The sequence below is a fragment of the Hemicordylus capensis genome, chromosome 3 (assembly GCF_027244095.1).
Source record: "Hemicordylus capensis ecotype Gifberg chromosome 3, rHemCap1.1.pri, whole genome shotgun sequence".
NCBI lineage: Eukaryota > Metazoa > Chordata > Lepidosauria > Squamata > Cordylidae > Hemicordylus > Hemicordylus capensis.
In genome coordinates, this window is record NC_069659.1 from 109633014 (window position 1) to 109777192 (window position 144179).

The 144179-nt window shown below is 44.5% G+C and overlaps 1 long non-coding RNA gene across 1 annotated transcript; it reads left to right on the forward strand.

The window, feature by feature from the left end:
- The first annotated feature begins 9404 nt into the window (after nucleotides 1-9404).
- Nucleotides 9405-63470, forward strand: LOC128348983 (uncharacterized). Its single transcript, XR_008318468.1, has 4 exons — nucleotides 9405-9607; nucleotides 27805-27927; nucleotides 61351-61527; nucleotides 63097-63470. It is a non-coding gene; the product is annotated as an uncharacterized LOC128348983 (long non-coding RNA).
- The last annotated feature ends 80709 nt before the right edge of the window (nucleotides 63471-144179 follow it).

Sequence of the window (144179 nt, forward strand, 5' to 3'; positions counted from 1 at the left end):
GGTCTGAGTTCGAACCAACCAGAGCCTGGTTCTATTCAAACCAGTTTGAACTGGTTCAAGCCTCCAAAACTGGGTTGGGTGGTAGGCACCCTTGGGTGCCAACTACCACCCAAACCTCAAAGCAATCGGACACTCCTATGATTTTTAATGATTGAGGGGGGGGATTATTATTTTTCTCATAGGGTATAATGGGGACTTGAACCAGCCCATTATTCCCTATGTGGAGTATCTAGGGGCACAAAAACACCAAACGCCAAAGCAATCGGACACTCCTGTGATTATTAATGATTTTCTTAAGACTTTTTCAATTTTTGCATTTCTCCCATAGGGAATAATGGGGATTTGAAGATGACCCATTCTCCATTTTGCGGGGGGGTGCCAGGTAACCCCAAAGTGGGTCTGGGGGCATGGCAGGTATGACCTCAACTCCCCCCCAGGCAACCCCAAGTTCGTAGGGTTTATTGGGTTTTTAAAAATAATTTTGCTAAATAATTATTTTTTCTTTCATTGCAATGCATAGGAGTCTCTCCCCATTCCTATAAGTAGAACAGTGAGAGTGACCCTAATTGCTGTGAACGCTGAACTCAGAGTCTACCACGCACCCCAGTTTTGTGCCCCTACGTGCTCTACATAGGGAATAATGGGCCGGTTTGAGTTCCCATTATACCCTATGTAGAACCTTTTAGAACGGGTTTGAATTGGGTTCGAATTCAAACTGAACTGGGGAGGCAGGTTGAACAAAACCAAACCTACCCACCCTGGTTCAAAGCTGGTTCAAATACGAACCAAACAGGCCAAGCCTGGTTTTTTGTGCACATCCCTTGTGGGAAGCACTTTTTTGCAGTGGTTCCACTCCTACCTCTCGGGTATGTTCCAGATGGTGTTGCTTGGAGATTGTTTCTCTTCAGCTATTATATGGAGTCCCACAGGGCTCCATTCTATCTGCAAATCTTTTTAACATCTACATGAAACCACTGGGAATCTATTTCTCCATATCAACTTCTTCAAGATCTATTTCTCCATATCAACTTCATCAGGAGATGGCTTAACCTCTCTAAATGCTTGCTTGGAATCGATAATGGGCTGGATGAGGGAGAACAAACTGAAGTTGAATCCAAACAAGATGGAGGTATTCGTTGTGAGAGGCTGCAACTTAGGAAGTGGTTTATAGCTGCCTTTTCTGGATGGGGTTACACTTAGGGATGTGCATGGCCTCCGAACCGGTCTGGTTTGGCACAGGGGGGTTGTAGCTTTAAGGGCGAGGGGGTACTACTTCTCCCCCCCCGCCGCTCTTCCCCCTCCAGCGCTGTGGTTTTTTGTAAAGTTTCTGGGGCGGCAGCGTTCCCCACTGCCGCCCCTGCCCCCGTCGTTAGCCTGCCATTGCCGAAGTACGTAACACTCATGCGCCCGCTCCGGCGTGCGTGCGCACCCTCTGCCACCGCACATGCTCCGTATACCTCACACATCGACGTGTGACGTATGCGGAGTGCGCACGCGGCGGCAGTGGGTGTGCATGTGCGCCGGAGCGGGCGCATGCGTGTTACGTACTTCAGCAATGGCAAGCTAACGACGGGGGCAGGGGCAGCAGCGGGGAACGCTGCCGCCCCAGAAACTTTACAAAAAACCACAGTGCTGGAGAGGGAAGAGCGGTGGGGGGGGGGATACTACCCCCCCCCGCCCTTAAAGCTACAACTCCCCTCCATGCCGAGCCGCTGGACCGGCTCACATCCGGACCAGTTTGGAGGCCTCCAGCATGGCCTCCGAGCCGGTTCGGGCACATCCCTAGTTACACTCCCCCTGAAAGATCAGGTATGTAGTTTGGAAGTACTTCTGGACCTAAACTTCTCCATGACATCTCAGACTGAGGCAATGGCCAGGAGTGCTTTTTATCAGCTTCAGCTGATACTCCAGTTACATCAATTACTCTCGATAAATGACCTTTAAAAAGTGTTGCTTATGCTGTTAACATCCAGGCTTGTCTACTGAAATGTGCTCTACATTGGGCTGCCTTTGTACATAGTTCTGAAACTGAAACTGGTGTAGAATGCAGCATATGGTCTCCAGGGCCATTCGTAGAGACCATATTACTCCTATTTTAAAAGAACAACATTGGCTACCAGTTAGTTTCCAGGCAAAAGATAAAGTGCTGATCATTAACTATAAAGCCCTGAATGGCTTGGGCTCAGGGTATTTAAGAGAGTGCCTTCTTCTTCATGAACCCTGCCACCTATTAAGATCCTCAGGGGAGGTCCAGTTGCAGCTGCCACCAGCTTGCTTGGTGGTGACCCAAAACCAGGCCTTCACAAGAGCTGCCCTAAAGCTGTGGAACACGTTCCCAAATAAAATCAGAATCTTCCCATCTCTGGTAGTTTTAAAACAACATATGAAAACACACCTGTTTCATCAGGCTCTTAGTTGATGGTGTTTTAAGGTTTTATTTATGGTAATTCTAATCTGTTTTATATTATTTTTAGGTTTTAGTTGCTGTTTGTTTAAATTCCAAACTGCCCTGAAATTTTATATTGGGTGGTATATAAATGTGTCAAACTAACTAACTAACTAACTAACTAACTAACTAACTAACTAAATAAATAAATAAATAAATAAATAAAGCAATTAAAGAAAGGTGCCTCAGCATATGGAAGGTGGGGAGGGAGAGAACATGCATTCTCACAGTGCAAACACATCATGTAACTGGTCTGGTTGGAGAAGTATCATCCAAATCAGTCCTATATGAATCTGAATTCAGAATGAGGCCCTCAGTTTAAAAGCTCATTAGAATGTCCACAAACTTAAATCTGGCCTGTGTTTATTCTAACAATTGAGCCAGTTTACTTTCTAAGAGGAGTGTGACTTTTGCAGGCAACTTGTCCAGATGACTGTGGAAGTTCAAGAATCCGTTAATAAAGCCTACAATGATATTCACTGGGCAGGGTCCATTATTCCACCATTGCCCATAAAAAGAGACATTTTAATTCCTAAGTGGGAATAGTTGAATGGTTTAACAGAATAAAACTGATGCTTGTTTTCACACTCTTAGGCCAGATAGCTCTTTTTAACTTGCAAAGTAGGCTCAGGACAAGATTTCTTTTACTCTTACTCCTTGACACTGTGGCCTCACATAGTCAGCAAAAAGAATAAAGTTCCAGTTCTTTAAACTTTCTTTAAGGGCCACTCAGTTACCATGACTCATTTTATCTTGGCATATTGTTTAAAACTCTGTGATTCAAGGTAACTGTGATGTTTACTATTAACCATTGATAAATGAACCCCACCCTTTACTTACTCAGATTTAAAATTATTTTTAAAACTCCGATTCTACAGAAGGCTTAGTTAGCTCACCTGCACCTGAAGAACACATATGGTGGACCAGAAGCTCTGTAGGAGAAGATACTCCAGTCCTGTGAAATATTTGTTAAGGGATCTGCGTGCTGAGTCACGCTCAACCATGACATAAGCAGAAATAAATTACTATCAGGATCTACATGCAACTTGTCTCTTTCTAGTGGAAATCTGAGTATACTCAACTGATCTATACCAACAAGGTGCCATTTAATAGCCCATGGCAGGTATAACACCTACAGTATTTAATGTAGTAACTGTTATGCTAAGGCTTCATCACTCTTCTGTAGCAATCAGTTGTCTGCCCTCAGCCTTGCAAACTGCTCTTTAACATCTGAAGAGATCATCCAGTGGCAGCTAGAAGGTCTTGACACCTCAGGCCTGCATCAGCCCCCCTGAAGTCATCAAGGGCTTGCAAGGTTAGGATCAGCCATGTAACTAATTACAGGCATGACACTGTGATGTCAGGCCCACTGTGACATCAGGGTTGATCAGGCAATGGCACCAAAAGAAGGATGCACAAGAGGAAGAAAGACTAAAAGCCCTGGAGATTACAAACGTGATCAGAGCACAGGAAAGAGAGTATAGGACTGTCAGAATGAGGCTCAGTAACAGTCCTTTATGCAGAATAGGTTTTAGTTAGCTTTTTAATAAAACTTGCAGGATTCTGGTGGAATTGATAAGAGTAGGATTTGATGGTAGTGGGTAGAATGATGGGGAGATCTCACCTCTGTCCAAATAGACTATTATTGTGCCCCTGTTGATTTCAAAGGACACAATCCAAAGTTTTGCTGTTAAAAGCTGAGTGCATTTCTTTATATAGGAATTCAAATATGCAATAAAAATGCCTCAAAGATTTTTCAGTACAAATTTGAATTTAATTTAGTTTAAAAGGAAGATATAATGGTTTAATATCTAGACTAGCCTCATACTAGCAAGCTTCATAACGAGGATTTGCTTTTGCATTTATTTATCAGACAGATAATTGCATCCTTTTCCTCTTGTCAAAAGCATTTCACAAAGGAAAGGACATGGCATTATGGTAGATTATTTTACATTCATTTTAATAATGTAGTTTAAATAAAGATGTAAAACTCTTTATATAACACTGCCTGGATTCAGCCATCCCTGAAGGTTATTGAGCCAACAGCTCTAGTTTCAAGGACACTCAACTCAGTACCTTGAGAATTTTCATTGTTGTGCTCCATTTTGACATGACTGCATGCTCTAGTTCACATGTTTATTTTTTTGGATTCCCTCCAAGGCTCTTCAAACTAATGTGGTTCAATAATTGCATGCTAGATTTAGTTCTTGGGGACTGTAGTCCAAGTTCAGACATTGATTTGTTCTTTGGCCTTGGACAAGTCATGTTCTCTTGGCCTCAGATCCCCATCCATAAAATGACAATATGAGAGACATACCTCAGAGGACCATTGTGAGCAGAAGGAATTCAAGGACTGTACAGCTATCTGCACATTAGAAATGCTATATAAATTATAGATTGATCTCAAAATCTTTTTTCTTCCATATGTGGCTGTCTTAAGAGTCTTATCCCAGACTGCCTGCCCTCCTGGGCTGGCAAAGTAGAACATCTGAGCTGCTGGGATTATGTGGGGACAGCTGGATTCCCCTTAATCTTATGCATATATACTAAGAAGTCTTAGCCTTTTCATGAATGTTGAGAATCAGGGCCTTAACCACAAGTGCCCCAATTAGACAATGACACCAAAAGAAGAAGAGAAGGCAGAGAGATCAGAAACCCTGGAGAAGATTACAAGCATGAGAACAGAGGACAAGGAAGAGAGCATAGGACTGTCAGGGAAGACATTAGCTGGCACAGCCTGTGCAGGAAAATGCATTTTTTCCACCTGGCTCTGCACTTGCACAGATTACATTATTTTTTAAAAGTACATTCAAGACCCCAGAGGTTAGCTGTGCCTCCATCCTATGCAAATTGCCAAAGCAAATGACCAGCACAGTTACCTTTGGCAGCACAGAACTCTGTTGAATCAGGTCTGGCATCCTGTTTCCCACAGTGGCCAACCTGCTGTCTTGGGGAAGGCCACAAGGAGGACATTAAGGCAATAGTAATCTCTTCTGTTGCTGCCCGGCAACTGATATTCAGTAGCATACTGCCTTTGAACCTGGAGTTTCCTTATAGGATGTATAAAGGCTGAATTATATGTCTGAGATTATCACTGCATATGTGCTTTGGGGGTGATTTTCATGCACAGTGCTGTAGGCAACAATCTCTGGATTTAGGACAAGATCTGAAAAACTTTATAAAACTTTAGTGACTTTACACCCACACTCCCTTCACTGTGGGAACCACTTCCCCATAGTCCAATACTAGAATTTAGCCACCACATGAGCAGGACCAAGGGTGTGGATCTTTCATACCCAGTTGGCATCCTGCCATGGGGGTGAGTGCCAGTCAGGTGAGGAAAACCCACACAATCATTCCTGGTCACATGATTGCTTAACAGGCACTCCCAGAAGTGTGAAATCACATCACGTGCCATTAGCTGTGCATGTGAAGGGGGCCTTTATGTGTCCTGTTTGCACATAATCAGAAATCTGGCTATGATTTTTTAAAAACCATTTATGATTTATCAAAAAATCTATTAATGCTCCTGATAAATCAGAGGAGCCAAAAACATTGGACCATTCTGACAGCTGGGTCTCTTAACATTAGTATACTTAATGCACATACTGTGATTTTGCTCATCTAGTTTACTCATGGATAACATCCCACCTGACAGTCTGGTATTATTAAAGTGCCAGACAAAATAAAGGCCACTCAGCCTGTCCTTTCAAGAATAAAGAGAAATCCTGCTTAATGATATGCTGAGAAACAGCTTATCAAAAGTGTGAAAATAGGTCAAACCCTTAAAGCACAAGCAACCAGAATTTAATAATTGGTATAGGCTGTCTGAAAGATCCACTTAAGAAGCCCTGGTAAGTGGTACATCTTAGATCATTTATGAGTTGAACAATCAAAGCAGCTGTTAAGGATTCTCTAAGAATGCCACTCACAAATTATACATTGAGGCCATTCATATAGAAAGAAAAAACAGTGAATTATGGTTACTGCAATTCCTCCATACATCACCTGCATTCGTTATAAATCTATATGGATTCTCGGCCAACATAATCAGAAAAGCAGAAAATCCATGTATTTAAACTAATCTCTGCCCCAATCACTCAGAAAGGGCTCCAATTTTAACAGCAAACTAAACTCACTTGTTTCCTAAATCATACCTCTGTCACCCACTTGTTTCCTCACACACAGCCCCTTTCCTTAAATACCTTTCTCCCAGTCAAGCTCATTTTTAGCCTACTTTCCAGTAGGCTTCTGAGATCACTCAGCATTCTGTGTGTCCGTGTGTGTGACCCCCATCATGCATCAACTTCACAACACCTGGACCAATATGAACCAGATTGGGTACAATTGTAGGGACACATAGGGACACCTCAATGGCATAGTTCGTGATGATTTCATCCACCCCAATTCAAGCTGGCAGACACATAAACCTTTTGAGGCGCAAGTGAGCTAACTTAACCGCGTAAACAATTTGAACCAAATTTGCTACAGCTGTTGAGACACATAGGGACACCTCAACTGTGTAGTTTATAATGATGTCATCCACCGCAATTCAAGATGGCAGACACATAAACTTTTGAGGTGCAAGTGAGCTAACTTGTGAACTGCTTGACTTATTTGAACCAAATTTACTTCAGCTGTAGGGACACATAGGGATGCCAAAATGGTGTAGTTTGTGATGATGTCATACACCCCAATTCAAAATGGCAGAAGCAGAAACTTTTGAGGCACGTGCATTAACTTGAGGACTGTCTAGCCAATTTGAACCAAATCTGGTACAGTTGTAGTGAGTGACCCACAGGGACACCTCAATGGTGTATTTTATAATGTCATCCACCCCGATACAAGACGGTGGACACATGAACATTTGAGGTGCAAGAGATCTAACTTGTGGACCTCAATTTGAACCAAATTTAGTCCAGTTGTAGAGAAAGTGAAAGGAAAATAGGCAGATTAGTTCTTACTAGAACAACTTGTTGGTATTCAAGTTCAGCTGAGGAGAAAAGAGCTTGAGGAGGCAGAAAGGTAAGCTGTAAGTGGGCAGGGTTTGACACCCCATAGGCTATTAAAACCAGATCGCTCCAACTCTTCCTTCTATGTAATTGCTGATCGGTACAGATCCAGATTTAAACATCAAAATTGCCACTGTCATATCTAGTTTGCTCAGGGGAGTAGGAAGGTTGGTGGTGGCCCCGTTACTGCCAATTTTGTGCCATCTCACTGCTAGCTCTGTGCACCCCCCGCCCCGCTTCCACCTTCCCCACTGCCTACCTGTTAGGGAGGGCTGCAGTTCCGGGTTTCAGTGCAAGTCATGCCGCTTGCACCAGCATCAGCAGATAAATACAGGGGGTGTGGCCAGCATTGGAACATGATCACACTGCCTGCCCTCTCCCAGCCAATGAGGTGGGTGGGTGCCCTGAGAGACAGGGTGGCCCCTGGACCAAGGGACATTTGTACTCACCTCCACACACTCCAGACTGGCTATGCTACTGTGTTTGTCACCCAGTCTCAATAGTTTCTACAGCTAACCCTTACAAATGGCAGGTGCCTACTTCCAGCTCTATGGTTCTACTATAAAAGTAGATTTGAAATGTGTGCCCACATTTTTAGAGCCTCTTTGAAAGCAGGTTTCATGAAACCACTCTTATAGCTCAATGCTAAACATGTTTGGAATTAAGTAATCAGGAAGATTATCTCAGTATTTTATGACTGGTTATTTCCTACTAGGTTATCATTAACACCATATTTTCCTTGATGCTTAGATCTAAATGCATTAAAAATACTTAGCTGATTCAGCTGTAATTACCCTCACAAACTGTATTGCTATTAAACATTTCTACGTCCCTATTGATTGAATGCAGTTAATTAGGACATGATTTTCATTCTATTAATCTTTTTTTGTTTCCTCTGATAACACATTCATTCCAATTTTTCTGACTCCAGGAGGTTCATATTAGCTGGGCGGAGCAGGGGGGGCGGGCAGAGCTGAGGCTGGGATATTGTCACTTCAGAGCAATGTTTCAGAACATTTATTTGTCACATTAGTCACAATCCAAGGAATTACGTGACTCCATGCAGCTCCTGAAGCTTTGGGCTTGTGTTTCCCAAGTGATAGTCCCTTCTATACCCACTTCCACTACATGGAAAACTGCCCTATCCAACCTCAGCACAGTACCTCCAGTGACTATTGCTGGTGTCCATCTTATGTTTCTTTTTAGATTGTGAGCCCTTTGGGAACAGGGCCATCAAGCCAGTACCTTACTTTTTTTATTGAGGGGAAAGGGCCATCAAGCTACAGGTAACCAGTTCAATAAGTGACTAGTTCAAATTGGACTCATCTTTAGACATGTAAATTCAGTAACAGTAAGGAGGAGGAACCTCCAGTTTAGAAGGAAAACCTCTACCCTGGGTTGGCCTAAGACCAGCGTTACAACAGAAATGTGCTGACTCTTTCCATTGGATCCCAGAGCTGTTTCTGGAAAAGTGGGGAAGACTTCCCCCTCTTTAATCACTATAAAATAGGGAACAAGAACCCCTCCAATTTGGCACCAGTACAGTCGTGAGTTGCCAGCAACCAGGCACCATGTCACCAGCTGTTACTAGTGTCCAGAAAAGGAGAAACTGTAAGGATTAATGCTCCCTCAGCCAAGGACTTGCCTACTGCTAGACTAAGGTAAAACACAGTGCTAGTTTGTTTGTTTGTTAAATATTTTAATTCCTGTGTGCCTTTCTTTACTTCCAGTTTCTCCTATTTCCCCCAATTGCTTATTCTGTGGGCAATCTTTGTTTCTTAATAAAGTCTATATACTTAGAAGTGGCTTCAATCTGATTTAACAGGTTCTCAAAGGTTACTTGCAAAATGTGCTTCGTAAAGCCATTTGCTACTATTGAGTTGTTTTCAGAATAATACAGGAGAACCTAGTTAATTGCAGTCTCCAAATATACATGGTTATGCATATCCTCCAGCAGGGCTGTTCTTTTGTTCTTATGTGGTGTGGTGTCTGCGGAGTCAGTGGGGACAATGGTGGTGTACAGTTTTGTGTGGAAATTGTACCTTGGATCTGTTCCATGTGGTGATGCCAGATGACATCAAGTGCAACTGAGACATCGCGGACCTCTCACTGCCAGGACAGTACCTGGAGTCCACTTGTCCTTACCATGGTAAGTAGGCCCAAACAAAAACAGGTTGGTTTACGCACAGTTCCCGCAGCTGGGAATAATTCCGTAGCTTTATCTGGTCAGTTTGTTTGTTGATAACATCTCTACACAGGTCAGACTTCAAAAGGTCCAGACAAGATTGGAAGTCACAACCTGAGCTCTTTGGGAATTCATATCTATTTATTTCATGAGGCTAAGAGGCCACCTCACACACCTGCCTGCACGCCTACAAGGGGCCCTTCCCTTAACTGGCTGCAAAAAGGCCTTGTACGGCCTAGTCCTCTGCCAGGCCCCTGGGCCTAAATAACCAATAACAGTGACTCACTTGTGGATTTTTCCAGTGCAGAAAACAGCAGCACTCCTATCCCAGGAGGATCCCATCCTCGTCGCCACAGTTAAGTCCGTGGGTCATACACACACTGGACAAAATGCTCAGTCACAGGCTCTTTATTAACAGAGAACTCGTACAGGCAGGCAGCGGCTTCTTAAAATGAAACAGCAACCAAAGCCCCCTAGAGGCTTGGCTTGGCAGAGCATACATCACATGTCACTCACACAAAAATATGTGTACAGATACTAGTATGTATGTATGAATGTATGTATGTATAACATAATGTTGAAGAGGGCTAAGCTTTTGGATACATCTCTAGGGGTGAGCTCTGCATTAAGGCCCACATAAATTCCTGAGCTCCAGTCTGCTTCTGATGGTAGAATGGGTCTCTGAAATGAAATCTCTAAAATGTGAACCCATTCTGGCAAAGGTGCCTTTAAGAAAAATTCTTTTTTAGCAATAGGACAGGAAACATAAAGGCACCTTGTTCAAGTATACTTTGTAGGAGACTTCATGGCAGGAAGATTATAAACCTCCTTTTAAAAATAAATGATGAATTTGACAACCTTGCTACTTACGTGCAGTGGAAGCTTAGAGAATCTTGATTTTAAAAAACATACTGGTATATTAAACTGAAAGTGTCTCTTATTCTGTCACTCTTGCCTGGGTGAATTGCTCTATTTATTGAACACAGTCAATGAAGTTGGCCCTTAGTTCTTCTATAGTCACCTAGCAATATTCTGTTCAGTAGAGAGAGAGAGAGAGAGAGAGAGAGAGAGAGAGAGAGAGAGAGAGAGAGAGAGAGAGATCTCCATTTCTATCTCATGGGCAGTCTGTACCCATTGCTCTGTCTACTGAACAGAAGTAATATTGCTAGTTTGTTTAAAAAAATAAATCAAACTTCATTACGTTATTTCAATATTTACTATTTCTAATACTGTGTTTGATGGTTTTTAAAGAATAACTCACATTTTTCATACTGGTGGGTTAAAGTTTCACAAAAGGAACATGGCAAAATACCTGCAAACAGAGCTTAAATGGAAGTCTTGAGGCTCTGGACTGCCTGGAAGAAACATCTTCTATTCTGGAAAAAATCTCCTCTTAATCTCAGATTAGAGAGCTGCTGGTAGTTAACAATGGTGAGGAGAGGATACACTCTATACATAGTCAGAAGTGCCCCTAACATTACCTCACACATTCCAGGCCTTAACCTTGTCACTGAAAAGAGATTATAAAACAAAGCCTCAGCTCAAATGAAGCTACTCCTAAAGGAGTTCTCCTCCAACAATTTCTCACCATGGTCCTGAAAATGAGATACAAATTGTGTGACTGTAGGCCATCAAACTATGCAGATGACCCAAAATGAAATTAGGTGCTCCCCAGTTCTCTGAACAGTGAGAAATCCAAAAAGGGTTGTCAGGTCCAGGTGATGAAAATAGTCGAAGTCTGTCACCAAAAAAGTGGAAATAGGTGGTGTTTTTCACCCAAAAAAGAGTCTCTAAAAGGTCTCCATTTTGCATTTTAAAATTGCAGAAAATTTACATATGCTAATTTTTGAAAGGGCCATTTTTGGAAGGGGTGTGTGTGTGTGTGTGTGTGTGTGTGTGTGTGTGTGTATAAAATTGGTATAATATATGCATGCTTTGCTAAAAGCAGGATAATTTGAGAATAAATACAACTCACACACCTTTTTCCCCACACAGTTGAAACACGAGCATTCCTCTGACTGGATTTCAGAATCCTATGGGGCAAATGGGCATTTTATTTTCATTTCAAGGGGGAGGGAAACCACCACAGAACCCTTCCCACACAGTTCAAACACCAATAACCTCTAGATCACAGAATCCCATGGGCCATTTTGGGGGAACAGACACACTCCTTCTCCACAGTTCAATACTAGCCTCCCCTCCACAGTGGTGCATATAGGGGAAGCATATGTTTCCTGAGCTGGAGGGAGCTTACTGGCTGTGCACCACAGCTATAAAGCAACAGAGACACACGACACAGTCAGAAGAAGAAGTCCCTCCTTGGGGCCAGTGGGCTAGTCACAGTGAGTCACTGAGAAAATGAGGGTGCAGGTTGCTGCAAAAAACACATGGCCGGGAAATGAGATGGGAACTGCTAGCATAGCAGCAGCATAGAAACGATCTCCTCCTGCTGCCACACAGCAAATGTCATGAGTAAGCCATTGTTTCCAATGTGCCTATGCACTGGTAACAGCCACTGGTTGTTTTGAGCCATTTGACACTTGCAATAGGATTGCTGGAAATTTGGAAGCCCCTTCCAGCACATAAATAGTTGCGGGGTGGGTGGGGGGTAATAGTTTCAAATCCTGGGTAAATGTCCGCATCTGGGAACCCTAGGTCCAAAGCTAGTGCTACAGTTTTAGTTTCCTGTGGACACATGCTAACTTGAAAAAGAGGCACCTTTTAATGTGGTGATTCTCTTTATTTAGCAGGGGGAGAGTAACTGGCACTATCCACCCCCAACACAGTACCTCCAGTGACTGTTGCTGGTGTCTATCTTATGTTTCTTTTTAGATTGTGAGCCCTTTGGGGACAGGGATCCATCTTATTTATTTATTATTTCTCTGTGTAAACCATAATAATAATAATAATAATAATAATAATAATAATAATAATAATAATTAGTGCCCAGTGAGGCACTACCTTGCTGTGGTTGTGGGGCTTGTGTTCTCTAATGAAGGTGAGAGCTATGCCAGAGGTCCAACCATACTGGACAGGTCTCTCCAGAGGAGCCAGACAAAGAGTGCCTCTCCCATCAACAATATGGTGAGACGTAACTTTAATAAATCTATACCGGATTGGTCGTCGCCCGGGTCAACAAGGACCGCGCCAGGTGCTATACTCCCTGGACATCTGGTGGCAAGTGGGCTACAGGACTCAGGATCTTCAGTTGAGCAACCAGGGCTGGAGACAGCAAAGCTACTGGAAGAAACGTTGCTTAACCGAAAAAAATATACAAAAAATGCCAACAAGGAAATAATGATCTGCTATTACAAGTCTAGTCCAACTAGAAGAGGTTATTTAAAAAGAATGTACCAAATTTGGAAAGAGAAGCATCCAGATACAGAAATAACAGAACAAAGACTAGCAGACCAGAGAAGATTCATAAGAAGAAATAAAGTATTCACAGGAGTTGAGCTGGAAGAACTGCAAAGAGCAACACAGGCTCAAGATATGGAAGAAGAATTACCACCAACTGAAGCAGTTCCTCAGGCGCAGATGGAGGAGGTGTTGGAAATAGAGGATACCACCGTTGCTGAACTGTTTCAAAATCAAAACCAGGCAACCTCCCCTTTGCCTTCACCTCAAAAACCCAAATGCCGTTTAACAGAAAAGCAACAAGAACTAAAGCAAAAAATAACTGAGCACATGAACCAAACAACCACCAGGGTTCGACTTCCCGCTCTAAAAACAATTGCCAAAAAACTACTTGCTCAGGCATTAAAAGATGTCAATGCTGCACTTGCAGAAATAACAACCAATAATTTGCAAGAAAGAAACCAACTAATGTACAGTGCAGCAACAATAACAACATAAGAGCTCGGATATAAGATCAGTGGACCTGTAAAAAAAGAAAGCAGTACATCACCTAAATGGAAGATTAGATTAGAAAATAAAATCTCCAGGCTTAGATCAGATGCTAGTAAATTGAAAGATATGAAAGACAAGAAGCTGAAGAATGAAAACACCCAACAGTATCTGATCCAAAAATACCACCTAGATTCAAGGATTATTAGAGAAGTCCTGGAAATAATAAAGCAGCAAATAACAGCAGTGTCAAAGAAGATTAGCAGATATGAAGCCAGAATTACACAACACAGGCAGAATCTCCAATTCCAGTTGAATCAGAGACGTTTCTACCAAAGCACAGAAGGAGAAACTGCAAGAAACGTAGAAACACCAAATAAAGAAGAAACAGTGCAATTCTGGCGGAAATTATGGGACAATCCAATAGATTATAATAAAAAAGCAGGCTGGATGAAAGAGGTCCAAAATGGAACCGACAAATGCAAGATCTAATAATAACACCAGAATTAATAAGTGAAAGAGCAAAGAAAATTAAAAATTGGACTGCGCCAGGCGACGATGACCTGCATGGCTTCTGGCTTAAACCCCTAACAAGCCTTCATAAACAACTATCAAAACAGTTCAATCACATTATGAAAGGCGGTGATATTGAACAATGGCTACCAACTGGGAAAGCCCATCTCATTATGAAAGACCCAGCAAAAGGTGCAGTTCCAAGTAATTATAGACCAATAACCTGCCTGCCAACCATGTTCAAATTATTAACTGGAATAATAGCAGATGAAGTGATGCAACACTTTTTAACTAACAAACAGCTTCCAGTTGAACAGAAAGGAAATTGCCCGAACACCAGAGGCACAAAAGACCAGCTGCTGATTGACAAAATGATTTTAGAAAACTGCAAGAGAAGAAAAACAAATCTAAGTGTTGCATGGATTGACTACAAGAAAGCCTTCGATTCATTGCCTCACACATGGATACTAAAATGTTTAGAAACAACTGGTGTCAGCAAAAACATTCAGATGTTTATTTAAAAAGCAATGAGCATGTGGAGTACACAGTTAACAATCAATGGCGAGGCACTTGGACAGGTTAGCATTAGAAGAGGCATTTTCCAAGGGGACTCACTATCCCCTCTATTGTTTGTAATCGCCATGACCCCACTTTCACAAATACTAAACAAAACAAGCCTCGGATACCAAACATCTAAAACATCCAGTAAAATCAACCATCTGCTGTACATGGACGATCTGAATTTAAAGTTTAAACTTTAGAGAGCGGGCGGCGGGAGAACTCCCTGCCGTCCGCTTCCCCGGCTGGGCTGCTTCCTAGAAGCCATTTGCAGCCCAGCCGGGGAAGGGGACGGGGTCGGCACGGGAGCTCTCCTGCCGACCCCTTGTGTATGGGAAGGGAAGGGGCGCCAGGGGTCTTGAGGTTGCTCAGGGGGCGGCTGCCAGCCGAGCCGGGGCACAATGAAGAGCTGGGCGGCAGGGACTGGGAGATACCCTGCCGCCCGATTGAGAATTCGACAAAGTAGAAGGAACTTCAAGGAAGCTGTCAAGCCGAGCCGCGCCGCCGAGAGGACAGGGAATGAAGCGGGCGGCAGAGAGGTATGCCGCCCACTTACTCTAAGAAATATGGCAAAATTCTGGAGGGGGTAAGTAAAGCCCCCCCCCCGTACTCTCTTGGAACCCCCCACCCGAACCAAAACCACCCCGTGTCCGGACCAGTCTGGAGGCCTTTTGAATGGCCTCCGAACCGGTCTGTGCACATGACTACTACAAACAAAGGCATGACAAGGTAGCAGGGATGATACACTGGAATATCTGCAAAAAATACAAGCTACCTGTAGCCAAGAATTGGTGGGACCATCAAATTGAAAAAGTTGAAGAAAATGAAGATGTAAAAATATTATGGGACTTCCGACTACAAACAGACAAACATCTGCCACACAATACACCAGATATCACTGTAGTCGAGAAGAAAGAAAAACAAGTCAAAATAATCGACATAGCAATACCAGGGGATAGCAGAATAGAAGAAAAAGAAATAGAAAAAATCACCAAATACAAAGATCTACAAATTGAAATTGAAAGGCTGTGGCAGAAGAAGACCAAAATAATCCCAGTGGTAATTGGCGCCCTGGGTGCAGTTCCAAAAGACCTTGAAGAGCACCTCAACACCAGAGGGGCCACAGAAATCACCATCAGCCAATTAAAAAAAGCAGCTTTACTGGGAACAGCCTATATTCTGCGACGATATCTATAACCATTGACAATAAAATTCTGGCATCCCAGGTCCTTGGGAAGGACTCGATGTCTGGATAAAACAAACCAGTCAATAACACCTGTCTGACTGTGTAAACAAGAAAGAAGAAGAAGAAGAAGAAGAAGAAAGTGGTCATACAGAAAACACCCCCCTGCATTCAGTGAATGTGAAAGGGAGAGGAGGCTCATAAATGTGTCCCTTTCTCAATAAGGCAGATCTGGCCACAGTTACCCATGCCTTAGTCACGCCACGGCTGGATTACTGTAACACGCTCTACATGGGGCTGCCCTTGAAGAACATCCGGAAACTGCAGATAGTGCAAAATGCGGCAGCTAGGGTTTTATCTGGAGCTGCCTGATGGGAGAACATCACACCCATTTTGAAAGAGCTGCACTGGCTACCCGTTTGTTTCCGGGTCCAATTCCAGGTGCTGGTTTTGACCTTTAAAGCCCTTAACAGTTTGGGCCCTGGATATCTGAGGGACCGCCTGCCCCCAAGGGTTGCTGCCCACTTGACGAGGTCATCTGAGGGGACTCTGTTCTGGGTGTCAACAATGAGGGAGGCTCGGTTGTCGTGCACGCAGGACAGGGCCTTCTCTGTTGCTGCCCCCAGACTCTGGAATGCTCTCCTGGTGGTTATTCGCTCCTCAGTCTCCATCACAGCTTTTTGAAAGCATGTTAAATCCTTGCTTTTTACCCAAGCTTTTATATGATAGTCTCTGCTGCTGCTCTTTGTATTTTGTATTGTTTTTATGCTTATGTTTTAAAATTTTTAATCAGATTTGTTTTCTATTTTTAGCTTAATATTTTAATTGTGTCATTTTTACAATCTTGTTTTTAAATTCTTCTGTAAACCGCCTTGGGATTGTTTGAATGAAAGGCAGTATATAAATTTAACAATCAATCAATCAATCAATCAAAATAAATAAATCACACTGTGACACCAATGCACCAATTGGCCAACTGCCAGGCAGCTGTGTTTTTACCATTTTTATGAAGGGGCCCAGCTATATCCATGAAGGGCTTATGCACACCATTTAGAGCCCTAGATTACCTTGGGTTTCACATTGTACAAATAAGCCTGCCAAGTATACAGATCACCCTACATCTAGGCAAATGTACTGGCCAGCCAGCATCTTCTATTTAGAGGTGTGGCTAGCAGAAGCAATCCCATTCCTCCCGCCTTCATTCATTGAAAAAAGATGGGACGTTTTCTGAACAGGACAATATTTAATTGTAAACTCTGTGTTTAGAAATATATAAGCAGAGGCTGATAGGAGCAAGCTAGACATCATCACTGCTAATCCTGCTTCAGCTTCCCAAAGCAAATCTGCACCCCAACCATGACTCAACTTTAGCCATCTCCACATTAAAAATATCTGCTTCCTACAGTTCCATATTGCAAATTCAAACTTATAAATCATTTATCTGCCCTTCTGGCTATATTTAGATGCCAAAACATGTCTATACCTACAAAGATTATAATCGTTCGGACAATGGTTTTTCTTGTGACACTCTATGGATGAGAAAGCTGGACTTGGAAGAAGCAGGACAGAAAAAGTATTGATGCTTTAAAACTTTGGTGCTGGAGAAGACTTTTGGAGATACCATGGACAGCCAAGGAAACAAACAAATGGATCATAGAACAAATCAATCCAGAATTTTCACTCGATGCACAAATGACCAGGCTCAAACTATCATACTTTGAACACATTATGCAAACCCTTGAGAAGTCCATAATGCTGGGGGAAATTGAAGGAAAGAGAAGATGAGGACAACTAGCAACAATGAGGATGGACTCGGTTATGACAGCAATGAATGAACTACTGAGGGACCTAAAAAACCAAGCTGAAGACAAATCATCCTGGAGAGAATCTAGCTATGTGGTTGCTAAGAGTCGACACCAACTTGACAGCACTTAATCAATCTGGCTATCTCCCCAAAGGCAGAGGGGAAAGATGTCCAGTCATCACAGAAGGTATATTCATATTCTTACTTCCCTAAGTTACTTGATGATAGGGCCATTCTCAGTAATCAAGACAAACCCACAACAACATGCATATCATTTCTGGTACTCAGCAAGTTGCCCATTCATAATCAATTCTTACCCACAAGAAATGTCTAGGCTTACCTGTCAAGTAGGAATAGCATCTTGATCAGAGCTGCTTTTGCCTATATGCCTGACTGGCTGTTAGTACATTTTTAATGCCATTTTTAATCTACACAAAAAACATCTGAGGCCACTCACCCGGCAGAAGTTCTATGTGCTTTTCTGCCGCTAGCCTCGTTTTGCAAAGTCATGGTAATATGTAACGAAAAGAAAGTGCAGAAGATTACAAAACAACCTAATCAAGTGCAATAATGAATATTTCAACAGACCAACATTTCAAAGTTTTAATTAAAATTACTGGTGCTATTGATATTGTAATGTCTTCGGGTAACATAGAGGCGAGTCATCACAGGCCTCCCAAATGGACTTCATTACACATGCAATTAATTATAGATATTGCTGCTGAAACTACCTTGGGATCTCCGAGATTTAAAGCAAGTGCTCAAGCATTTAACTACAGAAGGCAGCTCCGCTAGCACCACCAGCAGATTAACTGTTATTATACTTAACCCAGATACCAGATCTCTGGGTTGGGCCTCCAGTCTTTTCTGCCAGCTCCAATCTTTGCCCCTCTACTTCAATCACACCACTGCTTCTCCTGTAGCCTCAAATGAAAACTCCTTTTAAAAACTAAAGCAAAAGTCGCAATGGTTTGAAATATATTTTTCTCTATCCCACCTAGCGATCAGTTCTTTCTAGCAGCTCTCTGAGCTGGAAGGCAAAGGAAAGTTTTAATCAAAGTGCATTGTTCTGTACTTTTCTCTCCTCTTACTTTGACACTTCTTCCTTCCACAGCTTCCAGCCCATTCTGATGATCCCTCAGGACGCACATGGTACTGTTCTGAAGTACATTTTCTAAGCTGATTATTTTCACATTCTCGAAGTTAGATGGGGGAGAGAGAAACAATGACTCTTAAAAAAAAAGAAAGAAAGAAAACCCAAGTGCAGCTTGGAACCTGTGACTTTCAAACAGCCCCCACTTGCCCTCTGACACGGCTGCTTACAGTTAGCCTTAATGCATATTCTAAAGAAGGGTTGATCTGGCCCAAAAGGAGAGGAAATCATTATTTGGAGACCAAATCAAATACTGAGGTACTCTGCCTTTTAATGCATTCTCCCCCTGGCTCCCACAGCTCACTGCTAAAGGAAGTTAAAGCTGGTGTCAAAGACTCCTTGCTTATATACATTTGTGAGCTGTAGACACTCTGGGATCAAACTTATTTTAGAAAAGATGAAGGAGCAAGACTGCAGTTTTCGTATAACCTTTTCTCCCTTTTCCCAGGTGAAGGTAAATTTCCTAGGCTTTGATAGCATCCTTCTTCTATTCTAATAGATCCTCAACTTAAAATACTTTACACACTAAATCTAAAACTACAGGCTCAATCCTGCTGCCAGGTGAGACCAGTGGCATTTCTCACCTTCATTTGCATGACATTTGAGAAGAGTGAGATCCTTATAAACTGATGCAGCCCTTCAGCATCTTCATGTGTCCCTAAGGACCAAACAACACATGACATTCAGGCCATCATTGCAAGATGGATTTAATGTGGAAATGGATCTTATATCCTTAAAGATTAGCCACAGGAGTCCTCGATTTGGCCTAGGAATATGGTGCATGGCAGAAGAGGGTTAACACATTTCCCCTGTGCCAAACCACTACCTCCACCAATTGCAATGTATGCACTGGAGTGTGTGAAGAGGGGCTAGTGGTTCACAAAACTGCCTCAGGCGCTAGGGAATGGGCTTAATTCAGGGCTGGAGAGGGGCAGATGTTGTGTTCTATCCAGTATCTGTTATGTTTTGTGTTAATGTCTTCTGAATGGACAGCGGCCCTCAGTGCCGATTGTGCTTATTGAACTTAAACTTTACATAACTAATGGATAGCCATGCAAAAACAAGGTGCCTGAACATCTCCAGACAGCAAGTGAGATGTTTCTTCTCAATGAACTAGTGCTGAGAACTGATGGTTTGGTGGTGCCAACCTTCTTACAAGCAAAAGTGATCAAAGTTGCCCATGAATGGCACCTGGGCAAGAGCTTGACTCAAAGGCAAATCAGAGGAAGTTTTTGGTGACCAGATATGGACAAACACATTGAAGATGTGATCATGCACTATTTGGCTTGTGCTGTATCTGACAAGTCATAGAATACTTTTGCCACCCCCTTGACTCCTGGGAAAAACTTTCTCTGGATATAATGAGGCCTTTGCAGCAGGGAAATGCTTGACTAACAAGTAGCAGGTTGCCGGTTCGAATCCCTGCTGGAGGAGGCAGTGGTAAACCCCTCCTGTATTCTACCAAAGAAAACCACAGGGCTCTGTGGGCACCAGGAGTTGAAATCGACTTGACAGCACACTTTACCTTTACCTTTATAACCAACCCACAAACCAAAGATTTGTTCTTGTGATGGTGGGTGACTATTCCAGATAGCCAGAAGTTTAATTTGCTGACAACATTATTACAAAGAGACCCAATTCATAGCTTGCAGTTTTTGCAAGAGAAGGCTTTCCTAAAGAACTAGTTGCTAACAATGGGACACAGCTTACCTCATTTGAAATGGAGCAATATTTGCATAACTATGGGATAAAACACAAGACGCTTTCACTGTACCATCCTCGAGGGAATGGCTAGTGGAAATAATGAAGGAATGCAACAACAATCCTGGAAAGGCAATCTGTGAAACTTTGGTTATCAAACTACTCCTCATTCCACTACATTAAAATCACTATTTGAACTGCTGAGAGGACACAAAACTATCACCAAACATACCCAATGGCAACAATTGATAGGGTTTTCTATGCCATCTTACCACTGAGGATGCAGAGATTCGTGATCCGGCAAGGGAGAAGCAACAAAAATACAAATTGTATGAGGATCAGAAATGGCATACAAAACAGTGAACATTTCAGGTGGGCAACTTTGTTCAAGTATGGTGGTCTTATAAAGTGAGAAAGGGATGTTTCTGATATCCTGGACCAAATCAAATAATCAAAATCCAAGGAGATTCTGTCATATTAGATAATAGAAAGAAATGGAACTGTTCGAGACTTTCCAGCATGCATACTATAAGAAAAAAGGGAAGGGAGTCTCATCTCAAGAGATAAACTGGAGAGGACTTTGATCTTGCCTCCAGTTTTGACCTCACAGAGGAGGCTGATGAAAGTGATGGACAATCCTCCTTACCAGAAAGAACATCACTAGTATCTTTTGTGCCAGAGAACCCAAGAATTAGGAGAAGCGTACGTGGCAGGAGACCACCTTTCTCATTGATTTTAAATCAATTCAATTCTGGCTGTTATAAAGGAGAGGGATGTGTTTTATTCTATCCAGTATATTTTATATTTTGTTCTTTAGGCATTTGTCCCAGTGGGGATCCTGTAGAGAGTGTGGGGGGTGGAGTCAGAAAGGTAAAGGGAGGGGGGAAAGAAGGAGAAAATGGAGTTGTTTCTGAATAAACTCTTAGTTAAATCTATATAAGATTACTTTGTGTTTGTAAGGGAAGCAGCTATAAAACAGCAACTTGTGCTGGATCTGGAAACAGACAGAAAGCTAGAACAGAGATTTAAGAAGGGAGTAGTCTTACAGTCTAAAAATAAACACAAGGCAGTCACCAGTAACAGCTACAGGGAGAGATGCTTTCCTAGATGGAAGAGAAAGAGTTGCTCGCTCGCTCTGCTAAATACAGGAGAATCACCACTTGAAAAGGGGCCTCTTGGCCCAATTAGCAGAAATGAACTAGAGTTTTTGCCAAAGAAATAGAGATGAAAGGCTGCATACTTACAATATTGTAAAGGGAGAAGTTATGGATTTGGCAACATACTGGATATGGGGAATAAAAAGAAGAGAACAGTAAAAGATAAAGCCAATACTGAGCCCATACTCAGAGGTGCTGTTAAAACTCTGAGTGATGCTGGCAGTTGTATGTAGAGGTGGAGCAGGGGGAAGTGAAATACCCTATTTAGCTCAACTGCCCAGGCAAGACAGTTAATATCAGAAGCCATTTTCAGACATCATGTCCCTGGATAGAGTGAACACAAGGGGGAGAAGGATTGCACACACTAGCTAAGCCTCCCAGTCATCATACCCATTGGCCATACTGCTAGGCTACATGCATTCAGTTATCAGCAGGGTTCCTCATTGAGAGGGTTCCTCCCTTCTTTCACTCAATACTGCCATCTACAGGCAAATGTTAAATGCACAGGAGTGTGACCAGTGAATGCCTCAATGAGGGAGGCATACTTAGCAATGTGATGCTGCTCCCATACACACAGTCACACACACATTTGCTTTGCATGAGAACATGATGTCTGAAGTTTCATTTCATCACACCATCCCCTATTCAAGCTACTGAAGAGCAGAGCAAGCACACTGCTCATACTCAAAGCAGCCTCATCCCTCAATAAGCCATTGGATATGTCTTTTATTCACTGATAACATTTAATAGCATGCTTCAATCACATTTCCTGTGGTGTTACGTTTGGGAGAGCTATAGATTAAGAACAGACCACATGCTTTCTGTGCCATCTGCCCTGTAGATCTATAAAGAGGTTATCCTCCCACCACCACCACACCCCAGTGCTGTTCTCACTCCTCTCAACAAGTGTTTCTGGGATCAGCAGTGAAGGGTAGGATCATTTCCTTTTTGTTTTCTGTTCATAAATAGCTAGTACTAAAAGCCTGCATTCTGTTCTTGAGCTGTCACTCTCCCAGCCTAACACAGCAGAGAAATATTGTCTGGCATTCTTAAAGTCCCTCAATAATTTTAGGTCTGTTGTAGACTCTCTGTAGAGTAGTAATGTGGCAGAACAGAATTATACTATGTGCCATTTCCAGTCCCATGCCTTCTATAACAACAGGTCAGCAAAAGTACAGAGACTTGTTTCAAAGAATATGACAAAGTAGCATATTTCTTCATATTGTAACTAAGTCTTTACACAGCCTTCTTATTGAAGTTCCATACATAAGGAAGCCGTATGCCTGTGTTTGCCTCTGATATGATAGACTATGTTGGTGAACATAGCTGGAGATTCCCCTTCCAGATTAGGGCATCTCCAGGAATGTTTCCAGGTCAGGGGCAAAGTATATACATATCAATATATGCATAGAATTATGTAAACGTATGTTCCACATTAACTTGGCCATGAATCCAAGGGGCAGAGAATGGCCTCCCTTCCCACACTCCATTCCTCACAGGTACCCATGCTTCCAGCCATTGTTGGGGATAAATTCAGTTCTGGACTCAGTTCCAGTTGAATCAACCCCAGCACAGCATCCATTCAATGGCTGTTTCTGGTGTCTACCTTGTATTTCTTTTTAGATTGTGAGCCCACTGGGGACTGGGAAAGATCTTACTTGTAATACTTTGCCCAAACCCCAGTCAAGACAAGCCCCCAAACTCCTGCCTGAGATCCCAGAGCAGCATCATGGGGATGGCAGCGATGGGTTGGCAGTGGAGAATCCTAGCCGCCACAGTGGAGCCCCAAGGCTGGGTGGGGAAGCAGGGCCCAAACATGGTTGCCAGGACTCACTCGGTCTTGTGAGAGTTGGAAGTCTCTCAAGACAGGACTTGGGGCTCTCACAAGACTTGCTATGAATGCTGACAAGTATTTAAACCTCTGGCTAATGATGAGACGGGGCCAGAGGAGGAAGGAGGAGGAAGCTCTCCCGGGCAATCAAGTGGGTGGCTTGCAGCAGAGCCTGATCCGGAGATGGGGGTCCGAGTGCTGCTTAAAACTGCCCTGCTCCCCACATTGCCTCCATGCCTTTGCTGAGGCTCCAATGAGGAGGTGCTGCAGGCCAGGCCAGAGAGAGAGGACTTATTTAGTTACTTACTTACTTAGTTATTGTTTGTCTATGTAAACAGATAAATGTCCCCATGGGACATCCCCCCCCCCCGCAAGCTCATTTCCTTGGAATGGGTTGTATTGTAATGCAATTGTGTGCTGTGCTAAGAAATTCTGATTAACCATTGCCAGCTCTAACAAACAATGCCCTGTTTCCACTCTGTCTGGGCTAATTGCTTTGAGGGTGTGTGTGTGTGGCGGGCAGGGGGGAGTTTGGTTCAATTCATTCAAGTTAGTTACTCGGTCGCTTCTGCCTTTCTGGCTGCCTCATTCAAGAGAGAATGAAAGAACTTGTTTTGCATTGTATGTCTAAACTCAAGTTTCCATGATGCCGTGCTTGCCTTGCTGCCAACCTGAGCCCAGCATGCAAGCCTGCTATGGCTTCTGCATGCCAGCCTGGAAATGGATTAATCTGCTGCTGCATTGCTAGCTTTTTTGTTCCAGAAGATTTTTTTTTCCACCCCCTTGAGAGAATCTCTGCCTGACTGTGCCCTGTGCCAGCAGCCAGCAATGTCCTGAGTGAGTGAGGAGGCAAGTTGGAGGGAGGTTTGGGGTTGCAATTGAATTTTAAAAATTCTGTGTTGTAGTTTAGTTTAGAGGAAGTTTAAACAGGAGTTCTGTGTGGGAGAATCTAGCTATTGTGTAGCTATAGTTATATTGTGTCTCTCTGTTCCCTTTCTGCTCCCTATTTAGTTACTCTCTCTCTCTCTCTCTCTCTCTCTCTCTCTCTCTCTCTCTCTCTCTCTCTCTGTGTGTGTGTGTGTGTGTGTGTGTGTGTGTGTAAGTGTAATCCAATTCAAATGCCTGCTTGCCTGCCTAGGATGGTTTGTTGTTCTGCTGCATCTGTGTGATTTTGCTTTGGAAACCTGGTTCTTTGTAAAGCTCTGCTGTTGTTGATGTGTTGAAAAAAATGTCTGTGAATGATAACTGCTTGCTTGGTGGAGGAGGGAGTGCAGGGCACACTTGATGCCACAGTTGGCTGAAGTTTGCTGCATCTGATGCTTGATTTGGAAACCTGGTTCTTTAAGAAGCTCTGCTAGTCTGCTCTTCTCTGTTGTTGTGTGTGCTGCCTGGCAATGATTTTCTATGCATTGTTGAAGTTTGTGTGTCTTGTGGCAAATTTGGGGCAGAAAGGGGGTAGAGCAGTGGGTTGGACATTAGCACCCCAAGGGGTGCCTGCCCACCACCCAGATTGCAAAGGAGTTAGCCAAAGGCCTGGTTTTAAATTGATTTCTGAAGTTTACACGTCTTTAAGGTTTTATCCCATAGGGAACAATGGAGGTTTCAACAGCCCCATAACTGCACTGAGGGGGTGCTGAGGTGGCCCAGAGTGAGTGGTGGTGCATTGCACAAAGGTTGCCAGCCACCTCCATGAGTTGCTAACCCATGGGGTACTGGGTTTTGTTGTTTCTGAGTGTAGATTCTCTGGTAGCATATGAGATATTCAATGACAAACCATGAATCCTCTCTCATATGCTACCAGAGAATCTACATTCAGAACACCTCAGAAACAACCAAACCCTGTAACCCACGGGATTGTGGGTATGGGGGTGGTTGGCACCCTAGGTGCACTACACCACCACTCACTCCAGGTCACCCCAGTGCCCCCCAGTTAGAGTTATGGGGCTACTGATAGCTGCATTATTCCCTATTGGGGAAAACCTTAAAGATGCATGAACTTCAAAAAAAAAAAAAACCACAAAAAAATCAGCCCTTTGCCCAATTCATTTGAAAAAAAATGTGGTAGCTTCCTTGCCCCCACTGGGCACTACCACCCACCCTACTCTGCTCTGGGCCACACACACACCCCATGAAGCTATACTTTTGCTAAAACATCCATTATTCCCTAAGAGAAAAATCTTACACTTCAAAAATTCACCAAAAATTAGCCCTTTGCCCAATTTCTCTGAAAATTAGGTGGTAGCTTCACCCATTGGGCACTACCATCCCCACTCACTAGTTTTGCCTTGGGGCCTTTTTTAAAAATACAAAATGTTTCAGATTCGGATTTTGCAATCTCGAACAAAGAACAAAATTGGGTGTTTTGGATTGGTTGATTTCAAACAAAGAACAAAATGGGAGTTTTTCAGATTTTGGCCAAAACAAAACGGTGGGGGGGAGGGGACACACACAACCCTAGTTGTTAAAAAGCAGTATACTAATGTTTTGTACCGTAAATGATATCATCACAAAAACAGTTTATATGTAAATCAGTATTGCATAATCAAAGTGTTGATAAAGTCACTTACTGCTATTACCATTTATAGCCCCCTTAAATCTTAAGAAGAAAGGATTCAGACCCAGCTGAAGGCACAGTTATGCCAGGACAACTTGGCTATAATTCACTCCTGAACGAATTTTTACATCACTAAAGGAAAAGGTAAAGAGGATAGTGAAGGTGTTAGGAAAGTTGAGCCTGAAAACTCTTCAATTTAATGCTAAAATGAACTTGCTTATTCAGTAAAGATGAAAAATCGGCATGTTTTCCAGTGCTGAGAAAATCGCTTTCAATAAATTTATATGAAATACCTCAGAATGGATGTTGTCAACACCTTCTTTAAAGTGCTCTGACAGATAGCAATAGATAGGTAGTCAAGTCATTGCTCAATCACATTAACTTTCATAAACTCATGGGAGCTATTGAGCAGAGAATTTAGAGGGTGTTAGTTACTTACCAGGCTCGATTTAAGGGATATTGTTTACACTATAAAGCATCTGAGGTTTAGCTGATAGATGAGTGAAACGGAACTTAAATGAACTCTGGAAACGAAAATCAAGTGATACACTACAGAGTGCTTACCAAGAGCATCTTTTAGAACCAGTGGGATTAAATTACACTCACCTAAAAATATTTTGACTGAAATGAGATTGTGCCACACTCATTTACTGGTAGTTAAGGCATTCACAGCAACGACAGTGTTGCTGAGGAGCCATGGGGATTCACTCAAATAAAAGACTCCATTATTAAAGGTCAATCTTTCCGTTATCAGAAACTTTGGAAATGGCACTTGCAAAACACTCAAAAATGTTTCCACTCCCATTTGGAAATTATTTTCTCAAGCCACAAAAATCCTAGCACACATAATTACCCAATCTAGCTGCTAAGGTGACCCAGATATTACATTGACCATTCCTTTGAAATATTCTTCTCTTCTTTTATCAGTGATCCTTTATGATTTTCTAAATATGTTAGTGGGTTGTCAATGAGATGATTAAGCTATTTACAGCCCAATTTATTTGTAAGTGAGCATTAGGCACAGACTTTAATGTTCACAAACCAGTCCTGTTGCACCAAAGTGAGCCATGAACCCTAAACAAACATGAGATAAAAATGAGATAAGCATGTTTCAAGTATGAAGTATTGGATACTCTTTTTCACCATATAATATGTGTTTGTTAGCCTGTATTGGGAGTCCCCTTGATGTCATCCACCTAGAAAATGCCTGCTGAGAGTACACAGCAAGTCCTCATTTGAGGTGACAAAGAGAAGGCAGAACTGCTCAATTTTTATTTTGCCTCCATCGTATCCCAAAAAGAGAACTGCATGTAACCCCACAAAAGCAGAGTGACTGATCTGTGGTCAGGATAGATAAAGAGTTGGTCAGTAAATATCTACCTACCTTAAATGAGTTCAAGTCTTCAGGGCTAGATGAATTGCATCCTAGGGTAATAAAACCTATTTCAAACTGGCTTTAGAGCTAGCTATGGGGTTGAGACCGCCTTGGTTGGCCTGATGGATGACTTTTACTGGGGAGTCGACAGAGAGACTGTGACTATGCTGGTTCTTCTGGATCTCTCGGCAGCGTTCGATACCATTGACCATGGTATCCTTCTGAATTGCCTGAGGGAGTTGGGGATAGGGGGCACTGCTTTGCAGTGGTTCCACTCCTATCTCTCGGGTAGATTCAAGATGGTGGAGCTTGGTGACAGTTGCTCCTCAAAATGGGAGCTGTTATATGGAGTCCCCCAGGGCTCCATTCTGTCACCAATGCTTTTTAATATCGACATGAAATCGTTGGGTGAGGTCATCAGATTTGGTGCAGGGTGTTAAGAGTATGCTGATGACACCCAAATCTACTTCTCCTTTCCATCTTCAGGAAATGGCATTGATTCTCGAAATGCCTGCCTACATGCAGTAATGGGCTGGATGAGAGAGAACTAACTGAAGCTGAATCCAAGCAAGACAGAAGTGCTCATTGTGGGGGCTCAGAATCTGACGGGTGAGTTAGATCTTCCTGTACTAGATGGGGTTACACTCCCCCAGAGGTGCGGAGCAGGTGCGCAGCTTGGGAGTACTCCTGGACCCAGGCCTCACTCTGGTATCTCAGGTGGAGGCCATGGCCAGGAGTGCTTTCTCTCAGCTTTGGCTGATTTAACAGCTGCACCCATTTCTTGAAGAAGATGACCTCAAAGCAGTGGTGCATCAGCTGGTAACCTCCCGGTTCGACTACTGCAATGCACTCTACGTGGGACTGCCTTTGTACGTAGTCCGGAAACTTCAGTTAGTTCAGAATGTGGCAGCCAGATTGGTCTATGGGCTAACCCGGAGAGACCATATTATGCCTGTTTTGAAACAGTTACACTGGCTGCCGACATGTTTCAAAATACAAAGTGCTAGTTATTACCTTTAAAGCCCTGAATGGCTTAGGTCCAAGTTATCTTAAAGAGTACCTTCTTCTATATGATCCCCACCACACGTTAAGGTCATCTGAGGAGGTCCATCTCCAGTTACCACCAGTTCTTCTGGTGGTGACACAGAGGCAGGCCTTCTCTGTAGCTTCTCCTGGACTGTGGAATGCACTCCTGGCAGATATCCATAATTTGAGATCATTACTGTCCTACAGGAGCCTGGCCTTCCAGGGTTTTTAAATGATTGACAAACTGTTTAAAATTGTTTTAAATTGCCGCCCTTGTTTTCCAGGGTTTTTTAGCTGTTTGAATTGTTTAATTGGTTTTATTCTGTTTTTATAGTTTGATTTTAACTGTTAACTTGTTTTAATTGTTTTTACCATGTTGTAAACACCCCTGAGCCATTTAGGAAGGGCGGTATATAAATCTAATAAATAAATAAATAATAAACAGAGTTGTTGGTGGATTCCCAGAATCTTTGAGATATCCTGGAAAATGGATTAGGTGCCACAAGACTGCAGATGACCAGCTATTGTTCCAGTTTTCAAAGGGGGTGGGGGATGCTAAGAAACTACAGACCACCAGTCTGACTTCAGTACAAGAAAATATGTTAGAACATATTATAAAGCTGGGATCCCTAAGTATCTTGATAATGATGCACTGATTAGTAGAAGGCAGCATGGATTTGTCAAGTTTAATCCTGCCAGACTAATCTTATCTCTTTTTTTAAGGGTTACTACTTAATGGATTGTTGGAATTCTGTGGATGTAGTTTATCTTGATTTCAGCAAAGTGTTTGATCAATGATATTTTGGTTAGCAAATTGGCCGCATGTGGGCTTGAAAATAAGACTGTCTGGTGGATTCACAACTGGCTGAAAAAACCTTACTCAAAGAGTGCTCATCAATGACTCCTCATCAAACTGAAAGGAGATTTCAAGTAGGTGTCATTTAATCAATGGCTTAAATGAAGGTGGAAGGGATCATCATCATATCTGAAGATGACACAAAACTGAAAGAGATAAGTAACACTTCAGTAGACAGAAGAATAAAATTCAAAAAGATAGAATGGAAAACTGAGCTGAAACTAACAGAATGGAATACAGCAGAGACAAATTCACAGTTCTGTACTTGGGATGGGGGGTGGGATCAAATTCAGGATGGGGGATACCTGGCTTGGAAGTAGCACATTTGAAAAGGATCTCAAGATCACAGTTGATCACAAGTTGAATATGAGTCAGTAATGGGATTAAGCTGCAAAAAATGCTACTGTAATTTTAGGCTGAATTAATAGAACGATCGTTTCCAAAATATAAGAAATAGTCCCACTCTATTCCACAGTAGTCAGACTTCATTGGCAGTAATGGGTCCAACTCAGGGCACCAGAGATATGTAGACAAAATAAAACACTAATAAACAAAATAAAACAGAGGAAGGCAATAGTAGGGATGTACATGGAGCTGGCTGGCCTGATTTGGCTCAAATCAGGACTGGATTCGAGCCGCCCACTCAGGCTCAATCGAGCCCAGCCCGGTCCCACCATCAAGCCACCTCCTGCCTGTCTCCCAAATTACAGCCTCGGCCTGCTTCAATTTTGAGCTGGTTCACACATCCCTGGGCAATAGAGATGCTCAGGGCTCCAGAGAACAAGTCGTACAAGGAATGCCTGGAGTTTGTTTAGCCTGGAGAAAAGAAGAATGAGGGGGTGACATGCAAGAGCAAGGGATGATTCTTCCATGGGACAAGGTGAGGTGGTTGCCTCAAGCAGCAAATTACTGGGATGCCACCAGGGCAGCAGGATATCCCCATTTCCTCCTGCCACCTCACCAATCGCCTTCTGCTGTCGTCCACCATCTGAAGAGCTTGTGGCACAGCCATCTCTCAGCAAAGGGCCTTATCTCTTCTCCTGACTTCTTCCTTTTTGCTTTCACTGCCCCCTCTCTCACCACTGGGCTGATAGTGGGAGGAAGCAGAAGAGAATCTGAGGAAAGGGCATTAGATAACTCTCTCCAGTACTCTATATCCCTTTCCTCATTTCTTCTTCCCCTTCTCCTTATCAGCCCAGTTGCAGGGGGGAAGGCAGAAGAGAGCGTGGATGGTATGAAACAGTGGCTATTGCTGCTGTAAAGGAGAAGAAGGCAGCAATCATAAGAGATGAATGTGCGTGCCTAGGTGAGCACACAAGATCGAGAAGGAAGGGGTGGCATTTGGCAACCTGCCTCAGGCGCAAAGATACCTTGGATTGCTACTGCTTGCTCAGCTGATTTATCCACCAGACACAAGAAATTGGCTTTGGTTGCAGCCTACTTACCTAATAAAAGGCCTTTAGCTTTGGTTCACTCCAAAAATCCTGCCTACAGTGGGGCATGTGCCTTATTTTTGCATCTGAATGAATACACTAGTGCTGTGAAGAAGTCCTAAGCCTTACTGAAGGACAGTCTGCAGCTTGGGGGTGCTTCTGGACCCAACACTGTCCTTGGAGGCACAGGTGGCAGTGGTGTGCAGAAGCACCTTTTACCAACTACAGCTGGTACGCCAGCTGCGACGCTACTTGGAGAAGTTGGACCTGACCTCAGTCAATCATGCACTGGTAACATCCAGATTGGACTACTGCAATGTGCTCTACGTGGGGCTGCTCTTGAAGACTGTTCAGAAGCTTCAGCTGGTTCAGAATGCTACTGCAAGGATGCTCATGGGTGCTAGTCGCTTCATGAGTATCACTCCCATCCTGCATCAGCTTCATTGGCTACCGGTCCGCTTCCAGGCTAGATTCAAGGTGCTGGTATTGAGCTTCAAAGTCCTACATGGCTTGGGGCCAGAGTACCTGATGGACCACATTCACCCATATGAATCTGCCAGGGCCTTCCACTCATCATCTCAGGCCCTGCTCATGGCCCTGCCACTAACAGAGATCCGGTTGGCGGGGACTAGAGACAGGGCCTTTTCGGTTGTGGCCCCTTGGCTTTGGAACACCGTCCCTGAAGAGCTTCACCATGCTCTCTCCCTGAGTTTATTTTTTAAACCCATCTTAAAACACACCTTTTTAAGGAGGTCTTTTAATGCTCCATTATTAATTTGTTATATCTGGTAGGTTCTTTAGCTTCTTTAGCTTTATATAATTTTCAGTTTTAAATTGAACCTAATTGTGGTTTTTAATCTTTTAAAAAAATTTAGCTAATTTTATTACTTTTATTGTATCTGTGTCTATCTTATTGTTGTGAGCCGCCCCGAGCAGTAGTGCACTGGGGGGCGGGGTATAAATATTTTAAATAAATAATAAATAAATTACTGATTGAACTACACTGCAGCATGACAATCCTCATCTGTAAAAGACTGAAGAGAGGTTGCTGGTGCAACTGCTTGATTCTCTGGGCTGCCTGTCTATGATGCCATTGCTGTTTGGAGCAGAATAAAAAGTGATGCTGCTGCCAAGGACTCCTATGCCCTTGAGAGGCTCCCTTTTGATACTCAGGGGATTAATTTCAAGGCTTTTTCCTTTCTTTCTTGCTGTTGGCAGTTATTTATATGCAAACAGTGTTGTTGAAGGAGGTGTCTGGGCTTTGCAAGTCATATGAAGCAGAGTTGTTAAGGGCAGGTCTGTGAGTTGGAAACTCTCCAGCTCCAATCTCAGCCCATATATTCTACCTTCTGCCAGTATCTATTGCTTCAGCCTGCTGCTGCTGGGCTGAAAATTCTGAAGAATTTCAAAAAGATGAATTTCCCAAACAGAGACTCTCACAAACATAGAACACTGACTCAACCCATTTCTGCCAGGACTAGCTGCTGACAGTCTAATCCCATTACTTTCAAGGGAGCTGAATTTGTGACAGTCACTCAATAATAATAAAAAATAGAATCAGGGAGCAGAAAACAAGTAATAAAATGCAGAGCATTTTGTACAGTGAGCATGGAGTGTGCTAAAGTGTAAGTGAATTTACACTGTGTAGTTTGTAGTATAAGAGTATCCCAGCAATGTGGAGGAGTGGATGAAATTAAAATCATAGGGTAATGGAGTGAGCTGCCATGGCTGTGTCTTCACTAAATTTACACAAGGGGGAAAGCATTTATTGATTAGTGCCTAGATTTATGCCACACTGGATATGGGGATGCGGTGGAAAATAGCAGGGATGTTCTCTAGTGAATTCTCCATGCTGGAGCATTCAGAATGGCTTTGCTGCACACATGTGGAGACCGATCCTCTGCAAACATGTGGAGACTGATCCATTGGGTGGGGTGCAATATGGGCAGTTGCCTCCAGCTTCACACATGGAGGGCACATCATCACCATTAAAAAAATGAAATGATCTAATACTTTTCCTTCAAGGCAACCATACTGCTCAGTGAAAATGTGTTGGGGTTTGTGATTATTTAGCAAAGCACCAAGGAAGCTACCACTCCAGTTACAGAGTGCAGAGTTTAGTTGTTGCAGCTATTTAGAGTAACACGCATGGAGATCGCTAAACTGGTTTAGAGTCTAAACTAAATTGATTTATTGGTGAAGTACAGTGGCACAGCAGGGAAATGCTTGACTAACAAGCATAAGGTTGCCAGTTCGAACCCCTACTGGTACTATATCGGGCAGCAGCGATATAGGAAGATGCTGAAAGGCATCATCTCATACTGCATGGGAGGAGGCAACGGTAAACCCCTCCGGTATTCTACCAAAGAAAACCACAGGGCTCTGTGGGCGCTAGGAGTCAAAATCAACATGATGGCACACTTTACCTTTACCTTACACTACATTACCAAGATTATCTTGTACCGCATTACCAAGATTATCTAAAATTCTTCTGATTGATTGATTGAGTGATTGATCAAGTGCCATCAAGTCGGTGTCGACTCTTAGTGACCACATAGATAGATTCACCCCAGGATGATCTGATTCAACTTGGCCTTTAAGGTCTCTCAGTGGTGTATTCATTGCTGTCGCAATCGGGTCCATCCACCTTGCTGCTGGACATCCTCTTCTCTTTCCTTCAACTTTCCCCAGCATTATGGACTTCTCAAGGGAGCTGTGTATTTGCATAATGTGTCCGAAGTATGATAGTTTGAGCCTGGTCATTTGTGCCTCGAGTGAAAATTCTGGATTGATTTGCTCTATGATCCATTTGTTTGTTCTCCTGGCTGTCCATGGTATCCTCAAAAGTCTTCTCCAGCACCAAAGTTCAAAAGCATCAATGCCTTTTCTATCTTGTTTCTTCAAGGTCCACCTTTCGCATTCATAGAGTGTCATGGGAAAAACCATTGTTCAAACTATTCTAATCTTCGTAGGTATAGACACGTCACGGCATCTAAATATCCTTTCCACGGCCTTCATTGCAATCCTACCAAGTGCTAGTCTGCGGCATATTTCTTGACTGCTGGATCCTTTACTGTTGAGGGTCGATCCTCAAAGGCAGAAGCAATCCACCACTTCAGTGTCTTCATTATCAATTCTGAAGCTGGTTGCTGTACCCGTTGTCATTAGTTTAGTCTTCTTTACATTTAGTTGTAGCCCCATTTTTTTCACTGTGCTCCTTGATTTTCATTACTAGAGCTTGCAGATCATCCGCATTCTCAGCTATCACAGTGGTGTCATCAGCGTAGCACAGGTTATTGATGTTTCTTCCTCCAACTTTAAAACCACCTCATCTTCTTCCACTCCAGCTTCTCTCAGTATATGTTCAGCATATAAACAGAATAAAGGAGAAAGTATATAGCCTTGTCTTTCTCCTTTGCCGATCTGAAACCGGTCTGTTTCACCATGTTCCATCTGAACTGTGGCTTCCTGTCCTGTGTATAGGTTTCTCATGAGAACAATGAGATGTTCTGAGATGCCCATTTTCCTAAGGATATTCCACAACTTGACATGATAGACACAATCGAAGGCTTTTCTGTAGTCAATAAAGCACATACTGACTTCTTTTTGGTATTCTTTGGCTTTCTCGATTATCTAGCGTGCAACAGCAATGATGTCTGTTGTTCCTCGGCCTTTTCTGAAACCAGCTTGGACATCCAGCATTTCCCTTTCCACACAGAACTCTAATCTGTGTTGCATGATCCAGAGCATTATTTTGCTAGTATGTGAAATTAAGAATATTGTGCAATGGTTTCCACAATCTGTTAAGTTTCCTTTCTTTGATATGGGTATGTAGACTGACGTCTTCCAATCTGTTGGCCATTCTGTCGTTCTCCAAATTTGCTAGCATAGTCTGGTTAGAGCCTTGACTGATTCTTCTTCTGTTGCCTGCCATATTTCTGTAGCTATCCCATCAATTCCTGTAGGCTTCTGACTTGGTAATGACCAGAGTGCTGATCTAACTTCATCTTCCCGTACTAGAGGTTCTTGCAAGTAGGGAATATCTTCTAGAGTATCTTAGATGTTGACATCCGTGCTGTACAAGTTTTCTGTATGATTAAAATGTGTGTTAATGTGAATATTATATTCCCTAATCCCTGTGCCCTGTGAGTGCCAGCAAATATACATCAAATGTCTTTGCTTCACAAATTTTATTTTGGCAACATCTGGAACATTGTCAATGTCATTTCTTCTTTATTTTAGAGCTGTTATTAGTTTGCAATAAAAGGAGCTTAAAAGGCACTTTGCTTGCAAAGACAAGGATATTGTATCCATTTGTGACCTTTCATGCATACCCAGTATTTCTAGTTCTTAAGTTTTTTAAGTCCAAATGCCTCTCTCATAATTGTTAGGGATGTGCAAAAAATTTCGGGCACAGAACGATCTGTGCCCGAAATGAACAATTTCGGGTGATTCGGGGCCGAACCGAATCACCCCCGATGCCCCCCGAATTTTTTCGGGCACGAGCCGAATCACCCGAATTTCGGGCACAAAAAATTCGGGTGATTCGGTTCATGGTTGATTTTTGGCGATTTTTTAAAGTTTTAGTGACTTTGGGGCAGTTCGGGGGCATAGCATGGGATTTGGGCAAAAGGAGTGGGGTGGGGTGGTAGTGCCTAATGGGTGCAGGCTACCACCCCAATTTCAGGGGGATTGGGCAAAGGGCTGATTTTTGGTAAATTTCTGAAAATTTCATGTCTTTGGGGCAGATTGGGGCATATTGGGGCAGAAAGTGGGGGCTGGGGCAGAATAGTGGGGTGGGGTGGTAGTGCCTAATGGGTTCAGGCTACCACCCCAATTTCAGGGGGTTTGGACAAAGGGGTGATTTTTTGAGAATTTTTGAAGTTTTGGTGACTTTGGGGCAGTTTGGGGGCAGAAAGTGGAGCTGCCCCAAAATAGTGGGGTGGGGTGGTAGTGCCTCATGGGTGGAGGCTACCACACCAATTTCAGGGGGATTGGGCAGAGGGCTGATTTTTTGAGAATTTTTGAAGTTTGGGTGTGTTTGGGGCAGATTGGGGGCAGAAAGTGGATCTGCCCCAAAGGAGTGGGGTGGGCTGGTAGATAGTGCCTGATGGCTGGAGGCTACCACCCATCCCCAATTTAAGAGTGATTGGGCAGAGGGGTGAATTATGGTGAATTTATTTGTATGAGGTTTGTCTTCATAAGGTGAAGTGTGCTAAATTGATTACTTCCTCATATTATTCATAGTAAAGGAAAGTGTGAAAAAGTGAAAGTGGGGTCATGAGAGTTGTTTAATTGAAAAAAATCTCATTTGCTATGATAGAATGAGAATTCACACCTCAGAAGTTTTTTCTGAGGTGTGAATTCTCATTCTATCATAGCAAATGAGATTTTTTTCAATTAAACAACTCTCATGACCCCACTTTCACTTTTTCACACTTTCCTTTACTATGAATAATATGAGGAAGTAATCAATTTAGCACACTTCACCTTATGAAGACAAACCTCATACAAATAAATTCACCATAATTCACCCCTCTGCCCAATCACTCTTAAATTGGGGATGGGTGGTAGCCTCCAGCCATCAGGCACTATCTACCAGCCCACCCCACTCCTTTGGGGCAGATCCACTTTCTGCCCCCAATCTGCCCCAAACACACCCAAACTTCAAAAATTCTCAAAAAATCAGCCCTCTGCCCAATCCCCCTGAAATTGGTGTGGTAGCCTCCACCCATGAGGCACTACCACCCCACCCCACTATTTTGGGGCAGCTCCACTTTCTGCCCCCAAACTGCCCCAAAGTCACCAAAACTTCAAAAATTCTCAAAAAATCACCCCTTTGTCCAAACCCCCTGAAATTGGGGTGGTAGCCTGAACCCATTAGGCACTACCACCCCACCCCACTATTCTGCCCCAGCCCCCACTTTCTGCCCCAATATGCCCCAATCTGCCCCAAAGACATGAAATTTTCAGAAATTTACCAAAAATCAGCCCTTTGCCCAATCCCCCTGAAATTGGGGTGGTAGCCTGCACCCATTAGGCACTACCACCCCACCCCACTCCTTTTGCCCAAATCCCATGCTATGCCCCCGAACTGCCCCAAAGTCACTAAAACTTTAAAAATTCACAAAAAATCAGGACTTTGCCCAATCCCCCCGAAATTGGGGTGGTAGACTCTACCCATTGGGCACTACCACCCCACCCCAAAATTTTGCCCCTGGGCCCCTTTTTACCCCCCCGAATCGATTCGGATTCGGATTCGGATCAAATCCGAATCCGAACCGAATCAAGGGTGATTCGGGTGACCCAGATTCGGGCACAAAACAGAACGGGGGTGATTCGGCTCGGGTCCGAGCCGAATCACCCGAAAATCCGAATTGCACACCCCTAATAATTGTATTTTGAGGACTTCATTTTGCCAGACTTGTCAATAACTGCATCTGTCACTGTCAAGGATGCTAACTTCTGTACAAGTCCAGCTATTGTTCTCTTCTACTGCCTCCAGGGACACCGACTTGCTCATCTAAAACATACGCAGAGGTTCAACATGCAGGGACATCCACTCCTGGCTCATTACTTAGCATCTCCTGCTGTTTCCGCCATCTAGCAGAGAGGATGACTTGACCCTGGCAAATAAATTTGTCAGCAGTGGAGCAGTTCAAATATTATTCTGTTTGGTACATCTGTGGGATCATGCTGATATCTGTGCCACCAAGACTGAGAACACTGATCCAGCAAAAGAATGCATGATCTAGTTTGGAAATCCTTTAAAATGGCAAACTAATCTGGGGCTATTATATGACCCAACAATAATATTAGGAATGCCATGCTGGTCCCAAGCTAGTTTTGAGTTGGACTAACAAAGAAGTATCTTTTTGTTTTAGCAATTGCAGACTTTCAGCTCTGTTCTCCCCACCTCCACCCCCCACCTCCATGTACAATACTGAAATTCATGTGAATTCTGTTATGAGGTAATTCAGGATTAGATGAAGAAACTCAGGATTAGATTAAGGTCCTAGACATTTGTGGGAAACAATTTACACAGAATTCTGCCCCAATCAAGATGAATGCTTCTTTTGACACATGATTTGTAGTTGTTTGGAGTTAATTAGGCTTTTTTATTGCTTCTTGTGACAAACACCTTTCTCCTCAAGTAGTGCAATTGGAGGATTCTGCTCTCTATCCATGTCATCCTTCTCAGGACTATTTAACCATTGAATGTCCATTGCCTGGCCTGATAAATCAGTTAAGGAAGTGAGGATTTGGCCCAAACTCTGCTTCTGTAATTACACATACCTATATACTACAAATATATAATATTATTCTAGCTGCCTCTGGGCTGAGGAGAACCCCTGATCTAAAGAAACAAATCCATGTGTTGATTCCCTAGCAGTTATCTGAGTACCTTATAACTTGATCTTCATTGGATTTTAAACTCCTTGAAAATGCATTTCAGTTTAACTTTAGAATTTTTTTTTAAGTGACACACACTTCTCTCATTATATCTCAGTGTAGCCTTTCAAAGATGAAGGCCATGTTTTAAAGCCATGCCACACAGTTCAGTCACTTTTGTTGCCTTTTTCTGTTTATTTTCCAAAGTTTCTTTCTCAAACTGTACTTCAGCTTTTATGTTTAGAAACTAAAAAGTTACATAGCAAAAATATGCCCTTTGTGATCCGCTCAACATTTAATAAGTGAAATAACTCTGATATAAAGTGAGCCATGCAGCGTCCATCGAAGGTGCTCTCCAGCCACCTTCTCTTATTTTACACTTATTTCTTTGGATTGTACATGTGCCAAGCAGCTGTTAGTGGTAGTGTTAAGAAGGGCCAAGAGTGCATGAAAACAAGACAGCTAAATTGCTGCAGCTCACAATTCAGTTGTACAACTTTCCAGAAGGATGGAGTCTCTTAGGAGTTTGTCTGAAATAGGATCTATATTTGTACATGGTGTGAGACCAATCTTTTAGGAAAGTACATACAGGGAGAAGCATTATCCTATCTCAGAGTTATCTGTAAATGTCATAAAATGTGAAAACTCTAAGAAAAGGAGGACATTTCAAAGGGTAGCCATAAGAACATTAAAACATACCTGCTGGATCAGGCCCAAGGCCTATCTAGTCCAGCATCCTGTTTCACACAGTGGCCCAACAGAAGCCTCTGAGAAGCCCACAGACAAGAGGTGAGAGCATACCCTCTCTCTTGCTCCCCTACAACTAGTATTTAGAGGCATCTTGCCTCTGAGGCTAGATGTGGCCTATAGCCATCAGACTGGTAGCCATTGATAGACCTGTCTTCCATGAATTTGTCTAAGCCCTATTAAATCCATCCAAGCTACTGGCCATTACTACATCCCATGGCAGAGAATTCCACAGATTAATTATGTGCTGTATGAAAAAGTACTTCCTTTTGTTGGTCCTGAATTTCCCGGCATTCAGTTTCATGGGATGACCCCTAGTTCTAATGTTGTGAGAGTAAGAAAAAAAATTCTATGTTTACTCTCTCTACTCCATACATAATTTTATTCACCTCGATCATGTCTCCCCATAGTTGCCTTTTTCCCCAAAACAAAATGCTCCGGATGCTGTAGCCTTGCCTCATAAGGAAGGTGCTCCAGGACCCTGATCATCTTAATTGTTCTCTTCTGCACCTTTCCCAGTTCTACAATGTCCTTCTTAAGATACAGTGACCAGAACTGTATGCAGTACTCCAAATGCAGGCGCATCATAGATTTTTATAAGGGTATTATAATATTAGCCATTCTATTTTCAATTCCCTTCCTAATTATCTCTAGCATGGAATTTGCCTTTTTTACAGCTGCCATGCAGAGTTGACATATGCAATGAACTTTCCACCCCAAGATCTCTCTCCTGGTCAGTCACTGACAGCTCAGACTCCATTAGTATATGTATATATTTATATTTATTTATTTATTCTTACATGTATACCCTGCTCTTTCTCCAAGGAGCCCAGAGTGGTGTATATGGTTATACATGGATGACCCAGGCCATGCAGAGGCCCATTGGGCAGGTGCGGCGGCCTCCAAAATGGCCACCATGCTGAGGGGGAAAGGCTGATGAGCAACCAAAGAGCAACTGAATGGCTGAATTATGGCATTAGGGAGGCCGATGGGGGAGGGGAAACCTCCGCGGGGGACACACACACACACACACACACACACACCGCCTTGAACAACTCCCCTGGAATGGGTAAGTGTAATTTTTTTAAAAAAAATCACTTTAAAAAACCCAGACTGGACTGAATTTGGGGGAGGGGTTCTGAGGGGGTGACAGAACAAACTGGCCCGGTCCAGTTTGGGTCCAGTTCAGACTCGAACGAAACTGGACCAGATGCACACCCCTACCCTTCACCCAGTTTGGAGAGATCCTCTTGAGCTCATCATTATGTATGTATGTACAGTGAGGGAAATAAGTATTTGATCCCCTGCTGATTTTGTCCGTTTGCCCTCTGACACAGAAATGACCAGGCTATAATTGGAATGGTAGGTTTATTGTAGCTGTGAGAGACAGAATAACAACAAACAAACCCTCAAAAGCCCAGTGCCCAAAAGTCAGCGATGGATTTGCATTGTAGTGAGGAAAATAAGTATTCGATCCCTTCACAAAAGATGTCTTAGTACTTCGTGGCAAAACCCTTGTTGGCAATCACAGAGGTCAGACGTTTCTTGTAGTTGGCCACCAGGTTTGCACACAACCCAGGAGGGATGTTGTCCCACACCTCTTTGCAGATCCTCTCCAAGTCAGAAAGGTTTCGAGGCTGATGTTTGGCAACCCGAACCTTCAGCTCCCTCCACAGATTTTCTATGGGATTAAGGTCTGGAGACTGGCTGGGCCACTCCAGGACCTTCATGTGCTTCTTCTTGAGCCACTCCTTTGTTGCCTTGGCTGTGTGTTTTGGGTCATTGTCATGCTGGAATACCCATCCACGACCCATTCTCAATGCCCTGGCTGAGGGAAGGAGGTGCTCACCCAAGATCTGACGGTACATTGTCCCGTCCATCGTCCCTTCGATGCGGTGAAGGTGTCCTGTCCCCTTAGCAGAAAAACACCCCCAAAGCATAATGTGTTGACCTCCATGTTTGACGGTGGGGATGGTGTTCTTGGGCTCATAGGCAGCATTCCTCCTCCTCCACACACGGCGAGTTGAGTTGATGCCAAAGAGCTCGATTTTGGTCTCATCTGACCACAACACTTTCGCCAGTTCTCCTCTGGATCATTCAGATGTGCATTGGCAAACTGCAGACGGGCCTGTACATGTGCTGCCTTGAGCAGGGGGACCTTGCGGGCACTGCAAGATTTCAGTCCTTTATGGCGTAGTGTGTTACCAATTGTTTTCTTGGTGACTATGGTTCCAGCTGCCCTGAGATCATTGACAAGTTCCCCCCGTGTAGTTCTGGGCTGCTTTGTCACCGTTCTCATGATCATTGCAACTCCACGAGGTGAGATCTTGCATGGAGCCCCAGACCGAGGGAGACTGACAGTTATTTTGTATTTCTTCCATTTGCGAGTTATCATGCCAACTGTAGTCACCTTCTCACCAAGCTGCTTGGCGATAGTCTTGTAGCCCAGTCCAGCCTTGTGCAGGTCTACAACCTTGTCCCTGACATCCTTCGACAGCTCTTTGGTCTTGGGCATGATGGTGAGTTTGGAAGCTGAGTGATTGCTTGCTTCTATGGACAGGTGTCTTTTATACAGGTACTGTAACAAGCTGGGATTAGGAGCACTCCCTTACAGAGGGTGTTCCTCATCTCAGCTCGTTACCTGCATATAGTGAAAAGACACCTGGGAGCCTGAAATCTTGCTGGTTGATAGGGGATCGAATACTTATTTCCCTCACTACAATGCAAATCCATCGCTGACTTGTGGGCACTGGGCTCTTGAGGGTTTGTTTGTTGTTATTCTGTCTCTCACAGCTACAATAAACCTACCATTCCAATTATAGCCTGGTCATTTCTGTGTCAGAGGGCAAACGGACAAAATCAGCAGGGGATCAAATACTTATTTCCCTCAGTGTATGTATGTATGTATGTATGTATTAGATTTATATATCGCCCTTCCAAAGTGTGTCAGGGCGATTTACAGCACAATTAAAACAATTAAAACAAGTTAACAGTTAAAATCAAACTATAAAAACAGAATAAAACCAATTAAACAATTCAAACAGCTAAAAAAAAACCCTGAAAATCAAGGCAGCAATTTAAAACAGTTTGCCAATCATTAGAAAACCCTTTAAGGCTAGGCCAAACAGATAGGTTTTAAGGGCTCTCCTGAAGGACAGTAATGATCTCAAATTACAAACTTCTGCCAGGAGTGCATTCCACAGCCCAGGAGCAGCTACAGAGAAGGCCCACCTCTGTGTCACCACCAGACGAACCAGTGGCAACTGGAGACAGATCTCCTCAGATGACCTTAACATGCAGTGGGGATCATGTAGAAGAAGACGCTCTCTAATCTATTTTGAATTTCACTACCCTAAATAGTTTAGTATCATCAGCAAATTTGGCCACTTCACTGCTTCTAGATCATTTATAATCAAGTTAAACAGCAATCGTCCCATTACAGATCCTTGGGAGAACCCCACTTCTTACTTCCCTCCACTGTGAAAACTGTATGTTTCTTGTCCTTCAAAAAAACCCACTGTTTCCTGTCCTTCAACGAGTTACCAATCCACACATTAGCCTGTCCTCTTATCCCATGACTACTAAGTTTACTCAAGAGACTTTGGTGGGGAACTTTGTTGAAAGTTTTTTGGAAGTCCAAGTATACTATATCAACCAGATCACCTTTATCCACATGCCTGTTGACATTCTCAAATAACTCCAAAAGATCAGTGAGTCAAAACTTGCCCTTGCAAAAGCCATACTGCTTCTCCTTCAGAGAAGCCTGTTCTTCTATTTTGTGCTTAAGTATGCTTTCCATCAATTTGCCTTCAACAGATGTTAAGCTAACTGGCCTGTAATTTCCTGAATCCTCCATATCCCTTTTTGAAAATCGGTGTTACATTTCCAGACCTCCAGTATAGAGCCTGATTGTAGGGATAAGTTATACATTTTTGCAAGGAGGTCAGAAATCTCACATTCGAATTCTTTAAGGATAATTGGATAGATGCCATCTGGCCCTGGCAAATCATTAATTTTTAGTTTTTCAGAACAATTTAAAACAACCTCTCTCATCACCTCAAATTGGCCCAGTTCTTCAGCCTCCAAACTTGAGAAGCTCAGTTCCAGAGGGTGTATATGGTCAGTATCCTCCACCATGAATAGAGATGCAAATAACTCATTCAGCTTCTCTGGAATTTCCTTCATCATCTATAATGCCTTTCAGGCCTTCATCATCACACCTCCGTGGCACGTTTTCTGCTTCTGGTATTTTTAAAGAAGCTTTTGTTACTTCCCTTGACACTTCCTGCTATATGCTTCTTAAATTTTCTTTTTGCATTCCTTATTGTCTCTTTGCATTTCTTTTGCCAGAGTTTATGTTCTTTTCTGTTCTCTTCGTTTGGGCAGGACTTCCATTTCCTGAAGGAATTCTTCACTTTTATTGCTTTCCTGACTCTACTTGTTAGCCACGCTGGCATCCTCCTGAACTTGGAGATAACCTTCCTCCTTCTTGGTATATATTGCAATTGAGCTTCTATTATTGTGTTTTTAAATAAGTTCCATGCTTTCTGGGGTGATTTGACCCTCCTGACTTTCCCTTTCATCTTCCTTTTTACGAGTTCCCTCATTTTTGAGAAGTTTCCTCTTCCGAAGTCCAGTGCATCTGTGTTTGACTTCCTTGGCAATGCTCCATTCACATATAAGCTGAACTGGAACACACTATGGTCACTCTTCCCCAATGGTTCTACAACTCTGACATCTTGCACCAAGTCCTGGGCACCACTCAGGATTAAGTCCAAGGTCACCATCTGTCTGGTTAGTTCTGCGACCAACTATTCTAAAGCACAGTCATTTAGCATGTCTAGAAATGTGGCCTCTCTGTCAATGCCCACCTGTGAATTTGCCCAGTCTATGTGAGGGTATTTGAAGCTACCTGTTATTACAGCTCTGTCTCTCTTTGACACAACTCCAGGTCACTCTTAGAATTTTTATCTGGAGGGCAATAGCACATCCCTAGTAACACATTTCCTTTCAGTCCTCATATTGTCACCCATAATGATTCTGTGGAGGACGCTAGTCCTCCTGGGTTTTCTAGCTTGTTGGATTCTATCCCTTCTTTATTATACAGTGTTACTCCACCCCCAATCTACCCCTCCCTGTCCTTTCTGTAGAGTTTGTATCTAGGAATAACAGTGTCCCACTGGTTCTCACCGTTCCACCAGGTTTCCATTAAGCCCACTATATCTTTCTTTTCATTATCAACCAAGCACTCCAGCTCACCCATTTTGGCTCAGAGGCTTGCACCCCTAGCCCCAATGAAAACAGGACATGTATAGTTGGAGTAAAATAGGGCCACTTTATTAATGTATTATAGCAGAATAAGACTTGCAACAAGGTACCTAAGTAACAAGAGTGCAGGTAACTCTCCTGTGTGGGACCGCCTCCTAGGAAGGCTGTCCCACACCAGGGTGAAGGGCTGGGTACTGATTTGGTCAGGCACCAGGTCCTGACTTCCTCTCACCATGAGGCTTTACCCCACTGAGGGGGGGCAACCCGACCCCCCTTGTTAGCCACGCTTTTCAGCTCTCTGGGCTGAAAAAACCCTGAAGGGCTCTTCCTTGACCCCACCCTACCCCAAATGGCTTTCCAGCCAAACACCATTACTCAATCTTCCTACCCCACACCCGTATTATCCTGCCAAGTGACCAGTTACCTTCAGTGCCTACTTATGACCCATAAAGCCCCCAAGGACTCAATGAGAAGTAGGCAAAAAATGACCATGCCTAGCGCCAATCTGGTGCAACCCAAAAATTCCTACTTGGCCCCCAGAGGTGCCCAGCTATCCTTCACTGAGTACAGGGTGGGTGGGTGCTGAGCTGTTGAGTGGCTGAATGGAAATGGAGGCAGCCAGGACCCCATAGGCCCACCTCCTTCCCTCATTGGCCAATCTCAATTTAAGTTCAATTTAAGTTCCTGGTTTTGACCTTCAAAGCCTTGTGGGGTTTGGCGCCTGTCTACCTAAAGACCCACCTCTCCCATCCAGATACATCCGGTCCAGTCAGATCATCTCAGATGGCCCTTTTGTCGGTCCCTGATTACCAAGAGGTTCGGGGCACTAGGACCCGTGAAAGGGCCTTTTCGGTTGCTGCCCCACTTCTCTGGAACTCCCTTCCTCTTCAGATTCGTTTAGCCCCTTCCTTACTGATTTTTAAATCTCTACTGAAAATTTTTCTTTTTCTCCAGGCTTTTGCCCTGTAGTTTACCTATGTTTTTTTCTTTTTTGTTAGTTACTTTAGTTTTTAATTTAGAATGTAATTTTAATGTGTCTTGCTTTGCATGTTTTTGTACACTGCCCAGAGTCTTCGGAGGGGGCAGTATATTAAATGTTTCTAATAAACAATTAGCCCCCAATTCCAGCTGCCGTGTGGCTGAGAATATGGCTGCAGGAGTGTGGGTGTTCTCCCTTACCCTCCCCCACGGCAGCAGTGGAGCACAGCAGCAGAAATTAGAGCGACACTCAGGCCTGCCATTTGGCCCGGCATTGCTTGCCAACTGTGAGGCGCGCCTGCACAGTTAAGTCTCTCGCAGTTGGAAAGCGACGCCAGGCCAAATAGCAGGCCTGAGCGTCGCTCTGAATTTTTCACCTTGTGTCTCTGCTGCTGCCATGGGGGAGGGGAGGGAAGGACACCGGCACCCCCGCAGCCATCTCCTCAGCCGCACGGCGGCTGGAATTTGGGGGGGGGGTTAAGCAGCAGGGGGAGGAAGGGGAAATAACCCCGGGGGTATCTCCTCAGCTGCACGGTGACTGGAATGGGGGGGCAGGTGGGGGCAATGAGGTAGGAGGTGGCGGTGGACAGTGGCACCACGAGGGAGTCCAGTGGCGGGGGCAGGCAAAAATGGCAGGGACAGAGGGAGCCCAGCGGGGAGAGAAAGCGTTGCCAAGGGATGGGGAGGTAAAGCTGTAGTGTCGAGAGGAGAACGGGGACCTCCGGAACAAAAGGAAATGGACTCTCTCTCACCAAGATTGCTCCATTCATTCTCTCTCTCTCTCTCTCTCTGTCACCCAGCAAGATTGCTCCATTCATTCTCTCTCTCTCTCTCTCTCTCTCTCTCTCTCTCTCTCTCTCCCCCTCCCTCCCACCATGCCTGCTCCATTCTCTCTCTCTCTCTCTCTCTCTCTCTCTCTCTCTCTCTCTCTCTCTCTCTCTCACACACACACACACACACACACACACACACACACACACATGATGATGCTTAATTTTCAGGGGAGGGGGCCTCCAAAGTCCATTAGGACCAAGCTCCAAAGTTACCTAGGTGCACCTCTGTGTAGAACCTCCAACTACTTTACTAGGACCTGAGTAGAGGCTGCACAATTACAGTGTTTCTTGCAGCAACAGATTAGTATTAATTTAATAGACTGATATAAAATCCAAGATATGAACTTATTCAACATATCACAAAAAATACCTGAAATGCTTTGGCAAATTAAAACAAAGCTAGCTGATCCGGCACAGAGTATCTGTGCCCCTAGTTCGCCACCACCTCCACCCACCACCCCCTGCCACCACTTTTTTGCCTGCCCACCCCTACACATCTCCTTCTTCCCTTCCCCCCCCCACCCACAGCCATCACCGCCTTCTTCTTGTTCCCTGACCACTGCCTGCCACCTCATTTTGTGCCACACACCTCCGTTTTCTGGCTACCCACATGCCGGCCGGCCGGCCGGCCAACCAGCTTCCAGTTACAGCCACTTGACCTCCTGCCAGTCCCGGGTGCGGCCGCCCACCAGCCTGGCTACCGCTTCCCCTCCTCTGCTGCCTCCTCCCATCCACCTGTTGCTGTTTTCTCTGCTGGCCAGCCAGCCTCCACCACCGTTCACCGCCGTTTTTCCCCTCAGCCGGCTGGCGCCACCATTTTCTTCCTTCCCACCTGTGGCGATCTGGCAGCTCTCCAAAGTCTTGCAAGAGGGCAACCAGGGTGATCAGGGGTCTAGAGCAACTTCCTTACAAGGTAAGACTGCAACACCGTGGGCTTTTTAGTTTAGAAAAAAGATGACTATGGGGAAACATGTCTCACCCACCAAGACTGCTCCATTCTCTCTCCCTCTCACCCACCATGACTGCTCCATTCTCTCTCTCTCTCTCTCTCTCTCTCTCTCTCTCTCTCTCTCTCTCTCTCTCTCTCACACACACACACACACACACACACACACACACACACACACACCCCATGACTACTCCATTCTCTCTCTCTCTTGCCAAGACTGTTCCATTCTCTCTCTCTCTCTCTCTCTCTCCAAGCCTCCTGCTGCATCCTTTCCATCTTTCTTTCCCCTTCTCCCTGCTTTTCCAAAATTATGAGAAGAGCTTCTCATATTTTTTTCCTTAAAAGTGTTCCATGTTATGTGTGATGATTTGGCAGAGGTGGAAAGGAAGAACAATGCATTTTATTATGTATTTTGTATAGATTGTATAATATTTATATTATTAGAATGGATTTTAATTCAATGCATTTCATATTAATTTAATCAGTCTTGGCCTGCCAGAACATCAAAAGTTAAATATTGATAAAATTCATTTTAAATTCATTTTAAATTCATTTCACTTTAATTTGGTTGGTTGATTGATTGATTGATATTACTGTAAGTGTTACTCTAATAATCAGCACCCTAAGAACTGACCTCAGCCCCCATGAACCAAGTCACAGTTGGTTTCGGCCTGCCAGGTCATTTGAGTTGTGCAGGCCTGCTCTAGATCCTTTCAGTGACAAGGTGGGGTTGGCTAAAAGATTATGGATGAAACAAATGGAACAGGATCATTCCAAAGGATCCTTTTTTCTGGCAAGGGAGGCTCCCCCTTTGATGTTTAAAAGAGTGCAGGGGTTGGACTTGGAGGATGCACATCCTTGAGGCAAATTCCCCCTTTTCTCATGCATCACCATTTCCTATGAATTATTTACAGGTCCCAAATTGATTGTGCTTCTGATGGTTAAGGCTCTGAATGACTGGGATGATATAGTGCCATTACATTTTCATTTCTTAGGGATAGGTCTTACAGTGGTAAAGATTTCTTCAATTGGGTTGCAGCTAAATATACTGATCAAATATGGGGGTAGACAGCGTTGCAAATCTCAACATTGTTTCACAATTCCAGTCTACAGAATTCCCCCTCCCCTGGCCTCAGGCTGAGGGGAGGGTGATTTGTCCCAGACCCCTTGCATAAGACCCCAGGAAGGCTCTGATTGGGCCTCAGCATCTGGAGGGGCGCAGCTAAAGCAGCCACTCCTGTGGTTCCCCGCCCCAAGCTTTCAGTTCAGCATGGGATTCCCCCAGCCTCCCTTCCCTAGGATCAGAGCAGGTCTAGAGGCTGGTCGCCCTTTTGGGGGGCGAGTAGGAATTTTTGGCTCCCAATGCATTGGCCTTGTTGGCAGGGTGGGTTTCGCCTACTCTGTTCTGCTATCCTAACCTCATTGGCTAGTTAGTCCAGTCACAGCTTGGCAGGGACAGTACGGGCTGGGCAGTAAGAAGACGGGATGAAACATTGGTGAGCACCCTTGGGCAGTTAAAACAGGCCATTGGTCAATCACTCCCTTGTGGTTTGTGCGGCCCAGGGAGGATGGTTTGCCATCAAACCTGCTTCAGGACTTCACAAACCCTTGGGCTGTGTGGTCCAGGGTGTGCGAAGACCTAGAAGGGTTCAGGCCCCTTTGGGGGTTGGCTTTGAAGGGAAGGAAGCAGGTTTTACATCTGCTGGCTTCCAGAGCCAGGGTGTGTCGCCCAAGCAAGGCACAGCGGGGGACAGTGAAGTCCCAAACCAGTCATTGCTACGCCCCGCACTGTCATGGGGGGCGGGGAGTTTACCCCTATCCAGTCCACTAATCCTCTTATAGTTGTTCAATAAAGCTGTGGCCCTTTTACCCACTACATGGTTGTCCATGTCTTCTTGGGGCCGGGGTCTGGGGACAATGTCTATCACCTGCACACCCTGAAGCATCATTATTGAACAGAACTATAGGAACATAGGAAGATAGGAAGCTGCCATATACTGAGTCAGACCAAAAATCTATCTAGCTCAATATTGTCTACCCATATTGGCAGCTGCTTCTCCAAGGTTGCAGGCAGGAATCTCTCTCAGCTCTATCTTGGAAATTCCAGGGAGGGAACTTGGAACCTTCTGCTCTTCCCAGAGAGGTTCCATCCCCTAAGGGGAATATCTTGCAGTGCTCACACATCAAGTCTCCCATTCATATGCAACCAGGGCAGACCCTGCTTAGCTAAGGGGACAAGTCATGCTTACTACCACAAGACCGGCTCTCCTCTCCTCAGACCAGCAAATTTGTAGGTCAGCTACTCCAAGGGAAAACTGCCAGTTTAGCTGGGCTTAAAGCCTCATACTGGGCAGGATGAAATCTGGGGGAAAGTCTCAGGATATAGGGAAGCAAAGTGACAAGGAACACAGATGTAAAGTAAAGTCAAGTGTGCCACTGAGTTGGTGTCAACTCCTGGTGACCACAGAGCCTTGTGGTTGTCTTTGGTAGAATACAGGAAGGGTTTACCATTGCCTCCTCCCGCGCAATATGAGATGATGCCTTTCAGCATCTTCCTATATCACTGCTGTCCAATATTGGTGTTTCCCATAGTGATGTAAGGAAGCTGGAAAAAAGCAGGCAGAGTGGGCAATGGGCTAAAAACAAGGAACCTGAATGAAGGATGGATGGAGACTGAGGCTTGAGGAAAAGCACAAGGGAGGCAGGGTGCTGAGGCAAGGAGAGACTAATCAGACAGTGAGTCTGAAGAAATTTTATAGCACATAGGATCAGAAGGGGCTTAATGTTAAGAAAGAAAGAAAGAAAGAAAGAAAGAAAGAAAGAAAGAAAGAAAGAAAGAAAGAAAGAGAAGTTCCAGGAGATTGGTTAAGAGACAAGATTGCTAAAGGTAATGAGAAAGTAGGCCATGACCTGATAAAGGAACCTGAGTAAATAGCAGAAACATGGAGTTGAAGAAAGGAAGTGCTAAGACGAAAGTAGGAGTGGGCCAAATCTCACACAAGGCTAGATAAGTTCACCTGAGCACTACTGGAAGAAAGTAGACAGGGAAAGAAAGTTTGGGCATTGTGAACAAGGCAGACAAGTGAGCATATATAAGAAGATACCCAAACAGGTCACATTTATAGCTTTTGAGAAACCTTCCTTGTAGTGATACTCATTTCAAAAAGTTACTTGTAGTGATAGATTTGTTGCACACACAAAATATTAAGTTCTAAATGCCAAAAAAGAAGGTGCAGAAGAAGGAAAGGATAAGGTAATTATCTGTTCTTACTAGCACTTATTGTGCCAGTAAATAAAGGCCCAGGACTGGGTACACTGACCACCACTGCAAAACATAATAAAGAACTAACACCACACAAAACACTTGCTGACATTTCAGACAAATGACACAGCAGATGCTGCAGATCCTTAAAGCTGATCTAGGCTTAGATAACCTTTTCTCCTTTGGACACTTTATTTGTTTGTTTGTTTGTTTGTTTGTTTATTAAATGTATATACCGCCTAGTACAAAAATCTCCCATGCAGTATGAGATGATGCCTTTCAGCATCTTCCTATATCACTGTTGTCCAATATTGGTGTTTCCCATAGTGATGTAAGGAAGCTGGAAAAAAGCAGGCAGAGTGGGCAATGGGCTAAAAACAAGGAACCTGAATGAAGGATGGATGGAGAATTACAGAATTAAAACATAAAACATTTAAAAAAATTAAAATTCATAAAAAGATAAAATCTTAATAAATAAAAACACATTAATAACACATTACATTTTTAATATATATATATGGATTTTCCCCCTAATAGGTTAATGTGGAAGAACTAAGTCATTCTAGAAAGAATGTAGAATAACCAGCATATTCTACAAACTAAGGTGTTCTACAGTGCTTGATGTGTATGCTTCATGATACTGAGACATCACAATTGCACAATGGAGTATTGACTGAATGGTGTATGGGGAAAGAGTGCCACTTACTGGTTCATCAATAATGTCATTTTGATTCAGCAGGAAGAAGTCTAAAGCAACAGCTGTGGCCATCTCTCCTTATCCAGCCTTTTATTGAACTACTAATTATAGCAACTGCCCCAAAAATACTTCAAGTATTTCCTGAAGTTGCCAATGTATAGTGTTTGTCTTTATGACACAGTGCAAACCTTGTTAACATACCTCTAATGATCAAGAAGAGCACAATCCATTATGACCACTGCATTCTTTTCAAAGTGGAGAGTGGTGAAGGAGTGCTTAGTAGCTTCCCAAGGTAATACACATGACCATATTATTAACAGTAGTCCCTGAAACTACCACAAACAATATATTGCCACATGCAGATTGATCATATTTAATGTTGCAGAGCTTGGTCAGTTGTGCTTTCAGAATGCCGTCCATTGGCTCATTAGCAGGGGCAGTAATCCATGAGACATACTGCCCTATAACTTGATATTTTCAGTCACCTGGTGGAAAGACTGGAGGGGGGCCCTTGGTCTTCTGGTGACTGACATGAGAGAGATCTTGGGGTCATTGTGGACAGCTTGTTGAAAGTGTTGACACAATGTGCGGTAGCTGTGAAAAAGGCCAATCCCATGCTTGGAATCATTAGGAAGGGGGTTGAAAATAAAACTGCTAATATCATAATGCCCTTATACAAATCTATGGTGAAGCCACATTTGGAGTACTGTGTACAGTACAGGTCACCATGCTTTTAAAAGGACATTATAGAACTGGAGAAGGTGCAGAAGAGGGCAACCAGGGTGATCAGGGGTCTAGAGCAACTTCCTTACGAGGTAAGACTGCAACACCTTGGGCTTTTTAGTTTAGAAAAAAGATGACTGAGGGGCAACATGATAGAGGTCTATAAAATTATGCATAGTGGAGGGCAGAATGGATAGAAATAAATTTTTCTCCCTCTCACATAAAACTAGAACCAGGGGTCATCCCATGAAACTGATTGCCAATAAATTTAGGACTGACAAAAGAAGTACTTTCTCACACAACACATAATTAACTTATGGAATTCTCTGCCACAAGATGTGGTGACAGCCACCAGCCTGGATGGCTTTAAGAAGGGCTTGAATAAATTCATGGAGGCTATCTCTCAATGGTTCAGAGCCCCAAATCCATCAGCCACCTCCTTCTCAGTTGAGGGGCAGGCAGCCACATCTGCTGTTGCTGCTCCAGCAGCAATGATTGCACTTCTAGTCCATCTAAAAGGTGCTGTGCTGGGGACAAAACAGATGGTTTTGCCAATACAGCACTTGTCTCCTCCATAGTAGTCAGGTGTAATTGTTCTTGTGGAGGGCATGATTAAGTTTATTTATCAGAAGGGGGGCTGCAGGCCCAGAGCCCAGATCTTTTAAGTACCTGGTAGGGATGTGCACACATTGATTTTTTAAATTCAATTTGTGCCCCAAACAAATCACCCCTGATTTGTTTTGTATCCAAATCTACCACCTCCAAATCACCCAGATTCGATTTGTATTTGCTTTGATTTGATTTGGACCAGTTTGGACCACTTAAGAAGGCCCTAGGGGCACCAAATTTGGGAGGTGTGTAGGTCCCCATGCATGCCACCTACCATCCAAATTTCAAGGCAGTGGGACACTTGGTTGATTTTTAATGATTTTTATTTTTATTTTTACTAATTTTGAACATTTCTACCACAGGAAACAATGGGGATTCAAAGTTGCCATATCCTAACCCTAAAACGGATCCCCAGCTTTCATTAAAAAAAACAACACCTAAGCTCTAGCCCTTGTAGAGGTGGAGTTATGGAGCAAAATGTGCAGTCATTATTTTTCAAGTGTTTGGATTCTTTGGTGTGTAATAACTTTTCCTCATAATGAATCCCTATGAGGATTCATTGCACTCTTTCATTTCTTCTGTTCATTCTGTTCACTGTCACCGGGCAGTGCCAACTGTCAACTGCCATGTGTCAACTACACACACACCCCACCTGCAAGGTAGTGAGGTACTCATTTTAATTTTTAGGAATATTTAAATATTTAGATTCTTTGGTGCCTAATAACTTTTCCACATAATGAATCCCTATGAGGATTCATTATACACCTTCATTTCTTCTGTTCTTTTTGACTATCATTGGACAATGTCAACTGTCAACTTCCATGTGTCAACTACACACACACACACACACACACACACACACACAGACAGAGGCCTACTCAGTTTATTTTTTAGGTATTTTTGAAGTCTTTAGATTCTTTGGTGTCTTCATTACACACCTTCATTTCTTCTGTTCATTTTGATCCCACTGCTTTGCGGGTGGGGGTGAGGAATTAGTGGCATCCCATGTTCCAACTACCCCGCAAGCCACAAGCCGCTGGGCACTCAGTTTATATTTTAGGAATTTTTGAGGTGTTTAGACTCCTTGGTGTGCAATGAATCCTCATAGGGATTCATTATAAGGAAAGGTTATTAGACACCAAAGAGCCTAAACACTTGAAAAAAAAAAACTAGAACATAAACTGAGTAGAACCCCACTGCCTTGCGGGTGGAAGTGGGGTGTAGTTGGCACATGGCAGTTGACAGTTGGCACTGTTGAAAAGACAGTCAAAATGAATAAAAGAAATGAAGGTGTGTAAAGTGAATCCTCATAGGGATTCATTGAGGGAAAGTTATTATACACCAAAGAATCCAAACACTTGAAAAATAGTGACCACACATTTTGCTCCATAACTCCACTTCTACAAGGGCTAGAGCTTAGCGGTTTTTAAAAAATGAAAGTTGGGAATCTGGGGAAATTAATAGGAGGGATCCAAATCTTGAATCAATTTGAATCAAATCAGGTGTAATTCGATTTGTACCCGAATCTAGCCAATGGACCACAGGGATGATTAAATAAATAAATAAGAAAGATTTGTTTTGTCTCCAAATCACCCGAATAAGCTAGATATGGGTACAAATAGATTTGTACCCAAATCAATTTGCATATCCCTAGTACCTGGCAATGCCAAACTAGTATTCAACTCCTTGATAGCTATGTGCCCCCAAATCCTCAGTAACTAATATAAAGGATGGAGGGGGGACCTAACCTTAGACATGATGGCCCCATTGACAAGACTGTCCACAAGGATCTCAATCCCAAGAGGAGAAAACATGGCATTTGGGGCTAATCATTATCATTGCTGATGTGCTTTTTAAAATACATTTGATCTGAGTGAACAGTTGCACATTGTTCAATGCGATAGCAGGAACATTTCTTCCTAACAATTAGAATTCTTCCTACCTTTCATAGATTAAATCTCATAACATGCAAGGTCACCTAAAAATATGTCAAGTCGTTTTCTGTCAGGAAAGTACATCCAACAATGGTTCATTAGTTCAAAGCCAGAAGGAACCATATGATTAAAATCTAATTGGTGTTGTAAGGATTACTGAGATAATTATGTGAGATTCTTTGAATGCTCTAAAGTACTATAATGCTAAGTATTCTCTAATATAGGAGAGAGCAAGTTGGAAAAATCCCAGGACTCGCTCTGTCCTTCCATAAATATGTTCATAGTTTCAGATACGTTGCAACTGTGGGTTATTTACTTTCTATTACCCTCCAGTTTGAATATATGACAGGAAAATAAGCAGGGAGGATTTCATTAGGGAATTAAAGCAAGTGTTATAATTGTTAGCAAATATTTGTTATATGAAACGAGAAGGATAAAAATCAATGCAGAGTGAACACTTAAGGAGTCCACACACAGAGTCAGAAAGTGCATTTGAAAATGCTGAAGGACACAATTGCATACTGACGACCTCTGTGTGGACTCAGCAAATATTTGTAACATCACAAAAGCATGAAACGTTGTTTCTTTATTGGACAGAAAGCACGATTTATTGAGCCACCTTAACCACCACAGGTGAAGCTTATGCACACATGCACACAAATTCAAATATTTATATTTGTATATACAAAATACATCTCTGTGACACTAACGGAAAGCAGTTGTTTGAAATAGACTAATCCCTATCCTTTCTTTTTAAAACTGTGCCTTATAAGCTGCAGTAAAACAGCTTCCAAAGCAGAGGAAAAGCTTATGTATAGTAACAGTGACCTCCAGTGGTGACAGCTGGGAAATGACCCTTTTACCGTGGAATGATCACAGAATCAGCGAAGTGAGTTGCCTATCTAAAACATTTTTCCTAACTAAAAATTGATGGCTATGTTTAAACAACAACAATGAAAACAAAATGCTCATTTGAGAAAGCAAAGCTCCCAATTTAAAGTGACTAAGAAATCAACTATGCTAAACAAACATTGAAACATCCTTGAAAAGGGGATGCAAAATGTTTGGCAGAACTTAAGAAGGCAAGATTATTATTTATGTACTATATGTATAGATTGCCTTACAAAACCACAGTTTCACAAAGCACTATAAAAGCATATGAAACAAGAACATATTATTTGTTTGTTTGTTTGTTTATTATTAAAACTTTTATACCGCCCTTCCAAAAGGCTCAGGGTGGTTTACATTAAAACACCATTAAAATCAGTTAATAATTAAAACAAAAATTATAAAAGCATAAAACAATGATTAACAATTAAAAACATCATAAAACAGCAATTACATAATCAGAACAATTTAAAAACAAGTTTTTAAAAGCTGAGAAATTCTGGTTGAAGAGATGTGTTTTCAGAAGTTTTTTTAAAACTGCCAGAGATGGGGAGGATCGTATCCCAGCAGGGAGTACATTCCACAATCTCAGGGCAGCAGCCGAGAAGGCCCGTCTCTGTGTAGCCACCAAACGAGTTGGCAGCAACTGGAGACGGACCTCTTCAAGTGACCTCAATGGGCGGTGGGGCTCATAGCGAAGAAGACGCTCTCTTAAATACCCAGGGCCTAAGCCATTTAGGGCTTTATAAGCTATAACTAGCACTTTGTATTTTGCCCGGAAACCTATAGGCAGCCAGTGTAGCTCCATCAACAGAGGAGGAATGTGGTCTCTCTGAGATGACCCAGAGACCAACCTGGCTGCCGCATTCTGAACCAACTGAAGTTTCCGGACTACGTACAAAGGCAGCCCCACGTAGAGCGCATTACAGAAGTCAAGTCTGGAGGTTACCAACAAATGTACCACTGTTTTGAGATCATTGATCTCAAGAAATGGACGCAGCTGGCGTATCAGCCGAAGCTGATAGAAAGCACCCCTGGCCACCGCCACAACCTGAGAAACCAAGGAGAGACGTTGATCCAGAAGTACTCCCAGACTGCGAACCTGTTCCTTTTGGGGAAGTGTGACCCCATCTAGAACAGGCAGATCAAAATTGTCTCGAGTTCTGACCCTGCACACTAAGTACCTCCGTATTATCTGGATTCAGCTTCAATTTATTCTCCCTCATCCAGCCCATTACTGCTTCCAGGCAGGCATTTAGGGAGGATATGCCAACTCCTGAAGAAGTTGACATGGAGAAATAGATCTGGGTGTCATCAGCATACTGGTAACACCCAGTTCCAAATCCCCTGATGATCTCTCCCAGCAGTTTCATGTAGATGTTAAAAAGCATTGGAGAGAGTATGGAGCCTTGAGGGACACCATACTTAAACTCAAATTTTGAAGAGCAACAATCTCCAATAGACACAATCTGGAATCTGTCTGAGAGATAGGAGCGGAACCACTGTTAAATAGTGCCTCCCACCCCCAACCCCCTCAGACATTCCAGAAGGATACTATGGTCGATAGTATCAAAAGCCACCGAGAGATCCAAGAGGACCAACAGAGTCACACTTCCTCTGTCAATTCCCAATTGGAGATCATCCATCAGGCCAACCAAGGCAGTCTCCACCCCATAGCCCACCTGAAAACCAGTTTGAAATGGATCTAGATAATCAGTTTCCTCCAAGACCGCCTGGATCTGAGAGGCCACCACCCTCTCAATTCCTTTGCCCAGCCATGGGAGATTGGAAACTAGCCTATAATTGCTCAACTCTGAGGAATCAAATGCAGGCTTCTTTAGAAGAGGTCTAATAATTGCCTCCTTAAGACAAGGAGACAGCCTGCCCTCCCTCAGAAAAGCATTTATGATTTCTACCAGGCCACCTACAACAGCCTCCCTGCTAGATCGAACAAGCCATGTTGGACAAGGGTCAAGAGAACAAGTGGTAGGACTCACCGCTTCAAGCAGCTTGTCCACATCCTCAGGAGTCACAAATTGAAATTGATCCAGTTGAATCGTATAAGAGGAGTTGTCAGACACCTCCAGTTCAGACATCAAATTAATTGTGGAGTCTCCATATAAGTTGGCCCGAATCCGAGAGATTTTGTCTGCGAAAAATTCATTAAACACATCACAGTGGGTAACTGATGCTTCCAAATTCTGGTTCAAGGGAGAGGGGGCAGATACTAGTCCCCTCACAACCCTGAACAACTCCGCCGGACATGAACTCACAGAGACAATACGGGCAGAAAAGAACCACGTCTTTGCCTCACGTATCGCCTGAGCATAGATCTATAAATGTGCTCCATGTCGTAATCTGTCAGATTCTAGTCGAGTCTTTCTCCACTTGTGCTCCAGTCACCTACCTTGCCACTTCAGCCCCTGTAGATCCTCCATATACCAAGGGGCCATTTTTGAAGCAGGTCAGAGGGGATGCTTAGGAGTAATCGTGTCTACGGCCCTGGTGAGCGAATTGTTCCAATTCTCAACCAGGGCATCAACAGCATCAACAGCAGAGCCAACACTGAATCACTGTAAGGCTTCTTGGAATCCTACCAGATCCAGTAACCTCTTCGGGCAGACCATTCTAATAGGCCCCTCACCCCTGTGTAGGTGGAAAGCGGTTGTAAGTCCAACCTTAACCAGTTGGTGGTCCGTCCATGACAATGGGGAGATCATAGGAGTCCCCACCCACAGAACACCACCCTGATCAGAGTAAAAGACCAAATCAAGTGTGTGACCTGCAATATGTGTTGATCCAGAGACCACTTGGGATAGGCCCATAGTTGTCATGGCCGCTATGAACTCCTGAGCTCCTCCGGACAAATTGGTCCTGAAATGAAGTCCCCCAGCACCAAAAGTCTGTGAGACTCCAACGCAAGTTCCGCAACCAAGTCCGTGAGCTCAGTAAGGGATTCCGTTGGGCAGCGGGGCGATTGGTACACCAACAGAAGTCCCAATCTATCCCTGGTCCCCAAACTCAAGTATACACATTCAATATGGTCCGATACCCTAACAGGGACCCTGGTAAGGGAGATATTATCCTTATAGACCACAGCCACTACACATCCCCACCCACATCCCCTCACCCGCTCCTCTACAGAATATCCTGGAAGAAGAAGCTGGGACCAGACTGGGCCACTAGCTTCCACCAACCAAGTCTCAGTAATACACACCAGGTCGGCCCCTTCATCCATGATCAAATCATGGATGAGTTCTAATTTATTTTGGACCGACCTGGCATTACAGAGGAGCAAGTTAAGGTTATGTGGGATATTGGCAGTGCTCCCCGAGGTCAAAGAGCTAGCAGGACAGTCAGAAGGGGAGACAACTATTAAATTTCTGACTACCCTTCCCCTGGAATGGCCCGCTGACCTGCCAACATTACTTCTTCTATTCCCCACCACCACCAGAATAGCTGCCCCACTTTCAACGAAGGCACTCCCTGCCTCCCCATCTCCAGACAAACCCACACACATTACAACTTCAACCCAACTTCAGCACAACTTAAAACTGATTAAACAGAAGCCCCACTATTGAATGCCTCCCTCTATACAAATAGCTGGACAAAATGTCCAGCCCTCACCTTCATTTCTCCCTCAAAGTGGCTCCCCCAAAGGGGTGAACCCACCAGTGGCGGGCCCGCCACCACAGGCAGTCTTCCTATATAGGCTGAGCTGCAAGCTCAGCAGGTGGAACCAGAAAAAACTGCCCAGTCACCCTTGCAGACCCAGCCCTGCAAAGCCTCTCCACAAGCAGTCCTGGGGGGAGACAGATGGCAACCAGGGGGGCAGAAGAGAAGAGGCAGCCAGGCAGGCACCCCAACCTCTCACCCTGGGGAAGATGGTATCCTCTTCTCCTCCTTTCCAGCAGGCCTGCTGGAAAAGGTGAGAAACATGGACTAAAACACATAACACATATTTAAAGGAAAAGCTGAGAAACATGGACTAAAACACATAACACATATTTAAAGGAAAAGCTGAGAAACATGGACTAAAACACATAACAAAAGGATAATACCAGGATAATACCAGCATAAAACAAGCATAACTCACCAGTCATCAGTGAAAGGCTTGGCAGAACAAAACCATGTTTCCAGCTTGCTTGAAATTAGTCAGTGGGAGCCTGATCTCTCTCTCTGGGGAGTGAGTTCTAGAAATATGTCTCCACTAACAAAAAGGCTCCGTTGGTACCCACCACCTTAATATGAGTGGTAGGCCAGAGAAGAGGGCTGCTGAGGCAGATTCATATGATTGCAGGTAGTCCTTAACCCTCTTCAGACTTTTGGGAAAAGGACAGCACACTCATACACATATCAGGTGGTATATAAATATTGCACGCACGCACGCACACACACACAATCCAAAGCAAGTCCCTAAGCTCCTGGTCATGGGAGTGCTCACCATCATGCAAATGGGGTAAGACAAATGCCCTAACCATGAGCAGCATGGAAGTGGGGTGAGGGGAAATGAAATATGTCAGCCTTTATCCCAAATGTCTGCAGAAGGCTCTTCAATTGTTAGAAGCAGCGCTTTGAATTAGGCCTAGAAATGCACTGATGGTCAGTGTTTCTGGTGCAAAATAGGTGTGGCAAGTGGAACCTGCAGGAAAAATGTCACATCAGCTCTGAAATCCCATGTGTCATATTGGTGAGGAAGGGACAGATTAGGGAATCGATGGGCGACATGAGGGTGAAATGTGGGGTTGGGAGAATCTTGTCAGAACCATTTTTCTTGTTTGGTATAGTATATTTTGTTGCTTTCACTATTGTCCCCCCACCTTCATTTCATTTTTGCTAAGGTTTGTTTCTTTTTGGTTTTAGGATGTTATGACTTCTCTTTGTCCCCCTCCCCTTTTTCTTTATATAGCCTGTGCCTTGTGTAACTGTTAACCGACTGTCACCCCCTGTCAGTGGTTTTTCTCGCTCCCCCCTCGCCCCCTCCTCCCAATTCTTTCTCTCACCCTCCTCCCCTGCAAGCTTCCACTCTTACTGACTAGCTGAAATTTAAGTTGAAACTTAATCCAGACCAAATGCATGTGCTGTTGGTCGGGAGTTCACTGACGCAAATAACAGCACTTTCCTTTTGACTGTGCAGCTTCTCCAGCTGCACATCCCTCAGGGACATATTTGTAGAAGGCAAAGAGCATCAACAAAGACAAGGGAAATCATTGAAATGGCTCCCCCTGCATGCACACTCTGCTCTTTGCAAGATGTTGGCTGAGCTCAGAGGAGCCTCACCATGCAGGGATGCAGCTCCACTATGGCACAAGTTGGCTGCTCAAGATGTCAGCCAATAAACCCAGACCTAAGGGCTAATATCAAGACAGTAGGGATGTGCATGAACTGAGGTTTGCAGGATGGAAGGGATGTGCACGAACTGAGCCGGGGCGGGGGGGGGGGGGGAGAGAACAGGATCTTTTAAAAGGAGGAGAGCAGGGCCTTACCTGCTCTCCGCCAGCCCAGGCAACTTCCTGCTGTGGCAGAGCTCCTCCCAAGAACCCGCACATAGCACCAGCATGCAGATAGTATATACTGCATGGGGTAGTGGAGAGCAAGTAAGGATCTGCTCTCCTCCTTTTTAAATATCTGACTTGCCACTCCCCTTAGTGCCAAATCTGAGCACCATGAAAATGTCAAAGCAAATAAGAGGCATATATTTGCCATCTTGCAAAAATAGAAGAAAGAATTTCCCCCAAATGTGCATTAGTAATCTGACTTTGATATGAGAGAGAGAGAGAGAGAGAGAGAGAGAGAGAGAGAGAGAGAGAGAGAGAGATGCTTAATTTCTCCTAGGCTAACAGAAGTTATTCTTATTCCTTATTCTTATTCCTTATTAATAGAAAGAGGCATGTGCCATTTTATGAAAAGGTAGTTTGGGGTGAAGGGGCAGACCACCACCACCCCATTTTCACTTGCTCCTTGGCACTTCCTCACCCCACCAGTGTTCTAACAGAGATTCCCAGATGTTGTTGACTATAATTCCCATAATCCCCAAGCAAAAGCCATTGCAGCTGGGGATTCTGGGAGTTGTAGCCAACAACATCTGGGAATCCCTGTTAGAGGGAACACTGGACCTCACCCCCTAAACTGACTCCCTTCTTTTCCCCTTCTCAGACCAGCTACAGGACTGTAACAGAGATTGTGGAATTCGCCCCCCTGCCCCCGCACCTTTCTTTTCCCTGTCCAAATCTAGATTTCATTTTGGTTGGAAAAAAGAAAATGCCTAACCCCACCCACCCCACAAGTCTTACAATATTCAGTTATTTGGTCATCCTCAGTATGACACAAATGAAATATGGCATCACCAATATGCATGAATAGGAAGAATAGGAGTTACACATACTTATGCTTTGTTTCCATTGGAGATAAAAACTAAGCCTTCTGTCAATTCACAGAAAAGGTGGGTTTTGAAGAGGAATTTGAAGAAAAAGTGACAGCATCATGTGGAACAAAGTCCCAGGCATAAAGACAGCAAAAGAGCGGGGATCATTTGAGGGAGCAGGAGATCTTTGCTGAGGGTGGTGAAGCTGGAGAAGCAAAGGTCATGGGCAGAAATATAAAGAAAATTGAAGGTAGGAGGTGGATTGTGACATACCCGCCAAACTGCTTCTCTAAAATGATAGCTGAAAAATGTAGGTGAACAGTTTCATTGTCTATTAAATACCATTGGCTGTTAAATATAACATCCTGGAAACCAAATACCAAATGCTGTTGGATGTCAAATATTGATATCAGATGTTCAGCATTAAAATTTACATATAATTGGAGGCGTGGTGATTTATGGGAACTTTTTTTAGTGTGTAGAACCAGAGGCTCTCTTACCCCTGGACTTCAGGACCAAGGTCCAGGGCCTCCACAGCCCCGGGGGCCTCCAAATGCTCTTTAATCTGTCCCAGGTGATGTGGCCACCCAGCCGGACATGATGATGCTTAATTTTCAGGGGAGGGGGCCTCCAAAGTCCATTAGGACCAAGCTCCAAAGTTGACCCCTGCTTGGGGTCAACACCCAAGACAAACAGGGATAAAATGTGTCAGTCTATCAGGGTATCTAGGGTGAGGCAGTCAGGGGACGTGCTCCAGGCGCCACTTGAAGGGGGGCACCATTTTTTAAAATGGCTGTCGAAAACATAATGGCCACCGCACATGCTCAAATGGCCTCTGTGAGGCCCTAGGCCATGCCAGGCCTCACAGAGGCCATTTGAACATGCACGCTGGCCATTTTGTTTACAGCAGCAATTTTTTAAATAAAAAAAATATTTTTAAAAATAGCCACTGCACATGCTCAAATGGTCCCTGCGAGGCCCTAGAGGCCAGCAGGGGGAGGGGGAACCTTTGCAGACACCCCCCCATGGCCTTTAGGAAGCCCCCTGAAGGGGCTACAAATAAAAAAAAATAAAATATATATAAGTCACAGTACACATATTTAGTTTGGCACTATGTACAGAGAATCAGGGCTTGTGAATACTGAGCTGAAGATTATGAGCTAGGATTGTAGTCATTTGCTCTTACTTTGCTTCTTGTGATAAGTGAGTTAAATGTGATGTCTTAATAATATGGCTATTAATGGTGAGTTTGTCTTGAATCAGTGTGAAATCCTTAGTATTAAGGCCCACTGGGAGTTTCTGCCTCTCTTTCTCTCATTTTAACTGTCTTTCTGAAATACTAGAATATATTCCAAGCAGTGACACAGTTTACTCTGCATATCCTTTAATTATTTTCAGAGTATCTGGGAAAAGCCGAATTCTCCATTTATTTTTAAAACGCATGTAATAGTGATGCTACAATGCATAGTAGAGAATTAGACAGGCACTTCTGTTTAGTTTTCCAAGTACACCTCCACATAGTATTTGGGTATTTCATGAGCCCCACCATACTGAAATTTGTAGTTTTCCAGCATTTTTTGGTCTGGCTATGTCCACTGCTAAATAGTTTTTGAAATATTAAAAGATTAATGAGCTTGATTTGTATTTTTCAGCTGATATTATGGTAAAGTTATCTGAAAGATGGGTGTCGGATGTTTGGCCAGGGGGTGCAATTTCAGTGCTTGCCCTAGGCGCTATTTTCCCTAGATACGCCTCTGCAGCCTATGTGGTAATTTGTGTTGCTTCTTGTTCTTCTTCATTTTCTGCTTCTTCTCCACAGTAAAACAAAACAAAACAACAGCAACAGCAACAGCAACACTTAGAGGGTGCTTTCAAATGTTGCACAGAACCTCACTTGAAGCCAAAGTGATCTGCACATCAGGAGCATGTGCTCCCCACTCCCATACCCATGAGACTGCTTACTTCTTCTCTAGGTTAGGATATGTCAAGATTGGTTGCAACATCCAGACTCACCAAGAAAGCCACTCGCTGCCTCTTTGGTGCCGCGGCTCGTTTGTCCCAGCCCCATTCTCCAGGAGCAAGCGGGGCTGGGAGCTCCTCCTGATTGGCCCCGGCCACTTCCGGGGGCGGGGCCAGAAGAGCTGAGCCAGCAACGCGCCTGTGCTGGCTCAGTCTGACTCTTGGCTGCAGAGAGGTTGGACGTGCCAGGCAGGAGCTCCGGCTAGGCCACGAAGTACATGGCCTGGCCCGAGGAGTGACCCAGCAGGGGGGCACAGTGGAGAGTCAGGCCTGAGGCCCGCCCGCTCTTTTTTCGGCCAGCACTCCCCAAGCGCGTGGGCGGTGACGGTCCTGCCCCATTTTTGCATCGCCCGTGCAGCCCAATCGGCAGCGCCGTTGGGGCGCTCATGTAGCCCGGGAGGCAGTGGGAGGCCTGTGTGGCCCCCACCGTCCCCCTCCCGGGGGCAGTTGGGCCTGGCAGTTGGGCTTCAATGCCTGCCCGCCTCATAGCTTCTTCTCCTCCCACCTGGGGAGCTGTAGCTTGGGCCCTGCCTAGGGGGCTGCAGCTAGGGCTCCCCTGCCCACCGCAGCAGCCACCTCTCCTCCTGCCTGGGGGGCTGTAGCCTGGACCCCCCACCTGCCATCAGCCTGGGGGCTGCAGCTTGGGCTCTCCCCCTGCCTGGGGGCTGTTGCTTGGGCTCTCCGCCCACTGGGGGATTCTGCTGGATGCCTGTCAGGGGGGCTGAGCCGCCCCCCCACCGGATCATCTTGGGGGATCCTGCTTAAATTGAGGAGCACAGTCCGATGAAAGGAGCAATGAGCTGGGTTTGACCCAGCCCAGGTTTGGGGACTCGTCATAGGGGTTGGGCAGGCCAGGATAAGGCCTGGGAGGGTGGTTTGGGGATCCAGCATACCCCTTCCTTAGCAGGCCACCAATCGGGGCAGAGAGCATGTAGGTGAGGACACCTTTTGGCCCGTTACTTCACCTTCACAACCCTCTCCCCCAAACGCATTAAGTGCATGTGGAGCTCGTGCTTCGCACACAGCCCACATCTCTAGGTTAGGATATGTCAAGATTGGTTGCAACATCCAGACTCGCCAATCTCAGTTTATCCTAGCCTATTTGCTTCAGAGAACCCAAGATCTGAAACTCACTTTAACTCTCAAGTTGTTCAAATCTCGGGTTCTCTGAAGCAAATAGGTTAGAATAAGATGAGATTGGTGGGTTCCGATGTCTTGACCAATCTCGACAAATTCCTAACCTAGAAAGGAAGTAGGTACTTGCATGATGCTGAGAGGGCATGCATTCCTGAGGCTGAGGGAGGTCACATGAAGCTCAGCTTCAACCAAGGTTCTGTGAGATATCTAAAACCAAACAGAATCTCATAGCAGCTAAAGACTAACAAATTTATTGCAGCACAATATTTCATGGACTCCACTTCATCAGCTGCGTTGGGTTGTCAGTAGGCACACACACACACACCAACTGTGGATGATACTGAGGCTGCTCACAACCAGCCTAAACCGGACTGGAGCAGCCCAGCCTGGGTTAGGCGGGTTGTGAGAAGCGGCAGTATTCCTGCAGATCCCTCCACTTCCTGCCACCTAACCTTCCAAATCAACCCAGCTGTTAGCTGAGATTAAGGGTGCACACGTACCCTTAACTCAGCTACCGAGTATCATGTGTCTCATTGGGCTGAGTTCAGCCCGAGGAGACATGAGGAATCCCCCAATGCAACACACACATGGCATGATGCATCTTGGGATATGGGCAACCAGAACAAAGAGTTCCGGCCAGAGATCCCTCCATACTCCATGGAGCTTGGAACATGTGGGCACACCAGATGTGCACCAAAGATGGTCCACTTGGTCATCTGAGGGGAATTTAATTTAATTTAATTTAATTTAATTTAATTTAATTTAATTTATACCCCGCAGCTCCAGTATATTACTGCTCAGGGAGGCTCACAACATTTCTAAAATAGTTACAATAAATCAAGTTAAACAAATTAAAAATCCAACCTAAATCCACAATCAGAATTAGCTTTTAAAATTTCAAATTAAATTCTTTAAAAAGTTAAAAACTAAGAATTATAAAAACTAAATAACCTACCAGATATAAGCAACAGTTGAAATATTAAAAAGCCTCTTTAAAAAGATGTGTGTTTAGTTGTTTTTTGTAATCACTGAGAGAGGGAGCATGGTGAAGCTCTTCAGAGAGTGTGTTGCAAAGCCTAGGGGCCACAACAGAAAAGGCCCTGTCTCCAGTCCCTGCCAACCAGATCTCTGTTAGTGGCGGGACCTTGAGCAGTGCCTGAGACAATGAGCAGAGGGCCCTGGCAGGTTCATATGGGTGAATGTGATCCAACAAGTACCCCGGCCTCCAATTTGTGTAGGGCTTTAAAGGTCAAGACCAGCACCTTAAATCTAGCCCGGAAGCGAACGGGTAACCAATGAAGCTGCCGCAGGATGAGTGTGATACTTGTGAAGTGACTTGCACCCACAAGCATCCTTGCAGCAGCATTCTGAACCAGCTGAAGCTTCCAAACCATCTTCAAGACTCACATAGAGTGCATTGCAGTAGTCCAATATAGATGTTACCAAAACATGAGTGACTGAGGTCAGGTCCAACTTCTCCAAGTAGGGTCACAGCTGGTGCACCATCCATAGATGGTAAAAGGCATCTCTGCACACCACCATCACCTATGCCTCCAAAGACAGCGTTGAGTCCAGAAGCACCCCCAAGCTGCGGACTTTGTCTTTCAGAGGGAGTATGTCCCCGTCCAAGACCAGATTTACCTCACTACTCAGATAATCAGTTTTACCAACCCAGAGCACTTGTCTTATCTGGATTAAGTTTCAGTTTGTTTGCCCACATCCAGTCCAGAACAGCCTCCAAGCCATGGTTCAGAGCATCCACTGCCTCCCTGCTGTCTGCTAGGGATGTGCACAAAACCGTTTCGGAAGCCCTTTATGGGCCTCCGAACCAGTTTGAAGAACCGGCGGTTCTGCCAGTTGGAAGGTGGTGGAGGTTTCCCTTTAAGATCGGGGGAGGATGCACTTACCCCTCGCGCCGCTTTTCCCCAACCAGTGTCCGTGTTTCATAATGGCCATCGGGGCAGCAGCATACCTCCCTACTGCCCCGTTGCCCTCATCCTCTGGATATGACCAGAAGTCATGGGTGTGTGCAGGTCACGCACACATGCGCACCCGTGCCCGCACGCACAGTGCATTGGTGAAGATGAGAGCAACAGGGCGGCAGGGAGGTATGCTGCCACCCCAATGGGCATTATGAAACATGGACACCAGTGAGGGGAAGCAGAGGCAGGGGTAAGTACACCCTTCCCCTGCTCTTACAGGGAGACCCCCGCCGCCTTCGAGCCTCCCTGCTACTGTTCTGTGCACATCCCTAGTGTCTGCTGACTTAAAAGATAGGTAGAGCTGGGTGTCATCAGCATATTGATGGCACTGCAGCCCACACCTACAGATGACCTCTCCCAGAGGTTCCGTGTACATATTAAACATCATGTCTATCTCCCAGCGTAGGTCATCCACCAGGGTGACCAAGGCAGTTTCCGTCCCATATCCATGTTGGAAGCAGGGGCGTAGCTATAATTGAGCGAAAGAGTTCAAAGAACACGGGCCTCCAGCTCCACCCCTCACTATTTTCTTCATTATCTCCCTCACTCTAGGGCGCCTCCAGAGAGAGAGATAAACACGGGCCCCCTCTTCCCTAGCTACTCCCCTGGTTGGAAGCCAGACTGGAAAGGATCTAAGTAATCAGATTCATCCAGGGCAGCCTGGATCTGAGATGCCACCATGCTCTCCAACACCTTGCCCAAGAAATGGAGGTTAGAAACTGGTTGAAAGTTATTCAGGTCATCTGGGTCCAATGAGGGCTTTTTTAGGAGGCACTTGATGACTGCCTCCTTCAGCTTTAGGGGGCACCACCCCTTGCCTTAGAGAGGCATTCACCACCTCCGCCACCCATGGACCCTGTCCCTCCCTAGAGACCTTCACCAACCATGAAGGGCAAGCGTTGAGCACACACATGGTAGGCCTCAACCTTCCAAGCAGCCTGTCCACCTCCTCAGGCAACACAGTTTGAAAACCATCTGATATAACAAAACCAGATGGTGCATTGGCAACATCCAGTTCAGACACCGCAAAAATCTTAGCATCCAAGTCAGAACAGATGCGAGCAATTTTATCGCAAACTGTAACGCGAATTGGTCACAGCAGGCTGCCGAGGGTTCTGTTTGATGGTCTTTGGGGTCCTCACCTAGGAGGGCCCAAACCACTCAGAAAAGCTCCATTGGAGGACACTGAGCTGATGCCATGGTGGCGGAAAAGTAGGATTTTTTCACCGCCATCACCGCCATAGAGTAGGCCCTAATATGGAGACTTGCCTGTGTTTGGTCACATTCATTCTGAGTTTTCCACCAACAATACTCAAGCCATCTACCAGCCTGCCTCATTGTCCACAACTCACCTTTATACAAGGGAGTCGCTCGAGCTCAGGGAGTCGGGAGAGGACTCCTAGGCGCGACCAGGTCAATTGCCCAGCCCATCTCCTCATACCAAAGGGAGACCAGGGTGTCAACAGGATCGTCCACTCTCTCAGCAGGAAACTCCCCCAGAGCCATCAGGAATCCATCAGGATCCGTAAGGTTCCAAGGGTAGACCATCCTAACTGGTCCCCCACCCCTGCAGAGGTATAAGTTGAAGGTAAGTTGAAAGCAGCCTCCCCCACCCCTGTGCCCTCCCTGCATGTTCCTGGCTATCATGAGAATCGCCTCAATATATGCATCTGATGAAATGGACTGTAGTCGATAAAAGCTTATGCTGCGATAAATTTTTTAGTCCTTAAGGCACTACAAGTCTCTTTGTTGCTTTTGCTACAATAGTTTAACATGGCTACGCCTCTGGAAATAATACTTAGCATTTATATAATAGGTTACGTTTGAGTGTTCAAATGCATTTTCTTGCTTTATTCTTTTTGACAACCCTGTAAAGTAGGCACGTATTATCATAACCTTTATTGGGCAGATAGGGGTCTGAAACAAAGGCCACCTATTTATGTATGTATGTATGTATGTATTTGATTTCTATACCGCCCTTCCAAAAATGGCTCAGGGTGGTTCACACAGATAAATAACAAATAAATAAGATAAACAAAATGGATCCCTGTCCCCAAAGGGCTCACAATCTTAAAAAAAACATAAGACAGACACCAGCAACAGTCACTGGAAGTACTGTGCTGGGAGTGGATAGGGCCAAGCTCCCCCTTTAGGGGTGGATAGGTTCACCTCACTGGTGAACCTAGTGAATTCACCAGTGAGGAAAACATTGGATCTGGATTAATAGCTCAGCTTTGTGGGCACTCTACGACACCAGTTTTGTATATAGTATAATAAACCCTGCATATGATCAAAGTACAATAAAATGCTTTTTATTTCATAAAGTTTTCTCTAAAAGGTATCAAGTTTTCCAGCCACATTTCACACAAGAGACTGCCTACATTGCTTGGTTATCCACTGTCCTGAAAAGTGCTTTATGCCTAAATTGTAAAGGTGAACTTGGTTCTTAGGAGTCCTTCCCTATAGGAAGGGCTGTAGCTCAATGGAAGAGCTTCTGCTTTTGCATGCAGAATGTCCCATGTTCAATCCCTGACATCTCCAAGCAGGGATGGGAAATATCTGCCCGAAACCCTGGAGGCACACTGCCAATCAGTGTAAACAATACTGAGCTAAAGCCGGATCCAGTATAAGGCTGCTTCCTATATAATCCATGTAACCTTAATTAGCAGAGGCAGGAAGATCTCAGGCCTTGAAGCAATTCTTCCTTCCGACATTCTGTTGGGGGCATCAGGAGAGCTAGTTAGTCTCTGGTGGTAAAAGCAGACAACTGGTGGGAAAAACAGACAACCAACAGCTAAAGTTGCTGGGTGAGTTTAAACAGAGAGTTTTACCCCCATGTAAATCACCTGGGAATTTAAAGACATTGGTTAAGGTATTAGCAGCCCACAGAGACACATTTCTACAGATTTTTTTTCAGGGAGTGGAGAGAAGTGAACATCACATTCCCCTCCCCATACACTGCCCTGCAAGAAAAGCCTGCTAGTTTACTTGCTCCTTGGGAAGCTGCAGCTCTTGCTCCACCCTCATAAGGGTGTGTGACATGTCAACCAGATGGAGGAAATCGTCATCAGTCATTGTTGAAATAGTCAAATTACCATCAAGCACTGCCCCGTGATAGGACACACTGAGGCTGTTTTCACAAGCAGCCAAGACTGGGCTTGGCTGCCCGTGAGAACTGTTGGGAGCTGAGTTGCTCCCGGTGGCAAATACACCTAGGGAGCCTGCAACTTAAATGAGGCGAAGGGTCCAAGTGTTCCCTTAACCCCATTTACTAGGTTGTGGGCCAGCGTGGGCTGCTTTCAGCCAGCGATAAGGCACTGATGGGCACCCGCCTGTCATTGGGGGATCCCCACAAGGCACTGCACAAACATGTGGTGCATTGTGGGATCTCTGGAGGCTAGGATGACGTGTCCCGGGCCCCATGCTTGCTGGGGCAGTGGTGGACCATCTGGGTGCATGATCCACATGCCCAGACAGTCCGTGGAGATCATCTGCGGGGAGAGTGGGCTTCTGCAGCCTTGCCCACCGCCTGCCCTGTCCACCTGGTTGTGAGAACAACCTCACTGTCCCCATGCATTTTTGCTGTGACCTGTATCCAGAGTCCTATGAACTGATGCTTCCATTCCAAGGCTTACCAGTTTAAGCCATTAGAAAGGTAATATCAAAAGGAGTAGGAGGGGGAGCTTCTACACATCAGGTATTTACATTTCAAGTAATCTTCAAATGCAGCATCATTATATCTACAGGGGTTGGCACACAGCTCTTACTGAATCTCACTGAAATTAATAGGACTATTCACATATGGTACTTATTGTGAGTAACTGCTACAGAAGTCCACACAAATGCAATTGCGTAGGTGAACAAGAAAAGCTTCTCATATTCTTGTAAATGCTTAGCACTAAACATAACAGGCATCATTTTATGAAATGGCTAACAAATACTGTTGGAGGGATGTTATTACCAAACATAAACTCTGTAACTGCTGTCATGCTGATTATTTATTAAAAGGAAGTTGGACCTGCATAGTTAACATACACAGAACATTCCACTTTTCCACGACAATAAAAGAACCAGGGTTGAAACCCACAATAATGTATATGTTTAATTGATTCACTAATCACAGATTTAAAATATGAATCTTGTACAGGGTTGCCTTCTATGAAAGACTTGAACTTCTTTTTTCGCACCAGCTCTTCTTTTGTGTCCCCCCCCCTTATCAAGTCACAGACATAACATGTTTTTCACACAGTATTCATTGTCACAGTTTAGTGACTACTAATCCAATACAAAGTGAATTCACACACACCCACACCAAACTGCTTTGAATGACACCTTCTCATAATAATTTAAACTTATTGAGTCCTCTTTGCAAAATATTCATGTGCAGCTGTCACACATGATGTGACATGGGCTGCATGTTACTTCCTAACCCAAAATGCTTTCCGTGTAACAGTTTTGTTGCATTTGTAGTGACCCTAATTGTGTTTAGGTTCGGAAGCAAAAATGGGGCATGATTTGTGTTATGCCATGGGTGGGAATTATTCTTACTCAATAACTTCAAAATATCCCCTATGCCGAGATACAATAGTATTTAATCCATTTAAAAATATCTGTTTATTGGTTTAATATTGTAGTGTATTTAACTTTTACAGCAAGCCCACGTGAGAGGAAGAAAAATGTTGAATCATCCTCTCTCTTGTTTTCACCAACAAAGGCTGTTCCTTTAAAACGTTCTTGTTTCATTAGTAGCCTAATCACTGCCGCCACCACCCTATTACTACAGAAGACTGAAAGGGAATCATCCCCAAAATCTCTCTTTGCCAAAGAGAAGGAAGCTGGCAAAGCAGACCCCCAAGTCAAAAACTGGAGCAACTAGGCTAGAATAAATAGAGACTGGTTGGTTTAGACTTCACAACTTATTTTATTATTTTATAATCTCTGATTATTTTATAAATGCAGTTTATTTTAACCAAGATAGGAAGTGGACATTTGTGCAGACATGAGAGGGAGGAAGTGCATGGCCGAGGCTCAGAGACACTGAACAATTCCTCATGATGTCTGAACCAGCTTTAGATTTGTAAGCTCATTTCATGATGTGGCACATTTTGTAACCAGTCAATCACAGTGATTGAACTTTTCCTGTTTATTCTAAACAAAATAAAAGGATTAAGTTCAAAAAGATTTCTCTGGCAATTATTGCTATAAAGGAGAACCTCATTACTCATGGGGGTTCCGTTCCTTACCTACTACCATGAGTAACAGAAGCACAAGTAATGAAGCATTAGGGCTATGGGGAAAGGGGGGTTAGGTTCCAGGGTGGAGGGAAAGATTTTAAAAATGCCCCAAATGCCCTTCAGATTGATTGAAAATGGCCGCCAAAGAGCCCAGGACATACTGTGGCATGCTCTGTGGATTCCCCATGTGACCAGGAATGCCCCCCTGAAGGAAGAAATGCCCCTGAAAACCACAAAAAAAATGTAGGGGAAAGACCAATTCGTGCCATAAACAAGCCACAAAATGGCTCCTTGGGACAAAATGGAGGGCAGAAGTGACCTCAGCAGTCATTTCCAGCCCTCTAGGAACCATGGATTTGTGGGATACCCTATCATATGTGGGTTTTCAGAGGCATTTCCTGTACCCTATATGTAGGATACCCTATTGTATTCACAGATAGTGTAAATGGGTGTCTGTTATGTTGTAATTTGTGGTTGTTTAGCAAAGCACCAAGAGGAAGCTGCCCACTCCAGTTATGAAATAATGCAGAGCCTTATTGTTGCAGTTAGTCAAGAACAAGCATGGAGATTTAGTGCAGTATAAAGTAAATAAGATTTATTAGGTTAAGTATATTTGAGATAGGAAAGACCTATCCTAACTTTGGGCTACTTAGTGAATAGTTGGGGGGAGGGGGAGAGACATGCTCCCATCTGCTCTCCAAGGAGAAAGTAAGTAGAACTGACTCACTACAGGAAATACCTGAGGAATCAAGGCAGGGGTCATAGAGTAGAGGCAAGCAGGGACAGGTAAAGGGACCCTCACTAACTACCTCCACTCTCAATGCCTCTAGTGGTCATTAGGATAATTGGTGTGAAAGGTTGATGCACTGGAACTCCATCTCCAACATGTTAGACACCCCGCAGATATGCAGAACCATGAATAGCAGTTCCACAAATAGCAAGGTTCTCCTATAATGATAATAAAGACTGTAAAACTCAAAAAAGTAATACCATGAATTGGACTAGCTTTCCATCTTTGGTGAAAGAAGATGCATGTTTCTCTACTCACAGTCTGGGAAGCTAATAAAAAGAAATATTTCCATAATGAATTATTCTTTTCCTATTTCACCTTTGCATTTGAGATGTATATAAAAGGAAAACTACTCATAAGAAAACTTTACAGTGCTTTTGCAACAGCAGAATAATGGGAGGAGAGAGAATGGCATTGTTTCTTGGAGCATCATCTTTCTTCACATTGTCTAAATGTCACTGATGAAATACTGTATAATTTTAATTCAAATTACTGCTCTAAAGACAACTTTCTTGTGTCCCTAGGTTTCACTTCCTCTGCACAATAACCAGTCCTTACTTTTCTGGACTTGCCTTTCCAACCCCATTGGATACCCTTTAATGCCATCTGAACTAGGTTTGCTTTGCACTTTAATTGACCTAAGCGTGCAAATATTTGGGAGCACCATCTGGTCAAATGTAAACACTCCATTGCTTCCAGTAGAAGCAATTTAATAATATTTTATAGCTCTCCCAATGAAGTCAACAGGATTTTAAAATGCTTAACTTTGATTAGAACTTACTTCTTGGTGGGTTATTCCATTTCTCCCTTGCAGGTCTTTTGCACAGAACATGACCCATGTTCAGGATGTGGAAGTCACCTTTCCACTGGCATTCTCAAGGTGACTAACAAAATAGACATTGTGCAAAACAATTACAAAACAAAATTATAATCAATGCAATACATCCATCATTTAAAAACCTGTTTGTTTGTTTGTTTGTTTGTTACCCTTCCAAAATGGCTCAGGGCGGTTTACAACAGAATAAAAACAATTAAAACCAGTTAATTAAAATCAAAACTATAAAAACAGAATAAAACCAATTAAACATTCAAACAGCTAAAAACCCTGGAAAACCAAGACAACTATTTAAAACAATTTAAAACAGTTAACAGTAGTTTAAAAACCCTGGAAGACCAGGCCAAACAGATAGGTTTTAAGGGCTCTCCTGAAAGACAGTAATGAAAGCAAATTACAGATTTCTGCTGGGAGTGCATTCCATAGCCCAGGAGCAGCTACAGAGAAGGCCCGCCTCTAAGTTGCCACCAGATGAACCAGTGGTAACTGGAGACGGACCTCCTCAGATGACCTTAATGTGCAATGGGGATCATGCAGAAGAAGGTGCTCTCTAAGATAACTCGGACCTAAGTCATTCAGGGCTTTAAAAGTAATAACCGGCACTTTGTATTTTGCCCAGAAACATATTGACAGCCAGTGTAACTGTTTCAAGACAGGCATAATATGGTCTCTCCTGGTTGCCCCAGAGACCAATCTGGCTGCCACATTTTGAACTAACTGAAGTTTCTGAACTACATACAAAGTTCATACATACAACTATTCTTGAAGGGAAACTGGTGGTCTGATTTTTTTTGCGGGCAGGTGATGTTCTTGGCTGGCAGCAATAATTAAGACAAATGGTGGGGAGGGAAGGCTAGTTGTAGCCCCTCCCTCTATTGCTAAGACAGATATTCTTCATAATCAAGTCACACATTAGCCTACATTCAGCAAAGGCTGAAGTATCATCTATATGGGAAAGAATGCCAAATCTGGAATTAACTGTGCTAATATGGAATCTCCTGTTCGTTTTAATTCAAATAAGCCTTTCTTAGAAAATTAAATAAGGATCCCGTGAGTAGAGCATGCATTTTTTAAACAGAGACTTCTCTCTTCCATTTAATTCACTGTGGCCTCTAGATATACACTGTTTGTGTGAAAGTTTAACGCAGGCAAGAGTTTTCCTCTAGGACCAGATTTTGACCTTGCAGTTCAACAACTCCAATTGTAATTCTCTGCTTGCTTCTGCTCTGAAAAGCAAAGGATGCTTCATGTCTCCTGCCTCAAGACCCAATTGCTGCTGTTCTTTGTACCCATCAATCTTCATTTGGCTTGCTATGCAGAGAAATTAACCTTCCTGTCGTGTTGGCTTTTTTCTTCTTCTTCTTCTTCTTGCAAAGTGTATAATCCCCAAGTAGCCATATATGCTTATTGAACATTCATTGCTAGTGTTTAAAAAAAAACCAAGTGGTAATGTAAGTACTGAATCAGCATGGAGATTCACGTGATCAGTTTATTTTCTTGTCAAATAATCTTTAACAATTTGCATGTTGTATGGTTGACTGTTTCAATAAAATCAATTTAATTAACTATCAAGATCTGACGGAACACACTTAGGCACTGTCATTCATTTCAACTGAACAATAATTTCCATCAAAGACAACATGCCAACCATTTTAATGAGATATTTCAACCTTAGCAGGGTTTCATGTTAATGATCAAAAATAAATATCTCGAGGTTTCTATCAAGCTATGATTACTAACCACTTCTCATTAATATTGTGATAGACTGTCACTATGTATTCACCGAACGCTCAGTGCTTAGAACAAATCCTAAAGTTATTATGCAAATCAGAGCTAGACAAGGAAAAAACGGTCAGTAACATTTGCTTTAATTTGTCCTTCAATATCTTAGACCTTTATTGCTCTATTACCACCAGAAGAAACATAGAAGACTGAATCATGGTTTGTGAGATACTGTGGGTGAGGACACCATAGCTTAGTGGACCCCTGGAGAGCTACTGATCTGTTAGCTCTCAGACAATACTGAGCAAGATGGACCAATGGTCTGACTCAGTAGAAGATGTGTGACTTTCAAAGAGCAAATGATCTACATATATTGGATCAAAACAAACAGACTAGAATGCATTCATATGTGTCTGTTATATTTCTTCCTGAAGGAAGCCAAGCATCAGCAAAACTGATTAGAGTGCAGAAAGTGATCGTGGCTTCCCATAAGATTTTAAATTCAAAGTGTAAAAAAGGGTTAGAGGGAGAATGAAATCAAGGAACCATGGAAGAGAATTCTGCTTTAGAAGCCTTTGTAATAAAACTGTAGTAATTTGTTTGAATAAAATCCCATAATGATTTTTTTTTCAGTTTGCTGGAAATCGAACTGCAGACAAAGAGAACAAATTACTTTACACAGAGTAATTACCACACTATTACAAGCTTCTACCCATTTTCTTCTCTGATCTCATGCTATATTTTCCCAAGGACTTTACCTTATGGAACACCTCCAAAATTAAAAACAAAACAAAACTACTATTACATCCACTATGCAATAGCTACACCAGTGTAGACAGCTAGAATGTACAGTGACACAAATATTTTGGGGGCAATTATATTCTAGTTTTCTATGCACTGGCAAAAACCAAAGGTTGAAGATCTATATCTTAAACACATGCCTGATCCTAATCCATAAAAGAGAAAGAGATTATAATAAAACTTTATAGAGAGAGGAGAAGCCCCAAATAATAAGTGTGAATACATATACATGCAAACACACTTCTTCGATATTCTTGGCCTTTCTTCTTATGAATATATGCCACAACATGTACATCTTTCTTAAGTTGCTTTTTAGCCCAGAATTGTCTACCGTGGTTGGCAGTAGTTTCCCAGAGTCTCAGGAAGAGGCTTTTCCATCAGCTTCAGATCCTTTTAACTGGATAAGTCAAGTATTAAACTCGAACGTTCTACATGCGAAGCATTCACTCTACCAATTAGCGATGGCCCCTTCCCTAAGCATCAAAGCAGAGAACATTTAGAAAGAAGTCCAACATATTTCATGAACTACTGTCATAATTTTGATTCAAAGGAGCACTAGAATGTATGCTTTGCCTGAGCAAGACATTGAATTCAAATCCCATCTTCCCTTCCCTTATGGTGAGGATGTACATACTGTAGACGTGTGGTGGGGATATCCAAACTGAAAATATTTCGAGGGAATATTTCCTTTGTCTTCTTTTTGGGTAAGATAGACTTTCTAAAGCACTGTGTATTAGAGAGCCTAGCTTGCTCAAGAGGCAGACTGATCGATATTTACAGGAAATGTTGGTATGTCATTTGCAGGAGCACAGCAAGGCTGAGTGAGCCCTGGGACAAAAACTGAAGATGGGTCCCTGCTCACCCTCACCTCCCTGTCTTCTTCTTTGGAGAGGCAGCAGGGGGCACAGCAAAGGGCAGGCCTGCTCACCCTCAGGGGCCAGGGATATCCTCCCTTCCCACTTTCAAATATAGTGAAGCCCCTGGTTGCTTGTGCCATTGACAATACAGTACACTTCAGAATATGAGGTCAAATATAAAGGAAAATAGCCATAAAAGCTTATGAAATTCATATAGGAACCAAGAGGCGATTAACATATATGATCAAGAAAGAATGAAGATTTCTCTCCTGGGTTTTTTTCTACCACAGTTCTTTAGTGAGGAGCAACAATGGAGAAAATAAAAAGTGCCAACTTAGATAAGAAACTAATCTTATCTGAGTGAGAGCAGGAACTGTGAGAGAACTGAAATAAAAGGTCATAGTACAGATCAATTACACAGCCACTGATTGAATAAAAGACAGTAATTCAGTTGGAAAAGCCTTTCTTCACTCTTGCCATTTATGAAGAACCATAGAGGCCCACAATTGAATTGAACCCTCCTACAGCTTCCTTAGGGGGATCCCAAGTGATATATTAATCACCGTTACTGTTAATACAAACACTGTAGCCAGATATAAAACAAATAATGAAAAAGACTCTGCAGCACCTGGGGCATTGGATACCTGAACTAACTGGGGGAGGGGGTGACGTATCATATTGAATTGCATTCCAAAGCCATATTTCAAACAATTGGACTCTGCCAGGGCTTGATATAATAGTGTCTGTCCCGTCTACCTACCTGCTATTTACATAGTGCTTGTCACTGTGGAATCTTATGGTGAGGTTGTAAAACAGCAGCGGGACTCTTGGGACAGTAATCCAATCTCAATAACTAATCTCTTAATCTGGTTTGAAATACAGATTCAATGCTAGCCACCTTGGGTTCTGCTTTCCATTATATTATAATAAAACCAGAGGAACTGCTCATGTGGAAGAGAGAGGTAACCCTTTCAGTCCTAATGGAGCCTGTCAGCAGAACACCGAGTAGCCATTGCTTAGCAGATCACCTGAGAAAAACAGAACTGCTGTATCTAGCTCCTCCCTCTCTGCCCTTGGACAATGACAAAACCGACTGTCCTGGAGGAAAGGCATAAGAAGTGCCCAGTCAGGCAGCTGAGTATCTTCTGATAGCAGTCAGGAAACTGGGATGACATGGAAAGAAATGCCACAGCAGCCCATGAGAGCTGAGATGGAATGGGATATGCCCCAACACAATGCTGTGCATCAGAGGACTAAAAACAGCCCTAATGTGTTTTTATTTATTTATTTATTTATTTAAGATACAAACAGCATTAAAACATTAGTTAAAAACAAAAACCACGAAATTTAAAACACAACAATTTAAAATTTTTAAAACAATATTCTCAAACAACATTAAGAACAATCAAAACAGTATCAGTTAAAAGCCTGGGTGAACAGATGCATCTTTAAAGACTTTTTACAAATTGTCAGAGATGGGGAGGCTCTTATTTCACTAGGGAGCTCATTCCAAAGCCTCAGGGCAGCAACAGAGAAGGCCCGTCCCTGAGTAGCCACCAGACGAGCCAGTGGCAAATGCAGACAGACCTCTCCTGAGGATCTCAATGGGCGGTGGGGTTAATAATGAAGAAGACGTTCTCTTAAATACCCAGGGCCCAAGCTATTTAGGGCTTTATAGGTTATAACTAACACCTTGTATTTCGCCCGGAAACATATCGGCAGCTAGTGTAACTTCTTCAATACAGGAGTAATATGGTCTCTCCGAGATGACCCAGAGACCAATCTGGCTGCCGCATTCTAGACCAACTGTAGTTTCCGGACTAGATACAAGGGCAGCCCCACATAGAGCACATTGCAGTAATCTAGTCTGGAGGTTACCAGCAGGTGTACCACTGTTTTGAGCTCATCTATCTCAAGAAACGGACGCAGCTGGTGTATCAGCTGAAGCTGATAGAAGGCACCTCTGGCCACTGCCTCAACCTGGGACACCAGGGAGAGAAGCACCCCCAGACTGCGTATCTGTTCCTTCTGGGGAAGTGTGACCCCCATCCAGAACAGTCAGATCTAAATCGTCTCCCGAGTTTCGACCCCTCATAATGAGTACCTTTTGTATTATTATAAGAAGGCTGCCTTGGGAAAACTTCTGGATCAAGAGGTAGGATAAACATCTACCAAACAAATAATTCTTCCTTACAGGGGGAAAGAGTGAAAAAGGCTACATCAACATGCAGTCCCCCCAGAAAAACAGGTTTCCAATATAGAAGGTGGTGTATACACAATTTTATTGTAGCACACACAGTGCATTTCAAGTATTGCTCATCTCCAGAGAACTTAAATAATTTCTATATTTACATATTATCATAAAGAAAATATAACAGCATTTGTGAAATCCTGAGGCCCATCATTTGACTCATCTTCATGGAAGAAATACAGGCCACAGATCTGACTCATCTCTGTCAGAGCATTATGGCTCAGCTCAGACTGTTATGTATAGAATACTCCCTTGTCAAATACCATGAATTTCATCCCCCTCAAAAGCCACCACCCTATTCTAAACCTGGTATTTCAGAAAATCAGAATTTTCATTTAAAATATTGATGCACAGAAAGAAGTTATTGAAGCAAGTGCCATCACATTAGCAATGTAAGAGGAGGAAAATGTTGATACTAGTGATGTAGAAAGAAAAAGATTATTCTTGTAATTCTTATTTAACACAACTGCCATGAAGAACAACAACTATTAAGCAACTGATAAAAGAAGACAAAGGCTATTTCATTAGCAACTTATAATGGAGATTTGGGAGGGTCATTATTTCAGCTATAGGCTATAATGATTTCACTTCATAATCACATTATTAAAATCCGAAACCTCCACTTTCCATACTTTTGTATCTTGGTACGGTTCAAAATTTCACACTGAATTAATGGTGTTCAAAGGAAGTCAGCTCAAGGCCTGGAGACATATGGCCACATCAAGTCACGACTTTTGTCACTGGGTTTCTCAAAATGTAGCCAGCAATATCTGGATAAGGGATATTAATAATACTTTATATAGCATATTTGACATGCTAAAACACTTCATATAGTCTTTCAGGAATCTTGATAGCAGTCCTATAAGACAGCTCAGCAAACAAGAATGCAGCTGAAAACACTTTGATGCACAGGTGTTTCATTTATTGGCAGGTGCAGCAGCTAAAGTTGGACAAATTACTCCACCGTAATCTCCAAGATGTTTTTGCCCATCTCTGTAGCTATGCTGCTACCTATATATATTTTGAATATTATGGAGATACAAAACCTGACGTGTAATCTTTATGTATTACACTGAATTGAGGATTTTAGAACTGAACCTAAAAAGAAACTATGAGGTTGAAATATAACCAATAGATCTGCACTCACTGCCCATAAGATTGTCACACAACAAACAAAAAAGTCATAGAAAGTCATTTATACAGTCAACGACGCTTTCATCAGAAAAAATTGTATTTACTTACAATCTTAAGTTTAAGAAGGAAGTGCTTGGACTCCTCATATTTGACAGAAGCTAATAAATCTCAGTTAACTTTCAATGTACTATGAAGTATTATTACCACATAGATATTATATTAATGAAACAACTTCAATCATGCCAGAAGCCTTGTAGGGAGGAGGAGGCTTTAACATCTGCTTCCCAGAGACAGTGGCTGCCCAGTGGTGAGAGCCTGGGGGGTTACTGTCTGCTGTTGTCAGCTTGCCAGCCTACATGCCCCCTAGCTTTTAAAAGGACTGCTGTACTGTGGTGGCGGGCCCAGCACCGAAGGGGCAACACCAAAGGAGGTTGCCCCTTTGGGAGAGCCACTTTGGGGGGCAACAAGGGTGAGGGCCTAGTGAAATTTTTTGGCTTCTGTTGTTGTTTTTGGATCCTGTGTGTTTCAGATGTGTCTTGGTTTGTCTGGGGATGGGAAGATAGGGGGTGTGTCCACTGACTGTGCGGTGGCTATTTCGGTGATGGTGGGGAATAGAGGAAGTAAGTTAGCAGGTCAGCATGTCATTACAGGGGAAGGGAAGTCAAAAATCTATTAGCTGTTTCCCCTTCCAGCTGCCCTGCCAGCTCTTTGACCTTGGGAAGCAGTGCCAACTTCCCACAGACTCTCACCTTGCTCCTCTGTAATGCCAGATCTGTCCAGAATAAGTCAGAAAATATCCATGATTTGATTCTGGATGAAGGGGCAGACCTGGTATGTAGAGACTTGGTTGGGGGAGGCTGGTGGCTCAGTCTGGTCCCAGCTTCTCCCTCCAGGGTATTCTGTTGAGGAGCGGGTGTGGGGACATGGGTGGGGAGGTGGAGTTACTGTGGTCTATAAAAATAACCTTTCCCTGACCAGATCCCTGTGGAAGTGTCTGACCATATTGAATGTGTGTACCTAAGTTTGGGGACCAGGGATAGCCTGGGACTTCTCTTGGTGTACTGATTGCCCCGATGCCCAGTGGAGTCTCTAACTGAGCTGACAGACTTGGTCTTGGATTTGGCGTTGGAGTCCCCCAGGCTTGTGGTGCTGGGGGACTTCAATGTCCACTATGGGACCAATTTGTCTGGGGCAGCTCAGGAGTTCATAGCGGCCATGACAACTATGGGCCTATCCCAAAGGGTCTCAGGACCAACACACATTGCAGGTCACACGCTTGATCTGGTGTTTCACTCTGATCAGTGTGGTGTTCTGTGGGTGGGGACTCCTGTGATTTCCCCATTGTCATGGATGGACCACCAGCTGGTTAAGGTTCGATTCACAGTCACACCCCACCTTCACAGGGGCGAGGGGCCCATTAGAATGGTCTGCTTGAGTAGATTATTGGATCCAGTAGGGTTCCAAGAAGCCTTGGAGGGATTTAGTGTTGGCTCTGCTGGTGATCCTGTTGATGCCCTGGTGGAGAACTGGAACAGCAAGCTCACCAGGGCAGCAGACATGATTGCACCTAAGCATCCTCTCCGACCCACTTCAGAATTGGGCCCTGGGTATACAGAAGAACTACGGGGGCTGAAGCAGTGAGGTAGACGACTGGAGTGCAGGTGGAGAAAGACTCAACTCAAATCTGACAGATTATAACATAGAGCACATTTGAAGATCTATGCTCTGGCAATACGGGCAGCAAAGAAGTGATTCTTCTCGGCCCGTATTGCATCCACAAGTTCACGTCCAATCGAGTTGTCCAGGGCTGTGAGAAGGCTAGTGAGTGCCCCTCCTCCCTTGAATCAGAATTTGGAACCATCTATTACCCGCTGTGATGTGTTTAATGATTTCTTTGTGGATAAAATCTCTCATATTTGGGCTGACTTGGATTCAAACTCCACAGTTACTGCAGTGTCTGAATCGGAGATGTCCAGCGACTCCTTTTATGTAGTTAGGCTGGATCAGTTTCAGTCTGTGATTCATAAGGATATGGACAAGCTGCTTGGAGAGATGTGGCCTACCCCCTGTTCTCTTGACCCTTGCCCAACGTGGCTAATACTGGCATGGAGGTTGTTGTAGAAGGCCTTGAGGAGATCATAAATGCTTCTCTGAGGGAGGGCGGAATGCCTCCTTGTCTTAAGGAGGCAATTATTAGACCACTTCCGAAGAAGCCTGCCCTGGATTCCTCAGAGTTGAGCAACTATAAGCCTGTCTCCAACCTTCCATGGCTGGGCAAGGTAATTGAGTGGGTGGTAGCCTCCCAACTCCAGGCAGTCTTGGATGAAACTGATTATCAAGACCCATTTCAGACCGGCTTTCGGGTAGGCTATGGGGTGAGACTGCCTTGGTTGGCATGATGGATGATCTACAATTGGGAATTGACAGAGGAAGTGTGATTCTGTTGGTCCTTTTGGACCTCTCGGTGGCTTTTTATACTATCGACCATAGTATCCTTCTGGAGCTTCTGAGGGGGTTGGGAGGCACTGCTTTGCGACGGTTCCACTCCTATCTCTCAGGCAGATTCCAGATGGTGTCTCTCAGGGACTGTTGTTCTTCAAAAACTGAACTTCGGTATAGTGTCCCTCAGGGCTCCATATTGTCCCCGATGTTGTTTAACATCTACATGAAACCACTGGTAGAGATCATCAGGAGATTTGGTGCAGGGTGTTATCAGTATGCTGATGACACCCACATCTGTTTCTCCATGTCAGTGTCATCAGGAGAATGCATAACCTCCCTAAATGCCTGCCTGGAGACGGTGATGGGCTGGATGAGAGGTAACAAGCTGAGACTGAATCCAGATAAGATGGAGCTACTTATTGTGTGGGGTCAGAACTTGGGAGATGATTTTGATCTGGATGGGGTCATACTTCCCCAGAAGGCACAGTTACGCAGTCTGGGGGTGCTTCTCTCCCTGGTGTCCCAGGTTGAGGCAGTGGCCAGAGGTGCCTTCTATCAGCTTCAGCTGATACACCAGCTGCATCCGTTTCTTGAGATAGATGAGCTCAAAACAGTGGTACACCTGCTGGTAACCTCCAGACTAGATTACTGCAATGTGCTCTATGTGGGGCTGCCCTTGTATCTAGTCCGGAAACTACAGTTGGTCTAGAATGCGGCAGCCAGATTGGTCTCTGGGTCATCTTGGAGAGACCATATCACTCCTATCTTAAAACATCTACACTGGCTGCTGGTAAGTTTCCAGGCAGAGTACAAAGTTTTGGTTATAACCTATAAAGCCCTAAACAGCTTGGGCCCTGGGTATTTAAGAGGACGTTTTCTTTGCTATGAACCCCACCGCCCATTGAGATCATCTGGAGAGGTTTGTCTGCAGTTGCTACCGGCTCATCTGGTGGCTACTAGGGGACGGGCCTTCTCTGTTGCTGCCCTGAGGCTTTGGAACGCACTTCCTGCTGAAATAAGATCCTCCCCATCTCTTACAACTTTTAAGAAGGCAGTCAAGATGCATTTGTTCACCCAGGCTTTTAATTATATATTGTTTTAATTGTATTTTAATTGTGTTTTAATTGTGTTTTAATAGTTTTAACTTTTAATTTTAATTGTTGAAATGTTTTAATGTTTTATTGGCTATTTTTATTGTTTGTAAACCACCCAGAGAACTTGCGTTTTGGGCAGTATAGAAATGTATTAAATAAATAAATAAATCTGGGAAGAAATTATACAATCTAATTTGTTCCTCAAGTTCTCAAAAAGTCCATTTGTCATTGAATGTATTTTCCTATCCATGGATTTAATTATCCTCTTCCTTGTCAGACAAATGATTTTTAGCCATTCCTATGTATTCTTTCCATACACCAACAAATGTTCCTGTTAGCACTGAAGAGAAATCAATACCCTTCATGACTGTTCGGTAAAAGAATGTCGTTATCTCCAATCGCTGCAAATGAGAGAAAATTTAAGCTACAAATATTTGCCACTCAAGCATGAAAACAACATTGGTGCTCCTGCTGGTAAGCAGCACGGCTTCTAATGGGTGAACGTATCTAGTTGCAGGCCCTGCAAACATTATTTACCTGTGGGGAATGCCATGAATAGTATAACATGGGGCAAAAAACCATGCATGCAAACCCCAGCACAGAAAGGCAAAACTATTTAAATCACATTGCTTCATAGATGATCTTAGTCCAAAAAATACATTACTCTTTTTTTTAATTCAGGAAACTGTGTTTCACAAAAGTCATTTAATAGCACATCTGGAATCTAGGAATTAACCTTATATACCCTGCCCTCCTCCTGTTCTATTCATTTGAAGCCATTGGTAACATGCCTGAAATAGGTGTAAGGGACTTTCCTTCCTTCCTTTATATTCTTTCTTCACCATGCTACTACTGCATTTCTCATTCATAAGACATAGTGATCAATCAAGTAATCAATTAATCAAGACCCACATGATGCGCAGCATTATTCCTGCATAATGCTGAATCCCAGCAATGTGACACATAGCTCTGACACTGGGAAGTCTACTGTGGACTGGGAACGTAAATCTGACACTGGGAAGAGCTGGCAGTTGTACTAGCAGGACTTTCTGCATTGTCACAAATGGGGAAACTGCGGAAGCACTCCTAGCACAGCTGCCAGTTCTTCCCAGCACCAAGGCTGCATTCCCAGTCCACAGCAGTTCCAGAACACAACATTACAGAGGCATGATGCTGTGCATTGTATCAGCAAATGAATATAGGCATGTACTGCTTTTCAGCAGACATTCTCTAAGCAGTTTACATAAGAAAATATGAAAACATCAATCCTTATTCTAAAAAGGACCACGGTCTAAAGAAAAACACAGAGGTAATACCAGCAACAGCCACAAGAGAGATGCTATGCTGGCCTCAGGCGGGACAGTTGCTCTCCCCTGCTAAATATAAAATAGCCGCCACTTTAAAAAGGTGTCTCTTTGCCCAATGGGCTGCACTTGCCCAATTAGCAGGGGTTGTACAATACAGTACACCTCAATATAAGTACATAAGTACTTATCAGGCCCAAGGCCTATAGTCCAGCTTCTTATTTTCCACACTGACTCACCAGATGAGAAGGCCACAAGCAAGGAATGAAAGCATGCCCCCTCTCAATTGAGAGGACATTTCTCCCCTACAATTGGTATTGTGCCTCGGAACCTGGAGGTACCCAAATTAGAATGACTAGTTACCTTCCCCCCTCAATTGAGAGTCAGGTGGTGAGTCAAATAGGAGTGCCAAAAGCAGGAGAGATATTGGGGTGCATATCTGTCACCAAGCATGGCAACAACCATTTGTGTGGAGCTGAGAACCTACCTCCATCCAGCATGAAATCCTGTAAGGCAGCTAATAACCATGCTGATCACCTATCTGAGGCTTGGAGAAAGATGTTTCTTCAATGTGTCCTTTTTCAGAGTCTGCCGCAGGTGGCTTTGGGGTTTTTCCTGTCACCACAACTGCTCGAATTCATGTATCCTATAGATGTGTATACTGTGCAACTAAGTTGTGGGAGGATTACTCTAAACCAAATTTATAAGCATTAATAACATATGGATACTGGTCCAAGCAGTATTGTGTCCTTTGGCGACTGGGGGGAAAATGGAGACAGACAAGAACTTTTGAATAATAAGGGTTTCTCCCCACCCCCAGATCAGAAATACAATGCAAAAACCAAGTATTTGACAATATTTGAAATGCAAATGAAACAGCTCCTGGGGTGAAAGCAGAAGCTCAGATGGCCTTGCAACTGAAGGCTGGTTTGGGGAAGAAAAGGGGGGATAGATGGAGTGAGAGAGAAGAGAGTAGTGTTGTGCCTTTCCTCTAGTCTGCCATCTCATAAGCAAAGCCAAGGATGTGGATCTCACTGGGAACGTCCAAGCAGGGGTGTATCTAGGATAGGACAGGCAGGACACATGCCCCGGGTGCCACTTGAAGGTGGGCGCAATTTTTTTTAAAAAAAAATTTTTTAATGGCCACTAGAAATAAAATGGCTGCCACATATGCTCAAATGGTCTCTGTGAAGCCCTAGGCCATGCGAGGCCTCACAGAGGCCATTTGAGCATGCGTGGTGGCCATGTTGTTTTCGGTGACCATTTTAAAAGATTTTTTTTAAATGGCCACCACACATGCTCAAATAGTCCCTGCGAAGCCCTAGGCCTTGCCAGGCCTTGCAGAGGACATTTAAGCATGAGTGGCAGCCTCTGAAATATTTATTTATTTATTTATTTTATTTTTGCATTTATATACCGCCTTTCATTAAAAAGATAACCCCAAGGCGGTTTACAAAAGTTAAAAACATACAATAAAAACACAATAAAAACATCATGTTAAAAGTACAAAAACATATAAAAACAGGCATAAAAACAACACAACAAATACAACAAATAGAAACACAGAGAAGCCGCAGTAGAAAACAATCATGTAAAAGCCTGGGTAAAAAGCCAAGTCTTTAAAAGCTTTCTAAAAGCCGTGATGGAGTCCGAGGAACGAATGGCCACTGGGAGAGCATTCCAGAGTCTGGGGGCAGCAACAGAGAAGGCCCTGTCCCGAGTGCACGACAACCGGGCCTCCCTCATTGTCGGCACCCGGAGCAGGGCCCCCTCAGATGTCCTCGTCCAGCGGGCAGCAACCCTTGGGAGCAGGCGGTCCCTCAAATACCCTGGGCCCAAACCGTTTAGGGCTTTAAAGGTCAAAACCAGCACCTTGAATTGGACCCGGAAACGAACCGGCAGCCAGTGCAGCTCTTTCAAAATGGGGGTGATATGTTCCCAACGGGCAGCTCCGGATAAAACCCTCGCTGCCACGTTTTGCACTAGCTGCAGTTTCCGGATATTCTTCAAGGGCAGCCCCATGTAGAGCGCGTTACAGTAATCCAGCCGTGACGTGACTAAGGCGTGGGTAACCGTGGCCAGATCTGCCTTCTCGAGAAAGGGACGCAGCTGGCGCACCAGCCGAAGCCGTGCAAAGGCACCCCTGGCCACTGCCTCCACCTGAGCCTCCAAAAGCAGAGCCGGGTCCAGTAGTACCCCCAAGCTGCATACTTGCTCCATCAAGGGGAGTGCAACCCCATCCAGAACCGGTAAAATCTCCTCATCCCGATTGGCTCTCCTACTGACCAACAGTACCTCCGTCTTATCCGGATTCAGTTTCAGTTTGTTAGCCCACATCCAACCCATCACGGCCTCCAACCCCCGATTCAGGACATCCACCGCCTCCCTAGGATCAGATGACAAGGAGAGATAGAGCTGAGTGTCATCCGCATATTGCTGACAACTCAGTCCAAATCTCCGGATGACCTCTCCCAGCGGCTTCATGTAGATGTTAAACAGCATGGGGGACAAGACCGATCCCTGCGGGACCCCACAGGCCAACGGCCACGGGGCCGAGCAGTAGTCCCCCAGCACCACCTTCTGAACCCTCCCCTCAAGAAAGGACCGGAACCACTGCAACGCAGTGCCTCCGATTCCCATACTCGAGAGGCGGCCCAGAAGGATACCATGGTCGATGGTATCGAACGCCGCCGAGAGGTCCAGCAGAACCAACAGGGACGCACTCCCCCTGTCTAGTTCCCGGCGTAGGTCATCCACTAGAGCGACCAAGGCAGTCTCAGTCCCATACCCGGGGCGGAAGCCAGATTGAAAAGGGTCCAGATAATCCATATCATCCAAGACCCTCTGCAGCTGGGACGCCACCACACGCTCCATCACCTTGCCCAAAAAGGGGAGGTTAGACACAGGTCTATAGTTGTCCAGGTTGGAGGGATCAAGGGAGGGCTTTTTTAATAGAGGTCTTACCACCGCCTCCTTGAGGCACGATGGCATCCTGCCCTCCCTTAACGAAGCATTAACGATCACCTCCAGCCATCTACCTGTCCCCTCCCTGGCAGCTTTTATTAGCCATGAAGGGCAAGGGTCAAGAGCGCACGAAGTCGCCCGCACACTGCCCAGGATCTTGTCCACATCCTCAGGCCGCACCAACTGAAAAGAATCCAACACAACGGGACCAGATGGTACCAGAGGCACGTCTGCCGGAACTGCCAAAACTCTGGAGTCCAGGTCAGCACGGATGCAAGGGACTTTATCTGCAAAGCGACAGGCAAACCGATCACAAAGAGCCGTAGATGACTCCTCCCCCATTGTCCGGGGGGATGTGTGGAGCAATGTTTTCACCACACGAAACAGCTCTGTTTGCCTGCACTGAGCAGACGCAATGGAGGCGGAGAAAAAACATTTCTTCGCCGCCCCCACCGCCACAGCATAGTCCCTAAAATGGGCTCTAGCCCGTGTTCGATCGGATTCGTGACGACTCTTCCTCCAGCGTCGCTCCAGCCGTCGTCCGAGTTGCTTCATCGCCCTAAGCTCCGAGGAAAACCAAGGAGCAGAACGGGCTCCACCAAGCCGGAGAGGGCACTTGGGGGCAACCGTGTCAACAGCCCTGGCCATCTCTCCATTCCAGAGATCAACCAAGGCCTCTACAGGGTCACCAGCTCTGGACACTGGAAACTCCCCGAGGGCCGTCTGAAATCCAAGCGGATCCATAAGCCTCCAGGGGCGGACCATCTTAATCGGCCCACCACCCCTGCAGAGGGCAGACGGAGCAGTCAAACTAAACCCCACCAGGTGATGATCTGTCCATGACAAAGGAGTGATCTCAAATTCCCCCACCTCCAGATCATTTATTTCCCGATCGGCAAAAACCAGATCCAGAGTGTGTCCCGCCACGTGGGTAGGGCCCGATACAAACTGAGACAGGCCCATGGTTGCCATGGAGGCCATGAAATCCTAAGCCGCACCCACTAAGGGGACCTCAGCGTGGACATTGAAGTCCCCCAAGACAATAAGCCTGGGGGAACCCAAGGCCACCTCCGAGACCACCCCCGCCAGCTCAGGTAGGGAGACTGAAGTGCAGCGGGGTGGTCGGTACACCAGCAGAATCCCCAGCCTATCTCGGAGGCCGACCCTCAAGGACAAACACTCAAAATTCTGAGATTGCCTGACCGGGCACCTGGAAACGGGGAGTGTCTCTCGAAAGATGACCGCAACGCCTCCTCCCCGACCCTCGAGGCGGGGCTGCTGCACGATCTGGAAACCTGGAGGACAAAGCTGAGAGAGACCAACCCCGCCCAGCGCATCCAACCAGGTCTCCGTCACGCATACCAGGTCATCACGCTCATCCACAATCAAATCGTGGATGAGAGATGTTTTTGCGTTAACTGACCTGGCATTTAGCAGCAGCACCCTAATCCTCGAAGGAGTGTTCACAGAGCTCCCTAGGGTCAGAGGGTTGGGGGAAGGGCCGGAAAAAGGAACAGGCCTCAATTGCCTGGACCGTTTTCCCCTGTAACGGCCCGGCCAACTCCCACCGCCATACCTCCCTCTGCCCGCTACCCGTGATATTGCCGCCCCCACTCCAGACCCACTTTTTTGCTCTCCCAGACACATCTCCCCAGACTATTCCACCACGGCTACTTGGCTTAATTTAAAACCAAGACCAGACTCATACAGTCCCTGCTGACTTCTTGCTTGGTGGAAGATGGATCGTCAAGGCAGGAGGAAAAGGTCTTCAGGGCTCCAGGCAGCTTGCCCCACGGCTGAGAGCCACAAGGACGAGAGCCCTTATGCTCTCGCCCTTCGGGTCACGCCAAGAGGCTCACGCCCCTGGCCCAGCCCCAGCTTTAAAGCCACAGAGGCTGAGGGTAGATGGCACACACCTGGAGAAAGAGGTGGGGCAGAAGCCCAGACACAGTCACTGCCCTGCCAAGATGTTCCCTCTTCCCTTCCTCAGTCCCTGGCCCAGCCCCAGCTTTAAAGCCACAGAGGCTGAGGGTAGATGGCACACACCTGGAGAAAGAGGTGGGGCAGAAGCCCAGACACAGTCACTGCCCTGCCAAGATGTTCCCTCTTCCCTTCCTCAGTCCCTGGCCCAGCCCCAGCTTTAAAGCCACAGAGGCTGAGGGTAGATGGCACACACCTGGAGAAAGAGGTGGGGCAGAAGCCCAGACACAGTCACTGCCCTGCCAAGATGTTCCCTCTTCCCTTCCTCAGTCCCTGGCCCAGCCCCAGCTTTAAAGCCACAACACCGATCTTTGCAGGCCCAAACAGGCCTGAAAATGAGCCTGGGATGGGCTGCAGCAGTTAATTAAGAGGCCAGTGGGGGAGGGGGAACCTTTGCAGGACCCCTCCCCCTCAACACCCTTTAGGAAGCCCCCCGAAGGGGCTACACGTAATTTTTTTAAAAAAATTAATATAATATAAGTCACTGTACACATATTCAGTTTGGCACTATATACAGAGAATCAGGGTTTGTGAATACTGAGCTGAAGATTATTAGCTAGGATGGTATTCATTTGCTCTTACTTTGCTTCTTGTGATAAGTGAGTTAAATGTGATGTCTTCATAATATGGCTATTAATGGTGAGTTTGTCTTTGAATCAGTGTGAAATCCTTAGTATTAAGGCCCACTGGGAGTTTCTTGCTCTCTTTCTCTCATTTTAACTATTTTCTGAAATACTAGAATATATTCCAAGCAGTGACACAGTTTACTCTGCATATCCTTTAATTATTTTCAGAGTATCTGGGAAAAGTCAAATTCTCCATTTATTTTAAAAACTTATGTCATAGTGATGCTACAATGCATAGTAGAGAATTAGAGAGGCACTTCTGTTTAGTTTTCCAAGTATACCTCCACATAGTATTTGGGTATTTCATGAGCCCCAGCATATTGAAATTTGTAGCTTTCCAGCATTTTTTGGTCTGGCTACGTCCACTGCTAAATAGTTTTTGAAATATTAAAAGATTAACGGGCTTGACTTGTATTTTTCAGCTGATATTATGGTAAAGTTATCTGAAAGATGGGTGTCAGATGTTTGGCCAGGGGGTGCCATTTCAGTGCTTGCCCTAGGCACTATTTTCCCTAGATATGCCTCTGTGAACATGGCAGTGGCTGTGAGTCCATCTTTTCCCCCTACTAATTTTAACGTGGATGGCACCCCCGAACCAAGCCCGAACCAGTTCAAATTCAAACCAAACCAGGCCCCAAGTTTGGGGGAGTGCCAAAACTGAACATGCCTGTCTAGTTCGAGTCTGATTTGGATTTGAACCAAACTGGGCAAACCAGTTTTGTTCACATCCCTAATACTTGGGAGGGCAATTCAAGTTCAACCACAAGAGGTCACCAGAAGGGAAGTTTTAGGTGGAGACTGAGAGCACAAATTGAGCATTCAGCCAGGTGGAATCCAGAGCAGTAGGAGAGAGTGATTGCTACAATCCCACATCTGAAGATCTCATGCTCAAATCTAAAAGCAGGACCTATTTATTGGTTTTGCCTTCTGGGGTTTCCTAGGGGTTGCAAAGGTGAAAGAGTTCAAGGACAGAGAATATAACTAAGACCCTTTACTGCAGAGTCAGGGGGAAAATGCTTGAGTAGAAAAGTTGCTCTTCAGAGAGATTGTTATGACAAAAGGGCACTGGTATGCCAAAATCTCATTGAGGCGGGTCTCACGATCTGTGAGACCCGTTTTTTTTAGAAACTGTGGGGAGATCGGGCTAAGCCTGTTCTCCCTGCAGACGAGCGGGCAGGGAGCCCTGGGCAGCCGGATCAGCCGCCCACACAGTTGCCGGCTCCATGACGGAGCCGGCGGGGGGTGGGGGAGCAGGGACCGCGCAGCCCCCGCAAGCCCTGCGCAAGTGTGTATGGCATACTGGGGAGAACCCCGGAGCCGGGGGTCTACTCGTGAGTAGGTGCGGCGCGAAGGCGCACCGCAGCTACTAACAATTGTAAAAAGCAGGTTTGCAGAGTGCTCGCTCTGCAAACCTGCTTTTTACCAGGGGTTCCAGAGCAGGTTAGCCGCTCCAGAACCACCGGGCTCAACTGCAAGCCCGGTGGTTCTGACGATCAGCAAAAAACGGGCTAGCGGAAGCAAGCCCAATTTTTGCTGATCGTCAGAATAGCCCCATTAACTGTCTTAGAGCTAGCCTTGGATGCATTTCAGGGTGCACTTACTTTTCTCAAGACATCCCTTTGGTCCTAAGACCCCTGTTTACTAGGGGTGTGCATTTCGGGTTTTCGGTGATTCGGCTCGGGACCCGAGCCGAATCACCTTTGTTCTGTTCTGTGTCCGAATTTTGCTGACCCGAATCACCCCCGATTCGTTTCGGATTCGGATTTAATCCGAATCCGAATTGATTCGGATCAGCAAAAAGGACTCTGGAGCCAAAAGAGTGGGGTGGGGTGGTAGTGCCTAATGGGTGTAGGCTACCACCCAAATTTCAGGGGGATGGGACAAAGGGCTGATTTTTTGTTATTTTTTGAAGTTTTTGTGTCTTTGGGGCAGATTGGGGGCAGAAAGCGTATCTGCCCCAAAAGAGTGGGGTGGGGTGGTAGTGCCTAATGGGTGTAGGCTGCCACCCCAATTTCAGGGGGGTGGGACAGAGGGCTTATTTTTTGTGAATTTCTTAAGTTTTTGTGTCTTTGGGGCAGATGGGGGGGCAGAAAGTGTATCTGCCCCAAAAGAGTGGGGTGGGGTGGTAGTGCCCAATGGGTTTAGGCTGCCACCCCAATTTCAGGGGGGTGGGACAGAGTGCTGATTTTTTGTGAATTTCTGAGGATTTTCTTGGGTGCAGCAGAGTGAGTGATTGATTCATTCATTCATGCAGCATATAGTACTCTCAACTCTAGATGACCCTAACACTCTCGCTTTTCTCTCACTTTCTCCTTAATTACTATGACGAGTATGGGAATGAATCAATCTAGCACTCTGCTCTGCTGCACCCAAGAAAACCCTCAGAAATTCACAAAAAATCAGCCCTCTATCCCACCCCCCTGAAATTGGGGTGGCAGCCTACACCCATTAGGCACTACCATCCCACCCCACTCTTTTGGGGCAGATACACTTTCTGCCCCCCCATCTGCCCCAAAGACACAAAACCCTCAGAAATTCACAAAAAATCAGCCCTCTGTCCCACCCCCCTGAAATTGGGGTGGTAGCCTACACCCATTAGGCACTACCACCCCACCCCACTCTTTTGGGGCAGATACGCTTTCTGCCCCCAATCTGCCCCAAAGACACAAAAACTTCAAAAAATCACAAAAAATCAGCCCTTTGTCCCACCCCCCTGAAATTGGGGTGGCAGCCTACACCCATTAGGCACTACCACCCCACCCCACTCTTTTGGGGCAGATACACTTTCTGTCCCCCCCATCTGCCCCAAAGACACAAAAACTTCAGCAATTCACCAAAAATCAGCCCTCTGTCCCTCCCACCCCCCTGAAATTGGGGTGGCAGCCTACACCCATTAGGCACTACCACCCCACCCCACTCTTTTGGGGCAGATACACTTTCTGTCCCCCCCATCTGCCCCAAAGACACAAAAACTTCAGCAATTCACCAAAAATCAGCCCTCTGTCCCTCCCACCCCCCTGAAATTGGGGTGGCAGCCTACACCCATTAGGCACTACCACCCCACCCCACTCTTTTGGGGCAGATACACTTTCTGTCCCCCCCATCTGCCCCAAAGACACAAAAACTTCAGTAATTCACCAAAAATCAGCCCTCTGTCCCTCCCACCCCCCTGAAATTGGGGTGGCAGCCTACACCCATTAGGCACTACCACCCCACCCCACCCCACTCTGCTGCCCCATATCCCACTCTAAGTCCAGCAACAGTGCCCTGCCCTGAACCTCACCTCATCCAAACTTTTTTCGCCCACTACAGTCAACAGACAGGCACAGCCAGGAGGGAACACACATAGCATGTGGAGGACGCACGCAAGACAACAACACTCCGCAAGTGGAGCAGCAAGTCTTGGCATGTTGTTGTTGCCCCCTCCTCGCCCACACAGCTTTGAAGAGTAACGGATGATGATGGCAGATAAGAAGAGAATGGCAGCACGCACGTGTCTCTGGACATTTCTTTTCCTGCCTGACTCTGTGGCATGAGATCGCCGCATCTATGTATCGGCAAGCACAATCTTCAAATAAAATGCTGTCAATCAACTCGCAAACATGACCCGATCTTCATTTGGAAACATAATGCAATGATGCATCTCCCCACACACATGCACAGGCACAGTGAATTGCACCTGTCCTGTCCTTTACCGGGCCCCACACGGACACACCACTCCACACCACATCACACAACAACACCACACACCACGAAGAGGTCTCTGCAACAAAGCAAGCTAGAATTTTTGCAGGCTTTTTCGGATTGCATCCCAATGCATGCCGCAGATACTGGGCAGAAAGACTGTGCAATCACATGATATGACATTACCACTAGTTCGGAGTCTAGAAGATGCCTTTATTCCCCTGTGTGTGTGCACTGTGCGGGTTTGCTGCTCAAGTCACTCACTCTGCAAGAGGGTTAGGGCTGAAAAGGGCTGTGTCGCCTCAGGTTGCAATGTGTGCTCTCTCTGTCTGCGTGAGACAGACATTTGTGTGAGGGCTGCACCAGCATCAAGCTCATCATTGGCAACACAGCTTTTTGGGGGGAGGGGAGGGGAGGGTGGGTGCATGTGTGTGTGTGTGCCGCTTCAGGCACAGCAGTAGTACTACTCCCATTGTGGCCAGAAAAAGCAGGCAGCAGCAGAGCAGACCATCTCACTCAGCGGCGGCGGCAACAACCTAATAGCTCAGTAGACCAAGGCAAACCACATATTTGGATTTGAACAGAGGAGAGCATGAAGAAAGAAGTAAACTAGACATCACCTGACAAGCAAGCCGAAATCAGAAATAATTACATCGCATTGAGAAAAGCAGCAGACAGACCTTTTTTAGATTACAGCTTCAATGCAATTGTTCATGGGAGGAAGCAATGATGACAGTTTTAGCAGGCAAGCAGGCTAGCAATTAGCGGCAAGCCCACTCAGTGACAGTGTGTGTGTGCCCCCCTCGCCAGGAGGCACAGGCCCATTGCACAGAGCCACTACTCTCCCCCAGGGATGTCCCTTCCAATCCTGACTGTGCCCCCCACACACGCACACGCAGCAGCCTGTCTCTGAGGTTGTGGATGGATGGTGCGCTGCCCTACGGCCCAGCCTTCAGCACTGGGCAAGTGGGTGCTCCCAGCATCAGGGGGGGGCCCACCACAGATTTCTTCTGCAGAGACAGCGACTACAGCTCCCATTGTCCCTAGTCTTGATGGTGGCCAGCCATCAGGACAGTGGGAAATGGGAGTTGTCGTCTCTCTCTGCCACATCTGTGGTAACCCCTCCCTCATGCTGGGAGCACTCACCTGGCAGTCCACCATCCCAGGCTGACAGTGCAGCGGTGCCTGTGTATGCATGCGTGTCTGGATGTGCCAGCAGCACGGGGCATGTTTTAGTGGCAGGGTGGGCTTAGAGGGATGGACTGTGACACATCTTCTGGCCGGGATGAACTGCCGTGGCGTGGGAGGCGCTACATAGGGGGGGTGACGCGAGTCACTCGCCCTCCACGGCCAGTTCGGGGTAGCCCAGCAGGGGGAGGTTGGCCTTCAAGAAGACGAGCTGCTCGACCAAATCAGCATCCAGGCGTGAGCGCAGAGGAGTCACCACGTCCCCGGCCATGGAGAACAACCTCTCGCTCGAGACGCTGGTTGGCGGGCAAGAGAGAAACCGGACAGCAACGGATGCCAAGTCCGGCCAGACTTTGCGACGCGTTGCCCAAAAGGGGAACGGCTCACTCTCCTCGTCTTCCGTCGCCTCCTCCAGGTACTGCAGAACAGTCTGCTCAGCACGGCTGGGGCGAGGGACAGGCTCCTCCCGTCTCCCAGGCATGAGACTAGCATAGCCCCTGAGCCACCGGGTGGTGGTTCGAGGTCGCACTGGCTGCTCTGCTGGTCCCACTGCCGGAGAAACCACGCCGCTGGACTGGGAAGAAGTGGGGGTGGTGGCAGTGCTGCTGCTGCTGCTGCTGCTGGGGGTGGGATGCGCAGTGCCAGCCTGCGACCAAGACCCCTCCTCCTGGTCGTCTGCTGCACCTATCCCTAGCCTCCTTTCCTCTTCACGCTTCACGTGTTCGACCAGGAGGCCCCTCCACCTGGGCAGCTCGCCAGGAGGCACAGCGCTGCCCTTCATCCTTGGGTCACAAATGCATGCCAGGACATGCCATGCAGATGCGGCCCATGGTGTCTTGAGCCGCTCAACTACCCCAGTCCTCAACCGACCTGCCAGGGCAATCGCAACCCCAGTGGTCAGAGTGGTCTGGAGATCGCTCATTGCCTTCTCCAGGAGAATAGCAGTGGGCAAAGCCAGGCTCAGCGTGGCGGTCTGAGTACACAAGTCGTTCGTTGCAGAATAGAACGGCTCTAGTACTAAGACCAGCTCGCGGATCACCGGCCAGTCATCATAGAGAGACTTGCACAGATCCAAGCAACCACGCGTCCCCAGGCTGTTGAGTGCTCCCTCTTGCTCATGCATGCGCCGGAGCAAGAGAAAGGTGGAGTTCCACCGGGTAGGAACATCCTGGGGGATTTGGTGTTCGGGCAGGCCCAGCTCGATCTGTCTGGCCTTGAGCTGGCGCCTTGCCTTTTCACTCCGGTGGAAGTGGCCCGCTACCTGGCGGCAACGCTCCACCAGGGCGACCACGGGAGCAGCAGGATCCTGACCAAAACTACTGGAAGAGCCCCAAACACGCTGGTGCTCCTTGGCCTTCTTCGGCGCCTCCTTGAGGCCAAGCGCACCCTTCACTACGAGGTTCAAGGTGTGCGCAGCGCAAGCGATGTTCACACCGTAAACCCGCCTAGCAGCCTTGGTGATGTTGGCTGCGTTGTCCGTCACCATGAAGCCCCGGCGGAGGGTTGGCTCCCCGGCCAGCCACGCCCCCACCTGCCGCTCCATGACGGCAGCCAACTCATCTGAAGTGTGGTCTGTGTCCATCGCCTCCACATGCAACACTGCCCAAGAAGGCGTGCATGCATGGGAGGAGCTGGATACAGCACCAGCAGCGCCAGATGTCCCCTCACCCCCATGCCCCCACCAATGGGCTGTCAGGGACATGAAGGCAGTGTGCAGCCCACTGCGGCTAGTCCAGATATCCGCAGTGAAATGCACACTGGTGTTTGGCCCAGCTGCACGCAGCTTGGCCAACACAGCCCCCCTGCACGCACGGTACAGGGAGGGGACCACCCTCCTGCTGAAAGTGGTCCTTGAAGGGATCTTGTACTCCGGAGAAAGCAGCTGGAGCAGACGCCGGAAGCCGACATTGTCGACAATGGAGAACGGCTGGTCATCAAGAGCGATCATCTCACCAATGGCCCGAGTCACGAGATGAGGCTTTGGACGATCAGACCGCTTCCCAAGAGATTGCACCCACTGATGATCGGTCAGCTTTTCCTGCCTGTGGGCAGGAGCCGCTGGCCGCTTGCTACTGCTGCCACTACTACTGCTTCTGCTACCAGGTGAGGCACCGGGCCTACTGCCAGTGCCAGCAGAGGTCTCCACACCTGGGTGCCGCCGACGCATGTGCGACCACAGCCCCGAGGTTGTGAAGTGCATAGGGTCCTTGCCTCTGCTGACCAGTGCCTTGCAGTGGGTGCACACAGCATGGGTGGGATCACCAGGGCTAAGCTCAAAGTGATCCCAGACCACACTGCCAGACTCCCCAGCGACACGAGGTCGCTTTGTTGGTGGAACTTTTGCTGGTTCCTTCTCGGGCATACCACCACCAATGCCCTCAGCGCTGGCATGGGAAGGCCCAGGGGCAGGAGAAGATCTTCCCTCCTCCTGAGCCCCCTCAGATGCCAGACTGAGCCCCCCACCAACCCCCATAGTGACCGTTTGGGGGGTCCGCAAGGTGGATCTGGCTGGACTGCCAACCTCCTCCACCAGCACCACCTCCTCAGCTGCCACAGGAAGATCTTCTTCCCTGGCAATCTGGGAGGCCCCCCCCCCTAAATCCTGCCTGGACGCAGGCCCTGGCATAGGGCCAGGCTGACCCAAGAAGAAGTCAAGCCTGCGCGCCGAAGCAGGGCCGGGGGTGACTTGGGGAGTAGGCCCCTCTTGCCGCCCCCTGCCACGACCAGCTGTAGGGAAGACAAGCCTCCCACTTACTTGCGCCCTCCCTTTTCCTGCTGTCCTCCCAACCATTGCTTTTTAAAACTTTTTAAAAAATTTCAAAATGTGAAGAAGGGGTAGTTGTCTCAGGGGGCAGCAGGTACTAGAGGGCCAGAAAAACAGTGGATGTGCTGCGGTGCCGGTGACTGCCTCCTTGCTTAGGGCTTGTTGTTGTTGGCACAAATGCTGCTGCTGCAAGATCCCAGTCAGAAGTTGCTTACGCCATGCAATGAATGTGTATCACACGACACAGTCAGTCAGCCACAGAGGGACTGGGAGACAGTGGGAGCGAGTTACTTGATGCGCGATACAACAGAAGCAGGCTGTGCAACAAAAAAATGTAAAAATCAAAAATTAAGATACTAGCTCAGCTGCTGTGCTGTGCACAGGTGCAGGAGGAGTTATTTAAGGCTGGAGCCTTGCGCACACAGTGTGCAATGCACTTAGTCAGTAGAAGTGAAAGTAAGTTTAGTTATATTATCTTTCTCTGACTGCTGGTCACTTTGAATGGAATAGACTGGAGAATTTATTTGTTGCAAGTAACTTGTGTTGTTGCTACTAATGTATCGAACGCACTCCACCACAGGGGAAAGTTACTCTCTCTGTGGTCTGAAAGTAGCACACAGTTACAAAAATGTTTCAAAAAATTATCTCTGTGTCAATTACACAGGCAAACAAGATGGAAAAGTAACTGTGGGCAGACTAGGCCCTTAAAAAATATTTCTGCAAAATACACAAAAGCAGCAACAGAAATATAAAGTTGCAGCACTACTAGGCCAGGCCACTCTTACAGTCTACTGCTACTCTACAGTTGGACCTCCTCCTAATAGCTAGCTACCGGGGAAGGTTACACACAATCCCTAGTTATTTAGAACCCTATTTATTTAAAACACTATTTAAAACCCAATCTTACAACTATCACAACACTTTAATACCCTATTTATTTGAAACACTATTTATTTAAAACCCAATCTTACAACTATCACAACACCTTGAAACCCTATTTATTTAAAACACTATTTATTTAAAACCCAATCTTACAACAACTATCACACAACACTTATAGAGAAAAGTGAAAACCCCAAAAACCTAAAAACAGGGAAAAATTAATAAACCCCAAGCGCACAGTTAAAGAATGGAACACTACAGATTAGAACGCCGTGTGTGACGTGCGTGTGTCTGTGTGTTGTGTGCGTGTGTAAAATATAAAATGGCTGGGCCAATCTCACTCAGGTGTAGGCTTCTCCAACGCCGGGTCTCTGGCGTCCACCTCTGAGGGTCTGGTCTGGTGGCTGGTCACACAGGTGGGCCTGGAGTGCAGGCAGGCAGGCAGGCAGGCAGCAGGCAGTGGCACAGGCAGCAGTGACTCTCCGCAGAAAAAAATTGCCCAAAAAAGTGGTTTGGCAAAAAATAGGGTGGGGGGATTCAAAAGGAGAAAAAACACCCTCCTTTCCCACCAAGGGCTGCAGGCTGGCAATGCTTGCAGGCAGTCAGATGTTTAAAAAAAAAATCTAAAATCTATTCCTCTTCTTCTCTTCACAAAAAAGGATTTTAAAAAATGGGAAGAGGAGGTTTGCTCTGCAAGGAAGAGGTTTCCTTCCAATCCTTTCCTTAAAAAAAATCTCCCCCTCTTCTAGCCCCAACAAGGATTAAAAAATGAGCAGAGGGTTTGCCTCTGCAAGGCAGAGGTTTCTTTAAAAAAAAAAATCTCACCCTCTTTTAATCCAGAAAAGGATTTTAAAAAATGGGAAGAGGAGGTTTGCTCTGCAAGGAAGAGGTTTCCTTAGAAAAAAAAAATTCTCCCCCTCTTCTAGCCCCAACAAGGATTTAAAAATGAGCAGTGGGAAACCTCTGCAAGGCAGAGGTTTCTTTAAAAAAAAATTCCACCCTCTTCTCTCTTTATTTTAAAAATTGCTTAAATAAAGCAGAAAACCAACCAACAAGGCAGAGCACTGGCGTAAATGCAGAAAAACAGCACCCACAAAAATCCAAAATCAAAATGGAGGCAAGACTTACTAAGCAAGGCAGCAGATCTCTCTCTTGTGTCTCTTCTCCCACGCAAGGCAGCAGAAAGGAAGAAAATGGCTACTGGTGGCCCCTTAAATACCCTCCTGCAAAGCCCTCCAAAAATCACCCCCACCCTTGACCCTACCTCCACCTGTACCTGGCCAATGGGAGGGTGTGATTTACTATCCAAACCTTATTTGGTCATTTTCCTCTGCAGGTAGGAACTTTTATTTTCAATGGAGGTGAATGGGAAAATTTTTCTGCATTGAAGTCAATGGAGAAAAAAGGCGGGAAATTCAAAGAGCTGTCAGAATTAAAATGGAGGGGGAAGAAGAAGGCAATTCTGCAGCCACAAAATGGAGGCTGCAGCCAGACATGCCCACGGAGGTCCGAATCACCCGAATTTTTTTTCACGAAATCGGGGTGATTCGGATCGGGCACAGAAATTTTCGGAGGTGCACAGTGGTGATTCGGATCGGCTCCGAATCACCCGAAATTCGTTGTTTCGGGCACAGAACGATCTGTGCCCGAAACGAAATGCACATCCCTACTGTTTACTTCAAATGGAAACATAGCTTCATTATGAATACAAATATTCTGGATGGGTGCTCTGCCTTTCCAGGCTATGTGCACCGGTTCAGGTTGTATGATTAAGTTATGATTGGTCTAAATGAAGGTTTGCTGCCCTCAATGTACCAAATGTACCAATGTATTCAATGTACCAGTGTTCCCTCAAAGTACTCGTCTCTGCAACACATTCACTCAACATGAATACTAAATTCTGAGATGGAATGGGTGGGTTTTGTAACAATTCCTGGCTGTAACAATTCTCTTGCAATATATCTATTGCAAGAGAACCATTAGTCCAAGAGATAGGCACTTGTGTTGCTTGGGAGACACTTGGCTGATATGTCAGCAGCTACATCCATTTCTGGCGGTAAATGAACTTAAAACCGTGGTGCAAATGCTGGTAATCTCCAGGCTTGACTACAGAAACTTTGTACAGAAACTACAATTGGTACAAAATGCAGAATGCAGGTCTCTGGGACACCCTGAAGTGACCATATAAAACCGATTTTAAAACAACTGCACTGGCTGCCAATAGGTTTCTGAGTGAAATACAAAGTGTTGGTTATTACCTATAAAGCTCTTAAGAGCTTGGGTCCAGAGTATTTAAGAGAGTGCCTTCTTTGTCATGAAGCCTGTCACCTATTAAGATCTTCTTGAGAGGTCCAGTTACAGGAGCTACTGGCTCATTTGGTGGCGACTCGGGACCAACCTTCTCTGTGGCTGCCCTGGGGCTTTGGAATATGCTCCCTGTTAAAATAAGAGCATCTCCTTCTCTGTTTGCTTTTAAGAAGGACCTCAATCAATCAATCATCTTTATGTCCAAGACCAGCATAAGATAGAACAGAAGAGCATGATTCAAAATAATAAAAACCAATTATGGAACCACAAGACTATATTATTTCAAAATTAATAGTATAAAGCAGCTATCCTTAGAAAAGAGTGTAGCTGTGAGATTATTAAACAGCTGTATTCATATAAAATGCAAAAAAAGGCATCTAAATAGGAACATTTAAAAAAGATAAAATAGTCAGTGATTTGAAACTATGCAAAACTGATGAAAGGGAATGGCCTGGCAGTCTCGACCCAGAGTATCCTACACGCTGCCATGCAGAATTGGGCAGTGTTATATGTGAAGGCTGGGTCTTCATCCGAAAACAGCAACTGGGTATAGACATGGTTTGGGAGGCAGGGGTACTTGTGAGGTAGTGGAAATAGAAGTATGGCCAGAATGTCTATGTAAAAGGGGCAAAAGAGGAGTACATGTTCTGTGGTTTCTACCTCCCCAGTGTCACAGGGATAACGTCTCTCTGCAACTAGGATCTTTCTATATGTGTCTTCCAGTACAGCGGAGGGAAGGCCATGACAACAGGAGAGGGTATAAGCCCTTCTGTGGCTTGAGATTTCTAGCTGTGATAGGTACACAGTGGGGGAGGCAGAGTATCTGAGCCGTTCTGAAGTCAGGAAGGATGGACCCTGCCTAGGTCACCCTGCCACTCAGTGTCCATTATCCTTGCTTGATGACTGTTTCCACCTGGTCACGGTCCATAGCAAGTAGGAGAGCGGGGTTAAAGCCCAGGAGCAACAATTTTGTCCACACGGCCCTTTTCCAGGAAGGTTTAAAATTGTTCTGTAGGGTCAGAGGGGCCAGTCCCCAAGGGCTGAGGGATACTTTAAGACAGAGGTTAAGAATGGACAACCACACTCTGGCCTCCAACCTTTATCATGCCCATTTCCAAGCATGGTGCGGCATTTGAGACACCGCAAAACACTTGGAGGGCCGGTCTTGGAAATCTGGACTGCACCCACTCCAAGGGGCAGGATTGGAGGGGGGCGCTGATTGGATACCATAAAGAAATTGTGCCAACGTCTTGGCCTCAAATAATTTGAGTGCTGAAGGTACGTAATGGCCCCCTCTAGTCCGTAGGAATTTTAGAACGGCAGTGGAGCTCCCCTGAGCAGTGAGGGCAACATGGTTGCAGTTGGCTTTTCTTGAGCCAGAGGCATGTATGGCCACTCCCAGATATTTGAAACAAGTGACCTGTTCGGTGACCTTGTGGTCATTTATACTCCAGGGACAGGTCTTGGTTCTTCTGGTGAGAGCCATAACTTTACTTTCTTGATAGCTGATTTCTAGATTATCATTCTTGCAGTACTGAGCTAGAGCCGTTAGCACTTTTCTGAGACCTATAGGGCTCCTAAAGAGGATTGCAGCATCGTCAGCATAGAGCAGGGAGGAAATGCTTCTATCCGCCAGCTTGGGAGGGTGAAAGTCTGGGCTACTAAGGTGCCTCACCATGTCATTGATATAGAAGTTGAAAAGGAGCAAGACCAGGATGCAACCTTGTTTGACTCCCTTCTGTGTCAGGCCAGTGTTTGTAAAGTGCCCTTGTGGGTTGCAACTTACCTTGAGGGTCATGTCTGCATGAAGAATGTGGATCAGATAGAGCAGACATTGGTTTATATATTTATGTACGTACGTGTTTGTTTGTTTGTTTGTTTGTTTGTTTGTTTGACATATTTTTATACCGTCCAAAACTTATGTCTCTAGGCGGTTTACAACAAAGCAAAATAAATGACAATAGAAAAAGTTAAAACATTAGTTAAAACAAAATAAATAACAACAGAAAAGTTAAGCATTAAAAATTAGCTAAAACAAAATAAATAACAGAAAAAGTTAAAACATTACAACAGATGCATCTTTAAAAACTTTTAAAAAGTTGTCAGAGATGGGGAGGCTCTTATTTCAGCAGGGAGCGTATTCCAAAGCTTTGAGGCAGCCGCAGAGAAGGCCCATCCCAGAGTAGCCACCAGACGAAGCGGTGGAAACTGCAGAGGGACCTCTGCTGATGATCTCAATGGAAGGTGGGGTTCATGACAAAGAAGATGTTCTCTTAAATACCCAGGGACCAAGCTGTTTAGGGCTTTATAGGTTATAACCAGCACCTTGTATTTTGCCTGGAAACTTATCAGCAGCCAGTGTAGTTCTTTCAATACGGGAGTAACATGGTCTCTCCGAGATGACCCAAAGACCAACCTGGCTGCCTTATTCTGGACCAACTATAGTTTCCGGACTACATACAAAGGCAGCTCCATATAGAGGGCATTGCAGTAATCCAGTCTGGAAGTTACCAGCATATGTACCAGTTTTCTGAGGTTGTTTATCTCGAGAAATTGACACAGCTGGTGTATCAGCCAAAGCTGATAGAAGGCACTTTTGGCCTTCTTAATGTGGGACACCAGGGAGAGGCTTGGATCTGGGGAAGTGTGACCCCATCCAGAACAGGCAGATCAAACTCATCTCCCAAATTTCGACCCCGGACAATGAGTCTTCTGTCTTGTCTGGATTCAGTCTCAGTTTGTTATCCCTTATCCAGCCCATCACTGCCTCCAAGCAGGCATTTAGGGAGGTTATGCCCTCTCTTGATGACGTTGACATGGAGAAATAGATTCAAGTGTAATCAGTATACTGATAGCACAGAGACCTGGCTGGGGTAGGCTGGTGGCACAGTCTGGTCCCAGCTTCTCCCTCTAGGGGTATTCTGTTGAGGAGCGGGTGAGGGACTGTGGGCAGGGAGGTGGAGTTGCTGTGGTCTATAAGAATAATATCTCCCTTACCATTATCCCTGTGGAAGTGTCAGACCATATTGAATGTATGTACTTAAGTTTGGGGACCAGAGATAGATTAGGACTTCTGTTGGTGTACCAATCACCCCGCTGCTCAACAGAGTCCCTAACTCAGCTGATGGATTTGGTCTCGGGCTTGGTATTGGAGTCCCTCAGGCTTGTGGTAGTGAAGGACTTTAATGTTCATTTTGGGACCAATCTCTCCGGGGGGGCTCAGGAGTTCATAGCAGATGACTACTATGGGCCTATCCCAAGTGGTCTCAGGAACACACATTGCTGGTCACATGCTTGATTTGGTCTTTCACTCTGATCATGGTGGTGTTGATCGAGGAGGCTTCCAACTTCTCCCATAGCTTGACGGGAGATGGAATCAAAATCGGCCTTAAGATCAATGAAGGCAGTGTAAAGGGAAGCTGAGTTGCTGGAAGAATATTTTTCAATAAAGTGCTAAAGCACCAGGCCCTGATTGGATGTGCATCTACCCTCCCTAAAGCCGGCTTGCTCCTCTGCAAGCAGATTTTCTTGGTCTCGCCAGTCCTTAAGTTTCCCATGCAAATGTCTAGCTTCAAGCTTGCTGATGGTGTTGAGCAGGCTGACGGGCCTATAGTTGGCGGGATCATCCTTTCTTCTATTTTTGAATATGGGGATTATCATTGCCAGCCCCCAGTCCTTGGGAATACGGCCATGTGAGTCAATGTAAGTAAAGTGTGAGGCCAAGACCTGGAGCCCACCACTCTATATTGTTTTTTATAAGCTCCAGAGGGATGAGGTCTTCCCTGGGGGCCTTCCCCGATCAATCTCAGCCATAGAGACCAGTGGCCACCTGGAAAAGTCTTCTACATCTGGTGGGGGGCATCTTCCACAGTGGAGTCTTCATACAGCATCTGAAAGAGCATTTCCCAGATTTCTGATGGGATATGGGTGCTTAACTGAGCCAAGCCACTGCTGGTGGAGTGGGTCATGATGAACCAGAACATAGCTCTGTCCTTTGCTGTAACTGCCTGGATGAGCCAAGTGACCTTCATTGCCTCTCTTTTCTTGTGTGCCAATAGGTGTTTATATTGCCTCTTAAGATTGGGGAGGTTTGAGAGGACCATTGTGGCGTGGGTTCCTGAACTGGATTTGTGGATCTGGTCGGCAGAAACAAGAGCTTTCCTGGCGTCAACACAGTCCTTGTCAAACCATGGTTTGGATGGAAGCACAAGTAGCTTTGGTAGGGGTGGGGGCAGTCAGCCTTATGGATTAGATGCTTTTGTAGCTCATGCACTAGTGTTTCGTAGGTTGCCAGAGGGTAGGAAGAACACCAGAGCCTCTGGATGGGGCAGTTTATAAATGTAATGTAATAAATAAATAAATAAATAAAAAGACACACCTCTTTTCCCAGGCTTTTAACTGAAATTAATTTTAAACTGTTTAATTTGTTTTTATCTTAGGAGATTGTTTCTGCTTTATTCTGTAAAATTTTAACTGTTTGTATTCTGTTTTATACTGTGTTTTAAATTTTGTACACTGCCAGCAGATGTACATATCAGACAGTATTAAAATATGATAGATAGAGAAATAAATAATAAAGCATCCCCATGTTACTGCAGAGGTGGAGTTGCTTCGTATCTGCAAAGCACTGCATAACTGCAATTGTGACACTAATTGGGAATGATGTAGTGTCACAACAGTGATTACACAGTCGCCCTTACTGAATTAACCCCGCCTGGGTTTTAAGTTCTTCATAAGTCGTGGGCCAGGGGTCGGGGGGGATGGGATCCCTGCCCTTATCTGAGAAGATTATTCTTATAGTGAACTCCCCACCCCCGAGATCCCAGGAGTTGACTGTGTGGGTTTAAAGTGGGACGTTGCCGAGAGTCTAGCTATCTGGTTGGTGTACCGACCACCTAATGCACCACCAGAGGCTTTGTACAGTCTGATGGAGGTGGTAGCGGGGTGGGCTCTGAAGTACCCGAGGCTTTTAGTTCTTGGTGGTTTCAATGTTCATGTCGATGACCCGGTCTCTACTCAGGCACAGGAGTTAGTGTCAGCTATGACGTCCTTGGGACTCTCGAGATTTGTTACGGGTCCTACCCATCAATTGGGTCACACCTTGGATCTGGTTTTTGAGATGGGGTTAGAGGTGTGTCCGTTTTCAACTGAGAGGGTACCATGGTCAGATCATTATATCTTGAAGGCACAGTTGGGGGTCACACCGCTGCCCCGTTCAGAGGGAAGGCAGGTCTCTGTTCGACCTAGGAGATTAATGGACCCGTTGAAATTGCAGCACGCTTTACAGGATCCGATGCCCCTTGATGATTCGCTGGATGCCCTAGCTTCCAACTGGAATAGCCGGCTTTCTGAAGCTATTGATACAATCGCACCGTGACGTCTTTTGAGATGTCCCCGGAACCCAGCTCCATGGTATACCCCAGAGTTGAGTAGGTGAAACGGCATCTCAGACAATTAGAGTGGTCCTGGAAGAGAACCCAGGACGAAGCGATGAGAACATCTTATAGATCATTTATGAGGTCCTATAAGGTAGCAGTGAGGGACATGAAGAAAGAGTTTTTGGGGGCCGCCATCGCATCCGCAAGCTCACGGCCGGCTAAAGTATTTGAGATAGTTTGATCTCTGACAAATATCTCTGGGACAGATCATGAAGTTAGAGAATTGGGCACTGGCTGTGAGGTTTTTAAGGGCTTTTCTGCGGACAAAATCTTGTTGCTCCGCCGAGACCTCCCACTTACTTCTGATGCAATTGAGGAATTGGAGGCTCTATGTCATCTACTGGGCCAATTTTGAAGAATTTTAATCAACTTTTGGAGGCCGATATTGAAAAAATTTTGATGGCTATGAGGCCTACCACATGTTCCCTAGATCCATGCCCCTCCTGGCTGGTGACGGCCGCCCGGGAAGGGTTGCAGAACTCCCTTGGGAATATTATCAATCTTTCCTTGGAGACGGGGATTTTCCCAGGAAAGCTGAGGGAGGCATTGGTTAGGCCACTTTTGAAGAAGCCATCGTTGGATGCCTCAGAGCCAGCTAACCACCACCCAGTATCGAATTTGCCTTTTTTAGGTAAGGTGATAGAGCAAGTGGTAGCAGTACAGCTTCAGACATTTTTGGAGGATGCAGCGTTCTCAATCCCTTTCAGTCTGGGTTTCGGCCTGGGCGTGGGGTTGAAACTGTCCTTGTCGCCCTGGCTGATGATCTCCGTCGCCAGCTTGATAAGGGAGGGTCAGCGCTGCTGTTGTTGTTAGATCTCACAGCAGCGTTCAGCACTGTGGACCATGATATTCTGATCCACTACATAGCTGATGCTGGGATTCGAGGCATTGCCTTGTTGTGGCTGCATTCCTTCCTACAAGGCCGGGGTTACAGAGTAGCTATGGGCGATGAGAGGTCTTCACGTCATGTATTAACATGTGGCATCCCTCAGGGGGCTATTCTCTCGCCCTTGCTGTTCAATATTTATATGTGGCCTTTAGCAAAGCTGGTGAGGAGTTTTGGGCTAGGGTGCCATCAATATGCGGATGACACCCAGCTTTTTCTGCTGATGGATGGCAGGGCCGAGGACACCATAGCTCAGCTGACCAGGTGCTTGGAGGCAGTCATAGACTGGCTGAAGCAAAGTCATCTACAGCTTAATCCAGATAAGACTAAAGTTCTGTGGCTGGGCCCGAAGAGGTCAGGGGAGAGTATCCAATTACCGACCCTTGATGGTGCTTGTTTAATACCTCAGACTACAGTAAAGAGTCTGGGTGTGATTCTTGATGCCTCTTTGAATATGGAGGCTCAGATCATGGAGGTCGCTCGAAAGGCCTTTTTTCAGTTACGCCAAATATGGTGGCTAGCCCCTTATCTGTCCCCTCCGGATTTGGCCACTGTGATCCATGCTACGGTCATTTCTAGGTTAGATTATTGCAACTCACTTTATGTGGGGTTGCCATTGTGCCTAACCTGGAGATTGCAACTGGTGCAGAATGCAGCGGCCAAGGTCCTTACTAAGGTGCCTTGGCGAGCACATGTGACACCTTTGCTCATTCAGCCGCACTGGTTGCCAGTTGAGTCCCGGGTTAGGTTTAAAATGTTAACTTTAACATTTAAAGACCTACATGATATGGGCCCTCTATACCTCCAGGACCGCCTTGTTCGATATGTCCCTTGCCGGGTCCTGAGATCGGCCACAGGTAATACCTTGGTGATCCCGGGCCCTAGGGATGCTAAACTGCAATCAACGAGAGCCAGGGCCTTCTCAGTGGTGGTCCCAGCTCTATGGAACGGTCTCCCAGATAATATCAGAGCTCTCCATGATTTGTTGGCTTTCCATAAGGCATGCAAGATGGAAATATTCCGTCGAGTATTCGGTCGCTGAGATAGCTGGTCATAGAGTGATCCGGTAATCCATAGTATTATGTCGTGTAATGAGTACTGTATGGGGTTGTGGTTATGATGTTATGTATGTTGTATTTTATAAAACTGTGTTGCTTTGTATGTTATTGTTTGTAAGCTGCCCTGAGTCCTATGGGAGTAGGGTGACATATAAATCGAAATAAATAAATAAATGCTTAGTAGCTACGAGCAGTCCCCCCTCTGCAGCAGCATGGGTGTGCTCTAGAGCAGGGATTCTTGATGTTGGATCCCCAGATGTTATTGGACTTCAACTCCCATAATCCCCAGCCCCAGTGGCCTTTGGTTGGGGATTATGGGAGTTGAAGTCCAATAACATCTGGGGACCCAACGTTGAGAATCCCTGATCTAGAGTGCCTCCCAAACAGTACATGCCGTCACACATCTCTCACTTGGACCTAGAGTTCTTTGCATGGTATGTCAGCCCCCCTAGCCCAAAGTTATTATCAGAGGAGTTCAGCATTTGGGTCATATCATATGCAAAGCACCTAACCTTAAACCCTTTCCTGTTTAGATTGGATTTATTAACTGAGAACACAAAAACAAAGAGTGCAAGTGTGAACATAGCTTGTTCCTGATTGAAAGCACACTGTGAAATGCTTTGAATGTAAGAGCACCCCAAGACAACTCTTAAAATATATAATATTTTGTAGTCTTAAAGAACCATTAGAAAATGAAGTAAAGTGCAATGTACTGTATGTTCTTGGGACTATATATTGGGGACAGTGACCTAACCTAGTCACGTCTGAGTCCCCACTACTGCAATGTATATAAAATAATTTACAACTTTTAAATTGAAAATACACGACCGCTCAGTAATATGTTGAACTACTTATATGGCTCCCATCAGTGGAATTCATTACAAACTATTCCTTTCTCTCCCCTGGACAAGCTCTGGAACTTTGCCTGCTACCAGAGGAATTTATGAGGTTGCATTAGCACTATCATCAGGTGTACCACAACAATACCTCAAACTATTTGCAGTTGAAAAATAAAGCTGAGAAAGCAAACAAATGATCAGTCTCTTTGCTATTCTCCTCAGGGAAGTCATAAATTGATCAGCAGAGGCCTAAATGCTAACAAGAAAAAGAAATTACAGTAAGAATCAAATGCTTTTTCTGCACCATAAACTGTGATATCTGTATACTCCATCCTGTTTCAAATTGGAACATTGCACCAAGGTAATCGCACCATGAAGACCTGTGTACTGCTACCTGGGTTTGGGGCTGGTGCACTCAGGGAGGTTATTGACTCAATGCCCATGTTGCAGACAAGAAATAAGCAGAAATACTGGGTCAGGGTCAGGGCAGTTGCCAAGGTGAAAACAGGCACAAGTGAGGCAGAAAAAAGAGTTGTCAGAAAACAAGGCTGGAAACTGGAATTGGAGCAAGGTGGGAGTCAGGAACAGAAGACTGAAACAGGAGACTGGAGCATGGTTGGGGTCAGGAGCCAGAAAGGAAGGCTGGATCAGGGAACTGGAGCAAGGCTGAGGTCAGAAGTCAGAGCCTGTTAGGAACATTAAACTCAAAGAACAAGGTTTTGAGGGAATTTTTCAGGCTGTTGCACCAGCAAGGGCCTGGCTGCATGTGAAGGGTTGATATGGGATCAGGAAGCTACTCCCCTTCCTTGAGTTCTCTTAACCCTGATTTAAGGTCTGTGCCTACACTTGCTTCTTTTATATGAGCAAACAGACAGAAAACATGCATTTTAAAAAAATGTGTATTGAAAATTCAAGTCATGTAAAAGTCATATTATGTTAGTTGATGTAACTAGTGAGTGCTAACAATGAGTAAAGTGAGTAGTCCAGGCCCCCCTAGAATGCAGACCCTGATTAAGTGCACCCATTTCTCTGCCCTCAACCAACATTTTTGCTGCAGATTCTACTGCTACTCCCCACAAAGTATTCACCAATGAATATAACACTCCGTATTGTATGGTCAAATTCCCAGATCAAAGAAACCACATTTGTAATGCAATCTCCCTCCCTTGATAGCTTTGTGTCGATTTAGGGAAAGAAGAACCCCATAATTTCAGGAGGACTATTCCTCCACCAATAACCAGTAGGCATCTAATTCTGCCTTGTATCTTTTAGTTACACCCAAATGTGCCAAAGTCCTTTGATCTCAGTGTTGCTCTAGTTCTCCTGAGCTGAATAAAAAAGCACATAACCACACAATTCCCTTCAGGGCACAATATTTCTAAAGGTCTCTGAACAAATGTAACATACATTAACTATCCTATTACCTTTATATTTGGGAAATTTAATTCAAAGCATTACAAATGTTAATGTGTTCAATTACATATGCAATCCCATTAAACAGATGACTAGTTTCAACATTTCAGTTGCTTGAGGCAGCAAGACACATTAATTGGCTGTTGGCTGGATCTGTTCATACTACAGTATCTAATCCACATATATATGTTGTTAACAAAACACAATTTCAGCACTCTAGGTAAGTGTGGCTGCTTAACCATTCACTGAATGAGCTGTGCTGCCTCATATGACCCAATTCATTGCAGACACCCATAATGAGATTTTAGACTCATGCACTGTTTGTGCAAGTATACTACAGAAGTTGCTTAAATAAGCAAAACTCTCCTGATTACAAAAAAACCCATGGGGCACAGGCATGGAGGTATGAGGAGATTCTGTATGATACAGACCAACAACTACTTGGTAAGATGTTGTAAATGATGGATGGAGAACTCACTCAAGAATGCTGTTTTTTGGTGGTATCCCTATGGAAGCCTTAACAATGTGCAACAGCTTTAAGAGGTCATACTTAGCAGGACGCATCTGCTTTGCATACAAAAGGTCCCAGGTTAAATTCCTGTCATCTCCAGATAGGGTTGGAAAAGACTCCTGCTTGAAAACCTGGAGAGCCACTGCCAGTCAGTGTAGACAATAATGAACTAGATGAACCAATGGTCTGAGAGTATAAGGCAGCTTCCTATGTTCCTATAACTTCCAATTCCAGCTCTACAACATGCAACATGCTGGCAGGTCTGAGGAACCGGCTTTCCCATTGCTGGTTTGCTCTCTTCCAGCTGAATCATCCCCACATGGATGATTAAAAGCTGTTGTCTTTTAATTATCCATGCAGCTGGACTCACAGGTAGCACTAAAAGCCGTGGACAGCTTTGACCAAATTCATCTGGCACAGTGGCGTACCCATTTTTCTGTCCCAAGAATAGCTCAGGCAACTTGGTCCCCAGATATACAACAATAAGCCAGTGCTGCTCACACATATATATTCTAAAGTTGCTGTCCAAAGAAATGCCACACAAGTAGGGGTGAAAACCATTTGCGATGCTTGAAATTTACTTGCTGGTTACACAACAGTGGTTCTCATTGGCAAAGAGACAAAATCCCAATAGTTTTCACACTGTTTCTTTACATCTAACTTGCTCTTTGCCTTTGGAACTTCACATCTGAATATCTGGCAATCTACCTTCAGTTCTAAGGCTTTTGCATACATATACATATATCCCAAATCTTCCATCCGAAGTATACTAAAAGACAGCACACATTCATTAACATGCCTAGCATGCACACATTCTCTCATTTTCTCTTGATACATTGAGTCAATAACTGGTTTCCTGCGTGGAAATTTATAGAACCTTAATAGCAAAATGCTCTTTTCCATAGTAGCTTCACATCTGAATATTTGGCAAGCTACTTCCTAAGACTTCTGCACATTTCTATGTTTTATAAACAGTTCCACAAACAAGAAGCCATATACCATCACCTCAAAGCAGTAGCTTCCTGGAGTGGGGAATCATTACAAAGAAGGAATTATAGAATACATTCAGGAAGCAAGCTGAAATTGCTGTCCCTTATCAGCATAACATCTCAAATGTTTCCAGCCACACAGCAATTACTAATAAGATTGCATTTCAGGGAACTCAATGGCGAATTTTGAATCTCTCTTATGATTTGGGACTTCAGCCATAGTTCAAGGGCATAATAATTTATCACTGATTTAAATCTCTCTGAAATATGGATGAAATTCTAGTATCATTAAAGTCAATGGTACAGAAATAGGAATAGAGCTCCTTCACTTGAGCAGAAAATTTCAGCTATGAATAAGCCAAGCAATACATTTCAGGAACACTGTTTCTACCAAGATGTGATGCACTCTCTTTGCATCCAGTAGCTATTTGTGCAAACACAGGTGATTCCCATATGCAAATTTTAATAGACACAGCTAACATCTGAGTATAGTTGCCTGGTACAGTCAAATGCATAAGCAAAGGTTGTCCATAAATGAACTGAAGATTCAAATGAAAAATGAAGAGTTAAAAGGGAAGTCCAAACAAGACTTCAAACAAGAGGTGAAGAAGTTATGTAAATCTTCCCCAAGTTGTCTTGTGGAATGTTGCAAGCACTCAAAGTATAATTTGGCGAAGTGTTAAGTGTAGGGCAAAAGCAGTAAGTAGTTAATTCCTATTAAAGATGACCATTCCATTAAAAACAAACCCATATATGTGCTTCTTGGTGTATTTCCATAACTATCACAATGATAAAAATGCAGCATACAGTATACATATATAGTGTAGAAAATAGGGATGTGCACGAATCAATTTTTTCATTTCAATTTGTACCAAATTGAAACACCCCCGATTTGTTTTGGGTCCAAATCTCACCCCACCAATCACCCCAGAGTCTATTTGTACCCAAATTTTTGGAATCTGAATCTTAATCAATTTGGATAAAAAAGGGTCCAGGGGCCAAAAGAAGGGGGGGTAGTCCCCAATAAGTGGAAGCTACCACCCACATTTCAAAGAATTTGGGCAAAGGGGTGATTTTTAAATGATTTTTTATCTTTTCCCCATAGCGAATAATGGGGATTCCATCAACCTTAGTTATAATTGCCCAGGAGGGTAACCCCGGGGTAGCCCAGGGTGGGTTGTGGTGGATGGTAGTGCCCAAGGGGTGCAAGGAAGCTACCACCCATATTTCAAAGAAATTGGGCAAAGGGCTGATTTTTAAATGATTTTTGAAGTTGGCATGTCTTTGGGGCAGATTTGGAGGTTTCAGGGGCAGAAGAATGGGTCATATGGTATTGCCCCAATGGGTGCCTGCTACCATCCAGATTTCAAAGGAATTGGGCAAAGGGGTGACTTTTAAAGAATTTGTGAAGTTTGCTCGTCTTTAAGCTTTTCCCCCATAGGGAATAATGGGGATTTCAGCAGCCCCATAACTCCACTTGGAGGGCACCAGGGTGGTCCAAGGAGAGTGGCGGTGTAGTGCACATAGGGTGACAACCACCCACATACCCACAAGCCCATTGGGTACTGGATTTTGTTGTTTCTGAGGTATTCTGAGTGTAGATTCTCTGGTAGCAAATGAGAGTGGATTCATTTTCAATGACAAACATCGAATCCACTCTCATTTGTTACCAGAGAATCTACACTCAGAATACCTCAGAAACAACAAAACCCAGTATCCCATGGGCTTGTGGGAATGGGGTTTGTTGGCACCCTATTTGCACTACACCACTTGCTCTGGGCCACCCCAGTGGAGTTATGGGGCTGCTGAAATCCCCATTATTCTCTGGGGGGGAAAGCTTAAAGACACACAAACTTCACAAATTCTTTAAAAATCACCCATTTGCCCAATTCCTTTGAAATCTGGATGGTAGCAGGCACCCATTGGGGCATTACCTCCCAACCCACTCTTCTGCCTCTGAAGCCCCTTTTCTGCCACAAAGATGCGTAAACTTCAGAAATTCTTTAAAAATCAACCCTTTTCCCAATCAATCTGAAACCTGGATGGTAGCAGGCACCCATTGGGACACTACCATCTGACCCACTGTGGCACTCCTAGGAGGCACCCACAGGCAGAAATGGGCATTGTCTGTCCCCATTGTCCCATAGGGTGGATGCAGCACACATCAACAACAGCAGAGCTTTGCAAAGAACAAGGTTTCCAAAGGTCATGCACATCCACTGTGTTACTCACCACATCCATTGTGTCCCACCATCCCCCCCAGAAATGCAGTTGATATACACACAACAATGTGAAACAACAACAATGAAATGCACTGCCCCATGCACCCCTCCCAATGCAGGGTAACAGCAGCAGCCAACATCAAGCAAGCAAGCAACTGTGATATCTAAGATGCAGCAGACTAGGGCAGCAAACTAGGGCCAACAACAGCATCAAATATGCCCTGCCCTCCCTCCCCCAAGCATTTTTCATCCACAAGCAAGAGACACAGCTACATCTGTGGCACCCGGCCATAAAAGAAGATTAAGCAACGAAGGGTGAAAAACAACATTCTGCCAGTGGAACAGCGAGGTTTGGCCCCCCTCCCACCTACACAAGTAAAAGAGTGATGATGACAACAATGACACACAATTTTTGGCACATTTAGGAGCCTGTGGCACCAGCACAACCTATTGTAGATGCAAGCAATCTAGTTTGAATAAAAATGATGATGATGCTAGAAGTCATAATATGACCCAATCTTCATTGCAAAGAAGGAGAGAGAGAGAGAGAGAGAGAGAGAGAGAGAGAGAGAGAGAGAGAGAGAGAACACCTGCCCTATGCCCATCCATGAGGTCCCCAAAATACAGGCACAACAAGAAACCATCCAAGGCATTTGAATTGCATAATATATATATTGCTAGACTTGAGATTATGTAGGAGGGAAGCATAGTATACCTGTACGAGTGTGCTCTGTGAAAGGGTTAGTGGGTTTAGGGTTAATTTTTGCCATGACCTCAGAATGCTGCAGTTGGGGGTGGGGGTGGGGTAAATGGGCGCAGGGAGGAGTTTAGAGTCTGTGCCTTCCTGCCCACTCAGAGCCTGTAGGCTGCTGGGCAGAGAATATTAATACTGATATATTATGGGCACAAAGGGCTGGAGGACAGGCTTCTGTTTTTTAAAAATAAAAAACAACAACTTTGGAATGGGAAAAAAGACAGAATTGTTTTTTTAAAACTAATGGGGATAATTCCCACACAGAACCCCTGTTTAAACTTCTTCTAAATTAAACAACACACAACTTTTAAAATCCAATTGCAACCCAAAACCTCTCTCCAAACAGGGGAAAAAACCCCAAGGACACACAATTCAAGAGGGTGTGTGTGTGTGTGTGTGTGTGTGTGTGTGTGTGTGTGTGTGTGAAAATGAGCACTCACCCAGTCTAGGGCTTCACCCATGTTGTGTCCAGTTGTCCACTTCTGTGGTCTGGTCTTGGAGTCTACTCTTATCCAATCTTCTTCTCCTTCTTCAGTCTTCAGATTTGTGGGGGCTGGGGCAAAAGCCTGGAAAATCTGGGGGAAAGGAAGTGGCTGGCCAGGTGGCCAGTGGCCACAGGGGCTGGTGCTGGTGGCTGGCATAGACACAACAGGCACAGGCAGGCAGTGATTCTCTCAGCAGCAGGAAGGGGGTGAAAAAAGAATTCTCTTCTTCTCAAGAACAAAAAACAAGCAATGCAGCAGATATAATCCATTCCCAGGTTGGCATGCAGCAGCAGGGGCAGGCAGGCTGGGCTCAAGCTGGCAAGGGAGAAGGCAATTGGCATGGCATGGCATGGCAAGGCAAGGCAAGGCAAAGCAAAGCAAAGCAAGGCAAGGCAAAGCAAAGCAAAGCTCTCGCTCTCTCTTCTCCCATGAGGCAGAATGGTGGCTGCTGCCTCTTTAAATCTAATAGAAAATCCCTCCTTGAACTCTCCCCCCATCCTTGCTCCTTCTTTGACCCTTCCCCTGGCCAATGTGGGGTCAGTCAGGAGTAGCAAGAACCAAAAGAGCCCATCTGGAACCAGGAGCGTTCAGCCCATGCTTTCATTCACTGATCTGAAGCTTGGAAGGGCGGGAAATTCAAATAGACATCAAACACAAAATGGAGAGTACATGGAGATCGCCACAAAATGGAGGTCCGATTTTCGGGCGATTTGTTTTGGAGCTAAATCTTTCGGGACTTGCAGATGGGCAATTTGTTTTGTGCACAAATTGCCCCAAACAGGCAGATTCGGGTACAGATCGTTCTGTACCCGAAATGGTTCGCACATCCCTAGTAGAAAATGCATTTTCTAGAGCATACTAAAGTAGAAAATTGCCTTCTACTAAGTTCATTGTGTTAATTGTGTTGAGCCAGTGACTAGAGGCTTTAAGGGTTTGGATGGGTCAAAACAAGCTCAGGTTTAATCCTTCCAAGATAGAGTTGCTCTTGTTCAGTTTTCGCTCTGGCCAGGTTCCGGTTTCAAGTATTTCCCTTGATGGGGTTTAAATGCTTCACTATCTTCTCATACAATTATGAGAAGGAGAAAAGCATGCTGATAGAACAGCATGTGAGCACACACATCCCTAACTGAGTGTGGGAAGAGGCACCTCAGATGTATCATCCAGATTAGCCCCATGTCATATCAGTGAGACTTGCAGAGAGTTTTCACATATATTCTAAGTCTTTGTTCAGTTTTAAGAAGATCAGAAGTCATTGCTCATAGCAAAATTTATACAATGTAGGATAAGAGTTTCTACTTTCTACATTAATAGCAGAGTCCACTGATAGGACACTGATAGGACTCTATGATAATTTAGTACTAAGAACAGAGTTAAGACTAAGATACTGGATTATGGAAGCATCCAACTGGGGAGCATCCAACAGCAGCTCAGCGGCTCCAGCCTGGGTTAGACTACACATGTGCAGCACAGATCCTGGTGCTGCCCACTCGTCTAACCCCATTGTCAGCCCTGGCCTTTAGCCAGGATAACCTATCAATGATGTGCAATTGGACAAAGTTATCTAGAGTCATCAAAGTGGCCGGGTGAACCTGGGTTGGTTTTATTCTGATGAATGCACGTATCCCCGGAGGTCAGCGCTTGTTGGAGCTCATTTATTAGCTCTAGAATTACCTATCAATGACAGACTTCAGTTTCATAAGATACTTCCAAAATCTGCTGCAGTGATGTTTTAGACTACAAATGGAAAATCCACCTTGCAAGCTTCAGAGGCAATTGCTACCTTAGGTCAAATAAAACATTGCACACTTTGCAGCTACTTTCTGAAGAAGGTGGATTGGATTAATTGGTACAAAGATATACTGGCCTGAGAGAATTGCTTGGCCCCAACTTATTAGTATAGTATGGTCTGAAGGCACATGACACAGCCACTTAAGCAAGCCAAGGTCAGTCAGTATCTAGATGGGATACCATCTGGGAACCTTATGTATGCCATCTTGTATTCCATGGAAGAAAGGGAGCTTTAAAAAGAAATGAATAATTAATAAATTTGTCTCCCACTCTATCTTATCTTGCTCCAGATGCATACATTTCTGTGCAGTGAGTTAGAAGCATTCTGCAATATTCATAGCTGCACACCATCTGACCTAGTTCTCTATTCCAAATATTATCTCTATTCTCTTTCTGTCCAATCCATTTCTTTTCCTGGTAGATATTGAGTCAGATTCTTGCACCATCAGTACAGGTTGGGTATCCCTAATCCGGACATCCCAAATCCGGAATACTCCAAAATCCGGAAACCACCACAGCATGCGCCCACAGCACCGCCTCATTGTGGCTTAGTTTTCATTACATTTACAGCTACCTGTAGTTATCGTAAATTCAATGCTTATTTGTTTTTATACTTTAAATAAAACCTTTTAAAAAATACAGTGTACAGTAACCTTTCGTGTTTAGACTTGGATCCCATGCCCAAGATATCTCATTAAAAATATGCAAATATCCCAAAATCCGGAAAAGTCCAAAATCCGGAACACTTCTAGTTCCAAGCAGTTCGGATAAGGGATACTCAATCTGTATTGTCTACTCTGACTGGCAGCAGCTTTGCAGAATTTCAGAGAGGGGTCTTTTTCCAGACCTGCTTAGAGATGCCATGATTTGAAGCATGAGGTCTACTAATCAACTATGGCCCCTCTCATTCTTACAAAAAGGGTCTCTGGACTCATGAAGAGGAGAAGAGTATAAATACAAACATTACCTATGTATATTTGAACCTTCTGAAGGGGGGGGGTGTATTCCTATTTCTTAAGCCACCATTTTCAGCTCCATGTGTACTGTATAAACATACAGTATACCACATGGGTCATGTATTAGTACTGCAACATACTGAGGCTGTTCTCACACACCCAGCCTGGGTTAGGCTACACATGATAACTGCCAGGATCAGGCCCAGTCCTGGTGGTCAGAGCCACCTAGACTAGTTTTTTAGCTCAGCTTTTAGCGGGATGTAAAATCTCAAGTGATCCCTTAATCCAGGCTCCAGGATCGTGTGTTTGCTGGGGCTGCGTCCATCTCCTGGGGGAATCCCCAATGCACAGTGCATTGTAGAATACCCAGAGGCCAGGACACATCATCCTGGCCTCCATAGCTCTGTGCTGCGCCACGCAGCTTGCAGTGTCTGGGAGTGTGGGTCCACACACCCAGCAACATTTCAGCGATCATTAGGGGGTGGGGGAGGTGAGTTGGACCAGCCTTCCCCCACACTGCTTGCCCACCACCACCCAGACATGTGAATGGCCCCACTAAATCATATATTTCCTGTTCCAGGCTTAGACCATATTTTGGAAAAGTACAAAATTGGATAATGACAATTCAGAATAATTTAATGCACTGTTTTGTCATGCTTCAAATCATAACTGTAAAAGATTGCCTCTTAATAATAAAATATAGATGTAGATAGAAACAGCAGAACAACAAGGAATATAATGGAAGATATCTGAAGTAATTTTGACAGTTTCCCTAAACAATACTCTTTATGTAAATTTGAAAACTGGAAGGTATCAATTCTTGAGACATTAAAAGAACAAGGAAATTGTTGAAAGAGCAACAGCTTAAGCAGTAATCCATGATACAGTAAACTGAGTGCCAGGCTGGAAATGATAGTCTAGGGAGAGACTACAGGCAGGGGATTCCTACAGACTTGCATAGTGTCTCAAAAGCTCTATAGAAAGATGATTTCCATGCACCTAAAACTGTAATTAAAAATCATGAAATAAAAAAGATTATGTGATTTTGTAAAGATGAGTTACTGCCCCAGTCCTCAGTCCTCTGTGGACAAGTATTAGGCTCCTTCACACCACCTGAAACAGTGTTGAAGGAACAGCCAACCAAGGTAGGTATGTCAGGCATGCTTCTGATCCAGAGTCATGTGAACTCAAACAACAGGGTAGGAGGAGGGGAGAGTGTTTGTATAGGAGATTGGAGATGGGTAGGATGGGTGCACCCTCTCCATATTCCCTCCCCCAGCATTTTACCAATGGTGGACAAAAAGCAATTAGCTGTTAGCCACCTAATGGCACAGCAGGAAAATCACTTGACTAGCAAGCCCAAGGTTGCTGGTTCGAATCCCCGCTGGTATGTTTCCCAGACTGCGGGAAATACCTATATCGGGCAGAAGCCATATAGGAAGTTGCTGAAATACATCATCTCATATTGCGTGGGAGATGGCAATGGTAAACCCCACATTTATTCTAACAAAGAAAACCACATGGTTCTGTGGTCGCCAGGAGTCAACACCAACTTGACAGCACAATTTTATCTTTACCTAGCTGTTGTCTCCTATACAATCACTCCTCCTTCCTCCTATCTTGCTGTTTATTATTATTATTATTATTATTATTATTATTATTATTATTATTATTATTATTATTATTAAAACTTTTATACCGCCCTTCCAAAAGGCTCAGGGCGGTTTACATTTGAGTTTTGAGTTACGTTTGAGTTTGCATGACCACAGATTGGGAGCCCACATGGCTTTCCTACTTTGACTGGCCCCTTTTGCAACCCTGTTTCAGGTCGTGTGAATAAGCCTATTGTCTTCTTGCTGAGGAAGATTACCCTAGCCTGCTTTGGAAAGCATTTTGTGATGAGAATGACTGTAACTTTACATACAGTTAAAATAGTCTTATACATAGACTGCTCCAAAATGACATATTCTGCCTCACTCACCTCATCATTTTCAGAATACATGAAGATACATCAGGTGGCTTCTTGCGGCAATGGATTGTGCTGTAAAAGACCCATCCCAGTAAGATGTTGCATTATCCTTACAAGCTTCAAGTTTCAGTGTGATTATCTATTGATTGACATAGCTTGACTAATGAGAGGATTATTTTGCTGATGAGGAAAGTGTGCTTGTTCCATAGTGGCAGCTACAGATATTTATTTATTTATTTGCGATTACACTTTATTATACCCTTTCCCCAAGTTATACAGTTTGCAGCCTATGTCAATGCAGAAAATCATGTCACAATCACCCTGGCAGAAGTTTCTTGTGAGTCATCTATTCCCAAACAGCATCTCTGTCATCTATCAGAGTAACAGAAGCATATCCCCTGAATAGCTTTTAAATACAGTGCTGTTTCACAAACACATGTTCATCAGTCGATAGCTGCAATATTAAGTGATGATAGCTATGTGTGAATTGGTCATCAATGACAAAATGCCATAGACCGGACTTCTTTTCATTTCACTGCTTGGAGGGGACCAGAGCCAGGGCCTTTTCAACAATAGCACGACAGTTGTGAAATTCTCTCCCTGAGGATTTACACCAAGTCCCCAGGCTCTATGCTTTAAAAATAGGCCTTTAAAAAATTCTTAATTCGGAAGGCTTTTAATAATGGTTTAGTTTTAAGTTTCTGGTTTCATGGGTCTTACTGCTTTTACACCATAATATTTATTATTTGATCTTGCAGATTATTTGAGGGGGGGTTGAGAGTTATTCCCTCTTTTAAATGTATGCTGTAGTGTGAAATTATATTTTTAGAGCAGGGTATAAATTATAATAAACAGGGGCATAGCCATCATTGGGCGACCGGGTCCAAAGAACTCAGGCTGCCGCCCTTCAGGGGCTGCACCTCGCCGCCCCGACATGCCGCCCCCCCCCGCATCTGACGTCAGATGCAGGGGGGCTGGTTTAGCTCCTGAGTGGGGCTGCGCGGCCCCGTTCAGAAGTTAAATGGCCAGCGCTACATTCGCAGTTCAGCCAAGAGCAGCTCTCCCTGCCTGAAAGGCAGGGAGAGCCACTTCTGGCAACGCTGCAAATGCAGTGGTGGCCCCCATCTAGCTCCCGAACGGGGCCGCAGAGCCCCATTCGGGAGTAAGATGGCCAGCGCTGCATTCATTGTGAAAGCAGTGCTGGCCTGGAACTAACTCCTGAACGAGGCCACATAGCCCCGTTCAGGAGCCAGACCATGACCCCTCTGCATCTGACATCAGACACAGGGGTGTGGCTAACCCCCACATCTGACTTCAGATGTAGGGGGCAAGGTGAGTGGGGCCGCTGTGGTAGCCAGACATGGGCCACCACTGGCCTGGCTCCACTAGTGGTAATAAGCACAGCCTTTGCAATGAAATCAATTGATATATTTAAACTCATTAATCATATGGAGGTGTGTCCACTTGAATGTCATATTTGATTGGATGATGAACCAGCCCCACATGCAATTAGAAGAAGGGGAATGGTGCTCTGAGAGTGAGAGGAGATTGTCATGCATGTCCCTAATCACATATGGATCCGGCCAGCTTGGATGTATCATTAACTGGCCCAACCTGGGGACTGGACTACTTAAAAATGGGTACGTACAGCTCACATGTTCTGCTGTATGTGAACTGAATGTAACTCTTGAATTGGGGCCACATGAATACTATCAACTGTAGAAAAATCCATTTGTGTACTTGTGTTTGTAAATCAGGATATAGTAACACAGAGAACTACCACCTTAGGTGCTTGATGGTGAGAATACCACAAAGTCAACAACGTGCCATTTGAACAAATTATGGCCTATATGGAGATCTACAAAGAGATGACAAATAGTATTACTTAAAATTAGGAGTTCTTGTCAAATGAACTCAGGGGCTCCTCCGACTTTCCAAGTATTTTAAAATGATCTGCACAAATCCCACTTTTATTTCAGAAGAGGGCACTGTGGGATGCAGTGCTGTTAAAAAAGAAACAACTCAGCCCAAGTCTCTACACGAGTCGCCAATACCATGTAATTTGCAATTAATTACTTTTGTTTTTGTTTAGAGAACTGTGCATGCAATTTATTTTGTACAAATAAATTATCATTTGTGCTCACTCTAAGTTGAGAAAGAAGGATTGCTTTTCACCACAAAAAGCAAAAAAGGGGGGAAATCAAAACTACTAAAGAGAGACTTTTCACATTTTTCTTTTTATTGCTTTTATCCTTCAAAAGGACCCTCTATCACAGTGCCAAGCTCCACTTATTCCTACCTTATTCTCTATGGAGAGTGTGGAGTTACTGTATTATGAAATGCATCAGAACACTGATTAAGGGGTGGTGGGGGGAGTGGGAAACCAAGCACTAAATTCCAGGACAGGGAGGCTTCCCAAACCTTGCCTTCCCACCAGATGATCGTTTGTTTCTCAGTTGGAGCACTGAGCACACTCCCATATGATCAGCCCTGCTCCATGCATCACAGAGCAGGGTGGATCGATCTGAAGCCAGGACTCATTGTCCTGGCCTTTGTGAATGTTTACTTCATGACATGTGCAATGCATTGGGGGATTTCCCCAAGAGATAGGTGCTCTAGGCAGCTGGCTTGGAAGTGTGCAGCTGGCCTGCAAGCAGCCTGGCTCATATATGAGCAAGTAACCTGGGTTTAGGGAGCGCCCACTCCCTAAACCTCAGCTAGCAGCCAGGCTAAAAAGCCAAGCTAGGTGGCACTGGCCTGCCGGGCTCAGGCCCGATCCTGGCAGTTTTCATGTGCAACCTAACCCAGGCTGGGCATCCCTAGCCTGGGTTAGGCTACATGTGAGAACAGCCTCATCATGTTTCAAAAAGATAATATATGTGGCACTTGTTTCTACAGTTTGTAAGTAAATACAATGGATCCACTGAAAAAAGACTCATGTACTGCAATGTTCCTTTACAGAACAAGGACTTAAAATGGCACACAGAAAAGATTTATTCATGTTTTTCTGTTTAGCTGTTGCTGTTATTTCTTATCCTCTTTTAGATCACAAGGGTTTAAAATTTAAAAAAAAATGTTAACAATTCTTACATTGCAATCTCTTATTGTGTGCTGATATCAACCTAAATAATTTACTGACGAGCCATTAACAAATTGTTTAGGGAATTTTGAAAGTTAAATGGCTACCTCTAGTATATAGTTTGTGAGGACAAACATATGATATGACTCTACAATGTTGCTCTTTCAGCATATTGTCAGCAGAAAAGCAAACCTGGCAAAAACAGGAAACATGGAAACTCCTTTCACAGCAAAAGTTTGCTCACATTTTAAAATGATTTGGCTGTGTGGAAGTGCTTGTACAGAGTAGGAGGTGTTCTCTAGAGAGGATGGGAGAAGTGGTGCAGGAGGGATGGAAGGAGCAAGGAGAACCAGATTTTATGCAATCTTTTAGTAACAGCTTCCACGTTATACATGTTTCTCAGTGCAGTTTCTGGTTGAAGGTGCTTTGCCTCTGTCTACCCTATTTTATCAAATCAAAGCAATTCACAAGGCATCCATTTCAAGGGCTCTTGAATCACATTCAACAGCATGGCTGATAATATGTCCTTCTCTTCAGGCAGAGGAACTGCAGCAAACAATCTGTCATGGAAAATTAAAGGTCTTGCAACCTATGGCTTTAGGCCACCATCTTATATGAGCCAGCTTATACTCTTTTACATTGTTCTAGTGACAAAATCTCTAACCTTAATTTATAAAAGTGTTTTTTCAGATCACAGGGCCATTTCAACAAACACGTTTCTTGCCAAGGGTCCTGCCATGCATTATAGTCCTGGTCCTAGCAGGAAGCTGAACCATTTAAAATGTCGGTTCAGTTCAAATTCAGGTTCATCCATATTTTTTAGCTCTCTGGTTCGATTCCAGTTCAGAAACTAACTTTACAAAATGGTGTGATATTTTGAACTGGTTTAGAACCAGTTCAAAACCAGACTTTGAACTGGTTTAGAACTAGTTTAGATGCTTCACACAGAGCAAGATTTAGCTTGCAATGCAATTCAACAAACTGAACACAATGATAACTTTCTATTCCATTTTGTACCTAGATGCACAGGAATGCTGGGACCAGGGGTGCTTTTGCCCAGCTTGTGCCTGTTTCTGGGCCAGTTGTACTTGGCCACAGTAACCCATGTTGTTGCCAGCTCTTGACCTCTCATCTGGTCTCTGGCAACACAATAAGCATGGGGCTGCCCTCTCCAGAAACTTCACTAGTACAGAAAGTGGCTGAAAAAGTCTTGATACATTCAAGACAATCACAAGGCATCAAGGCTGCACCAGCTGCATTGGCTACCAGTATATTTCTGAGAGCAATTCAAGGTGCTGTTTATTATCTTTAAAGCATTATATAGTTTAGGATCATGATACCTGAAGTATCACCTTCTCTTGCTTTATTCTGCCTGCCCCTAGGATCTTGCAGAGAGGCTCCTTAAGCATATCACAAGTTCAATTGACAGTGATGTGCAAGTAGGCCTTCTCAGTGATAACCCTCTCTCTCTCTGGAACTCCATGCCACCTGTTCTAAGGAAACAGAAAATGCTTCCAGTCTCAATTTAAGAATCAATTACACTGAGACCCTGGGTGGGCAAGCCTCTGTCTGATTACCAGTCCTAACTCCTGCCTACAAATCTCTCCTGCTGCTGCTTCTCTTCATTCAGGTTTGCTGGTCAGTAAGAGAAATAAAAATTACTACTACATCCAGGTACCTCAGTGGGAAATATAATTTCTCCAGATATAGCTGGAGCAGAAATGAGTCCTCACAATTCCTCAGAAGAATCTATTAAATATCTGAATATTGAACTCGTTACCATTTATTGTGTTTCTGGTTCAGGTTCAAGGCCATCAAGAGGGTTTTTTCCCTATCTAAAGGAGAATATAATCATCCAGCAATACATTATGGGATTTAGGGGGAAATTTGGTCAGTTATTGAAGGCACTTAGTTAGGTTTGACATTGACCAGTAAATGTCAGAAAAAATTGCATCACAGGGCATATTTTGCAAGTTTGCAACTGTTTCATAGTTACTGTCTTCCTTTTCCAGTAAATGGTGGAAATGAGGCTGAAACCTTCTGAAGGAACGGTGAAGTGAATCTAGGGGTGACCTCAGACCTATGGTAGCAGAGCAAGCTTGGCATGCTTTCTACTGTTATCCAGACATTTGGTTGGGAGGAGGAAATACCTCATCACTGAACATTTCTATTTCTTTCTTTTGATGGTTAGCATGCTTGGTAATCAAGGAGTTCAGAGTGATACTTCATGCCCATCTTCATTGCTGGTCTTGCTTGCTGGTCTTGAAGAGGGGGGAAGCAACAAGCTTGTATTTCTCTCTTAAAGAAGATAGCAAGCAAGGGAACATAGCAAGGAAATAAAATAAATAAACAAATAAATCACCAAGAAAATAAGAGGAGAAGGAGAAGCTAGGACTGCTAGGGCTGGAAATCTCCTTGGGTTTGATTTCTGGCTAGCTGGAAGTGTTTGTGTCTTTGACAGAGGACAAGCCTGAGTGGGAGGATTCATTCCAGGTGAGGCTTCATCTCCAGCTTGTGGGAGGCCTCACATTCCTGAGCTGAGTCAGTTTGCTGGTGTTGATTACAAGCCTCAGACCAGAGGTGCTTGGTTCCCAGGAACTTTCCTAACAGGAGTTTGCAAACAGATAACGGAGGCGTTTAGCAGGAGTTTAGTGGGACATTGGCAGGAAACTCTGTGGGAAGGCACACAAGTAGTTCCCCTTTGTCACAGGGGAAACACCCAATGCAAGAATAAGGTGAATACTACCCAACCTTTGCAATTTTCTTGGAGGACAAAACTAAAAACCATTAATTAGCTGACAACTGTACCCAGTACTGAGCTTCAAACCCCATATACTCTAAATAGCCAATAAAACTAGTTATGAAGGTAGAATGCCAGCAGGAGAGAGGCTGCTTCCCAGTGTATTGCACAGAATGTCATACGTATGACTATCTGCCTGAGGGGCAGAGGTTGTGGGTGTGAGCTTGCTGCAAAGAGCTCTTGGCTCTCAGGGAACAAGTTCATTCCCTTAAAGCCAAGGTGGCTGACCTGGAGAAGCTCAGGGAGGCAGAGAGGTGTGTGGATGAGATCCTCAGGGATGTGGTAGAGGCATCCCACTCTCAGGCTAATGGCTGTTCTGCTGTCATGAAGAATGAGGGTCTCAGGGAAGGAGGACATTGGTCTGAGGAAGAGGGAAACATTTCCTTAACAGGGACCCCTTCCTTGGGTGATGTGCCCATATTCTCTCACTCAGAGGATACTCCTCCAGGGGGTAGGAACCTCTTAGTAGTGGGTGATTCGATCATTAGGGCATAGAGAGATGGGTCTGTGACCAGGGGCGTAACTATAATAGGGCAAGAGGAGACAGTTGTCTGGGGGCCCACTGCCTTGGGGGGCCCCCCAGAAGTGTCACATGACTGACTCCCCCAGCCACACACCCGCCCAGGCTTCCTTCAGTTGTATTCATCCTCCGAAATTGATGAGAGTGTTAAGACCTGGAGCTACCAGATCCTTTTAGTACCATTAAATGACTTGCATCATCCACAATTTACAAACCTTTTAAAAATAATTTAGGATGATATTCTTCTGTGGCACATAGGTATGTGTGTGTGTGTGTGTGTGTGTGTGTGTGTGTGTGTGTGTATGTATGCTTTTTGTTACCACTATTCAGCCTCAATTAAGATTTCTTTACTTCATGAACTTCAGTGAACTTCAGTGAAAGGGGGGCATTTTAAAATCTTGTCTCTGGGCCCACTCCAACCTTGTTATGCCCCTGTCTGTGACCCATGTGTAGACCACATGGTTACTTGTCTGCCTGGTGCGAAGGTTGTGGACATCATGCTGCGTCTAGGTAGGCTGTTAGGCCATGCTGGGGAGGAGTCAGCTGTCGTGGTGCACGTGGCACCATCGATGTTGGGAAATGCAATTGGGAGGTCCTGGAAGCCAAATTTAGGCTGCTAGGTAGCATATTGAAGTCCAGGACCCCCAGGGTAGCATTCTCTGAAGTGCTATCTATTCCACACGCAGGGACAGCGAGACAGGCGGAGCTGAGGGGTCTCAATGCATCGATGAGACAGTGGTGCCAGGAAGAGGGGTTTAGATTCATTAGGCACTGGGATACATGTTGGGGGAAGCAAAATCTGTACAAAAGGGATGGGCTCCACTTGAACAAAGATGGAACCAGACTGCTGGCACTTAAAATCAAGAAGGTTGCAGAGCAACTTTTAAAATGATGCCTGGGGGATTGCCAGCAGGAACAGGGTGGTATATGCTTTGGCCAACAAAATCCCCTAAGGTGTGAGGGTGAACATGTTTAAACCAGCAGGGGACAGAGCAGAGCCAGGAGTTGAGCAGAAGGAAACACAGGACAGCTTCAAATGATGGTAAGGGGGATAGCACATGCCAACACCAGGTAAGAGACCCAGTGTATAGGTGTCTGTATACCAATGTCAGAAGCCTCCCAGCCAAGATAGGTGAGCTGGACTATTTGGTAACTAATGGAAACATAGATATAGTGGGTGTAATAGAAACCTGGTGGAATGGTGAGAACCAGTGGGACAAGATTATTCCTGGATATAAACTCTATAGATGGGACAGGGAGGGGAGGGTTGGAGGAGGAGTGGCACTGTATATCAAAGAAGGGATAGATTCTGATAAGCTAGAAAACCTTATCATTATGAGTAACATAATGAGGACTGAAAAGAAATGTGTTACTAGGGGTGTGCTATTGCCCTCCAAATCAAAGCGCTGAGAGTGACCTGGAGTTGGAGAAACAAATAAGAAAGGCATCAAAGAGAGACAGGGCAGTAATAATGGGTGACTTCAACTACCCACACATAGACTGGGTAAATTAACATTCAGGTAATGACAGAGATCTGGGAAATTACAGGCTGCTCAGCTTAACTTTGGTTCCTCGTAAACTGATGATAAGTATACTTAAGGACAAAATTGCTACACATATAGAAGAACAGGCCTTGTTGAAGGAGAACCAGCATGACTTCTGCAAGGGAAAATCTTGCCTCACTAACCTATTGGAGTTATTTGAGAGATAAAGGTGATCCAGTTGACATAGTATACTTGGAGTTCCAAAAAGCTTTTGATAAAGTTCCCCACTAAAGGTTCTTGAGTAAACTTAGCAGTCATGGGATGAGGGGACAGGTTCATGTGTGGATTGGTAACTGGTTGAAGGAGAGGAAACAGAGAGTAGGAATAAATGGACAGTTTTCACAATGGAGGTAGGTAGGAAGTGGGGTCCCCCAGGGATCGGTACTAGGACCAGTGTTCTTTAATTTGTTCATAAATGATCTAGAAGTTGGGGTGACCAGCAAAGTGGCCAGATTTGCAGATGACACTAAACTATTTAGGGTAGTGAAATCTAGAGATGGGTCCGGACCAGTGATCATCCGGACCGGTCCGGACCTGGCCAGTTCGGTTCGGGTCAAGGGGGTTCCTTTAAGAGCGGGGGAGGGTTTACTTACCCCTCCCGCCGCTTTGCCCCCTCCAGCGCTCGTATTTATTGTAAAAATTGGCAGGATACCTCCCTGCCGCCCCTCTTGCTCTTCAATGCAAAAGGCTCCAACAAGCCTTTTGCGCACGCGCACGCCACGCGCGAGCTTCACGTCTCCCCGATGCACGTCATGACACGACGCACATCGGGGACGCATGACATGACACACGTTGGGGACGCATAACACGACACACGTCGGGAATGCCCCAACGCACGTCGGGGAGATGTGAAGCTCGCGCGCTTCAAGTGTGGCTTTGATTTATAATAATAGCTGATCAATCTCAAGGCCAACCAAGTGCTTTGATTAATGGCATTATTTCATCCACATTCCCATCTTGTATGGGTAAGAGATGGCTTCTGGCACAGTGGTAAGCACTGAAAACAAACCTCACTACAGAAATATTTCTGACAGTATATCACAAAAAATGTCAAAAAAGGACTAAATTTCATCCTCATTTCAATTATTTAATGACAAATAACAGCAAACTAAGTCAAAAAGCAGTGGCCAACACTGCTAATGCTACACGTACAATGAACAACGTTGTGCTGGCACAGGAAGAGTGCATAGCTGTGTTAAATTATGGGGATTTTTGGAATTGTGCTTTTGCACTATTTCGCTCATGCGCAAAAGGTCCTTGCAAAACATATGAGGTGTACAACAGGGTGAACATCTTGTTGAACAAGAACAAACATGTCTGTACAAGTGCTACACTAGTCTAGAACACAAGCTCAAACATAGCACAACTAGCAAGAACAGCCTTACACTAGTGCAACAGCCTTATGCAAGTATAATGTTAGTCATATGTTGACCATTGTTCATAACTCTTAAAAAATTCAGTCAACCTTGAGCCCCTGGTGGCGCAGTGGTAAAACTGCTGCCCTGTAACCAGAAGGTTACAAGTTCGATCCTGACCAGGGGCTCAAGGTTGACTCAGCCTTCCATCCTTCCGAGGTCAGTAAAATGAGTACCCAGAATGTTGGGGGCAATATGCTAAAAATCATTGTAAACCGCTTAGAGAGCTCTGGCTATAGAGCGGTATATAAATGTAAGTGCTATTGCTATTGCTATAGTGCAGCTACATTTGAAATACTGTGTACAGCTTTGGTCACTCTGTCTTAAGAAAGATATTGTAGAACTGGAAGAGGTGCAGAAGAAGGCAGCCAAAATAACCAGGGGCCTGGAGCACCTTCCTTATGAGGCTAGGCTACAGCATCTGAGGCTCTTTACCTTGGAAAAGAGGCAACTAAGGGGAGACATAATCAAAGTGTATAAAATTATGCATAGAGAGGAGAGGGTAGACAGAGGGAAAGTTTTTATCCCTCTCTCACAACACTAGAACCAGGGGTCACCCCATGAAACTGAAGGTTGGGAAATTTAGGACCGACAAGAGGAAGTGCTTTTTCACACAGTGCATAATTAATTCTTTGCCATGGGATGTGGTGATGGCCACCAATTTGGATGGCTTTAAAGGGGACTTATACAGATCCATGGAGGGCAGGTCTATCAATGGCTACTAGTCTGGTGACTGTCTCCAGCCTCAGAGACACAATGCCTCTCAATATCAGTTGCAGGGGAGCAACAGCAGGAGAGAGGGCATGCACATACCTCTTGTATGTGGGCTCCCCAAAGGCATCTGGTGGGACACTGTATGAAACAGGACGCTGAACTAGATGGGTCTTGTGCCTCATCCAGCAGGGCTGTTCTTATGTTCTTCTGTTCATTTCCACCACAGTTGTGGGATGCATAGCAATGAAGGTCACTTCAAGGCACTGAAGCTGCAGCACAGCGGCCATATTTACATCAGGCCATGCCACGTAATGGCTGAGAGGCTGCTCCGAACCCAAGTCTTGACAGCTCGCATTTGGCCTTCAGATTCACCAATAAATATCAGAACTCCGTTATCCTGATAAGATCTGAAGAATCACTCATAAATGTTACTATAAACCAAGCTCCTACTTGTAATAGCATCCCTAACCAAAGATGTGAGCAACCCAGTCCAGCAATCTAGCTTATGCTGGTCTGGTGCTGTGATCCTCCTACCCACTGAGCTATCCAAGAAACTGATTTCATCTCATCATTGTTTGGGCTCCTCATAATGGCTTCTTCAGGCCTATTGATCAAGGGCGATTCCTTGTGGGTTATTTCCATGCCCCCTACTTTCAGGCATCCTGAAGCAGTGAAAGACATGTGTCTTCCTAGCCATGTCAGCTGCCATTCCCTCCTTCTAGATATCCCCCTTCTCACAACGGAAGGGCCTCTTGTCATGACTGAGCCATCAGCATCATCCTTCTAACCCATCCATAAACATTGTTGTGAGCCAAGCCTGAGTTGTACAGTAGATATGCTCCAGAGCTAGCATAGGAAATTAGGCTTGTTTCACCAGTGTCACAAAGTGACCAGATCTTATATGGTGACCATGTATATTCTGGGCTCAAAGGAAGAAAGGAGACCAAATACTCTCACATAATTCAATGGGCTTTATTGAGTATAAAAGATTGTCAGAGCAACAGCATCAATCTAACTGAGCGAGAAATAAAAACAATCAATCATAGCTGCTATAATACCAAAGCAGTGTCCCTAACTATCGTGTGAGTGGGTGCATGTACGGTCAGTATTAAATCTTTCTAAAATCTAACACAAATCAGAGATAGATGGAAAGAGGAAGGGTAAGGTAAGAAATGCATTCAAGAATGGGATGGCTGGTAGTCAGGAGTTAGTAGGGGAAGGAGGAAGAGGTTGGGAGCAGAGACCGGGGCTGTGGGAGCAGCATATTTACCAGGTCCTGGAATGGAACAGCAAGTGTGCACAACTTGGGTCTGATGCATGGGAGCGGAGTTCAGGCAGGCCACATGCATTAGTGCTGAATATTGCTGGAGGTAGGTTACTCTGATCAGCCCCGTGGTAGGATTGCCAGTAATTTATTGTCTAGGAAGAACTTTTGCTTCAGCCTCACAGTTTTAGCAACAAGTTCAGGAATGAGCAGCTCTGCTTGTTGGACAAAGCTTACTGACTAGCCATGTCTAAGGTGGCTTCTTTTATACAGGCTGGTCCTTTTGATCTGGCATAGAGTTCATTCAAGATGTCATGAATCTCAAAAGTGTCAGTTGCTGTTATCCTCTAGATCCTGTCTCATGTCAGTTATTGATCAATTCAGGTTATCAGGTCAGTCAGGGTAACAGGATCTCAATTCCATCTCCTGTTCACTGTTACCAGGAAGAAGCAGTTTTGTTGACATTACCAAAACAAATCTGCATCTCTGAAGTTGGCAGATTTGTGGCTTTTCTGTAACCAGTCATGGGAGAGCCTTTGGCTCCAAGGATTGTTAGTAAATCAAGAGAAAATACTAAATCCTAAATGTGAGAGAGATCTGCTTAATTGCATATGTGAGTTCAAATTTACAATATCCTAAAGTGTTTGACAGTAGATACAAAGATTCACAGATCAAGTGTTCTAAAATGCAAAAAGGTTGTGAAGAGAGGAAGAGGAAATGCAAGCTTATCTCAAGCATTCTTTAGAGTTGTAAAACCACAGAATGAAGAACACAGGCCAGGAATACCATTGTAAATACTGATGCAGAGGAAATGTGAGCTTATCCTTTGTGTCTCTCAAGGCTGTAAAATCTCAAAAAGAGGACAAGTCATTCTTGCTTATCTCATATGATAGTTTAGTTCACACAGAGTTCAGGCATCAATTGATTTCTCAATAAAGTAGAATCAGACACAGGCCTTGATTTCACATAATTTTGGATTGGTAACTCCAGGTCCAATGTGGTAACCAGAGTGACATCAACAACCTCTGGCCAAGCAAGTCAGGCTGCAGTGTCACAGCAGAACCCAACATGGTGTGGCTTTGATTTATAATAATAGCTGATCAATCTCAAGGCCAACCAAGTGCTTTGATTAATGGCATTATTTCATCCACATTCCCATCTTGTATGGGTAAGAGATGGCTTCTGGCACAGTGGTAAGCACTGAAAACAAACCTCACTACAGAAATATTTCTGACAGTATATCACAAAAAATGTCAAAATAAAAGGACTAAATTTCATCCTCATTTCAATTATTTACTGACAAATATCAGCAAACTAAGTCAAAGAGCAGTGGCCAACACTGCTAATGCTACACTCGTAAAATGAACAACATTGTGCTAGCACAGGAAGAGTGCATAGCTGTGTTAAATTATGGGGATTTTTGGAATTGTGCTTTTGCACTCTTTCGCTCATGCGCAAAAGGTCCTTGCAAAACATATGAGGTGTACAACAGGGTGAACATCTTGTTGAACAAGAACAAACATGTCTATACAAGCGCTACACTAGTCTGGAACACAAGCTCAAACATAGCACAACTAGCAAGAACAGCCTTACACTAGTGCAACATCCTTATGCAAGCATAATGTTAGTCATATGTTGACCATTGTTCATAACTCTTAAAAAATTCTTGTCTGCTCCTAGGAATGTTGATGTTAGCTGTAACTTATAGAAATGTGAGTGGATCCTTGCAGAACCAGAATCCTCTTCACATTACTTTTTTTAAAAAGGGATTCTGTACCAGTGTACAGCATCCTGAGAGTGCACTGGCAAGCCAGCACTCATGTGCTCAGAAGCCTCAACTATGCACTGAACATGCTTACAACATGCCTCTGAGTACCAGTTGCAGAGGAGTAACAGCAGGAGAAAGGGCATGCCCTCATCTCCTGCCTGTAGGCTTCCAGTGGCATCTGGTGGCCACTGTGTGAAACAGGATGCTGCACTAGATGGGCCTTGGGCCTGATCCAGCAGGGCTGTTCTTATGTTGTTTGAAGAGACAAATGCTGTTAGCATAAAGAGATTGGCTGCATTCACATGTAATGGGGGGCTGGAATTGCAGGGACCCTCAGTTTCCTTACTGTTACATCTGAATGCATGCAACTTTGATTCCATCAGTAGTGTGACCTGAGGTTGCACTGAGAAAACTCCAGTTTCAACCTTCAGTTTGTAGTGAGTTTTGCTGCTCCAAACCAAAGGTCCACGGCTCCTCCCTGCCATCCAAATGAAGCACTGGAGGCTGCATTCAGCCAGATTGGAGTTGAGGGAGGAAGCTCCTCCCTCCCTCCCTGATTGGCTGTGCAGGCTGTCCTTCAAGCCAGAAGGAAGCCTGCACAGCCAACTCCCCTGACTCTCTGCAGTCTTGCTGACTGTGGAGAGTATGCAATCCAGGATGTCCGAATGCAGATGGGAGAGCAGGGGAAGAGACCCGTGGTTCCATTGGACCTGCGGTTCTACATTACATGTGAATGTGGCCATTATTTCTATGATCAGAAGGCTGGGGTGACCTCTGCAGACAAATGCTATAAGCTTGTTCAGTGTGAGAGTGAGGCTTCTGAGTGTGTCAATATCAAGGCGGGGCTTGCCGGTGCACTCTCAGCATGTTGTACATAGGTACAGCATCCTTTTAAAATATAATATCTGAATCGGGTGCAGGTCTTCTTTAAAACCTGTGGAGTTAGACTGCAGCAAAAATGGATGTGAAGGGTCAGCACTGTCCTCATGAGAAGGAACAGCAGCTTCCATGTGAGACAAATGTAAATAGGGCAAGGTGTGCAACACTATTCAGAAATTTAGCAGGAAAAGAACTTTTCCTTCATCCCTTCTAGGAGAGAGAAACAGTTATGCAAGTCATATTCTAGGAATGTGTGTGAGAGAGAAATCCTCTCTGTTTTACTAATGTGGGCGTGTTGGTATTACATCAACTAATGGTATACTATTATATGTATGAAAATTGTACGGCAAGGGCTGATCCATGCCATGAACCCTTGCACAGGACTGACTCACCTCTCAGAACTGTGGCCATTCCATGCAGTGTGGTGTTCATATGAAGAGGCATAATTGTCCCATGCTAAGATCCTAGAGGACCTCCTTCCCCCAACAGCCTTATTGTAGCAAAATAAAATGTGGGATATCTAGAACCTTGTGTTTGGTTACATCCCAAACTCTGCCAGAGGAACATTATTTTAATAGTTATGTTTACCAGGAAAATAAAAATAAGAGATCAACAACTACAGATGTATATATTGGGGGAAGCAGGTACAAAACAACGAGTGTCCAATATAGCACTTACTTTTCTCCTCTGTTCGTCTATACACACTGGGCATACAGTTTGCATTATAACACAGAATGTGTCTTTGGAAAAAAACCTGGGATCTTCTTTTCAAATTCCTACACTTAACTCCAGCCTACTAACCCTCCACCCCACCATAACTCCCCCCCCCCGAAAAAAAATTCCCACTAGAAATTACAAAAAGCCTCCTGGCATTTTAAATGCAAGCATTTGCATCTATAATTTAACATAGCTACAAAATTGCATCTGCAAACATAGAGGTTTTCTGAAAGCCTATTATGCTATGCTTTTTACCTCTTATTATATATAGTTTTCCTACCCTTTTCTTCTCTTTTACTCCCCAAGGAATTATGCAAACAAATCACTAACTGCTTCTTTTAAAAGAAATTATTCCCCTTTTCTCTTTTCGGTGTTTAATATGACTAAATCCAATAGTGCTTTCACTCCCAACACGTTTGTTCATTATAAGTGTGGGAAGTTATGGCATTCTAGCATAAAATAGTAAGGAACAGACATGCCTTCAGGGTTGATTAATACATGTAAAAGTGACACTCAAAAATCATGTGTAGCCTTTTTATTATGAAAATTCTGTAATGTACTGTCTTCCTCCCCCTTGCCACAACAATAATAGGGAACAGGGTTGCTTAGTCAAACAACATTTTGATATTGTAAAGCACAAAATGAGCTTGTGAATTATACTAATATACCCAATAATCATTGTTCAAGTGCCTCTGCCTAAAGGAAGAATTGTGGCAAAGAAAATGAAATGGTTCATGGAATGGCAGTGTGTTATAATCCTACTTATTCAGCTCTACTTATTCTGGCATGAAAATATTGGTCAATCAGCCTCTCCACACTCCTCCCCTTCCCAGCACCATCAAAGCCAACCACAAACCAGTAGCTACCCACTATCAAAGAGTGCAGGAGAACCATATGGAGGAGCCTCTACCCACAATGCAGTGTCTATTGACAGGAGAGGGTCAAAGACGAACATAAAAGCAGCCTGGATGGATCAGGATGCCTATCTAGTCCAGCATCCTGTTTCACACAGTGGCCCACCAGATGCCTCTGAGAAGCCCACAGGCAAGAGGTGAGAGCATGCCCTCTCTCCTACAGTGCTCCCCTAGCAGGAGGAGCACTTCCTCCCATCACCTGTTCATTTGCTTGCTGAGTAGTATAATGGCTTTTCTTTCACTAGGGCTGTACACATCTGTGTATATAGATGATACTGGTTCTCCTTGTTTTTCCAGGAGCTTCTGTTATTGTATTGATGCTGCTATTCCATTTGTTTTAATGTTACATTTGTTTGTCTTCTTCTATTATAATCTGCTTTGGGTTACAGATGGTACAAAAACTGAGGTGCCAAACCCCATTTGCCCACATTCGGATGTAACATCGCAGAACCGCTGGATTCTGCGGATCAGCAGAAATGCTGCAGTTCTGTGTTACGTGTGGATGTAGCCATGTACTCCTCTTCCCTCTCTTCCCTCCATTCTTGCTTCACCCCCTGTTCTCTCTGCCTTTTGACCATGGCCCGTTAAGGACTTGTTCTTGGAAAACAAACTGGAAAGGGGCTACAGCTATAAAGACATAACATGACACTAATGTTGCACTTAGCTGCAGGGAGGGAAAAATAAGGGGTCGAGAAAATAATTCTCCCAGAAAATAATTCTCAGTCGTTGCCCCGAGATTGTGGAATGCACTCCCTGCTGAGATACGATCCTCCCCATCTCTGGCAATTTTTTAAAAACACCTGAAAACACATCTTTTCACCCAAGCTTTCTCAGCTTTTTAAAATTGTCTGTTTTAATTTTATGGTTGATTTTAAACTGTTGATTTGTTTTAACTTTTATATGTGTTTTAATAGTTTTATTTTAATCACCCAGAGACTAAAGTATGGGCGGTATATGAGATAGATAGATAGATAGATAGATAGATAGATAGATAGATAGATAGATAGATAGATAGGAGACATGGGTACAGAAGAGTAAACACATTTGTACCATATTTCACAATTTTCCACACCAAACCTTGGGTATGGTGTGTTTTGTAATTGCAGTACAACATTTGCAGCATGTGAGGCACTCATGATAGGTGAAGAACAAAGGCTGTGGTCACTGTCATGAGTGAGGATCATGCCTATTTCTATCGTGGTGGGTATACACATCAGAAACACACTACCAACTGCAGCTTCCAAAAGAACTACAGCTAGCAAGATATACATATGTGATCATCCATTACAATGTAATCACCCACCCACCCCAACATATTTGCATCTGTGTAGGGAAGTGGCATATATGCATGCATAAAACCTTTCTTTATGTAGGAAGTATTATCATTATTTATTTATTTACATTTGTATACTGCCCCAGGCAACAGCATTGGGCAGTTTACAAAACCAAAACAAAATTCAGTCATTTAAAAATCAAACTTAAAACTACATAAAATCTAAACAATTCAAACACAGTTTAAAGCAGTTAAAACAATTAAACAATTTTAAAACCCTGGAAGGCCATACAAAAAAAAAGTTTTAAGGGCTCTCTTCAAGGCCAGTAATGTTTCTAAACCACAAGTTTCTTCAGGAAATGCATTCCACTACCCAAGAGTAGCTACAGAGAAAGCCCAGTCCTGAGTCACCACCAGATGCACCGGTGACAGCTGGAGACAGATGACCTCAGCATGTAGCTAAGCATCCAGGTGACCTCAGCATGCAGTGGGGATCATACAGAAGAAGGCATTCTTCAAGGTAAGGTCATCGAAACTGCAAATGGGAAGAATTAATGGTCAATGGCCATGATTTAAAATAGGAAAGAGGTTCTGAATGAGTGGGCAGTTGCAACCAAATTTTCATTTAATAATATTAATCAGCATGCTGGTTGGCATCCTGACTAAATTTACTAGAAGTCCTATTATTCATTCAGCATGGGAAACTCAACAATCCATTAAAGTAACTCCTGAGTAGTACTATTGAATAATTTAGTCAGCCAATTTATCTGCATCGCCTGTATTCCAGACTAGCAATTATCCTGAAATTCCTTGTACACCAAAAGCTGAAACAGGGATTTGAACCCATGGTAAGCGGAAGTTAGAATAAGGTCAGCTAATTGTTTAAAACATGTGCTGGTATTTTAAAACCATGATGCACAGCTCTATCTTTTACTTTGAGTAGCTAATAAATATGTTAAAGGGATCTTGGTAGAACAAGATCACATAGGCAATTATCTTAAATTCTGGTGGAAAGCAGAATGCCACAGAATGCCACTATCCAACTATAGTGTCTTTCAGGTTCACAAACTTTAGTTTCTGAAATGAGTGCAATGCGTGGTGGAGGCTTATCAATCACTAGAGACCAAAATTTCTGAATCTTTGATACATGCATGTATAATACCCCATGGCTGATTAACCACACAGAAAGTGGCTTGTTAAATGCTCCATTACCTGATTTGTGTGCAAACAGAATCCCACTACAGTGCAGAAATGTGGAGGTTATTTGTATGAATAAAAATGAAAGCCTGTTAAATCCAGACTAAGGTGCTTCTATTGTGCTTCATGACAAATATAAGAATTCAGGTTATCATACAAAACCACTAAAAGACACAATAAGCTGATAAATCCCCTGTGACTAGTTAGCTGAGTGCATCCTGTGTGTTTTTGCCTGAGGGCTAATGTCCTTATAGGCTATTGCTCAGTGATAGAGCATATGCTTTGGAAGTACCAGAGGCGTATCTAGGGTAAATAGCACCTAGGGCAAGCACTGAAATTGTGCCCCCTGTCCAAACATGACTGAAACCCATCTTCCAAATAACTTTACCATAATATCAGCTCAAAAATACAAGTCAAGCTCTTTCAAGTCAAGTTAATCTTTTAATATTTCAAAAACTATTTAGCAGTGGACATAGCCAGACCAAAAAATGCTGGAAAACTACAAATTTCAGTATGCTGGGGCTCATGAAATACCCAAATACTATGTGGAGGTGTACTTGGAAAACTAAACAGAAGTGCCTGTCTAATTCTCTACTATGCATTGTAGCATCACTATGACATAAGTTTTAAAAATAAATGGAGAATTTGACTTTTCCCAGATACTCTGAAAATAATTAAAGGATATGCAGAGTAAACTGTGTCACTGCTTGGAATATATTCTAGTATTTCAGAAAGACAGTTAAAATGAGAGAAAGAGAGCAAGAAACTCCCAGTGGGCCTTAATACTAAGGATTTCACACTGATTCAAAGACAAACTCACCATTAATAGCCATATTATTAAGACATCACATTTAACTCACTTATCACAAGAAGAAAGTAAGAGCAAATGACTACAATCCTAGCTCATAATCTTCAGCTCAGTATTCACAAGCCCTGATTCTCTGTACATAGTGCCAAACTAAATATGTGTACTGTGACTTATATATTTTTTAATTATTTTTTTACTTGTAGCCCCTTCAGGGGGCTTCCTAAAGGCCATGGGGGGTGTCTGCAAAGGTTCCCCCTCCCCCTGCTGGCCTCTAGGGCCTCGCAGGGACCATTTGAGCATGTGCAGTGGCTATTTTTAAAAATAATTTTTTTTAACAAAAATGGCTGCTGTAAACAAAATGGCCAGCGTGCATGTTCAAATGGCCTCTGTGAGGCCTGGCATGGCCTAGGGCCTCACAGAGGCCATTTGAGCATGTGCGGTGGCCATTATGTTTTTGACACCCATTAAAAAAAAAATTTAAATGGTGCCCCCCTTCAAGTGGTGCCTGGAGCATGTGCCCTGACTGCCTCACCCTAGATACCCTGATAGACTGACACATTTTATCCCTGTTTGTCTTGGGTGTTGACCCCAAGCTTTACGTGTGTAAAGTTGTCTTTACACATGAACTTTTTTGTGAATGACTATACACACATTCATTTTAAAAGTGAACCTGGATACAGGCCCCTGCAAATGGAGAGCTTGGACAGGAGATGTACTGCTGTACATGTGTACAGATCTGTGAATACCTGTAGTCCAAGACTCAGCTCCCTTGAGAAGCCCATAATGCTGGGAAAGGCTGAAGGAAAGAGAAGAAGAGGATGGCCAGCAGCAAGGTGGATGGACTCGATTACGACAGCAATGAATGCACCTCTGAGAGACCTTAAAGGTGAAGTTGAAGACAGATCATCTTGGAGAGAATCTATCTATGTGGTTGCTAAGAGTTGATACCAACTTGACGGCACTTAATCAATCAATCAATTAATTCACAAGTTATGTTCAAAGCACATACATTCTGTATACAGTGTACCCAGGTACAGATCTGTATGCAGGTACAGTTCACATATTATGTTGAATGCAGGTACAGCCATACACTTTCTCTTTGTGTCCTGAATTTCAGAGGATTTGTACATTAGTTTATTTATGCAATTGGTTTACTCAGAAATGTTGTTCTGTCCTTCTCCCTGGCCATTGTTCCATTCTTCCTCCCCATTTATTGCTGGATCCTTTGGATCAATGTTACTGTTGTATGCTTTGATACAATTGTACAAATTCAGTGTTGATTAAGGGAAAAAATTTAAAAAAACCTTCAACTGAAGAGTACAAGAGAGGGAAAGATTCATATCTGAAGACCCTGATACTTCCTGTACAGGACACATACTAGTTACTCAGAAACTGTTTCTCTTTTGCCTTGTAGAACTACCAATGATGCATTACCATCTAGGGTAACTGACTGCCCTAAGAATATGAATGGCATGGTAGCAAAGCCATGAACTCAATGTTATGTCTCTTCTCTGAAGATCAATTTAGACATGGCCCTCCTGAATACAGATGTCTGAAAACCAGGGCCGTCCTTAGCGGGGGTGCATGGGGCAATTTCCCTGAGCCCCATGCTGTCACAGGCCCTGCTCTGGGCACACTGCAGTTCAGCCTGCCTTCCTCTCTCCCCCAGTCCCAGTCTCAGCCACTTTTCTTTCCCCGCATGCAGCCCAATCGGAGCTGATCTTTTGTGTGGATGTGCAGCACAGGCCTGAAAGGCTCCCAGGCAAGCTGCTAGAGCACCTTCTCTCTCCCCCTCTCAGCTGTTCGGTAGATGGGCGGGGCTTCCAGAGAGGCCTCCATGCAGGCCTCACTGAGGCCTGAAGCTCAGGGAGGGAGGGAGGAGCCTGGCAGGCAATGTCCAGCGCTGGCTGCCCTTGCCCACCACAGCCCTCTGCAGACCCTCTGCCCAGCCCAGCCTTTGCCGGCTTAGTAATGGAGGTATGATATGATTTCCTTTTTGTGGTAATCTCATCCTTTAATATTTAGGAATTGGCTAGCCATAGGGTTTTGGTATTGAGCAGAAATGTAGGGCAGGGTGGTGGAATATGCATATTTAAATTGAAGTAGATTGAACAAATTGTTGGCTTTAAGAAAATTAATTTTAAAAACGCATCAAAAAAAAAAGTCCTATAAGTGGCTGGTTTCAGGGCAGAAAATTTTAAAAATGTCTGGAACTGAAGACCCCCCCCCCCTTCACCCCGCAGATCGTCATTCCACCCCCATGTGGGAGAATCTGCCCTTTTCCTTCATAAAAAAGGATAAAACACACCCCTTTCTGCCCCAGCCTTTAAATCACCTGGAATGACTTCGCATAGAGCTTTTGGCATTGAGCAGAGATGTAGCACAGAGTGGGAGAGCATCTGCACCTCTAGTTGGGCACAGCCGTCCCCTCTCCATGCCACTGCCATCTCACCCTGGGGGGCCAGGGCCAGGCTGTCCCCCCACCACTGCCTCCCTCTGCCTAGCCATCCTCCTCCTCGGCCGCCCATCGTCCTCTTGCCCTCCACCTCAGGGCAGTGCCACCACTTCCCTCCACCTCACCGTCTTCCTCCTGCCCACCACCCCTTGCATGCACTGCCCCAACTGGCTCCTGGCGTGCACTCCTCCCTCCCACCCTTGCATGTGTCACCCCCTCTGCGCCCGCCATTGGTCATGGTTGCAGCGGGTGCGGAGCTTGCCACATCCCCACACATCCCCTCTACAGGAATTAATCATGTAGAAGATATTTATTTCTAAAATGCACTATATGTATATTATAAATATAACATAAGTACACAAAGAAAGTTTTCCAAAAGATCTCTGAACTCAGAAGGAGGTTCCAACCTTGAATTTGTATGTTAAGGGATGCCAAAGGACAGATAGTAACTGATTCAGAGAAGATCAAACAGAGATGGAAGCAGTATACTGAAAATCTGTACAGCAGGGATGTCAACATCCAAGATACTCTAGAACAGTGGTTCTCAACGTGTGGGTCCCCAGATGTTGCTGAACTACAACTCCCAGCATCGCTAACCAAAGGCCAATGGGGCTAGGGATGCTGGGAGTTGTAGTTCAGCAACATCTGGGGACCCACACGTTGAGAACCACTGCTCTAGAAGATATTCCCTACTTGCAAGAACCTCTAGTACGGAAAGATTAATTTAGATCAGCACTCCAGTCATTACTATGTCAGAAGCCTACAAGAATTGATGGAATAGCTACAGAAATATGGCAAGCAACAGAAGAAGAATCAGTCAAAATTCTAACCAAACTTTGCCAGCAGATTTGGAGAACAACACAGTGGCTGACAGATTGGAAGTCAGTCTACATACCCATACCAAAGAAAGGAGACTTAACAGATTGCACAAACCATTGCACAATATCATTAGTCTCACATGCTAGCAAAATAATGCTCAGGATCATCCAACGCAGATTACAGCCCTACGTAGAAAAGGAAATTCCAGATGTTCAAGCTGGTTTCAGAAAAGGTTGAAAAACAAGAGACATCATTGCTGATGCACACTGGATAATTGAGAAAGCCAACAAATACCAAAAAAAAAAATCAATATGTGCTTTATTGACTACAGAAAAGCCTTTGATTGCATTGGTCATGTCAAGTTGTGAAATATCCTTAGGAAAATGAGTGTCCCAGAACATCTCATTGTTCTCATGAGAAACCTATACAGAGGACAGCAAGCCACAGTCCAGATGGAACATGGTGAAATAGACTGGTTCCAGATCGGCAAAGGAGTAAGACAAGGCTGTAACTTTCTCCTGGTTTATTCAACTTATATGCTGAACATATACTGAGAGAAGCTGGACTGGAAGAAGATGAGCGTGGTTTTAAAGTTGGAAGAAGAAACATCAATAAGCTGCGCTACACTGATGACACTACTCTGATAGCTGAGAATGTGGATGACCTGCAAGCACTAGTAATGAAAGTCAAGGAGCACAGTGAAAAAGTGAGACTACGACTAAATGTAAAGAAGACTAAACTAATGACAACGGGTACAGCAACCAGCTTCAGAATTGATAATGAAGACACTAAAGTGGTGGATAGCTTCTGCCTTTTAGGATCGACCAGTAAAGTATCCAGCAGTCAAGAAATATGTCACAAACTAGCACTTGATAGGGCTGCAATGAAGGCCTCGGAAAGGATATTTAGATGTTGCAATGTGTCTATATCTTCAAAAATTAGAATCGTTCGGACAATGGTTTTTCCTGTGACACTCTATGGATGCAAAAGCTGGACTTTGAAGAAGCAAGATACAAAAAGCATTGATGCTTTTAAACTTTGGTGCTGGAGAAGACTTTTGAGGATACCATGGACAGCCAGGAGAACAAACAAATGGATCATAGAACAAATCAATCCAGAATTGTCACTCAAGGCACAAATGACCAGGCTCAAACTATCATATTTTGGACACATTGTGGTGAGATCCAGCTCCTCTGAGAAGTCCATAATGCTGGGAAAAGTTGAAGGAAAGAGAAGAAGAGGGTGACCAGCAGCAAAGTGGATGGACTTGATTACGACAACAATGAATGCCCAACTGAGAGACCTTAAAGGCCAAGTTGAAGACAGATCATCTTGCAGAGACTCTATCTATATGGTCACTAAGAGTCGACACGAACTTAACAGCACTTAATCAATCAATTAAGTCGATTTATCACCTAATAAATCGACTTA